The following is a 134,319-nucleotide window of genomic DNA, read 5'->3' as shown; positions in this document are numbered from 1 at the left end:
TCGTTCGTGTCAAAAACAAACCCTCTTGCCCTTCCACCCTCAATGCAAGGGCTATTCAACAACAGAATAAAAGAAACGCGCTGTGCTCAAGTGTTAACAAGACGTATTTAGTGGGCAGGGTACAACTGCATTTACGCAGATTACTTCATATAGAAATACAACTTATAGAGACAAAGGGTATTGAAACAACGGCAGTTAAATCCAATCAAATAAAATATCTTTAGCGACTTTTAACAGTATTCGACAATGTCGTTCGTTCTTATATGTAACAAAAAGGTATTTCAATCTAACACAAGGAAACCTAACAAACAACCAACAACCTATTGTGCAATTCGTTGTGTTGTTGGTTTGATTTACAGAGCTTTTATTCTTAAAAATAAATACTCCCGCCGCAGCAAACCTGCAGACTAAGCGAATTTCCATTTGCCTGATTCGATTTCACTCAAATATCTCCTTAAGACTGTCATATTTGAATAAAATTAGTTTAATAAGTGCTTAGGTTTGCTGCTACAGGAAGGTAATTAAGTGGGGTTTTAGTGAAATGTTAATAGTTTAGTATAAAAGATGTTATTCCAAAATACAAATTTTCAAACTACATTTAGAAGTTTAGAGCTGCACGAACTTCCATCATATTCCAATACCACATGGTCAATAAAGACGTCTTCCAGTTTGGAGAAGCCTAGGTATATTATATTTTGTTTCCAGACAGCTAGGGACAATAGTGCACGAAAAAGAACTGATGAATTTGATCACTGTAAAATTAAAAAATCTCAAAGTATTTCTGAACTCTGAATATTATCCATATATCGATTTAAATCTCGACTTTGAAAATGGAGATGTCTCTAAAGCTTATGAGATGTTTATGAGGTTTAGAGAGACTTACTATAATACTATCCCAGATCCTATGATTAGTAGGGCTGAGTTTATGAAGAAATATCCACTAATTGTGATAGATTGTTCTAGACAGAACGAAACAGTGAAGGAAGGAATTGTTGATATTAAATTAGAGATTGAAACTGCAGAAAATGTACCAGCAAATACATCTGCATATTGTTTGATAATACATGATAAAGTGTTTGAGTACAATCCTTTTGACAAATGAGATAAATAAAATGTAAATAAAAGATGAAAAACATTCAACAAGAATTGGTTGACTCTGCAAATCAAATACGAGAGAAATATAGAGCTTTAAAGCGTGGCAAGTTTCTAGAGGCTGAAGAGAGGTTCCAAACATTCCAACCTTTAATAGAGCCATTACAAGAATTATAAAAAAAATCACTACTATGGTCTCCAAATTGGAGAGGCCTCAAATGGAGATTCTTCCAATGACCCCATCTAGAATACCAAGATTACAACAATACACCCCACAGAAATTAAATTTTGGTCTTTTAGCATTAGACTATTTAGAAAATTACATCAGTAGAAGTAGTATGACAGACACTACATATTGTATTAGACGAGAAGCAAATAAATTTTGTATTGAAAATAAAGAAGTTGAAATTGCCAGTTATGATGTTACAGCTGCAAATAAAACCTACCAGGGAACAAAAGGTTTAAGGCAATTGTTAAGTTTAAAAGAACCTGAAGATTATATTCCGGCTGATTTGCAAAATTATAAAGAGATTTAGGAAGCTACAAACGGACATTTAAAGAGTTACAAAGATGGTGCACCAATGTCAAGTAATAGACATACTAAATATCCTAATATAATTAAACCCCTGTTTAAGTCTGTTGGTGAAGGTTTGAGACAAGTGACTGGTAATAAAATAGACTATATTTATTGGGATTACCCTAATGAGCTTGTAGATAGGTTAAGACTTCTTTGGCTAAGTCGCCAAACCGGTAACTCAGGAGTGGATAATGAAATAGATTCCATTATTGAAGAATTGAGAAAAAGTGGAATTATTTATTAAATAAAAATATATTTATAGAGAAATGTTATCGTTTATATAATCCATATAGCCAGCAGAACCTAGGGCAGCTAATGAGCCTACTTTATATTTAAAAGACAATAGTTGGAATTGTTTAAACTGTAAAATTGGTAGTGTTAAAGATGGAGAGTTTGTAGATGATGTGTCGACTTTGGGGCAGACATTAACTAGAAAAGGTGATGTCTTTGTACAAGGTAAAACTAAATATGAGTTTTTAGAATCTAAGAATAAAAATTGGAATGCTAAAAAACAGAAAATTACTAATGTGAAAAAGGGTGAAAGTTTAGATGATGTACCCACTTTACAACAGACTTTAATATGAAAAGATGGTACCTTTGTACAAGGCAATAATAATAATGAATTTTTAGAATCACAGAATGGTGTTTGGAATGCTAAAAAACAGGAAATTAGTGGTTTGATGGAAGGTAAAGATGGTAAAGATGCTGTGAATGTTTCATAAGTTCCAAAAATGGAAGCAGGCTATTGGGATTTTAATAATAAAAGGTTAGTACTATTAAACCCGTCATTGATGACACTAGTTGTGTTAAAAATAAAAAATAAACATAAATGTTGGGATGCCAAAACACATTTATAAGGAACCTGCCAGAGGGGGGACATTTGGGTGACATTTGTCTAATGTCACAAGCGGGTCGCCGGATGAATGCCCCCCGGAAAACTACCCCCCCAAGCAGGTTCCTACGTCATATTGACGTCAGAGACCGGGGGGGGGGGGCACGGCCACTCAAATTTAGTTGTCAAACAGTTCTAATCTAACCTAACCTAACCAACCAAACTTGCTGTAACATTTCGAAAATCTGTTTTATATTCACCACATGCCTTTTCTATTATCCAACGGAATTACTCGAATTAAAATTAAAATTACATAGCATGATTTGTCTAGGGGGGGTAGTATTCCAGTCGCGGACACGGCTTCCATATTGGATAGTTGGCAGATTTTGTGACGTCACGTTTCACCTGGGGGATAGTATTCCGCATCCCCTCACAAGCTATGCATTATGATGGATCGAAATTTGTATATGGAGAAAAAAAAATAATTTGATGGAATACAATCCTGATTTATTAGTTGCCGACCCCACATCTTTGAGTGGATTTAAGTATATAGATAATAGACCATATATACCAGAAAACTATGTATTAAAAAAAATAAGATAATCTATTGATTGGGGCGAATGGTGATGTATTTACAGTTAAAGGAAGTCATGATGTTATAACAAATGAATGAAATTGCACACGAACTTCATAAGCCCGCAAGAAAGAATTTCATTAGAAGGTCTTTTAAAGTATTGGGTATAAACGAAACCGTACAAATAGATTTAATTGATATGCAAAACTATGCTAGAGAGAATTCTGGCAATAAATATATTTTAACTTTAATATATACGTTTTCTAAAAAAGCTTATGCTGCTCCACTAAAGAATAAGACAGGGTTGGTGGTTACAGAAGCCATTAAGACCATTCTACCAAAAGGGGTAAAACATTCAATCTAACAGTGGAAAAGAATTTTTTAATCAATATTTTAGCAAACTAATGAAACAATTCAATATTAATCACTATCACACTTTTTCTACAACTAAGGCTGCAGCTGCAATTGTAGAGAGGTTCCAGAGAACTTTAAAGAATTGGTTATATAGAGAATTTAGTGCTTAGGGGAGTTATAAATGGTTGGATTTACTTCCAAAGTTAATTAGAAAATATAATAATAAAGTACATAGATCTATAGGAATGAAGCCTAACCATATAATAATATGAACCTCCAGGTCTGGAAGGACAATGCATCGCTGTTAATTGATAATATACCTTAAAATCTATCATTGGTTCTGTATCCTAGGTAGCCTAAACAAGTATTCACAGTATGAGTTAATAAAAAGGTACTATTACTATTATCAAGTTAAGTAATTTAGTTCAATTTCGATTCTAAATTAAATGGAAGGAGTGAATCCATTTTTAAGGCATTTTCAAAGAACCAACATTGTCTCTTTTTGGATACTGACTCCGTTGCAAGGCACGGGTGTAGCTGCTAGTAACACAATATATATTTTCCTGTTACAAAAGGGTCGACTTTCAGTGAACATTTGAGTAAGCTGTAAGTTCATAATCATCAATGTCTTTGATAAGAAATTGATTTTACTACTTTACATTATAAATTTTACTTTTGTGTTAAAGGGTTTCAATATTTTGTCGTATATGGTGAATATAACATTAAGTCGGAAGTAAATGTTTAATCTAGATATCATCACCTCTAGATATCAACATTACAACCACTATAGTTGCGCATAAAGATTAGTTACGTTGTATATACACTTCCCCAAAAATAAATTAGCTCATACAAGAATTTTAGATAAATAATGAATTTAAAACTGTTAAAACCACATCTTTCTGGACTCGGAACTGTAACATTTTTGTAAACCAAATTGTCAGTCTCGATAAATTCGTAACCGTTACACTTTTCTAATTATTTCCAACAGCAATGTGGCCAAGAGCTGCCTACTCATTGAGTTTCATAGTTAGTTAAGAGGTTTTCAGAGTTGTGATAGTTATTATTATTATGCGTCCTATTGGACGCACTAGATAACACTATCAGTGTCGAAGAAATTTGTAGTCAGGATGGAGACAATTGACTTGTTACCTGATAGAAAGCTAGTTTAGTTAATTTACACCACGCGTATGACTCTGGGCCGCTTTCCCCAAATCAAGTTTAACTCTGATCGCGGTTTAAACTCTAGTTTAACCTCAGATTCACTTTCCCCAAAATAATTTCTCCGTTTAAACTAGGTTTAAGTTAACCCTAGGGGTGAGGCTGGTTTAACTGGCGATCCGTGGGTTAACCCAGGAGAGAAGAATAATAGCTTGATTTTGATTGGCTCTTGCCTGACTTGTTACGTTCGGCAGACGGCAATGGCAAATATCATTGTTTGACATTTGTTAAACATAACCTAAAATAAATTGAACTGGAAATAAATTAAGAAATAACAAACCAGAACCTATGTAGACAATTAATTCATGACTATTTTAAATTTAAAAATATAAGCTACAGATATAATGGTTTTAAGGTTTTCAAATGCGTAAAGTAGGCCTAAATTATTATATTTTCGGTAGGTAGTATTGTAGTTGTGTACAATCGATAGGTTACCTTGTCCACAGAAACGCAACATTGGTTGGAAAGTTTAATCGCTCATAATAAGCCTTTTGGTTTGATTTTATTTTAACACGATTCTTACGTTACACAAAAGTAAATATTACATTCGGGCCTAACCACTAGCCTATTATCATGTGTGAATTAACAACTACTGTAGTAGGCCTAGGCCTGAAATTTAAATTTAGTTTAGAAACATTGATCGAACGTATCTAATGCTGAGTAGCCTATGCCTGTCATTACAAAGGTTAGGCTGTTAGGCTCTAGTTTTTAATCCACAAACATTAATTTTGCGTCTTTCCCAACATTTTATTTTCACATGATTGTAATTAATGCAGTTATTTTATGCGTGCAGTAGGCCTACTGTTTGATTAAGTTTGAGATTAATTATTAAACACAAGTAACGAAATGCTTATATAATAGCAGTCGCCTGCAAATAAAAATGTTTCTTATTAATGTAAACAATTGGAGACAATGACACGAAACTTAATTCAAATATACAAATAAACAAAACACGAGAAAATTAATGACAGATATGTCATAGTGGGGAGCTAAACAGATAATATTGCAGACAAAATTGCATAACAGTGTTGCCAACATTGTTGCTTGCAAAGAAAAGCTAGGTTAAACTAAACTTTCATGACAAAATAGTGGGGAAAGCCATCCTAAGTTTAACCCACAGATTAAAGTTAACCGAGATTAAGTTAAACTTGATTTGGGGAAAGCGGCCCTAAGTAAAACTACCCCCTCCTACGCTCGACACAACTGTTACCCTTGCAATGAGTCTGAGGGGGACAGGAAGGTGTGCTGTATTAAGCCTATTATATCAGAGATGAGACCCCACACGATCGCCCTCTTTGTCTCACACCCTCCCCCCCCCAACAATGTTCGGGTCTCAATTCCTTCCGTACCGGTGACTTGGCGATCCCATCATTGATCCTCGTCTTTCATCGATCGCGAAGGATTACCTAGTTTTCATGCGGTTTCGCCGATTTTATCTTCTTCGCGAGTTGAGAAGGGCCTAATCTCATCGGGTTGTATGAGTTCATTTGGTTGTGTCCACAAGTTTTGTGATCGACCGAGCAAATTTTATTAAATAATTTATTATAAATAATTTATTAAATCCCTAAAATATATAGTAAAGTATTTCCTAATACCATCTACAATATCTCACTGAATTATCTTAGTATCTTTCTCTAAAAACATCGCGTTACCTACATATCGTTTGCAGTTTTAACTAGCAACCGTGGAAAATTACATTAAAATAATCGTTCTACATTTGTGGGAAATGATTTGGTCTCAAGTTTCAGACATAGTTTTACATGAGCTATGTTTGCAAGGACTTTCTGGCACGATTGTTTAATATTACCGAATTTCCCATATAGGGAATAATGTATTACCGTAGGTCTCATGGTAAGACCTGGACCCGGGACTGATTTACTTTTTCATTTTGACGTCCCCAGAAGCCAAAAAAATTATCCGTTCAAATGGTATCGTTATTGGTTACGTATAAAATGCAAAAATTGTAAATTTAAAATTTTCATGTTATTCTTATGGGAAATAAGTAAACTGTTGTAGTTTGCTTGTTTATGTATATAACAAAATAGTTGTTACCAAACTTGGCACATATATTTCTTTTATACTGAGCTATAAATGTTTTACTAAAAAAACTTTATTACCCTCCCTGTAGCAGCAAACCTAGGTACTCGTTAAACCTAATGTTATTGAAATAGATTTAATTGAAAATCATAGCAGGCAAATGGAAATTCGCGTAGTCTGCAGGTTTGCTGCAGCGAGGGTGTTAATTGTTTTGGATTGTAAACATTCAATAGGTTTTGTTATAACTTTTGAGTAAAATTACCTTGATTAGGAAATTTTATAGCGACATTATTATGATCTTTTTCTAATCAATAAAATGAAATGCTTAGTAAAAATTAAACCCGACAATTGTATTGGTAAATAGGAATTTAACAACAGCATTTATGTTACCTTATTGAAAGAGAACAGGTGAACTTAAGTAATTATAAAATAAACATTGGCAGACGCTGATAAAAATAATAATAACAGAAAACCCATATATCTATATGTAGAGTTATATAAGAGTTATAGAATTAGAAAGTGTGTATTAACGTTTTACCAACACAATTGCCATGCAAAATAATTGTAATAAGACATTTCTGGATAGGTATAACGATTTCAAATCATAAACAGAACTAGCACCGCCGTACATTTTCGAATCTGATTGCATTTCAAAAGGTTGTTGTGATAGTGAAATTGATAACTAGGACCTCATTTTCGTTGCTAGTTTTATGTGTAACACCGTCCCATAACATGTCAGTATAACCGATTCTAACCACCTATTAAACATTTTTGTTAAAGGATGTCAATTTTGTGTATGTCCCACCTTCACATCCTAGGACGCTAGTTCTAGCCCGGAACTGTTCTACACATTACTTCAGCCTAGACCTAAGGGGTCGATGCATTATCACTCGGATAAACCCTCATTTGTACTCAGCATGATTTGAACCAGGCCCTCAGGCATCGAAGTCCCGCGCTCTAGCACTAGGCCAACTCACTTCCGATAGGCTACTTTTATCAAAAAAATAAATATTTATGACCGTAAAAATAATACGTACTTCTTTAATTTAGGACTAATAATACCATTGCTTTATCAGAATTAGAACAGTACCTCTCTGTAAAAGTTATTAGAACTATTTTCACTTTTGATTCAGTTTTGAAATATTTAAACATAACAATAGAAATGTCACTGGTTGGTTTACAACAGCACTCCCTTATCTAGAATCGCAATAACTAATGCACATTACATGCACTCGAGTTGAGGGGCTGCCGTAACAATCTGATTTCGAATTTCCCCACGAACTTGACGCTTTATTAGGTCGAAGAGCGAGGTTTAAATTTTTCTTTTGGAAGGGGTCGAAGGTAATATTTTAAGCGATATTGGAGGGAGAATATATCGTGCGTGTGGCGCGGCCGAGCGGCAGAATCCTGCCACAACATATTAGACCTCCATACACGTGCCCTTATGCTTCTTCGCCTCTTCATTGTGCACCTAAGCCCTCGCTATAGGTTCATTTGCGTCCCTCTAATTAAGACAGGTGCACAAGGTTAGTGAGTCAGGCATCGACAAGCTCAATCATGCACGGGCTATTGCATTTCATTTAGAATGTCGGGTGTAAATAGTAAAGTGATGCTGTGGCGGTTAGTCCTCTAAATAATTTTCAACGTTTTGGGTTCATTTTCAAACATTAGTATAAAACTATTTTTCGTAAACTCATTTATGCGGAAAATACAAATGACACTGAGATAAACTTCATTATATTACATCAATTATCAATTATTAATTCTTCATTCAACTATTGGGTCTGATGATGTTTGGAGTGTCCAATCGAAATCGATCACCACTTACAGTACCATATTTTTTTATATTTACCGTCTTGTGAGTTAGCGTAAATATATGTTTTAAAAGTGTTATAAGACGTTTCTTTTATTTACATTCCGTAAATTTAAATACGTACAATGCTGATCGAGATATTATTTAATAAATATTTTGAAATTAAAGTCCCTAAACGACTCTTGATATGGATCCACCTATTTATTTCAGTCCCGGAGTAAATGCATCACCTTTACGTGTGAAAATATTTCCACGCGAAGAACATTTTAGTTGAGGCCTGTAATCTCTACCTTTGTTCGGAAAATACCATTTCAGTTCCTTTGTCAAACAAAGCTAGGATACTGAGAAACCCGATCAAAGTGCGAAAGGATTTGTTCTGTGCACTAAGTCCTCAAAGGTTCGAGATATATATAAATCACCTGTCGTATACGCGATGAGCAGACAGTATGTTGTGTCGGTTGGCTGCGGTATATTGGTGGACCAGTCTTCTGCAGCATACTTTGATCCTCGTCCTAGGAGACCGTCATCACTCACAGATATGTGACAATCACCTGCTGGAGTTCCTCGCCCAGAGGCCACGAAGGGAGGTTACCTCAGTAGTGAAGAGAACGGGTTACACGGAGCAGGAGCTCGCCAGCGTACCGTGGCAGACCCTCTGGCTCCTCGAGTCCAACAAGCAGGACTGCGACTTCCAGGAGATAGTCTTGCGGATGAGCCCTTTTCCGGAGGACCTTCGGACGGCGGATTGGTTAATGAAGCGACCGGAGAACCCCATTGGCCACTGTCCGGTCAGGTTCCGCCCCCATGTAGATCCTCACCGATGGTTCCCTCGCAACCTGGTGGTGTCTGAATGTCTCTGCGAAGGCAGTCCCTGCGCTCGCCACGGCCTGCACGTATGTGTCACTGCCTTCGCCGCCCGATACGTCTACAGCCCTTACACCGGCAAGAAGCGCATACTGATCGCCGTTGGATGCATCTGCGCTATCCAGAAGACACGACTCGCCAAGGTTATCGCACCCAACACTCCAGACTAAGCTGCTTACCCGATAAGTTCCTCCGCTCACGTAAGTTTGGAGCTTTAACTCGAAAAAATCACTACAATCAATGAATTGTGCTAGTTATAATTTCGCAGATTTTTTTTTATTTTACCACTCCAATGTACCCCTTTTGCTATAAACTACTTTTAAAATACTAGCCATTAATTTAGCTATCAATACATTGCAAATTGCAATATTAAGTTTGGATAGTTTTAGAATACATATAAGTGCATGGAAAGTGTTGAAATGAATACCTAATCACTGGACTGAAAATATGTTGTTTTGTATTCGCTAAAGGTTTTTAACTATAAATAAATACTGTATCTTATGGATAATCTCTTGTGGTGTGGTCAGGATTCTCCACTTCACTGACCTATGAGTGGAAGCTAAGACTGTATCTAAACTGTGTTATATCTGTAAGGAATCTTAAAATTGTTTTAGGGACTGAAAATCGATAGAGACTGAAATAAAAGAACATCACTTATTGCTCCACTTTGCTTAAAGCACGAATTCGTGGAACTTAATTTCAATGGTTCCATTTAACAAACATTCCAACTGTTCCTAATAAGAATAGAAAAATTTGGTACTTTTCATTAAGGTGACTTTTTATGTTGATAAGTGATTTAAATTAATTTGTAATAATAAAATCTAGAAAAGTGGCGATTTAAAACTAAGACATTATCTAGAAACTCTAATTCCTATGACAAACTTTCTTCTCTACCAAAGTCAGTTAATTAAACACAAGTTTATTAAATTCTTTAATATGTTTCTTGCAAAATATATAATCAAGCATTCTGTAAAAGTACTAGGCATTCTATAAATTGTCTAAAATGAACCAGGCAAAGTATGAAAATAAAGCCCATTTATAAACTTTGCCTAGACGTTACATAGAATGCCCGAATGGCACTACAGGTAAAGTACCACGCAGTTTTAGGACGTTTAAGACGTTTGTTTTGTAGTTTGGCATTAACTGATCTAATCTAAAGTAAACTAGCCTAACCTTTTACTAAATATTTCATTATTCTAAAGTTTTAGAATTTATTTGTTGACTTTTGGTTCATTTTTTGCCTACATAATCGTTCCTTAAATATTTCAATATTGTAAAGTAATTAGTTTTTTTTTACAACAAAGATATTTATTATATACTTTTCCTGATAAACCTCTAGACATTCTAAGAAATACTAAGGCATTATACACAATGCCAAGTCAAAGTGTATGAAATCTTATTGTTATTACTTCATTTCAAACTTTGCCTAAAAACTTAAGGCAATGCATAGAACGCCAGGACAGAGTGCCTGCATTCTATACTTTACGATGGCATATACATCTGCAACTATTAAATTTTCTCGATTTACCGCCCAACTAGTCTCGCTCCGTAGTCAATAATGCTGAAAACGATTTAAATATATCCAATCAAATTCATTAGCTGAATGACCATTTTGCCATGTTCATGGCCGTAATTGAATTACAAAAGTTAAAATTATTTATTAAAATGAATGGTACACAATTACCTGATTCCGTCTGTGAGCCTAATTTTGTTGTAGTGATCAGCTGTAGAAATTTCATCTGTAAAACGTTTTAGGGTCACAGACGGAATCAGGTAGTTTTATACCATTTTAATACTCAAGAAATGATCCTGGACCAAAGAACATCAATATGAAATTATTTATTAACTTATACTGGGTTCTCAATCAAGTACAGTACTGTATTTAACTTAAGAGTTACTTAAGAAAATACGCCACTAATTCTTTACGATTTAAAAAAATCTATGAACAACAGTTTGCAGTTGTATTAATGTAAAATTTATATAAGAAAATACCATAGCCCTTTGTTTACTAGTTTTTCTGTGATTGTATGTTTACTCTTATATACTCTGTATGGACAACTTAACTTGTCCTTAGTGAATATAAAACCTAATTGCAGTGTAAATTAAATTGTATTTTTAAATATTTATTTAGTTGGAGAGTGATAACTTGGAAACCTCGTTTGGATTTCACTAGAATTTGAATATAATTGTTTTGATTCAAGAACTGAGTTCACTACAATTTATTTGCCTCTCATTTGCACCACTCTAGGTAAAATGATGCTATGATAAATACTGGATTTCACACAAGCACAAACATTTTAAAATTCAAACTGTCGCGTTATTCTTAACAACTCGCCTATTTGCCGTCATAAGTTATTTCCACGGGTGACAGGAATTTTTCCGGTAAATTTTATCAGCGTTAAAACCCAATGATTGAAGGTTTTTAGAACGTCTAGAAACAGTTTTACATGAATTTTCAGTGTTTTTATTTTTAGGGGGGGGGGGGGTTTGTAGGTTGGGATGGCATAAGATGAGATTGGCCTCTTTTTCACTTTTTCAAATTATTTACGACCATGAGTAACTTACCTAATGGTTACCAAGACCTTAACATGCTTGGAATCGCATTTTATTCTCCGCATGCTTATTCTCCATCAGATTAACCTGGGGGTATTTGTAATTAATGGAGGGGGTTAAATTAAGAAAATGCGATTTGAAAAATCTTTAAGGTAATTTTGATCGAATACCAACACTCCTAACATATTTCAAAGTTCTATCTCCAATATGAGTGGGTAAGTGGGCTTATCACTAAATTCCAAGGACACAACTATCAAAAGGTTTTTTTGGGATTGGAGTGAAGATAGGTGAAAGGCGCAATGGAACAAAATGTACACTATAAAAATTTGTATACAAAACATTAGTTCTATTTTAAATATTCTTAAGTTTGTTCAATTTTAAATTGAAGGGAATCTTCGAAATCGGGATTTTTTTAAATTTTAACTTCAATCATCCCCCATTTTTAGGGTTGGGTAGGGCAAATAAAAATTCCAAAATTGGTTAAGAATAAGCTTTATACATATTTAAAATAAGTATTAGGTCAAACATGTCCCAAACGTTTTTCAACCTACTCCAGGGCAGCCAAACCCCCAAAAACAGGGAAAAGTGCAAAGTTTTAAGTTCAAGCGTGAATTTGGGGGTGAAGGAGTGAATATGTAAGAAAATGTTAAAAGGCAAAGTTGTAGATCGTTAAAAATAAGGAACTGTAGGGACTATCCGTTTCTTGACCAGACCTACGGTTGAGACGCAATAGACGTTTGAACAAAAAACATGAGGAAAAATACCAAAATTTGATGTTGCGAAATATATGGGTAAAGGGGTGGAGATGGAAAAAAACATTATAATACAACATTGTAGCTCTTTTAATTCTAAATACAGTAAGTGTTCTCCGTTTTTTGATTAGACCAACGGTTTAACCACAACAAACGTTTACAATACAAGCTGTACACGTAGTAAGTTTGGGGTTTCATTTATCACATTTAGTTTTTCATAGTTTCCATCACGTATTTTACACTTCTTTCGCATGTTAGTTTAACACTTACATACGCTTAATTTTGTATATTATAATAATGTTTTAAGTCCATCGGATTTTAAAGAGCAATTGCGTACATTGTATTCAATTACTCTATTATTAACAAATTTATGAACCTCAATAGTTTACTTACAGATACAGTCAACACCATTTATATTTGGCAAATTTATTGACACCGTAGGAGGTTGTTACTTTAACTAAAATACATCACGGATAAAAAATACTTCAACTTGCAGGACACGAGTGTTTTGTTTACACGTAGCTACAGTATCATGAATGCAAAGTCACTAGTGTTGATGTGGTGGATTTGCAAACGTTTTTGTTCTCGTGTTAGAGTTTTTTTTACACTTTCAACTTGGAATCAAGAATGTCCTACAAAATAAATATGATTAAGTACAAACTATAAATCAGAAACGATTAGCCCCAAAACGTATGCTGATTTTCTAAGGTCTGTAAAAAAATTGCAGTTTCTGGTCGGAATATCACTCGTTTCTGAAAACGAACTGACGAACTGATAAAACAGTTATGAAGCCATTAGGCATCTACAAAACGATGCAGTTATGAACAATGATAAATGATAATGCTGACAATCTAATTAATACAGTTCGGTCATTCAAATGAGAGAATTAACGGAGGCTAAAGGGGTTGAAGTTGTGTTTTGACCTGAGCTTATTTAGGTCTCTATTATCTTCCTAGTTTCTATTTTATCGAACAGTAATGAAATGCACTTTTAATATATCTTCCATTGCATGTGTATAGGCTATACAGGTTAAAAAGTATGATTGTTGATTAATAATTGTTAGTTGATAGTTTGTTATTTAATATGTTAGTGTTTAGTCAGTGTTCAAATATGTACATACTGTAATAAATAATGAAGTAAAGCTATAAACAAGTTTTCACTAACCGACTTTCCCCTTAAAATTAAAAGCAGCACTTATTTGTTTAGAAACTGCTTTGGTTACTGACATAGCTTTAGAGCGAAAACAAAAAATCTATGAGTAAACAAGGTTCTAGGTCAGACGGTGGGAGCTGTTAAAAAGTAGTGCCTAGAAGATGTAAGATTCCCAATAGAATTAGTTTAGATCAATGCAGAAAATTAATTTGGTTGTGAAGGGTGTAACATAGTGCAATCACTGATCATATAACTGAAGCTAAGTTTACTATTCAGCAAGTTCTCGAGCATATCTCTTATCTTTCTACGGATTTATGTCATATAGCACATAATATTCATTATTATTATTATGTGCTATGGTTTATGCATGTTTTGTAATATACTGTACATTAATATTTTATTATAAACACTTGTCAGTATAACAATTCAATTTGATTTATAAGCAGTTTACATTGATGTCTAGCTTCTAGTATTTACTAGTTTACACTTAAGTTAAATTTAAAACCAAAAAGTCACTGGCAAATGTTGCGGGAAAGTTTCTAGGGAAAATCCACAACTTTGATGGGGATATAAGGCACACATCATATGATTAATCTGTGTAAACGAAATTGTAGGTACCTTCAAGTCACAAAACACATTTTAAAATGTACAAATGTAATATCTATAATATTACAAAAATGTCTTTTCATAACGTAAAACTGGGTGAGTTAGCCTGAAACTTCGTACAAAGAAAGATAGCTAAAATACCTAGGCTTATTGCCGTTATGATATTTTTACTGATTTATTTCACCCAGATATTTGAAGTTTTAAACTTTTGAAAGGAAACATCAATTGACCTACATGGTGACAAAAAGAAAATCACAATGGTAACATATGTTCTTTTGAATTTTGATCCATCTTTTTTTTTTGGAAGTATTTCTTCCATTCAACTGCTTGAATTGCTCATCCAAAGAAAAACATCTTTTCTTCAAGGGCATATTTTATGGTACTATTTAGTTTGTATAATTGATAGCGGGGAATTGACTATATTTTGACAGTAGTTTTTAACGAATTTACCTACGTCCGTTTTTTTAACTAGCCGTTTCAGTTCAGTTCTTAGAATTAAAAAGATTCACTTAACAAGAATTACTAGAATTACTTGTAGGTTTTACTCAACAACACGAGTAACGGATCAATGAAGTTGAACGATTGAGAGAAAAGAAGTAAAATTGTAATACTTCGAACTTAAAAACTAATCAGCTGTTATAGACCCAGCTGTTAAACTAAGACCATTTTAGTTGTTAATGAGTGGTGCAATTAGTGTTTGTTACAACGATTCGTGTGCATCGTCAGTGGCAATGAGATACACGAAAAAATAACCTCTCTTAGAAGTGAGTTATTGTTAGTAATTAAAAAAATGCCGAAGGTAAAGTAGTGTACGGAACTCACGTAAGTGATAAGTCGTTTATTCAGCAAAATTAAAAAAAAAAATACATTAGCTACGTCAAAAACATAATGAAATATTTACATTAACTAAAAATTCTCTTATCTATTTATTAATAGGCATCTAAATTGGGAATTATATTGGGCCTTAAAACGTCCTCAATTTGAGACGGCACTAGAATGTCTCACGTTGAGCAGATGGTCTCTGCTGCAGTTAGGGTTGCTGCTGTGACTGCGCGACTGCTGAGCTGATGGGTGAATGTGTGTATGTGCGTTTTTTATTCGCTTGTGTATATTATAATATATTAGATTAAGATATATCTATGATATTGTATTCCTTTATGTTAGCCAGGTTCATTCCTTCTTTACAGGATTATTATATTTGTCAATTTAGTTTTTACTCTGTTTTTCATTATGTACTTGATTTTTTTATTGTTGTATAAAGTTAGTATATGTTGTAAATAGTTGTTTTTAAACCCCACTTTTTATTGGTCACCTTTTGAGGGCTAATTAAGATTAGTGTAGCCTAATCAATGATTAACTTCGCTTGAAAACCGGGAGGAGTTAATCCACTTCCAGAAATGTTGGAAAAAAAATTATAACATTCTAGAAGCAACTTCAACATAAGTTTTAAAAACTTAAATTTAATAATAAATTTAATTTAATATAAATTTAACTATTAAATATTTGGAATCATCAATTTCGAATGAACTGGATTATTGGTTCAATAAAATGTGTATAATTCCACAGTTCTTTTGGCCTTAACAATGTTCATGAATAGATAAACCATGTATGTTTTCAGAACACAAACCCCTCCAATGACGGAAGCGAATTTCCCTTAAGAAGAAGGTATTTCCGTAGGTGGAACGGCAAGACCTAGACCCGGGACCGATATTTACTTATTATTATGATGCAGAGACCAAAAACACAATTATTTTATTTTTTGAAGCGTATTTGCGCTGGCCAGGGAGATGCCAGAGAACTAAAAATATCAACTATGTAAAATAACCAAAACATTGGCTAAAAGGAAATTCACAACCAAAAAACCAATCAAAAACAAGAAATTTTGAGACATAGTAAAAGGCAGCAAATCATACGATGGAAGGAATTATGTAAAGAAATTCTTAATAGACAGGTAAAGATGGAAGAAGGTATTGGCGATTAGAGATGCTGACCAATTGGGACAAAAAAATATTCACAGGCAAAAATTAAAGCTGCAATTAAGGAAATAAATAACAGGTATCAGCAATCTGACACATACTTTTCCTAGTAGCTTGTCAACTAAACTACCCATGTCATATGGGCAAGTGGCGGGAAAAACTATATTTTTAGGGTAAAATCACAAAAACTGCAATAACTTTTGAACCCTAATTTTTCAGCAATGGGGGTACTGTTTTGTTTAGACTAAAAGGACGATAACATACTGAATTATTATCAAAATCAATGTAGTACAACCACAGCTTAAAGAGACAGACTAAACATACTATTACCACTCAATGATGTTGCAGTGCACAGCTTGCCTATTGTATTTTCAGGGTCTATTTTCATCTAACATTACCAATTTCAGGGTGTCAGCCAAATTAGTAAATTTGGGCAACATCACCAGACTACTACTCTTCCTGTTGTAGTGAGCAAGGCATAAAGAGTGGAATTTGATCAATAATTTGTGGATTTATTCTCTTACACTATACACATTGAAACAACACACTTGCAACATTAGGTCATGTAAACAAAAAAGGCTCCATCTGCTTTTTCTACACAATATTAAATATCAAAAGACAAAAATAGGTCAAATTATAATTTATTTTGGATATGACTACAGTATTTGCAACATAAATATACGTAAATCGCTTCAAAATTACTATCAGTATGTAAAGGTTGGATAACATGATTGTAGTAATTGGTTCCTTAGTCCATGGTACTACTAACAAGGGACTTTAAAAATTGTTGAAAAAACAGTAATTGGTTACAGAAAAAAAAATTAATTCCCATTTTATTTTTATGGAGAATAAGTAAACGTATGAAGAGCTGGATATTATTATAACTTCTTTTGATAATAAATGTTCTACTGGCTGGGATGAAATACCAATGCCAATAATTAAACAGGCTCAATTATATTTATTATTACTATTACTACATGTTATGAACTTTTCTATAATTTCAACAAATTTTCCCCAAAAAATTCTAAAAAAATATAAAATTAAACCTGGTTATAAAAATGGCAACCCAGAGGAAATGTGTAATTACAGGCCTCACTCATTGTTATGCTAATTTTCCAAAACTTTTGAGCAATTTATGCATATACAACTTTAAAATTTCTTAGAGGAAAATAATTTAATAAATTAAGAACAATATGGTTTTAGAGAAGGAAGATCTGTGATTGACACAGGAGTTGATTTCTGTGAATCTATAATTAATTCAATTGATTCACAGGAAAAGGTAGTTGGATTATTCTTGGACTTAACAAAAGCCTTTGATAGCATCTCACATGATTTACTTCTTGAAAAAACTTAAATGTAACTAATCTTATCTTACAGGCAAGCAGCAGTATGTCCCAATTGATCACATGAATAGCCATAACCAATTAATTACTTACACTTCCTTATTAAGTATGGTGTCCCTCAAGGATCAATATTGGGGCCCCTATATTACTCTTAATTTACTTGACTGACTTTCCCTCATTGATAGAATCTCCTAATCTTGATTGTTTATTTGCTGATGATATCAATATAAAAATATCCTAATTCAAATTCTGATGTGGAAGTCTCTTCTTTTGTTTAGCTTTCCAAATGTATCCAATGATGAAATAAATTTACTACCGAATCCAATAAAAACTAATTATACAATTTTTCTTCAACTAGCAAAAATGCAGCTGAGTTTAGTATTTTTATGGATACAATTATACTAAATGAAGTTAAAACAATAAAATTTCTTGGATTACATAAAGATGATAAATTCAACAGGGACAGTCATGTTGAAATCGTTTTAAAAAATGTCACTTTTTAAGCCATATGCCATATTTTAAAACAGATGTCAAAAGTTAGTAGTTTAAAAACCTTAAAAATAGTATATTATTCCTTAATTGAATCACACATTCTTTTGGTTTGTGTCTTTATGGGGGCACATCTTTTAATCTAAATAGCATTCTGGAGTTTCAGAAAAAAAACAGTTCGCATTATGTTAAAAGTAAAACTGAAATCAAAAGAACACGCTTAAGAGCACTTTAAAAATTGTGACTGTTTTTAGCTTATACATTTATCAAATACTCCTTTATATTAAATTAAATCATGGAAGAATACTAAAATTGAACTCTTTTCATAAGTATTTGACCAGAAAAGGTAGTGAATTGAAAGTAGAGAGGTAGTGAAGGGGTGAATTGGCGTTCAACAAACATAATTTAAATTTATCAGTTTACGAGAAAATCCCATCTTATACCTGATAGTGGTGTTAAATATTTCAACAGCTTACCTGGAAATATAAAAAATATAACTAATTTTAATTAATTTAAAAAATGTTAAAATTATTTCTCACTAACAGATTCATGTATAAATTAGAAGATTTTTTTCCAACTTCCTGAAATTTGATTTATTGATAATAACAATATTCTCTGTAAAGGAGTCTTAGGTTTAATACAGTTGTTTTAGTTATTACAATGACACACAATGTGCAATATGAATAAAGTTACTTTGATCGATTGATAAAAAGTTGTATTTTGCTTGTTTATGGGTATATTTGGCAAATTGCTTTATTTCATCCTAAGCTATTATTATTTCACAAAAACACTTCTTTACCTTCCCTGTAGCAGCAAGCCAAAGTACTAGTTAAACTTAATGTTATTTAAATAGGGAATAATCTTACAAATTTAAGTGAAAATCCAATCAGGATGGAAATTTGCTTAGTCTGCAGGTTTGCTTGCTGTGGCGGGTGTATTTAATTTGAAGAAAAAAGCCCCCTAAAGCATGCCAAACATATGAATTTGAATTTATATGCTTAGTCTTCCTCAACACAAAATGTTGGAGTTGTTTGTATTATATATTGGCATTGAATTATTTTGAATTAAATCTTGAGATACTTTTAATAAGCAATAACAATGCAAATAGCGAAGCTGCAATTGAACGGATGTTGAAACCTTTTTAATATGGTTAAGTATTGTGTTGTAACAGTTACAATTTTGCTATTTGATGATGTATTGTAATAAGACAAGAGTTATTCTTAGCAGAATTTGTATGTCTGAGTAACACTTGTTTAATAAACACCTTTCAATTAATTTGTAACTAAAATATGTCTCAAGTCCTTAAAATGGGAAATGAACATGATGAGTTAGTAAATAAACAATCTTTGATATACAAATACTTTAATTACATAAAATATGCAATATTTATATATTTAACAATCTAGCGATAACATTATAATAAAAAAAATATTCTTAATAACAATATCAAATGTATTAAGAGAAAGGATAAGGACTAGAATGGAAATATTTTTTCTAAAAGATACCAAATAATAAATTATATGCATGGAAAACCACTAGAGGGATTACAGTTTTTGTTAAACCCCTAAAAGTAATAATTATTCATACCTTTGTGCTCAATTGGCCACAACTTTTATATAAACAACGTGGAATCATTAGCTGTCTTTCACAGTCAAATTATTTTATTTTCAAATTTACTCAATGTGTGTCACAACGTTTATGAAAACTTTTATAAAATTATACATAAAGTAAAACTGCTATCAATGAAAGTAAAAAAAAACAGGTTTTTTGTAAATGGTGCTGGTTTAAGAGCGCTTGAAAAAAGTCACCACCACTAAAGCTGGCCTCTGACTGCCTAAAACTGCACAACCTAAAAATAGTGTTCCTATTGAAAATGGCTAATATAGCTATTTTCATTGGCACTGGACCATGTATTTTAGATCCTCACAGTTATAAATTTGTATAATCTGAAACGTCTCTGTAGTATTAAGGCAAATATAAGTGGTATTGAAACTGTGGGATCAAGAAATCATGCAACTAGAAGTAGCTCAAATACCCAGTTTATAGACTTATATGTTTATTAGCCAATCAGAAAGCCTGAAAACGCTAACAGAAAAACCGTTCCAGCAGAAGATTAAATTGTGTTTGTTGGACAACCCTTGTTATTCTGTGTAGAAGTGTTTATAGCATTGTTAAACATGTTCAGTAACGTATAATTCTATTGTCTTGACTTGGCCTATTGCCTGATTGTTATCAGGCAATTTATTTATTAATTTATTATAATTATTATAATATTTATTATTATTTATTAATTTATAATTTTTATTAATTTATTTAATGGATAAATAAATTATTTGATTTTATTGTTTCTAAATGGTTTTTTAGAACTAAAAACGGAAAATCATTTTAAGGAATTATATGGATTTTTTTCAATAATAATATTATTATATTATATTATTATTATTATTATTATTGTATATTATTATTATATTTATTATAATAATATTATAATAGGACATAATGCCATGGAGTCTTGATAAAACTAAGTCAATTAATTAATACATAAAATAGTATTTTAACAAAAATAATTTACTTCCGATCGTGAAAATAACACAAATTAAGAATGTTGAATTAAGATGTACCGCATGTTACATTCAACCTTCATCTCAGTGAAGGGACAGAACCGTTGACTGAGGCACGTTTAGCCTCAAAGTAAGTAGAAACAGCGTAAAACACTAGTTTGTCTTCAGTCGCTTGAGCTAACTCGAGAAACTTACGCCCTGACAGCTGGTCTTCGTTTTCAGATTCTATGGCGTACCTGAATAACAAAACAAACATTGTTAACTTTTAATGTAATTTATATTATAATTATTAATTATTACAGTACACCCTGTCATAACTGACCTTTTCGGGGCCAGGCTTACAAAGTCCCAACTATGTGAACAAGTAAAATACAGTAATATTTGACTGCTCCCCACAAGCTACTGAGTAGGGTTATCTGCTTTCATAAGGCTCATACTTTTCACCTCTTTTCATGGTATAAAAATGAGTGATGTGCCGATACCAAAATTTATAGATTCTCTATACCGATACCTGAAAAATCTATTCTCGATACCAATACCATTTTTGTATTGTTTTACCAAATTTTCTGAATGGATTGGTTATACTACATCAACCCTTGTCTTTATGTCCTTCCATTAAGTATTTTTGAGGTTTAATGGGGTGTTTTTAAAGCAAAGAAAAAATGTATGCAGCAATGATACATTCCAACTAGCCAATTTAAGTTTAAACCTTTCTAAAAACATTAAAAACTACCATATTAAAGATAGGCTAAATGAAAATCTAACAACAGAAATAAATACCCCCGCTGCAGCAAACCTGCAGACTAAGCAAATTTCAACTTGTCTGACCTTTTTACTAAAATATTTCCATAAATAAGACATTCCCCAAATATTCCCCATATTCCCAATTTAAATAACTAGATTTAACAAGTGCTTAGGTTTACTGCAACGGGGAAGGTAAAAAGTGTTTTTGACCATACTTCAATAGTATGTGATTAAATAAATAAATTTGCCAAATTTTATCAACTTATATCCATAAACAAGTAAACTACAACAGTTTTCATTGTCTCCATAAGAATTTTTAAAAATAACATGGGAATTTTAAATTACACTTTTTTTTTCTCAGTAATAGTTAGGCATACAACAGCACTTCATTATACTAAATTATTTCTTTTTTTAAGCTCTACAAAATGGTTTAGAAATAAATTGCAAAATTCTTTTGTTTTTAGGGTCAAAAATGGAAAAAACCCATTTTTACCCCATAAACCCCCCCCCCCCCCCGTGCTCAGTGCGCACTGTAGGTTGTCACAGCAACTGTGTGTCATCATAGCGACGAGCCAATCACACATCTCGCACTGCGTTGTAGATTACGAATGAACCTGAATTATACAAGAATCTCAAGTCAGCAAATGAACACACCAATGTTGTCTTTGTGTCCCAAGTACATCGCCATGACCTTGCATGGGATAATATAATCAACAAAAAAATATACAGATTAAATTATAAATTGAAACAGCAAAATATCAATATGATTAATATAAGCGATTTCAAAAGGGGGTTTTTTACTTTGCACGGCCAACACCTGAACTAGGTAAACAAGTTTTAAGTCGCAGAATTGCAGATTATGTCTTGAACCTTGAATTTAACAAGCGAAGAACCATTGTCTCTGCACATAAAACAGTACAGATCATAGAGGTGGCAGACATGAGTGAGGTCATAGAGCAGTACCGCAATGATGCGCAGGTGGCTTTTGCACACTGCATCTCAGCCGACCTGGACAGTAGTAAGCAAATGTCCCAAGGAGTAGCAACAAGATTTAGAGATAAATTTGGGAAGCCAAAAAGCACAGATTATTGCAGTGATCATTTAACCTATCAGAAAACAACATCTGGAGCAAGTGTATATGGCCTGGTGACTAAACCTCTATACTACCTAAATGCTAACAATTTCTCAGACTATAAGGATACATACGATATGGCTTTCACTAATCTGATGAAAGATTTTAAAGCTCGTAATCTGGGAATGCTAGTCTGTCCCGCCATGGGTTGCCTTAGGGACCGAGTGCATCCAATCCAATTCGTAGAAAATATATTAAAGTTTAAATCATACACTGGAGCAGATGTTCTTGTTGTGACCTATGATGATACCTCCAAGAAAAACCTCCGTAATGGACTTTCACACACTACATTTATTAATTACATTAACAGGATTTTGGTAAATAAGCTTTATAGTGAATACTACTCAAAAAGTAGTTTCCATGAACACAAAGACCCATTGCTAAATGTTCAACTGGCAGATGCGACAAGTAGCCTAACAACAGCTACACCCCTGACTAGAGAGGACAGCATGACTCCGACATCCCTTGGTTCCAGTGACTCTGGTGTAGCCTCACAGCTCTCCATGGAAGCCAGTATAGGAGCTCCTCATCAGCCTGACTCCACAATAACAACCAACCTGATGTCTATGGAGGAATATCCACCGCTGTCGACCCGATCAACCCCTGTGTCTAGTGATGAAGTGCTGAATGTGTCTAGAGGTGATAACACGGAAGATGAAGAAAATAGTGGAAAGAGTGATAGTTGTAAGGAAAACGATAATGTCATACCTCCTGCTTCTTTAAACGGTTTTGGAGAAATGGAAAAAACTCCAACTTAGGTCAATTCCCATCAACTTCAAAAAATAAAAGTAAAAATATTTCAAATATAAGAATATTTCATCAGAATATTGAAAATTTAATTTCACGGATTGACTCGCTGGAAATAGTTTTAGATGAAATAAAACCCCATATCGTAGTATTAACTGAACATAATTTAAAAAATGATGAAATGGCCAGACTTAATATAAAAAATTTTAGTGTCAATTCTTATTATTGTAGAGAGACCACCACAAAAGGAGGTGTCGTTATTTTGTCTAGTAAATCTATTAAGTGGAAGCAGGTGGTAGAAATCAAAATTCATAATCTAGGAGTAGATAAAAAATTTGAGTTTTGTGCTGTGAAATTCATAGTTAATAAAAATATGTTTGTACTAGTAGGCATATATCGCTCCCCGAGCACAAATCCTTTTGAATTTATAGAGCTTTTAAACGAGTTAATAATGAATCTACTTCCTATTTGTAGTAATCTCATAATTGCTGGGGATCTAAATATAAATATTATTAATAACGAAAAAGATTGTAAAGCACTATGCAATATGTTGAGTAGTCATGGTATGTCTCACTTAGTTACATTTCCCACAAGAATAAGTGAAAAAAGTCAAACATGTATTGATAATTTCCTTACATCTATTTCAAAAGCACAAACTAAAGTAGAAGGTGTGATCACTTATCTCTCTGACCACGATGGTCAAATTTTAGATTTTTTATTTGATATACCTCATTGGGAAGGTGGAAATAAAACAAAATATAAGAGATGCTTTTCAAAAGATAATGTAAACCTATTTCTTGAATCACTTAAAAGTGAAAACTGGAATGAAGTTTATTTTTCATGTGTGGAGGACAAATATGATAAGTTTCTCAATATTTTTATGTATCATTTTAACTTAGCTTTTCCTAAAAAAGTTAAAAGGATAAATTATAAACAAAAATCCTGGGTCACAGAAGAAATAAAACAGCAAAGAAACAATATTATTGACTTAGAAAAAGAAGCTAGAGTAACAAAAAATAAAGAATTGAAGAAATGTGTTAAAGAGAAAAATAAGTTATATAGGAAAATGTTAAAAGATTCAAAAACCAATTTTTATAATAAGCAGATAAATGAATCAGAAAATGTCATTAAAACAACTTGGAAAATAGTAAATACTGAGGTTGGAGTTCTGCCCAAAAACAAACAAAATCTAGAATTGACTGTAGATAATAAGAATGTATCTGTTTTAGTTATAAGTAATTTGTTAAACAATTATTTTATAAACTGTATAAAAGATCTTCAAACAAAACCAGATATAGAACCTAGTGTACAGAAAAATAGTCTTTCAAGTAGTTTCTCTCCTCATAATCAGACTTTTCGCTGTGAGCCCACAGATGAAAACAAAATTATTAAAATATTAGATTCTTTAAAAAATAAGCAATCATATGGGTTTGATGAAATTCCTGTAACTATAATAAAATCTGCAAAAATACACCTATGTAAAATCTTAGTTCATCTGGTTAACTCTTCTTTAATATCTGGCATTTTTCCAAAAAAATTAAAAATATCCAAGGTTGTACCTATACATAAAAAAGATTCTACAAAAGACATGTCCAATTATCGTCCAATTTCGATTCTGCCATCCTTTTCAAAAATTTATGAAAAAGTTGTGTACAGAAGATTATCCCAATTCTTAGAAAATTCAAACATTCTAGATATGTCCCAGCACGGTTTTCGGCCCGGAAAATCGGTTTTCACTGCAGCCGTTTCTTTTATTGAATCCATCATAGAGTCCATAGATAAAGGGGAGAACGTAGTGGGCATATTTATGGATTTAACAAAAGCTTTTGAAAGCGTAAATCATCATCTATTACTTGATAAATTATTGAACTTTGGTGTCAAGGGAGTTGCATACAATTGGTTTAAGTCATACCTTTCCGACCGATATCAGTATGTTGAAATTAACCAAAAACATTTTGAAAAACATAGATTGGAATTTTTTAAAAAAAAGACGACATACATTGGCAATAAATTCTTTAAAGCACTTCCGAATGAACTAAGATCAGAAAAAAACAATAACAAACTAACATGTAAATTGAAAATATATTTGATCAACAAACCCATGTACCTGTAATAGAGGAATTTTATGAATACAACAAAATTATGAAGCAGTAGTGGTAGTTTTTTTTTTAAATTTATAATTGTATTGTTTTTTTAGTTTTATATTTGACGCCATTTCTTGTAATGACATGTACAAGGACAAATAAAGTGATTTGATTGATTGATTGAATAGCTGTGTTCAAAAGACAATGCGATAGGTGATAGTTTAATCGTATCTCCTAAAAAATTGCAAGCGATAATAATTGCGTCTTGACTGAGCCGAGCTTCGTGCTTATCAAACCTCGAATGCATGAACAACGTAGAATTGTGATAACTTTGTTTTCAATTGTACGGCACAAATTAAGTGTTATTTTAGTTTTTACTTGGTATTAAAAGCTCGGCTCAATCTTCGAGCTTTTTCATAATGCCTCCAGCCGAGCTGAATAATGAAAAGCTCGACCAAAAAGCTTGAAGATTCGAGTACTCGCACACCCCTAGTTTTTTTTTTTTTAGAAAGAGGATTGTTGTGTTTGGATGCTCATTAAGTGGCAATGCAGACTTGAGATTTCATTCTTGTTTTAGTGCAAGTACCTAAGTGCAGGCAGTATTTGGTGCTTGGAGAGCAGAACCTCAGTTATCTCTTGGCTGGCAGTGTTCAGCCTATGCAGCATGTCCAAGGCTAGTTGGTGGGCTGGAGGGTACAGGTTCTCGAGGGACAACAGCAAGCAAGCCTAAGTAAAGGACAGATTTGGTTTTGATTGAGAATTTCATAACTTTTGTATCGGAGGATTAGAGGAGTGACATTACTAATCTTGTGGGGTGACAATACTGCTCCACCTGAGTATAATCACCAGGTATAGCCAATTTTTTTATATAAAATAACTGAGATGAATGATCTACAAACAGATTGTGCTACTGTCTAAATTTCTATTTTCGCCCTCAGTTGTGTTTAATGTGATAGTTGATGTAAAATAATAAATTCTGTTTACACTAAACTGTTTTTTATTTTTATTTTTAAAGCTCCCGTACCCATATATTATCAAAATCAGTAATTTACATCAATACATTTACTCGATTCAACAACATTATATTTCATTCTAAAATTGGCCACAGCTTTGACATGGAGGTGGGTTGCTTGGTTCTAACCATGGTCAAAGGTAAAATTTTTTATAAAACTTGAAACAAATCAACTGTATATTAACAAGAACAGTATAAATGATGTCAAGTTGCAAAACATAACTCAGAACACATACTTCTCTAGGGGAGAGTATGAGAAGAGAATACTGATTATTTTATGAACTTGAACAAAAAATGAAAAATAGTTTTTATCTTGGGAATGATTGATTCTTAAAGCGAGCATATTTAATCACTGGTAGTCTTGAAATAAAATTGACAATTGTACTACTAGGTTAATAGTTGCATTATTCAGTTTTATGCATAACAATGCTACAAGTAATAAACAAGCATTACACTTGTCTCTCTATTTGTCGATTAGGTCTACAACATTGCATTGGTCGATTCATGATAGAAGTGGATGCGATGAAATAAATATGTATGTATGTAATAGGTATGCTTTCCATGCATACTCAACCCCCTTCAGATCCTGGTCTATATATGCAACGAAGCTGAAACGTCAGCAACTAGTGATTTTCCTAGTATTCCAACATGGTCATGCCCAGAAGACCTATGACTTAGTGTTAGTGATTGTGACCATAGAAGCCTTACTTCGAAAATTAACTACTTGTGTACAAATACAACAAAATGGTCTATTCAAGTTGGTCACGGCAAACAAGAAGTAAAATAGTTAAACAGTTTGTTTAGTGTCTGACAAACAACTGTAAGATCAATTTAAATAATCTAGAAAACTTAATAAATATCGTACCAGAGGCTTAGAGTCAGAAACGACAAAATATTGCAGAAGCTGGTGAAGTTGGTAATAGGCTTTATTGAGTATCAAGGAGTTGATGACCAACTCATGAAGATAGTGTTGTACTGGGATCTGATGATCCGTCAGTGATCTCACATACTCCAGAAGCACCCACATTGCCAACTTACGGTTCCCTGCACAAGTCACATAAACGTTTACAAGATTGATGATTACGATGTTATACGGGGTTAGCGTGGTATATCACTTTAAGCCAATATGCCATATTGGGACTAAGCAATTAAACAAAGTCTCATAGTAAATCCTTAACCCGGGACCAATTTACTTTTTGGTTTTGAGGTCTCTGGAGGGCAACAATACCATCCGTTCAAATTCATACACAATGATCCATAATACTAATACTTCATACCAATTGAAAAATGTACAGACACATTACCTAAAATTTATTTGCAGCACAGATGTAAACTAACTATTTTTAATTTGAATACTTCATTTGACCCAGCTGATGACCTCTTGCAAGTTCAGTTGAAGCATATACAGCCTTCATCAACCCAGGCTCAGCTTAGTCAGACCCTTTTATAACACTAAATGTTCTCACCAGGTACATTAATTAAGTGTTTCTTACTTGGTGGACTATCTTCATTTATGAAGTCTGCCATCTTAGACAGTACATTGGTGTACATATCGGACTGGTCTATGACCACTCGTGTGACTAGAGAACTTTCAGAGACTTGACTGTCCACAGCACTCACTGGACTGGCCAACTGCCACTTGACATTCTGCAGCAACTTTTGCCGATACACTGCATTCAGCTTGTCAAACACTAAGGCTAACTCTTCTAGATTCTGATTGAGGCTCTGCGTCGCTTCTCGTAGTTCCTGCAGAGTGAAATCAAAATATTAATAATCAGAGACCCTCTAACTAATACAAGGTTTTCACAACTAAAGGTTCTCGATTAAGGTTTCTATTGAGCTAAGTTATAATCTAGGACCAACATCACACATACTTTTATTCATCCACTACTATTCTAGCTGGTTCCCAACCCTATGGGCCGATTAGTGTACTCAAAATAGCCAAATACTATGTGAACAAAATCGACATTCCTACCAAGTATGAATCGTATTCTGTAAATAGATGTCTGTGGACTGAGGTGTCAACAGGGGCCCGTTTTATAAAAAATACTATTCTAGTATTTACTAGTCCAGGGACTAGTTTTCTTGCAATCCGTACATGGTGCTTGGTATGTCAACTATCTCGGTGATGGGGACTCCAAAGCCTTTTTATCAGTTAGTGAGGCTAAGGTTTATGGAGATGTAGACATTAACAAACTTGAGTGCATTGGACACGTCCAAAAGCGGATGGGAACGCGCCTCCGCAATATGAAGAAGATGAGGAAAAAACTTAGCGACGGTCAATCGCTGTCGGGCAAAAACAAACTTACACTGGCTGTGATTCAAAAATTACAAACCTATTATGGACTAGCTATTAGGCGTAATACAACCAGTGTAGATGCTATGTATAAAGCTATCTGGGCTTTGTATTATCATGTAGCATCATCAAATGATAAGCCCATGCATGACCTTTGCCCCAACGATGCTGAGACCTGGTGCAAGTTTCAGAAATGCCTCAAATCAAAGGAAGAATATGACCATAGCAAACATTTTCATGTACCAGAAAATGTAATGGCTGCAATCAGACCTATTTTTACAGACCTTTCTGATGTTAAACTCCTTGAAAAGTGCGTGAAGGGAAAGACTCAAAACCCGAACGAGTCCTTGAATAACGTGATATGGTCATTTATTCCTAAACGTACTTTTGTAACTCTACCAACTTTGAAATATGGTGTGCATTCAGCAGTGTGTGCTTTTAATGATGGATTCAGAAGCAAAGTGGAAATCATGGAAAAATTTGGACTGTGGCCAGGGAAAAACTTAGTGCAGGCTGTTGCAAAGCTGGAAAAGTCGCGCCTTCAGGAAGCAGAAAAAAGGGCTCAAGACCTTAAAAAAAAAATCAGAAATCTGAGAGATTTGAAGAGGAAGAGGCTGGAAGATATGTATGAGGAAGCTGAAGATCCTGACAATCCAACCTACAGCTCTGGACACTACTGAGGAGAGGAGAACAGAAGAGGAACCTGCAAGTTAACGAAAACTGGTATGTTTTTTATTAAATTGCTCTTTCCGAAAGTGAATATTTTATAACTTAGATGTAAGTTTTCTCAGCTCCTATATAAGATAGACTTACCAAATTTTTATGACAGTATCCTGATATGATTAGCTAGTATGCTACATGGTAATTTTAAATTTCATTAAAAACAGTATTGTAAATAATTTTTTTATTTACAAAAAATATCGAAAAAAAGTCTAAATTTAAAAATTCCAGTACAAATTGAAATTTTAACCTAGGTAAATAATTTCATGTAGCATACTAAATAAAAGGCTAATGAAAAGTACAAAAAAAAAATTATGTCTCTATCTTGTATAGTTTTTAAGATATGCTGCATAAAGTTAACATTGATTAATATAGGCGTTTACAGTCCCCTTAAGGAAAGGCTCTAGGCCAGGATTTTAAATGGTAGAAAAAGGAGGATAGCAGCTAGCTTACCTTGAAACTTGAAAGTGTGGGTAGGCCATAGAACCATGGTTTAATAGTCCATGGACTAGTAATACTAGTGTATTTTACAAGTCTACGTTTCAAAAACTTACTAATGTAAAATACTAGTTACTAGTGTAGGGACTAGTATTACTAGTGGTTTTTACTAGTGTAGGCAGCAAGTGTGTTTCATAAAGTTTTACTCTTGTAAATTCTTGCCATTTTCTACCAACCTCTCTTCACCCGTATTATTTGTAGTAGACTAGTATTTTTGAAAAGAGTGATATTTCATTACTGACATCATTGTAAAAATTAATTATTAAGTTCCTTTTTGCAAATTGGCTCCCGTTTGCAATTTTAGATTAAAAAATAGTTTTGTGAGTGCTAAATGATAATTATCAGACACAAATTAAAATGAATAAATGTGGCTAAGCACAAAATGAGTGAAATTGATGGATGTACATTACCCAATTAGAATAATTCTATAAGTTTTAAATTAGTGTGAAAGCTTACTTTTACTTTAGTTAAGTTTCATGGTTTTATTAACTATTAAGCTATAATAACACGGAGAAAAAATAGGCTTTGAGCGAAACCATATTAAACCGCATACCGTATTGTATCTTCAAAAATGTATCCAACATTGCAACATTAATCAGATTATTTTACACCCAAGGCTCTCGGTTTTATTTAAAGACATTTTAATAGGAAATTATAGTAAGAAAATTTTAAAGAGGAGTTACATAGTATTTTTTTAGATGCTTATTATTTGCTTCCCTAAATAGCTAAAACCCTGTGAGGTACTAACAATTTTGTAGGCCTGTAACAATTGATTTTGTGTATTGGACTGAACTGCTTATCATAAAAACATTACTTTTAATTCATTTAGGTGTCCTGAATTTGTTATTCAAAGTGATAAAAAAATAAATGTTGATTAGCGCTGTCATTTAAGTGGGAAAAATATAAAAGTTTAATTAATCGAACAAAAAGAATACTGAGTAGTCCGGTTTTAACCTAGGGACCCACGACATGAGAGGCGAGAATTCTACCTCTGAGCTACGCCCTGCCATGGCGTTTGGGCCATGTTTTAATATACTTGAAAACCTAATTCTCCATTGTTGTACCAGATTTGCAATTATTCGACACATCAATAAACATTTAGGCTTATTATTCATGGTTTGTAGACTCAAAAATAGAAAATCACCAAACGATTTTCAACCCAAATATTTTTATGCATTCGAATATTTGAAAACATAGGTTAGGGTACTTGAAAACACGTTCCAAACAAAATGTCCCTAGACGATTTATTTACATTCAAAATTTGAGTCTTCTTTTCTTTACTTATAATAAACTTAATTTTATGCGTCAGAGTAAAAAATAAACTATAAAAACCACAGTGAATGCGGCAGCAACAAATCAACTTCCACCCAACTGTTGAGCACCGCAACTAGGCCTACAACCGGCTACTACAATGACCGTGTTTGTTTGCGGCGATGCCGGCGGCGGGCTCATTTGATGAACATAAATAATAGCGGTTTGATAAATAATATTTGATTGTTTTACTTATATGTCTATATAGTTATTAATTAAAAGAAGACAGCTATTAGTTTCTACAGCTATTTATTTTTAGTATCAAATGGAAAAAAAATTAAAACTCTTTATGAAGCGTCAGAAAACCCGTGATTGAGGTTAGCAATTAGTGTTGAGAGTTCACTTGTAAAGTTGGTCACGTCTCACGTGATTAGTAGTTTTGGTCACATGACTAGTAAAATACACTAGTATTTACTAGCGGTATAAAAACGTTTATGAAATACAAATTAAGGACAGGTAAATACGGGACTAGTATTTTATGAAACAGGGCCCAGCTATTAAAGTTGATTACCAGTTTAACAACTTGAAAGAAGTAAAGTTTTTAGACGTAGAAAATATACATAGGGGTTGAGCTCAGATGTGGTTGCAAAAATGTTGCACAATTTTTAACAAGTGTTGGACAGTGTGTGTCAGATGATTCATCAGTTTAATTTGAGACAGTGAGTTAAGGGCATTTTGTCCTGTATCACAGTGTAAACGAGGAATTGTCCAACTTAAAGGCGGCATATCCAAGACTTCCAACGATAACAGTAAACCCTGGTAGTCTTAACAAGTCAATAAGCAAGCAAAGTATCCTTAACTTTAATCGCTGTTTTGAAATATAGAAACAAATGAAAACGCACTACCATCCTTATGCGCAAGTTGACAGACTCCTGCAAACTACCACTAATGCACATCTTTTACGTCTTGACACTCTCCTGTATCAGGGTCGTATTTAACTATCTGCCGCCTCTAGGCAGCAAAGTTAGCCCCCCCCCCCCCCCCACCCATGTCAGTGCGCTCACCGACCATACCACCCCAGCCCCAAGATTACCCCAATACATGCCCTGCCAGCTGTTTTTATGGAAAAGTAATCCATAAAATCCAGCAGGCAATTGCATGCTGCATCAACAAATCTAAAACATTTTGAACCATTTTTACAGACGTTTTTGTTTCCCGTTTACATGCAAAACGTGATTCTGTTTTCCATACATGGAATGCAACGTTGTTGTATCCAATCAGAAAAAAAATTTGCCGCCCTAGACGGGTGCCTAGCCTGCTTATTTGGAAATACTGCCCTGTTCTGTATACACATCCTTCTACTGGCAACGGACTTCAATAGGGGTTGATTCCCTTCCTGCAGAGATCTATAATCACAGAACACAACTGATACTTGGTGAAAGATTCAATTTTTCTTCACATCATTTTCGTTCACACACTTGGATGGAAACCGAGAAAAAAGTAGTGTAAATACTATATAGTATAGCAGTAATATATTGTATAGTAGTGTGTAGAGTAAATATTAGTAGTAGTAGTAGAAGTAGTAGTTCTTTTTCATATAAATAAAAAAAAAATCAACGCTAATGTAACATTTGAACTAGCTCACATGGTCGTGACAGGAGCTATTTGGAGACCTTAATTTACAGACAAACCATTGTAGATAATGCCTTGTATTCATTCAAAAGTTCAGATTGATAACATTATTAATTTTACATACCACCAATTTTAAACTAGCCTTTTCAAATCAGTTCTTAGAATTTATATATTCACTTACCGGTAACAGTATTGTTTACTTACTTAACATCATTGTTTTGCTACTTTACAGTACAAGTTTGGACCAATAAGGTTTGAGGATTGAGAGAAAAGAAGTAAATTTATAATACTTTGAGTGACAACTTATCAGCGGTTAAGGCCAATTTAATTGATTATACAATGAATGAGTGAGTGGTTGGGACAATGAGTCGTTGCATCACAATCACTGGCTGTGAGAGGTTATAAACAAAAACATAACCTCTCTTAGACATTATGAGTAGTGATTGTTAGTTATCGAAAATGTTTGTAGGTAAAGTAGTGGTAGCAGCTTTAAAGGCACTCACCAAGGCTCGTACTTCAAGTTTTCTATTTGTGTCTTAAAGACTATTGTTACGTGACCGTTACGTAAACTACTATAATTTTACTTAGAATTACAATAAACTTACCCTCAAAATGTATTCTTTGGAGTTTGCCCTTAGCATAAAGAACTCTATGAGAAAGCTCTTACTGTGGACTAGTTTGCTAATATGTTCAAGTTCTAACTCCAGGTACCTAAAATCAAATTACAAAATCACTAAACGAATTTACAGTTATTGCAATCCATACAGTCTGGTTTATTAGCTATCAATTAGCTTTTTATATAAGCTATTGTAATTTGACTCAATAAGGATTTGCTTAAAGAATCTGCCAATCTCAGATTTAGGTTGTTATGACGAATCATACACAAATTAAAATCAATGAAACTTAAGTATAAAACTGGCCTTTTAATGTGAAATTGTATTAGGTTGACAAACAATTATACAATTATCAGTAAAAACAGGGTTTTCCTAAATGAATAATGGTGCAGTTTCGAATACTTATACAAATATGACCAGGTGAGGTAGAAAAATGAGGTTGGTTTGGTATCACTGAATTCTTTACTCAAATAATTTTGTCACACTGTCTTGGAAAACAGCTGTTTCATTGTTGTCGTTGACGTTTGCAATTACTCAAAATATTAGAAGATTATTTAACTAAGCTGCTCCTCATGGAAATAACATCAGACGTTGGAGTAAACAGTTCATAGAAATGGGACCATGTACAAAAACGGAAGGGGTCTGGGAGACAACCTGTATCAGTGGTAACAATTGAATACGTAAGACAGTATTGCCTTAGAAGTCCTGATTTAACTCAATGTCCAAGATTCGTGATGTTGCTGGTTTCAAGACAAGGATTTATGAAACAGTGTCGTTGGTAACAAGATCCATGTTGCACAGCGTATGGTCCGAGATCAACCATCGATTAAATCTCTGCAGAGCACTCAATGGTGGACATATATAAATGTATCACTAAAAAACTTTTTTGAAATGAGAACTTAAATAAAATAAATATTTTTAAGATGCCTTTCACGGTTCTTTTTTTATTTACCTTTAAAACCGCATAATTTATTTAGGAAAACCCTGATTAGCACATAACTTTTTGTGTTGACCTTTATTTACTTCATTAATTTAAAATATTTGTCAAAATTTTGAGAAAAACAAAATGCATGCTTACCATAAACACCCAATTTTAGCATCAATGACTACGTTTGGAGAAAACATAATCCAATTAGAAGAATCTAGGAAACTGTTAAGGACAAATAGTTTATAAATGAAGGATTCATTTATTATAGCAATGATTAGAATAAAATATAACACAAATACTTTGCTGGTGTTATAAAGAGTCCATGTTGCGGTAGATTACACATTGATTAATAAATCAATGGAAGGATTTGGGAACTTATTTTTTAAATTTTTTTTAAGAGGTTGGCGACCTCTTTTAACCTTGCATTTGCCTGTCCACATAGACTACAGATCTGTGCGTGGGACGTATCCAGCAAAGCAAGGGGTGAGCCGGTACAGTACGAAGGTGAACTGTACTGATAAAATGTTTACGGCAGTGACCAGGATCCGAACCCACGACATCGCTGCCTTGGGCCCAAAGTCCGTGACGCTACCAACTGAGCCACTGACTCACCAATTTATTTTGTAATTATATAGAGTAAATCTTAATCATCAATCTTTCACTTATTTATTTATTCCAACGGTTTATTATTGACAATCTCTACGATTCATTACTGCATGATGTAAAAATGTCTTTTTAACACGTTCGCTGCGGGCCATCAAATGGCAGGCGTAGCCCCAGTGCGGCGCAGCCCGCAGCGTCGAACAAACCCGATTGCCGGGTGATTGGCTCTCATATTTTGGTATGACGAATAGCAAATAACGTGCAGTGATGTCCTGTAGTTCGCTAAACACTCACATATAGCAGCACTGCTTGGAACGTAGCCGGTCCCATCGTATTGCCAATTGGAGGGAGAAAGACGGGACAACAAGTTGATTTTTAAGTTTGCCAGACAGGGATTTTATGGGGAAATTTTACTACCAACCTACAACACAACAAAAAGCAAGTCACCCACTACACGCTAACGTGGAATAGGTCTGCCTTCGACCGACGCTAGAGCAAAAACGATGATATACGAAAGGCATTGCCGAGCATATCCGATCGGTTACGGCAGCATCTGAACAGCGCTCGGCCCGTATCCGATCGGATACGCCCGCAGTGAACGTGATAAGGCCACACTATCTTTATCCATATTGTTGCTAAGAAAGAAAAGCTCCCCTTAACTCCTGTTTTTTATTATTATTCAGGGCCGTACGAAGGATATATGGCCCTCAATATATGGGACTTAGATTGTACAATGAATTACCCCTGTATCTTAAAAATTTAAATGCTACTCAATTCAAAGATAAAATAAAAGATAAAATAATTGAGAAAGCCTACTATTCACTTGACGAATTTTTGGAGAACCCTATAATGTAGATAAAAATTCTCTGATATCCTACATGAGTTTATTTTAATTATTTTAACTATTAATTTTACTATATAATACATCACTATGACGAAACACCTGTTCTTATGTATGAAATGTACTTTATAAAGAACGTATTGTGTAAATAAAATGTCTTATGTCTTATGTCTTAAGGGGGGGCAACCGAAGCAATGAAATGGAAAGGTGACGTCAACAAATTTGTCTGCTCTGTTTTACACACCCCTTTTCCCAGTCCCTGTCTGCTGTCGTCGCTGCATGCATGCTATGTTACAACTGAGAACTGATTTCATTCACTGAGGACTGATGACGCCGTAATGTTTGGTAAAATGTGATTGGGTGATAAGTAACTATGGTTACTTGTACAATTTTTGGATGAAGAGAAACCTGAGAAAGAAAAAGAATAGAAGAACAAAGCAAAGAGAAAGAAAAATAGCAATATCGTTATCTTAACATTCCTTTTACGAGTGTTTTTATTTTTTATTATCTTTCATTTGGCTATGATTATATACTTTTATAACGACTTATCTAATATTTTTATTATTTTCATTGTTTAAACTTAGGCAACACCAATGCTATAGTTGATGATTATTACAGTATCGACATTCCTCTGTTGTTATTTAAAGTAGTACTGTGGCCTACCGGCCTATCACGAGCAGTTGCTTACAAAACTCTGTACTGTTTCGTTTTGTTCTTTACGTGGTTTATTGCTATACAATACAGTGTTTGGTTAGCTTTTAGGTGGGTTAGAGTAAGCTGCGATTTTAAACTTACAGTTTGTAACCTGTACCAAGGTCAATGACTAGAAATGTCATGATTGCGCAATATTAAAGACCCCTTCTCTTTAGTACCCTGGATAATCGAGGTTCTACTTTACAATGTAAACACTAAACTGTAAAGTATTGTAGCCTCGGCTACTTTAATTGTGTTTTAATGAGGTCAAATACTGACCTATATTGACTGACACTGGTTCTGAACCTCGACTTAGCAAAATTCCTAACCTCTATAATGAACCTCGTTTTAACGAAATCCTTGATATAACGAATATTCAGTTCGGTCCCTTCAGATTCGTTATACCGAGGTTGGACTGTATTGCAATATAATATCTTTGCTCCACTAAAAATATCTCTAACAGGAAACCCCATAAAAAAATCTCCTGAGGAAAAAATGTTGTCTTCTTTGGTGCAATATTAAAAAGGATACAAAGTTCTGCATTTTCACCACGTATGGGTTGAGGAGGCATCACGGGGGAGTGATAGTAAACAGACCCATCACATTCAGCTTCCAATCCGATGTCAAACATCAGTGAAGTCTACCAACATAACAAACACATTGTGTTTTAACAATATTCCTAAACGACTGACACAGATTAATCTTTAAACACAAAGCTTTCTTTGAACACAATTGCAATGACATTACGGTTCCTTTTTATTATTTTGAAATAGTAAAAAAGAGAAATTTCTCTATGTAGGCCTACTATAACCATACCAGAATTAATGCTTTAATTGATTCGCAATAGGATACAGAATAATCCTATTTGGTTCAGGGCCATGTGGCCCTAACTTAGCCTGAATAATAAAGAATTTTTATTTCATTTAAATCATCATCCTTTCTTCGGAAAGGCTAAATAATAGAAAAAAAGGCTACAACAAACTAAATATTAACAGTTTCCATCTTTTTAAAATCTATTGCATTATTTTTTATTGAAAAACAATAAACAAAATAAAATACAAAAATCATTAAGGGAATTCAATTTTTTCACAAAACACTGTAAAAAAAAACTGTGTTTGAAAAAAAAACTGTCATTAAGAGAATTAATTTTTTTTTCTTTTACTAAATCTACCTTAGCTCTTTGCAACTAATAAATGCAAATTGACTAATCCTAGGAAAGTTAGTACAAACCCACTTACTTTAGAGGCTTGGTGATGAACAAAAATAAGATTGTCAACAATACTCAAGGCAAACCTTCCACTTCTACCGAGGTTTAAAATGTGGGTTTTCTTGACAGTGGACATCCTGAAAATGGAAAATATTCTTTAAATTGAAAATACAGATTGATAATAATTATCTCATAGTGTAAACCAGGGGTCTCCAACCTATGGCCCGGGGGCCGGATTTTGAAGAGATTTTATTCTGCCCGCGAAGGCCTACTGGGAAATCATTATTTTTATATAATTAGAATAAATAGATGATCATCAAAGTTGTATTAACAGCCGTAAGTAAATGATACAGTCTTGGTGATATAGTGATTGGCATTCACAATGACGGCAAATTGGCGATACCGTGATCGTCACTCAAGGTCACGGCATGTTGGGCACATTTTACCCATAAGTAAATGTTGCGGTCTCGGTGATCGTCATTCGAGATCGAGGCAACACTCGTGAGCATATTTTGCGGTCTCCGTGATACCGCGATCTTCTCCCGTGATCGTGACTACACGGTGAACATCTATTGCGGCATCAATAAAATTTCTGTGATGATCTCCAGTGATCGTGATTTACTTATGATGTTAAAAGAGAACCAATGGAACGCCTTCAATGAATGGTGATCATTGTAGTCCTTGGTATTTACCAAATTCAAGTACAATTCTCGGTGCCCAGGTTGGCTAGATACCCAGATCTCCTGTTGGAATGTGTGTATAATACACCTCTTTCACAGTTTTTTCCAATAGGAGAAAATAAGCTGTAAGCATGTGTTTATGGTGATCGAGCTACCTTAATACAGATCTTCCAAGCTAAGCGAACCATTGAATTGAAAACAATCCTAAAGATCAGAACAACAAACTTTAACCCTGATTTGGCTGACCTTAAAGTGCAAAAACAAAATTCTCTCTAAAAATTGCTGTTAATTTGAGCTATACACCACTCCTTGTAAACTCATTGTCAATTATTCATATTGTCATTACAATTAAATGTTCAATCAAGTAAACTTAGAAGTACATAAAAAATATTTGGTGTCATGTCATCCCGTGTTTTCATCAGTTCTACTTAAAAACTTCCATTATAGAACAAATAATAATATCATGGTAAATATACTGTAAAATTAATTGATATTAAACTTTCTCATGAATTTGAATACATAGCCCTACTTAAGTTATGACAAAGTATAAATATGACAAACACAGTTTATATAGGTACCCATAAATAATTATGCGAGGTAAGTAGCCTAAATTATTTTGTTTGGTCACAGTACCATTCGCACAAAAACGTACAAAATTTTAGTTAGTCAAAAGGTTATATAGCAACAAAATATCAGTAAGAAATGTTCAAACTTCATTGCTGAGCTCTCAATTTGAAAACTACTTCTTTGTAGGGTTATTTGTGGGTGGGGGGGCAGGCTACTTTTCTACAGCAAAATGTTAATTGCCTTTCCTCCAAAAGCTGTCAATGTGGACCTTGAGTAATAAAGGTTGGAGAACCCTGGTGTAAACACTAAACAGGGGGTCCCCAAACTACCTATACCCCTTTTGTGGGATTGTTCTCATAACCATGGGTCTCCTATGCCTGGTTTTACATCTATCTGCTCGTATGTGTTTTTTTCCAAATTTATTTATAGCTTCTTAACGCTTCAACATAGAATCTTTAAATTTGGTACAGAAATATAAAATTATGTCATAATGAACTTACAACAATTTTTTTATTTATTTTCTAACTATTTCAAAATGGTGGTTATTTAAAAATGTAGATCTTTGATATCTCGAAAAGCAAGAACTTTATCGAGAAAAAAAATAGAATTGTAATAAAAATTTTTGAATTTAAAGAAGGATCTAATGACACCTTAATCAACAAAATCTGTTGGAAAATAACAAAGTAATGACACTTTTTATCACCCAATATTTTAATTATAACAAACTATAAGACATTTGAAATGTTTCATCATGTGGGCTTGTGCATGTATGTACACAGTTTCCACGATTGTGGGAGACAATGACCGTGGAAGATGTTCTTGATTTTCCTGTAAACTGGGGAAAATGTTAACAATTTCGGCATGACAATAGAAGATGTTATTGATTTTGATATAACCACGTAGGATGTTCACGATCGCAATGACTATGAAAGATGTTCACGATTTCACTGTGGCATGGGGAGATGTTCAATATTATGTTAAAGCCAATCGTGGTAGTAAAATTAATTTTTTTCTTTAAATCAATACTTTCCAAAACAACCTGATTTTGGCCTAATCTGACCCAAATCTGGCCTGAAACCCAAGGTCTAAAATTGTTTACTTGATCCAATGTAAAAAGGTTTGGCCTGCAGATCCCTAGTAAAAACAGCAAACCTACCATGATCATAAACAAATGAATTACCATCCAAAAGTAGAAATTGCCGCTATTTTATCATACTTCCAGGTTAGAATCTCTATTTTAATGTGATCCGTGAAAATTGTGGACAACAAACCAAATTGAACCCAATTAAAGTTTAGTGGATTGAAATCCTCCTAGACTGATGTGCATACTGAGGAAAGAGACATAAAAGAAGGCACTTACTTTTTAATAGTATAGATGAAAACTTGAGCGCCTTGATGGTTGGAAGTGGACTGATGACGGAGAACTAGTACTCTAGGTTGACCGTAGACAATTCCAACAACTGCATCTCTCTCCTCTACCACTAACTTCTGAGATCTCGGTACCCCAGACATCTCAACTGTGAAAATGGATATGTCCACATTGTAAAAAGCCACAGCAAACTTATCACTGTGCATTTATTTTATTTTTTCATCTCAACGGGCAAACAACCAAGCATATATATAATGACAAAACACATTAGGCCTAAATCAGTTATAAAAGAAAAAGTCAGAGTGCATTTAATTGCAGCGAACTTTAGGGCAGATATAAAAAAAAATAAATACAATAATACAACCATATAAAAATATAAAAATGTGCAAAATATAGTAAATGCAATATAAATGGGAAACAGATATAACAATAGTAGGGTAGTATGTAGACAGGCAAAAGAAATGAAGGAATTGAATATAAATTAGGATGATAATGGTGGCCAAGCATTTTGTTTAAAAATAATAATACGACATAGGAAAGCATATGAACAATTTAACAAAAAAATATAATTTACTCAGTATGGAACGCAATTCAAAAGTTTTGTTTTGAAGGGATTCATGGTGAATAGATCCAGATGTCCAGGTAGGTTGTTGGATGAGAAAATGCACCATGTAGCCTACTGGGTAGTGTACTGCCGCCTCTCAAACAGCTGAGAATGGTGAAGGTTACGTGAAGTACGGTCTAGCTTCACGAGCAGGTCAGAAGCATCGATGGTGGATGTGATCAACTTCTTCAAGAACATGATATCATTGACTTCTCGTCTAGTACAAAAGGGCAACAGGTTCAACTAGTGTTGCAGATCTTGAACACAAACAGCACGGTATTGCATCCCCAAACACAGACCAACCAGACGAACATAACGGCTTTGAGTGTTTTCCAGCCTGGTGATTTGACGAAACAGGTACAGGTTCCACACTGTGGAAGAAAACTCAAGTATGGGTCTGACTAGATAGAGATATAAAGAGTTACCAGTGCCTCCAAGAAGCTCAAATTGGTCATGAAATGATTTAACATAATCTTGTATGGATTTATTTAATGTTTTCAGGCAGATCATTAAGACGATCAAATTTAGCATTAAGATCATCCATCTTTTGAGACAAGTTAGAAGGATTCGTACTTAAATCAGGTGTAGGTGGCGAGGATTTACAATCCACACGAGTGCAATGCCACTTGCTGTCATTGTCGATAGATATTTTGTTGCAAGGTACGGCGAAACAATCGATCACGTTCACAACGCTCATCATATTTAAGTCCATCATCAGAGCTCAGAAATTATTTATAACAAGTATGCAAATCGTCTTTTCCATGATTTTACAATATAAATCTTACTCCGAAGTATTATTCAGTCTGAGGCTACTTGATCCACTCCAGATGAAATGATCAGAGAAGGGGAAAACAAGAATACTTGAGAGGGTGTATTGAATATAGTAGTATAAGGAGCAGTGAAGAGCGATCTAGAAGGCTGTGGGAAAAAGATTCTGGTATTGTAATTAAGTGAGATGGTGAGATAGAACACCACATACAGCTCACTAAATAAGTCGAACCAGACCTAGAATAATTTGACCCCAAGCAAGTGATTGAAAACACAGATACACAAAACAAACTCAAGAGCGAACAACACAGCTACCATTCAAGTCAGCCATCTAGAAGGTAAAAAAGTCATACAAGTAATGGATTTTGGTGGGTATGGATGTTAACCAGTGATGATAAATTTAGCTAAGGCAAATCGTCATAAACTGAAACAAATTTATATTTATTTATAGTGTTAGTACCTGAATTTCATTCTCGGTACCAGCAGTCTTTGAAAAAATACCAGTATCGAGAATCAAAGTTATGATGTCATTACTGGTACTTTGGTATCAACAGAGCAGGAGTCTATTAGTGGCACAGTCTGACGGTACTGCTATGGACTTGGGCATCAGGTGAATTGTGGCCATGGTGATCATAAATAGTTTCTTAGTGTGTTTTATTATTGTTTAATACCATGGGTGATGTGTCTAAACCAAACTCGAAAGCACCAAAACATTGGAAAAGGAATTTCAGCAACACCCGTGAGCAACGGTTGTGATCATGGCAACATCGGCTTCATTTTTCTTTATCATGGTTGTTTTACTTGGCAAGACAATGTAAAAAGAAGTAAATTTTACAGTGAATGCTTCACTCTGTTTTTTAGTTATGAAACCTGGGGGAAAGCAGGAGTTTACAAATGGGTCCTCTTATTTGGCATAGTAATTTAAATTTATTAAGATAACCTACAAGTAAAGAGAAAGGATCGTGTAACAAAACAGGCTTTGGATTTTTATAGTAAGATTAGAAGTGTACTTGCAGTACCTAAATTCAACGCTTAAACCGTACTATTCTATCAATTTCACCTTCAAAACGTGGCAACTTGTGGAGATTCCCTTGCTTGATGAAGATTGGTTGCACTGTGTTGCCGAGGTTACCAGAAGACAACAGGAGAATGCTAGAATGATGGCAGAAGAGAAACCAGTTGACTGTCATTGCCAGTGACTTGGTCATCTTTACTTGGCACTTGGTGGCTTCTACCTAAAAGCAAACATTAATAAACTTTAGACTGGTAACAAAAAACTGTTATATTTTGTAAAACGGGGTAACTTGAGACAGTGTGATAACTTGAGACAATTTGCAGATTTTTTTTACATTTTTTTGTTGGCATACCTGATGAGTTATTGGGAGTTTCTTTAGTGTGAACATGTCATGGAAGTTGATCCCTTAACTACTGCATATTAAGACATCTTGTTATATTCAAGGTAAGATACTTTATTTATTTATTTATTTTGAGTTACAGATGTTCTAAAATTATAGGCTGTTTAACTTACCTTGTAGCATCAAGTCTATTATTAGGAATTCAATGATTGTTATTACTTACCTAACCTCAAAAGCTGAGTTGTCAATAATAATCTTCTCACTAAGCTATTGCCAACCTAAAATTTATAAAAAATAAAATACCCTGTTCTGTCCTTGGTGGGGTAACTTGAGACAACTGTCTCAAGTTACCCCACTTTTGAATGTCATACTATAAAAAGTGTATATTACAATATAATAGCTTAGTTTGATTATTTTCAGGTCAAGTTATGGTGCGTAACCAGAAGAGGGCTGTAGGCTCACGCTAATATAAAGATTTTACACCAGATCAACTTGAGAAGGCTTTGAAGGATCTGGCTTGATTCCTTTAGATCGAGAACAAGTCCTAAAGAGACTTCCACAAAGGACTCCAGTCTCTGAAAGCCAAGCCGCCAACCAAGACAATTCCATGATTTGGGTTGCTACATTTCAAGAATATTTAGAAGGAAGCAGAAAACAAGAAACTGCTGGCCTAAGGAAAGCAAAGAAGAAACTGATTGTTCCAGCTGGTAAAGGAATCTGTGAAGAAGATGTCCCTGAATTTACAGATACTGGTGCCATCTCAAAACAGAAGGGAAAGAATATGAAACTGAATGAAAATCCTTCTGAAGCTGTAAATAGAACTTCTACTTTGAAGAGGAAGCAGCATAGAAATGTTGTTAGTGAAGAGAGTGAAGAAGAAATTTGGAGTGATGCAGATTTATGTGAGGACAGTTCAAATGATGACTTCGATGACTTTAGAAGAAAAATTCTCAACGCCAGCTGTTCTGATGTCGAGAAATAAGAAAATAATATAAATAAGAAAGAAGAGATAAAGATTGAAACACTTCAGCCCAAACTTCAGGAAATAAACAAGCAAGTTGGGTCTTTTATAATTATAAGCTACGAAGGCAAGTTTTACCCTGGGGTGATTGAACGATTTGACGAAGAAGTTGCTACAGTCAGTGCTATGAAGCGGACTCTCAAGGATAACTGGAAATGGCCGGAAAAAGGGATGAACTTGACTATCATTGGGAAGATATTTTTGGTGGTATTAACCCCCCTAAAATGCTCAATAAGAGGGGTTTTTTTTTCTGTGCCAGAATTGAACGAAATTTACTAAGTTATGTCTGAAATTGTGAAAAAAATGTTTCCTCTTTTTTAAATACATTTTTTTCAAGTTTGTAAGTCCATATGTGTATTCCTTTGTTTTCCTAGATATTTTATTATGTCTCAAGTTACCATTGCATTATCTAATTTGAGACAACTGTTGTTTAACATCTGTGTCTCAAGTTACCCCATTTATATGGGTAACTTGAGACACTAATAAAAATAAATAAATAAATAAAATTTCTATATTTACACCAATTATTAAATGTAGAAACCATAGTAACCAGGGTAACTAATGTTTTATTCTAGTTTTTGCAGATTTCCCTATACAATTATTTGGTAGGGGTTTCTTTTAAATAGAAAAATGTCTCAAGTTACCCCGTTTTACTCGTTAAGTGAAGTTCCACAATGGCCTGATCTAGGACCATTAAACTATATCTAGCAAAGTGAGGCAAAGACTAAAATATCTCAAGAATCTAAACGGGCCTAAAGTAATAATGATGAAATTGCCACCGAGGCATGATGATCCAAGACTCAACTGGACAATCCAAAAGTGTAATAAGGGACTTGAGGCTTTAATTTTATATCTATGGGTAACTTTCACAGAAGGCTTTTTACAAAACATGGGTAACACCTAAACAAACCAGGTAAATTGTTATTGAGTAAGCACATATTGTCATGTTTAATTAAACTAAATAATAAGAATAATGTAACTTCAAATGAATAAGAATAAGAACTTTATTTAGCCAGAAAATATTTCATGCAAATACATTGGAACGTCAATTTAATAAATTATATTCAACAGAAATCCTTAACAGTCCATTGTCTTGACATATACTCTTCTATAGAATAAAAGGATCCTTTACATAGAAAATAATTTAATTTAATTTTAAAATCCTTATAAATAAACAATCTTATGTCTAATGGTAACTTGTTGTACAACTTAATAGGAATCATCATTGGTCTTTTATCTGTCTTAACAAGCCTTACTTTCAGGAAATTTATGTTATTTCAAAAACGAGTATTATAACTGTGCACATATTTTCTACAGTCTAATTGGTAAATATTGGCTCTCATGTAAAGTAGACATTGTTGTATAAATAAAGAAAACAAAGTCAATATTTTAAACTCCTTGAATAGATTTTTACAGCTATGACACATATTTACACCAGCAATGACTTTAAGAACTTTTTTTCATAATAAAAACTTTATTTGCATGAGGAGTAGATCCCAAAACAACCAAACCACACCTTCAATGGCTATGAAATAGTCCATAACAAGCCTGTATTAAAGCATTCTGATTCAATTCACCACACAAACTTTTTATAGCAAATACCAGTGTTGGGGAAGCTACTTTTAAAATGTAGCTAGCTACAACTACTGCTACATTTCTAAAAAAGTAGCTTAGCTACAGCTACAGCTACAGTTCCTACAAAGTAGCTAGCTACAACTACAGCTACAATGAAATGTAGCTATAGCTACAATTTTAGCTACTTTTCCAAAGATGTTACTTTTTATTCCACGCACATTAAAATGTAAAATTAATTGCAACTACATTTTTATTGAACAAACATTGAAACAAAAAATGTCAGTATTGTATCTAACATTACTTGGAAAACAAATTATTCCTAGATTGTATTTAATTTGTTGGCATTATAAACCTAAAATTACAACAACAGAACCAAATAGTTTGGGTGTCCCATCATATTTAGTACTTATTTTTAAATATTGCATTATTTTTAAGCATCTTATATGTAAATTTCATTAAGTTCAAAGGACATACAACAAAACTAAATTTTAAAAGCTCATTTTATTTCTTTAATATAGATTCATTTATAGATGTCTTATATCAACAATTAAGACCAATAAAACTGTAAAACTATTATTTAAAAAAAAAATTTGTGTTACAGAGCCTAGCTTACTAAAATTGGAGTTTATTGCCTTTTTTAATGTTAAAAACGACCTTGCTATAACTTTTAACCATAGAGATAAGTTACTTGTTCTATGAATAACACTTTTCAATTTCAAGAAATCGTCCTTTATTGTCATTATGCATAGGGCAAATTGTGCTTCAACCTAGTTGGTACAGAAAAGAGTATTCAGCAACTTATTCTGAAATCGGCTTTTGATTTAAACATGTTGAAATTTGTAAAGTAAAAATAACATGTAGGCCTACTTGGCTATGTAACAAGTTGGCTATAGTAGGCTTGTTCTTTCAAGGACTAAACAGATATATTCCTAATAATTGAACTTGGAACTTGGTATTCGTCTTAAATCATAGCATAGCCTAGGAATAGTCCTATACAAGAGCTGTTAGCAGGAGTAAACTATGCTATTTTTTCAATCTAAGTTTCATGTTATATGGAAATTTTTTCGTTAAGTTACAATTATCATGTAGTCTAGGCATATCTTAAATCTCATCAGGTAATTTCCTCTTTGTTAATTTAGTAAGCCTTTGAAAAATCTTCGTAATCTAACCAAGGAAGGGCTTGTGGTGATGAACCACAATCAACAGCTGAAGCTAGACCAGCTTTCTCATTGTTTTAAAGTTTAGTGTTGGTTTCCATTAAAACCCAAGTTGAAACACTATCAATATAATAAAGAAACTAAATTGATTACTAATTTCCCTGTTAATCACTTGCAAGCATTCAATAGCTTCTCTTGTCACCGGTAACGTTTAAACGTCGTCTGCAACTAGCGATTTTATTTTATCTGACAGTAATCATAGAGTAGTAAATTAAGGAAATGAGAGCCAAAAATGTGGATAACACTCATTTAATACCATCCATGTTTACACAACGTTGTAATAGGGAATGAAACGGCTGCAACCAGCTGTAGTATGAAGCCAAGAAAGTAGGCCTAATTGTTTTGAAAATCTCAGTTTGAAAGAGGTTGTTTCACGTAAGGTTGAGGTTATGATAAAAATCACTATCTCAAACAATGTTAATGTAGCGAGAAAAGTAGCTAAAATTCCGCTACAACTACTTTAAAAATGTAGCTAGCTACAGCTAAAGCTACAAAATCTTAAAAGTAGCGTAGCTACAGCTAACGCTACAAAAAAAGTAGCGCGCTACTTCCCAACACTGGCAAATACACTAGAACCCTTCATAAGTCAATAAGTCTTCCCTTCACCAAATGAACATGATATTGCCAATTTAGAGTAGTATCAAAAGTTAGCCCCAAAAACTTTGGATGCAAATTTACATTTGGCATCTCAGGAATCTCTCTACGGCTAAATACTATAGTTGTTGTTTTATCTTTATTTAAAATTAAATTATTTGCTGTAAGCCAGTTCTCAACAGCATTTTTATTCAACTCACAGTTTTCTAAAAGTTGACTATAGTCTGAACTCCTGGTGATTACCGTGGTGTCGTCTGCGTATAAAACAATATCTGTAGGGACATTTACACTTAAGTCGTTAACCACTATCAAGAACAATAATGGCCCAAGTACAGAGCCTTGAGGGTCTCCACAGGTTACAGGTTTACATTGAGACAGATTATTCCCTAAAGCCACATACTGAGATATATTTTGCAGATAAGACCTAAATAAATCTAAAGCCACACATTTGATATTGTAGTAATTTAATTTTTCTAACAGTACTGTAGAGTGTAGATGAAACTCGACCAAAGGCTTTGCTTAGATCAGAGAAAGTGATTGCAGCAAAGTCTTTTTTCAAAACAATCTAGCACCTTATCAACCATAAAAATAATTGCTAGAGTTGTTGATAGTCCTTTTCGGAATCCAAACTGTTCTTTGCAAATCAAATCATGGGATTCCAAATATTCCATTAATTGTGTACCAACTACTAGTTCCACTATCTTAGATAAAACAGGTACAACTGCAACAGGTCTATAGTTACCTATATCCTCTTTTTTACCTTTTTTATAAATAGGAAGGACTTTTGTGATCTTTAAAACATCAGGAAATATTCCCAGTCTTAAAGAACTATTAAAACTATTAAGAACTAAAAAACTGGTAATAGCTTCCTTAATCAAAGCGTTAGTCACAAAACATAGTGATCTTGACTTTTTTTAGGAGCTAATTGCTTAACTACATCTATAATATTCTTTTCTGTTACAAACTTAAAACTAAATTCACTAATACAGGGTGGCGCAGAGAAACGGGAAATTTTGAAGTCGTCGTTAGTACACCTGCATGTCTTGTAGGAATGAGAAACGGACGTCATGACGCCAAGTAGTAATGGACATTTAGTTGAGATGGAGCAGTGGAGTAGTGCGGAGAGTGCAGTCACCGTGTGAACGTACTACAAAAATGGCGACAGTGCATCAGCTGCAAATGTTTGGATGTCTGTCACTTTCATTTAAAAGGACATGTCAATAAGCAGAACATGCGTTACTGGGCTCAACAAAATCCCACTGAACTTCATCAACGTTCGTTACTCAGTCCCAAAGTTAGTGTATGGTGTGGAGTTTCTTGTCTTGGTATGGTTGGACCTTACTTTTTTGAGGATGAAGATGGTTCCACTGTAACTTTTAGATCTCAACGTTCCTTTCATATGCTGGAGACATTGTTTACTCCACGGCTTCATGCTTTTCCAAGTATTGAAATCCAGCAAACCTGGTTTCAACAAGACGGATCCACCTCACACACTGCAAATCTGTCAATGGCTGCATGGGGACGTGTGTTTGGGGAGCGCATCATTTCAAGGAACGCTAACGTCGTTTGACCCACGGTCTCCATAGACCTCTCAGTGTGCGACTTCTTTCTATGGGGACATCTAAAAAGCGTTGTGTACCTGACTAGGCCAAGAAACCTTATTTAGCTCAAGACTCAGATCGAAGAACACGTCACCAACATCCCAGAGGACACATTGCGTAGCACGATGCTAAATCTTCAAAATCAATTGAACTAATAGGCCCAAAAGACAGCACTTAACTCATGTGATTTTTAAAATGTGATTTTTAACTTTATTCCTATTTCCAATATTTCTTATGTATTTTCCACACTTGACCAACACATTTTCACCATCAAAGATTGTTTTGTACAATTTTCTTGGTTTATTATGATTATTTTAAAACTTCCCGTTTCTCTGCGCCACCCTGTATTATCAGGTACAATCAGGTTACTTAAATATAAATTGAAATCACAGTTACTATTTACACAAGAACAGGCTAATTGAATCTTTGGCAACAATAATAAAAATGTCATTGAATTCATCTGGTATAAAATAATTATTATCACTACTATTTACAGTACCGTATCTTTTTTTATTTTTATTTACAATATTCCATAACGCTTTTGTTTAATTTTTTGCATTATCAATAAAGCCAACGTTGTTTTTTTTTTTGTTTTTTTTTGCCTCTTTAATCGAACGCCTATATATAATCTTGAGTTCCTTATACTCATTTTTATACCAAGCAATATTTGTAGGATTTTGAGAGGTCATACAGCAAATCTAATCAGTCTTTAATGTTTTAAGCTCTAAATTATACCATTGACATTTTGTTTGTACTTTCTTATATCTTACTTTTTTATTAGTTATTGTTGTTACAAAAAACACTAAAATAATATCTCTAGGTATCTATAAAATTTCTAAAACTAACATGAATGTCATTTGTCTGAAAAACATCCTCCCAACATTCTTTTCCTAAATAGAATTTGAATTCTCTATCTAATACATGTCTGTTTGCTACATTGATTGTACAGTTGTCATTTAAAGATGTAAATACAATATCTAAGCATCTTTTCCCTCTAGTAGTCTCAGTAACTTTCATCTGTAAACCATACATATTAAAGAGATTTACAAGGTTCACAGGAACTTTTTCAATACTAAGAAAATCCATATTAAAGTCACCACATAAAACTGATAGCGATAACTGTAATTAAAACCAACACTTCGTTTTCCTTCTTGATGTTGTTCGGGTTGAAAAAAAGCTTCAGGCGCAACAAATAGGGCGAAATGTCTTCCTCAACTGGATTAAATCCTGAAATTCTGCCAACACTGATACTTGCCATTGTCAATAATGTCTAGTCTAATACACGCACTAGCCCTAAAAACAACTTTTATCCCGTACTACCCTAACTAGGATAGAAATAGTTAAGCTGATAACCGACTGCGCCAAAATGACGTAACCTTAAAAGTTAACTTAAGAAAAGTGGACAGCGTGAAAGAACCACTTACGATAATGGGTGGACATAGAAGAAGGAGGCCGTGACAATGCGTCCAACTTCAGGTTGAGTGGCACAGTGCAGCCACCCCGCAAAACGTAATAATTCTTCTGTTTAATAACTAGTATGAAATTATAATGACTTGTACTAAATTAGCAAAAGTGAGCACAGGTTGTTTACACACATATAGTCAATACATGAAACATAGCATAAATTCATTCAGTGGAGTTGTTAATAGTTTTGATCAACATTCTCTATCCAAAACAAAGATTGTAATTGATTCTTATGCTCTCGGGTTTGGGTTTGGGTGTATCACTAGGTACATAGAAAACTAGGCCTACATGATATCAATATTTGTAAAATTTTAAAGACTACAGCCATAGAAAAAGTTGTTCTTAAAAATTGGAAAGTTTGAAATACCGTAACATTTGATCTTGTAAAAACTTGTAAGTAAAAAAATTAAGTTATGAGTTTGATGTGCCTAGGATAAGGAGAGTTATATGATGTGTTACCTGGCATAACTCTACACCTTGATCTGTTACATAAACTATATCAGAAGCAGACATCCAAACGAATCCAAGAATTTTAGCATTCTTGCTCTTACAGGGATGAGAGAATTCTACGAACTGGTTTCCTTCTTGAAAATGTATGAATTCCTGTAACAATAAATACTGTTTAATAGGACTTTGTAGCATTGAAACATATGCCTATACAATATCCCCAAAGCAGAATGGTTCCTACGTGTCTGCAACGGCCTGTGAAAACCTCAAAATGTCTCCGCAAGCGCTAAAACTAAAAAGCTAAATAATGACTTATATACCGGTATATATATATATATATATATATTCACTCTTTATGGCTACTAGTAATATAGTTAAATAAAATAAGTAAATTTCAATAACTTGTATAGCCTACTTTTAAAACAAAAAACTATTAAGGGGTAGGCATAATCAGGTTATTTAAATTTACTTTTTTTTAAATACGTATATATATACACATACCTTAACAAGTGTTAACAAGGTCTTCAGAAGTAAAACTTTAAATGTACTATAGTTTCTTTATATAAACACACTAGGGATGGACGGGATTGAAATTTTAGTTCGGTACGGGACGGGACGGAATTTTTATTTCCTTCCCAATTTTTGGGACGGGATGGGACAGGATTTTTTTCTGTGCATAAAAAAGTACTGTATTGCAGTTACCAAAAAAGACATACGAAATCAATTTTTACCATTTGTGGCACTGATCTATAAAAACCAAAAAATGGGTAACAATTTACAGGTACCTATAGAAACTTGTGACTCGCGGGTCACGGGGTGATCGTCTGTAGAACTCACGGTCACGGCGCGATCGTCGTCATGACTCGCAGTCACGGCGCGATCGTCGGTATGACTCCGCGGTCACGGGGTTATCGTCGGTATGACTCCACGGTCACGGTGCGATCGTCGTCATGACTCGCGGTCACGGCGCGATCGTCGGTATGACTCGCGGTCACGGCTCGATCGTCAGCATGACTCCGCCATCACGGCGCGATCGTCAGTATGACTCCGCGGTCACGGCGCGATCGTCAGTATGACTCCGCGGTCACGGCGCGATCGTCGGTAGGACTCTGCGGTTACTGCGCGATCGTCGGTAGGACTCTGCGGTTACTGCGCGATCGTCGGTAGGACTCCGCGGTCACGGGGTTATCGTCGGTATGACTCCACGGTCACGGCGCGATCGTCGGTATGACTCCGCGGTCACCGGGTTATCGTCGGTATGACTCCACGGTCACGGTGCGATCGTCGTCATGACTCGCGGTCACGGCGCAATCGTCGGTATGACTCGCGGTCACGGCTCGATCGTCAGCATGACTCCGCCATCACGGCATGATCGTCAGTATGACTCCGCGGTCACGGCGCGATCGTCGGTAGGACTCTGCGGTCACGGCGTGATCGTCGGTATGACTCGTGGTCACAGCGTGATCGTCGGTAGGACTTCGCGGTCACGGCGCGATCGTCGTTATGACTCCGCGGTCACGGCGTGACTGTCGGTATGACTCCGCGGTCACAGCCCGATCGTCGTTATGACTCGCGGTCACGGTACGATCGTCGGTCCAATAATCGCGGCCACGGCGCGATCGTCGTTATGACTCCGTAAATGTGTCCGCAGGCCCGCGTTTCTCGGCGTTTCGTGTCCGCGATAATGTCGCAGCGTCGCTCGTTGTTCTGCTTTGGGGTACAATATCAATACTTATCCGTAACTATTGACCTCATCTTAATGCCATGAACCAGTTAACACACTTATAACTTCAACAACATAATACAAACACACAAAACACAAAATAGTAACCACCAGAATTTAACACTGAAAACCACCAATGGGAATGTTCGAGAGAACCTGAGTACGTTTTAATCCCTGATGGATATGATTATGGCCTAACAAAAGCCAAAACTAGTGTCATTCACAAAGGACAAATCAGAGCTGAACATAATAATACTAAATATATTTTAGGCAAACAAAAAATAACTAAGACAATTGGGAATGTTCATTGGCTAGAGCAGATAATTTATCAAGAACATAAGTTACACTCACAAAAGTTATTAATATCATAGACTGTCACGGTGTGTGTGAATGCCACTGAATATCTTGGTGGACAAATTCTTTTAGACACGTGTTGTAAATGCACCTGAACAATATAAATTCAGCTTGGTGAAAAACAAAACCACATGAATCAAACATACCACACATGATGATGTCCTTTGAACAGCCAAAATATTTTGAGAAAAATTGAATTTAATTGAGATAACTGGACCTTTCTCCTTCATCTTGAAACTTCTGACGTGAGAGGGAGGGCATCTGACAATGATTTCTGTCATCTCTCCTGACTGCACTGAAAATACCTGAAAATAACAAAGCGTTAAAGAATCTACCATGACATAGTGTACATCTGAAATAGGGGTTCAGTTCCAAGTGCAAGAAAATGATGAGTGGCTTGACCCCCAAGTAATGTTTTTTCGTCAAGAAAATTGAAATCCTTTTTTTTGGGATGTCCCCTCTCGATTAGGTTTGACCAATGGGGAGGCTAACTCAACACCCACCAAACCCAGTATACATGCCAATAGTGCTAATTTATTATGTGTTTTCCTTAACGTTCAATGTCTGTGAACTAAGTTTAATGTAGGCTAGTTGAGTTGTTGGTATGGATGTCATTCAACCTGATATCTTTGACATATATGAGCACTGGCTTTTTCATGAAGAATCAAGTTTTTACTCAAAAATAGGTGACTGTACACTTGCCAAAAAAATCCATCCATTGCCGGAAAAATCGCATACACGGTGGGGTTGCTATTTACATACATAATAAACTCAAATGCCATAACCTTGATCTGAATGATTTTTGTGTTGATTTTGATTTGGAAATTGTTGGAACGGTATTCAATGATTATTCATTGGCAGTGCTGTCAGTGAACCACTGGGACAATGGTGATTTTGATAACTTTTTAGCTCTGCTTGATAATTGCTTGGACAATGTAAAATCAACTGGATCCTTATTGGTGGGGATTTTAATAAGTTACCCCATTAAATGTTGACCCCACAAGAACACAGAATCTTACTGAGATTATGAGGTCTCATGGATTGTACTGGAGAAACACAGTGCTGTTGTTGCCGACCATGATGCTGTAGTCACTGATGTCAGCTGTAAGCAGATACCTACTTACAGGAAAGTTGATGGAAATTGGATTATATTTTTTGCTGAAGAACGTGCTACAGGATTGGAATCTTGTTTTATGTGATAAAAGCAATAGTCTCTTTGACCTATTTTTTTGATAAATTGAAGTCAATATTTGACAAAATATTTCCTCTGAGATACAAGAAACAATCTACTTGTACAAGCTAAAGAATTCTAGAATTTCTGGTTCAAGAGGGAAATTGTGGTACACGGAGGAGTTGACTAGGCTAAGATCATATATTCTGCTCTTAAGCAACCTAAGTCAAGATAGACAAACTTGCCTGACCTATACCTTAACACAAAAAGATCAAGGTATACAAAGGCAGGATCAAGGTAGATGCAGCGAAGAAGGCCGCCAACATCGTATTTATACACAGGAAAACGGCAAGTGTGGAATGCCCTGCCAGCCCTGAACAGGTAAACTCCTTCTTTATTACTGCTGTTAAGGAGTTTGTTGAAGGCATTCCAGAAAGTATAGCAGTCACTAGTGTCCAACCTCAACCTAACGTAGTTTTTGACAAGTGGAGATCTAAGTTTAAATTGGATTGAAAGTGTAAAGTATCATTTTTCTAATTTGGAAATCCTAACAGTGTTTGGAATTTATATATACGAGACAATAAAATAAACTAAGCAGCACCATTTACCAAAAATACAGTTAGAACTAAGTAGGCCTACCAGTAATAGATATAATACCAGAAATGCACAATATGTTATACAAAACAGACATAATTTAGAATTTTATAAAAAAAACACAGTGTATGCCTTAGATATATAAATTTTTTACCAAAAGATATAAAAAATGTATGTAATAGTAGGAAATTTTACTTTAAACTAAAAAAATACCTAGTAGAAAAAGCAATTTACTCCTTTGAGGAATTTTATAATTTAAAATATTGTGAATAGACAATAAGTACTCACTGACTCTATTCATTGTACTTGTACATTCATGAATAAAGGAGATTTTGATTTGATTTGATTTGATCTACTAACCAGCAGGAAATAGTTAGAATTGTAAAGAACTTTCGGCACTCGCAAAGTAGTGATGCCTATGGAATGACTACAACAAAATTAATTAAGATTATTGACAGCACTGCATCTCTTGCTGCAGTGGTCAACCATAGCTTAGCTACAGGTATATTTCTCAACGCACTCAAGATCTCGTGGACGGTACCAATCTACAAAAAGGGTGACCCGGAACTTTTAAATCGCTATAGGCTGATATGTATCACTGCCATTCTGAGCAAAGTAGTCGAAACCATAATCAAGATCCAATTAACAGACTTTTTTGAACAAAATTTTATTTTATCAGTCATAAAACATGGTTTCAGATAAGGAAGATAAACTTCAACGGCAGTTAAAGATATGCTGTGCTGCGTATACGAGGCTTTTGAAGGTGGTGAGGCGATTGCACTCACCCTGTGCGATCTGATTACCGTAACTTAAAACTCAGGATTATGAAAAGAGCTGAGTATTGGCAAAACTGCAAACCTTTATTTCAAGATCTTGGCATCCTGGCAGTCTATGGGAACTATATATTGAGCTCCCTCCTCTATGTTAAAGAGAATTTAGCTGATTTCGAAATAAGAGGGCAGCTTCACAGTCACAATTCAAGAAACAACAACCTGATCTGTATTTCCAGATGCCGTTCTTCTAAAGTGAAGGACAGTTTCCCACTACTACTCTTACTGATAAGATACTGGTAAGATGTTTAATAGACTGCCTGAGAACATTAAGAACCTGTAGCCGAAACTGTTCAAAAAGAAGTTAAAATCGTGGTGTTGCCAACAGAGCTTCTATTCCTTGGAGGATTATTATGATGTCCAGTAGATATTTTAATTACTTTTGTGCCGCCTCAAGTTATTGAATATATTATGTTTAAGTATTTTTTATTATAACGATGAAATATAGAAGGCTGTGGATAAATTCCAGTCGTAGTTTTGTCTGCTTAGTTCAATCCCGTTCCATGAGAGTGTTTCTGAGTTGAGGTTGTTTCAACGTGAAGTGGCAAATAGTGTTGGAAAATTAATGGGTTACAACACGTAGTTCGTTCGGAAAAATTGACAGTTATTACTTAGGTACACAGATCTTACTTCAAAATTTTCCTGAAAATCTGGGTGAGGTTTGATAATTAAGTTCGGTAAATAAGCTATTTATGCTGTAAAGACCAATCAGACTAGAACGTTGCAAGTGCCATCTTGATTAAGGATATAAGTAATAAGTCTTATAACCTATTTTATAACTAAACATGCTGATAATTATAAAATCGATTGAAGGATTATTAATCGAATCTATAGTTTCAATCAATATTAGCGTAGCCCAGTTAAGAAATTTAAATTTAAAAGCGTAGCCCCTTTTTATTATTTTGCTACATTAAAACAATTTTCTTCCGAGACACAATGTAAGTTAGTTGGTAGGCCTATGCTCTAAGTAGGAAGGAATCATTGTTCATAGTAGGGTAATCATACAGAATTTCGAAACATCAGGTACCGGTACTATGCAACAAATTACAATGTTTTTGTTTATTGACAAAGTAGTGGAACTGGAAATAAGCAACTTACCTGATTATGACATTCGTCAAAAAATACATTGTTGAGACGAGCTCTACTCACAGCCTCAAACTTCAGAGGTTCAGACAATTTTAAATAGTAACTTTCGATAGACATTATTACGTTTCTTTGGATTCGTAACTTGTGATTTATTTATCCTGTATAACAGCGAGAGACGTTCTTTTCAAATTATAAAAATCCTGTACACTCATAACTGTAAATATATACAAAATCTAACCTAAAATAACTACTAATTTTCAACAACAACACAGTCCTAACCATCGATGTATGGTCCTAACAATATGATGAGTGGATGAATGACAGGCAGACAGACAGGCACACAGGAGGAGACAGGATTGACAGGAGACAGGACTGGTCAGTCCAGTCCAGTGGCATAGTCTAGTACAAAAAAAATAGTCTAGGCATAAATAATCATAGATTAAAGATACTGCAATAAATTAAGACTTTTATAAATAATTAATAAATGATTAAGAATGCCCTTTTGGAAGTTATAAAACCACTGAGTTCTTTCTTATTGTTCAAAACTGAAAAAATGGAGTTGTCCGTTGAAATGTAAAATAAATAAATATATATCTCCCCCTTAACGTACCGTATGATAAATGTTGAAACTTGACGAAATTATGACAAAACTATGAAAAAACTATCGATTTACGCAAATTAAAACCCAATTTGAATATCGATGGACACAAATAATAATATTCAATCCCCAACAATTTAAAAAAAATTCTTTTTAAGTCCCCCCATGTATACCCACGAAAAGGCAAACAATTATTTTTTGTAGAGCTATCACGGAACAACACAAAATCATCAAAAAGAGTGAATGTGATTAGGTTCTTTCGAATAGATCAACTACATATAAAACTTAGAATATATCATCGATTTATTTTTCAACTATACATAAATAATCATCGGCTCAACAAGTAGATACTATTTGCTTCATACCTGTATTTTAGTTCATGGAATTGAACAGCTGGCATTCTCTAGTGTCTGTCAAGGGCAGAAAGAAAATTATTTCATCAAGCAAGCGTCAAATATTGGAAGTAGAAATACTTACTTAAACTTTTTAAGTATTTAGATAGCTTTTAATTAACAGCTAAGTTAATGTGACTAGTGTTAGTGGTTCGTGCCTCCTATTTGATTATTAGAACATGTTCAGTATTACATGACATTTACTGTATTACCACTAGTCAAGTCAAACTGAATAGTTTAATATGAATTCAAAATTCCTTTTAGGTTATATACTTTTCTTTTCATGTATGTTTGTTACCGATGTTTACACCGATTGTGTCAGTTCGGAAGCATATAATTTTAGTTCCGCACAACTTCAGGTCATTGTTGATAGATTTTCAAAATGCTCAGAAAATAAGATATTGAAGAAACAGGTAATGCAATCATTAATGAATTCTTTGTCAGCCTAAACTCTTGAGAAGCAAACCTAACCTAAACTTAACCTAACTCTAACTTATATTTGAGAGCAATTGGACTAACCTTCTAAATTCAGTGTTCAATGGAGGGTTGATTTTCATAATTCTTCTCTTACTTATCTGATCAGTTTTAATATTTTACTTTGTGGGGATATTACTACTTTAAGCAGTTTAAATATTAATTTAATCCAATAGCAAAAAGATGTTTTAGAAATGTAGGCCTACACAAGATACATCTTAGGTTTGGTTTTGCATCCAAAGTTTTGGCTTGAAGTGTACAACTGTTGGAGTTTGCAATCAATGGTGTAAATAGTACACCTCATTGTTCATGGCCAAAGCCCCACACACACTATCGAACATGCCGCCAGACCTGACCTAACGATGAATCCAACATCCAACCTGACAATGTTGGGTGTTTCCCACACACTGCCGAGTATGTTACCAAACAAGTCGGGTTTATTACCATATCAGTTTTGAGATGGATTTCGAGACGACTGTAGCTGTTTGTGCTGGAGTTTTGTGTTTGAAACGCAAAGAGGAGAAAAATAGGTGGGGTTGGTCCAAGCAGTGGTCATTGGAGCGAAACAAGCTTAGCAACATGACACTCCTGGGTATACTCGCCATCAATGAGCCTCAATAAAACCTCAAGAAAAAGACTTTTCCTAGACCTAAAAACACTTTACCAAGAGGATATCGTACACCCCTCTTTATAGGCATGTTATGTTTGTTACAATACAGTTTATTTTTGATGTCCCATAAACGCCATGAGGTCTCTGTAAGTTCAATGAACTCTGACCAGAATTGTTTATTATCACTTAAATACCATTATGGAAAACAAGTGTTCCCAGAAGTCATTTGGGGCTATAACTTCACAACACAACTCACTCATACAAATACAAGTCACAACTGGAAGTGGCTAGTCGAGCGGACGGCTTCAATTAAATAGAGTGGTTATTAGCCAACTTTAAAAAAATTAAATATCCTATCACCTGCTTGCTAGTAGCTTCGACTTTTAGATTCTGAAGTAGGTAGTCTAGTTATCCTATCTGCCTATGTTGCTGAATTTTAAGTGGTTTACAATGTTCTTGGTACCTACAGTGTCTGATCGATGATTCTGGTGGCTTTCTTCTTTAGTAGGCCTACCTATTGGAATTTTTTCAATTGTATGACATATGTATGGCAGATGTATGACATGACGTGTGCCTCTCCACACTAACTTACTATACCAAATTTCAGGTGTGCTGCAAAAAATAAATATTAAGTTAGGCTATTTTAGCTAAGTTATGTGTTCGTTTATTTCTTTAATTCTGCGTGGAGCAAAAAATGGCTATGATAGGCGTTTTTGTAGGTTATCTATATTTAGGTTCCAGGTTTGACTGGGGTGCAATTTTGAATCTTGTTTTCACGCACTGTCAGTGGCCACACGGGCGGTAGCAACACGCAGCATCGCTCAAGTGGTCCTCGCATGTTTAAATCAAGATAAATGTGATTTCTTCCAGATTAGCGTAAAATATTTTGGGGTCTAGCCAATTACACTGTCCACGTTTTATCCTAAAAATACGTCGACCTTACTGGACCACTTATTAATTTGTTATTAAAAGGAAATAAATTATATTGGACTAAAGAATGTGAAGAGGCATTTTTGTGGAGCAATATTTTAGTTATATTCAAAGATCTGATGAAATGTTAGAAATTGATTTAAAAAATGTCATAAATAGATTTTTTAATATAACATTTTTGATAGGCCTACTAAATGTAAATAATTAAATTAAAGGTGAACAAAATAAAATAATTTTAGTGTTGTTTTCGTATTGAGATTAATAAGCCATTCATATTTCTTGTTCACTATCAGTAGTCAAAAACAAGGTTAATATTCCGGCCGTGAGGAAGATATACAACATAATCACGTGAATTCAGCAATCGACTGCGAGTTGCCACTGCGTTTTGCCGCTCCTAGACTTCAACCGGAACCTGTGCGAAAATAAGCTACATTTTACCACGTGAAATAAACGCACGTGAGGCCTACAACAGCGGGAATTCAATCAGCATGAAAATAAGCTAGTATTCACCCCGTGAAAAAACGCCTGTGTGGCCGTAGCCTTAGTGCCATTTTGTCACCAATACTAATCAGTTTAACACATATACAAATTTTTAACACTAACTTCTTTCTATCCTCTATATTTTCAAATCTTGTTTACATATTTTTAGACTTACAACTGTCTATTGAGTGAACAAGAAGAATCTCTCAAGAGCAATTTGGCGCAGACTCGAACCAAACCCACTCAAAGTGAAGGTACGTTAAGCTATCTACCTCATTCTGTATTTTTTTCTTGCTCATAGCTGTGTTAAAAGTAGACTCCTGTTGCAAAATACCTGTGTAGTACGTAACATATCTTAAGTTGCTTGGTTTAATTTATGCTAAAACTTCTTTGGAATCAAAGGAATAATTTACACCTTGATTTACTTCAAGCACAGGAGAATAAAACAAGCTTGATTAGTACTTTTACCCCATAATGCTCTTTGGAGAGTGCATAGTGATAAGTTATAGTCTACTCATCAGATGTGTCAAGTCTCACATTAACCCACTTAAATTTTATTTGACATTTTATGACTCATGGAGTGGTCTCTATGTATGTAAATTGGTGGGTTGGAAATGCAAACGATATCCGATTGACGTTCTATTCAAGGAATTGTCCATTCTCACTATTCGACAGCTATTCATTATCAATAAACGTCTTTAAAAATCATACTAATGTATTTAAGGAATAACTCACTCTCATAGTACCCATTACTCCTTATGAGTCTCAGGCATTTCTTCGCTTCAGATAAACTATACTTTCTCGAAAACTAAATCTTTCTATATTTCTAATATACTCTGTCGAAATATCTGTAGTACTCATTTAAGTAATGATAATCTTTTTTAATCACCTTCACTTAATGTTTTCAAACTAAGAGTCAAAGAATTTCTCTTCAGGCTTTGTATAGATGAGGCCGATGTTATCATCATAGCTGATTACCGGCGTGTTTGACCCGACCCTTGCCCCCTCCATCCTCGGCCAGCATGAATCTTTTAGATATAGTTCTCACCTGATCAAAACTTTTAATATTCTCTTTGTTTATTGTATTTTAACACGTTCACTGCGGGCGTATCCGATCGGATACGGGCCGAGCGGTGTTCAGATGCTGCCATAACCGATCGGATGCGCTCTGCAATGCCTTACATATATCTTTGTTTTTGCTCTAGCGTCAGTCGAATGCGGACCTATACCACGTTAGCGTGTAGTGGGTGAATTGCTTTTGGTTGTGGTGTAGGTTGGTAGTAAAATTTCCCCATAAAATCCCCATCTGGCAAACTTAAAAATCAACTTGTTGTCCCGTCTCTATCCCTCCAATCGCCAATACAATGGGACCGGCTACGTTCCAAGCAGTGCTGCTATCTGTGGGTGTTAAGTGAACTACGTCAACTCTTGTCGGACATCACCGAGCGTTATTTGCTATTCGTCAGACCGAAATTTAAAAGCCAATCACCCGGCAATCGGGTTTGTTCGACGCTGCGGGCTGCGCCGCACTGGCAGGGCCGGTTTAACCCATACGCGAACTACGCGGTTGCATATTTTTTGTGGTGCCAATGGGACACCATTTTCTTTCTAACTCTGCCGGTTTCTGCGGCGAGTGGTGAACGTTCATTCTCCAAGTTAAAACTCATCAAGATGTATTTAAGGTCTACGATCTCGCAGGAGCGCTTGGTTGGCTTATCTTATCACTAATGTCAATAGAAAATGATGTTCTGAACCAGATTGACACCGACTCAGCGATTAAAGAATTTGCCAAGATCAAAGCTAGGAGAGTTAATTTTAACTGGTAAGAACTTTTGAACTGTTCAAATTGAACATTCTGTATTATTTTTGTCAAGGTAATACATCAATTTGGTTTTTAATGTTTTCTACATGTTTAATGTATTTCATTAAAAATTCCTCCCTTGTCATCTATCTACACCTGTTTTTCATTGTAATAGGCTTTATAAAAACTTATATTGCATCCAAGTTATCCTGTAAAAATTGATTTCACATTTAGAAATAAATTGTTAACTTAGGGTTTTGCTAAAGTGTAGCCTATATGATGAGTAAAAGTGTAAAAATATTAAATTTCTGTGAATAATAAACAGTTAGTTGAAAAAAGTCTTTTATTGCAAGTATTCTTCTAACCTAAACACATAAAAAAGTTCTTCCCAAAATCTTGGGGAAAAATTTTAACAAATAGGGTTAAGTTATGTTCATAGGGAGTTGGGTTGGGGGGGGAGTCTAGGTGGTGCTGATTCAGATGTTCGCTTAACTCTAAAAAAATCCTAGAACCGGCCCTGCGCACTGGGGCTACGCCTGCCATTTGATGTACCGCAGCAAACGTGTTAAGAGTACCTATTCAATATAAATGTTTTTCCCTAAACTAATATTTTTTTAAGCAACAGTTTACTTCAATTTAAGTTATTTAATTTTCAAATAATTTGATTATGATTTGGTTTACTTAGCCTAATATTTTAATAGCAACCCAGCAGACGCACAGGCAGCACTTGCCAATGTCTGCTGATTTCATAAAATTAATCAAATGAAGTAAGCAATACAGAAATGTTTTTTTAGCAAATTTTTCATATAGGTAATAAGCTATTAACGTAGGTCTCATGGTGGGACCTGGACCAGGAGCCGATTTCCTTTTTTTTTCATGTCCCCAGAGGCCAAAAACACTGTCCGTTCATATTCATATAGGCCTATATATGTGTCCGTTAGCACAATGTCGATAACTGGAGCAAAAATTATACGATTTTGATGAAATTTTTTACAAACGTGTAAACCTACATTTATTCAAACGAGTTTGCAAACCAGCGTGCTCAGACCATGGGAACGGGGTTTTATGTGGGGATTCATAGGGTAAAAATTGGGTTTTCTCATATTTTACCCTCAAAATATAGTATTTTCCAATTTCTCTCCAAACCATTTTAAAGAGCTTAAAAAACAAATTATTTAGTATCTCAACCCTTCCCGGACGAGAGAAATCATGACAGGACGGGAAAATATTTTTTTTTTTTCATATTTGTGTTTTGTTACACAAGTATACATAAAAGAAACACAGTGGAACACATCATACTGTCAAAATAATTTTTTTTATCCTTTTTAACTATGCGGATATATCCGCTACCCATCCTCGGATGAGTAGAAATGCAGCGGATATATCCGCCACCCGTCTTTGAAGGTATGACCATGACAACTTTAGGCAATAAATAAAGAACAATATGTAAACAATAAATAGAGACAACGTAATGTTGAGCGCGAAACGTCGAGGGGGGGCGTAGGAGTGGTGGTAGGTGCGCAAGTTGGGGTGAGGCGCAGGAGAGGGGTTAGCGCAGTAGAGAGGGGGGAGTGCGAGGGAGAGCGCAGTCATGGAAAGAGCAGGATATTGGCGCCTTGGTTCCGCGAAACATCTGGTTACTGCTCAAGCACCTGCCGTGTGTCTGAAAAGAAGGCGGATATAACCGCTTCCCGTTCGGAGCATCAAAAACCATATGCGGATATATCCGTCACCTGTCCTTTATCACCAAAGACTTATGCGGATATATCCGTCACCCGTCCGGGAAGGGTTAAAGTGTTTTTCTACAGTTATTGGTTGAGAGAAAATTCTAAATAATTGTAAATTTAAATTTTCTCGATATTCTTATGGCGAATAAGTTTGCTTGTTTATGGATACATTTTGATCAAACTTGGCAAATTTATAAGCATTATACCAAGCTATTAATATTTTATAAAAAACACACTTTATTACCCTCCCAGTAGCAGCAAACTTAGGTACTCGTTAAACATATTGTTGTTGAAATGGACTTATTTGAAAATCAAATCAGGCATTTTAGTTGTTTATATACTTATATGTATTCAAAAGTATGTATTTGTTTCCTGTATATTATTTGAAAATAACATTATTTCATTCATTCATTTGTTATTTAAGAGATTATTGTGAACATTTTTCATGATGATGAGTAAAAAACAATGAAGTTGAATTGTGAAGGCAAATATCAAAAACAATCTATTAAATAGGTAGTATAATCTCTTCATCACAAAGAAGAAACTAAACATCTATGTATTATTAGGTTTGATAAAATATTGTTGTTGTGGTCAACATGTAACGTATCAGTCAAACATTTTATTTCATGACAAATAAAAACCATGTGAAATGTATTAAAATATAAGTTAAATATTAGTTGAATAAAACCAATAAAAATAATAATTTTAAATCCCCAATTTTAAATTATCATTTTTTTTCTCCGTAACAATTGGGTGTACGCAAAGTTTCAAAATACCTACTAATTCTTTTTCTTTTAGCTAGCTACAAAGTAGTTTAGTAAGAAATTGCATAATCTTATGTTTTGGGGGTCATGATTGAGAAATCCCTTTTTTTACCGTATAAAACCCCCTTCCCATAGTCTGATCATGCTTTTTGTGAACTCATTAAAATGAATGTAGTTTTACACATTTGCACCAAATTTTATCACAATCAGATGATTTTTACTTAAATTATCATGCTAACAGACATAATTTAGGATATTTACATATGAATTTAAATAGAAGGTTCTATGGGGACCTCAAAATAAAAAAGTCAATCAGTCCCATTTCTAGGTCTTGCCGTGAGACCTTTGGTAATAACTTATTCCCTATATCCTATGGAAAATTCCCTAAAAACAACTTAATAATTATGTCCATAAGAACGTTAATTAGAGTAAAATTGATCCGATTTTGATGACATTTGGTACAAACATGTAAACCTATGTTTATTAGAACGAGTACTCGAACCAGCATAATCAGATTATGGTAAAAATAAATAAGATTATAATAAGATTATGCATAATAAGATTATGGTAATTATGGGGTAAAAATTGGGTTTTCCATTTTTGACCCCCAAAACACAACTTTTTGAAATTTTTTTTCAAACGTTTTTGTAGAGCTTAAACAAACCAATAATTTAGTACTGTATATTGAAGTGTTGTTGTTTGCTTAAGGGCTACGGAGGAAATTCCACAAAAGTTTAAATAAATAATGCCCATGTTATTCTTATGAAGAATAAGTGAACTGGTTTTAGTTTGCTTATGGATACATTTTAATTGAATTTTTCAATTTGTTTATTTCATGCTAAGCTATATAAACCTGTCGATAAAAACACACTCCTTATTACCTTCCCTGTAGCAGCAAACCTAAGCACTCATTAAAGTTAATGTTATTTTAATAGGAAATAAATATGATACTTTTGGAGATATTTTAGTGGAAATCCAACTGAGCTTATCCTAAAAGTATAGCGTAAATTAATATTGTTTTATCTACTTTTTAAATATTGTAGCCTGTTTAAACAAAACAAAACATTTCAACATGATTAATTATTATGTGTTATGAACATGACAGTCGTATTTCCATCTCCGATATGAACTCAAAGTCCATAGATACCACAACATTAAAATACCAGTTGAGTGAGAATTAAGTCGTACTAATAATAAGTACAATGGTACTAATTAAAGTTTATTAAAAATAAATCAACCAGTGAGATAAACTCGGTAAATAACTAAACTGTTGTGAATTGTTCCTCCTATATTTATATTATCTCCATTATTATCCATCCATTAAAAAACAAACTATTGCTTTATGGAAAACCATATTGCATAAAATAATTAATAATATGTAGATGATATTAAAAATAAGTAAAATGTTGATGATCAAATCTATCACCCTTGAATAACATCTCAAGCACTTGATTTTTCTTAAATAAAATACTTTATTGCATCATACAAAATTTGGGCAAAATTTTATTGATTGGTCCCCCCACGGCAATAGGACGAAAACTAAAATGTTTTTATTATTTGTATTGATACTGTGTTATCTGTACTGTTTATCCCTTTACACAGTACATGGAGAAAATATTTTCCTCGTCAAAATTTACGAGTTTGCGTTTTGGGTGGAAATATTCTTTTTTAATCCGTTAAACCAACCAAGATGGTTTTTGAAGTGATTTCTATGTATGTGTGTGTGTGATTGTGTGTGTTAGACTACACCTGTTGTGAAACTTTGATTACATTTGGTATGTGGGTACTAATCCATAGTATCTCCGGTAATGAATTTGTATTTTTTGAAATTTAGATTTTTGTATGTAGTGATTTTTCTATACAATAACCAAAAATAATATTTTCACCCAAATGATTTTGATTCCAATGTAGTATGTTATAGTCCTCTTAACCCTGAACAAAATGATCCCACTCCTCAATCCTGTAACAGGAATGGTTACAAATTAATTGCAATTTGTGTGAATTTTACCATCAAACCCAATTGTCAACCTCTCCGGTTAACCAACATAATGATTTCAATTTTTTTTCTAATAAAGTAGTAGAATGATCAATTTTAATTTCAAGCAAATGGTAGAAAGTCTGTTGATCCTGTTTATTTATAATTTCTTAAGCTTTTTGAAAAAAGTAAAAGAAAGATAGTGAATATCATCAACTCCTATTTTCTATTGCCCATTACAGCTAACTGTAATGCCATAGTTTAAACCTAACTTATCTATTAAGAGTTTTAGACTTAATAGCATCCAGTAAGTTGACAACTCATTTTATCTGATATGTTGCCTTTCCAAGGGGTCTTCAAATTACTTCTTTCCTCTAAAAAAACCTTATTAAAACCCAATATTACATTCATATTTAAAACAAAAGGTTTTTCATGTAAGTATTGATTGTAATAAGAGTAAATTGCATACAGTTCCTTTGTTATGTGGGTTGAATAAAAATCATCGATACTGCAATAATAAATGTTAAAACATATTTTCAATACTCTTTCTTTAACATCTTAAAGAGAACCTCAAGCAAAACCTGTAGGACTTTAAACATCATGATATTTTTTAATTTCCTTCAGTTCAAATTGAGTTTGTGCAATAAATCGAGATAGATAAATTGAACTGTCATATTCAATTATCATTTACTGACACGGTTTGTTATGTTTATGCACGGTTATTGCACAAGGACTATGGAACCAGTGATGTGGCCATTGTTTGTATTGACCAGAAGGCCTACTGTTCATTCATCGATTGTACCGATTGTGTCAATTACACTTCCCCACCACTGCTGCTTCTGTTACTTGTGTAGTAATCTTGACAATCAATTGTCGTTGAGTTAATTTAGTACCACTAGTGTCTAGTGGTGTGCCTCTCAGTGTTGTTGGGAGCTTTTCCCTCATCCCTGCCACGCCAAATCTTTACTGAAACAACCTATACCGGCTCACTTTACTTGATAAGATAATTTCTACACTCCATCCAAAGTTTGTTTTATAAGGGGAAATTTATTAGAGGTTGCCATAATCTTTGTAAGGAAAACACTTGTCCAATTATATCAATCCCTTGTCAGATTTAAATCCATGAGGGTAGTGCAATATTTGTAAATTACATGTACTGAGTGTAAATTAGTTAGAATTTGACGATAATGTTGGTACATACCTATTAAAACATATTATTCTGATTAATAAGGATAAATTTAAGATAATTTAAGCTTATAAATGTAAATTTAATTTAATTGTTTCTGAATTGTGTTTTACAATTTAATATAAAGGTTTTTTTTAGTATTACAATTAAATTAATTAGTCATATTATGTTTTTTTTACCACTTTAAGTGTAAAAAACTTGATTTCTATTATTATATTTGATTAAATTGCAACCCCTACATGTATTTAGTTTACTTTGGAAAGTATGATGATCAAGGTTATGACCACAGTATTTATTGTATTTTACAAAATCCGTGAATAGTATTTGGACTGGGCACGGAGATATTTGTTTATCTGAGTCAAGCTAGACTTCATTGAAAGACACAATTAGCGCTTTGTCAACAGAATGATAGGAATGACACAGATGCCATCTAGTCGCTCACTGATTACTTGAGTCAAATTAGCCTTTGTGACCGACCTCAAATCTTGCTACACTACAATTCCTTGTTATTGATAATTTGTATGTACCCAATGAATTTATATGGGACAAAAAAATACACTCGGTTGGCAATAAAATTATATCTAGTAAGAATAATAGCAATCTAGTCTATGAATACTTGATCTTGCTAATATTTATACTGTAACTGATCTTTGAATTAGACATAATCTGTCATTCTATTTTCAAATCATAAATACACATTGTTTAGTTCAAATTAAAGGAACCTTTTAAAAAGCCAATCACATTTTGAATATCATGACATATACTCATTTTTTTGTTTTTGATTTAAACTCACATTTTATTAAAAGTATTGGATTTGTTTGTTAATATAATTTTAGTATTTAAAAAAATCCCTTAGCATATTCCTTTGTAACGGGTGAGCCAAAAAACATGACAGTTTTCAAGATGAAATTATTCCAGAACAAAATATAGTTTATAACTGCAAATACAACTAACATATTTACATGATTTTTTAATGTTATTTATAGTGGATGATTTGATTTGATTTGAATATTAGAGAGCGCTTATGCACCCCCTTTTGCTTGGTGCCCTACGCGACCGCGTACTTTGCTTACCCCTTTAACCACTTTCATGTTCTCTGTATCAGGTCACTCTGTTCTTTACTGATCTGTCAGACAAAGTCCAGATGCCTAAGAAGGAACTAATGCCTATATAGGTGTGCAATTGCAAGGTTAGAAATGCTCTTGAGTGTATTTTGATAAACTAATGGCTGATACTTTTGCAGTATGGGGTCTTGGACTGATGTTTGTAACTGCTATCAGCTTATGTTCTCTACTCGGAGTCAGTGTTCTGCCACTCATGCAGAAGGCTTTCTACAAGCAGATGTTAACAGCTCTCATAGGTCTGGCTGTAGGCTCCCTCACCTCCAGTTCGCTGTTCCACCTTATCCCACAGGTACACTAAAACTGTTTAACCTCACCCCATGTAACCAAAACCCAGATTAGCTGAAACTATGGTAAAAAATTCCAGTAAATTGGAAAATTATCTAGGCAACAGGAATCGTCCGTCGCACAGATAGTTGGCTCGACTTGCTTTGGAATGTAATGGATAAGACAACGACAACGAGCTATAAAAGCAGGAGGTTCTGTATGACTGTATACTGATGATACCAATATTATAGTTACAGTGGAATCCCAGGAAAAAATTGAGCTTAATTGAACATTTTAAAATCTTTTGTCACTTGGTAAATTTTCAAGCAGTAAAAATCTGTTAATTAATTCCAATAAATATTTTTTTTATCATTCAATACAAAACAGACTAAATTAAAATTACAACCACACATTCGTCTAGATGGTTTAAAAATTATTTATGTAAACCACACAAAATTCCTTGGATTAATATTTGACAAGAATTTGAGTTAAAATGAGCATGTAGCATGTAGCATGGTGGTCAATCAAATGTCAATTGGCCTATACACTTTGAAACAAATGTATTATGGTGTTGAAGATGGGAAAATCGTAGCTAAACAAGTTTTTACTGCAAACAAATATTATTTTTATTTTACAAAAGTATAATACTTGTAAAAAACTATGGAAGCAGTAAATATTTAATGAATTAATACATTTCCCGGTTAGTAGAAAATACTTAAGAAAAAGTAAAAGAAATTAAAAACTTTCTTTGGTAATGTGTGTTTCTTTAAAAATCCTCGTCCAGTGGTTAGTTTAGAAGTCATTTTAAACACACTTCACAAATATTTTACATTTTGCCCCTAGCACATTAGTTTTTTTAAGGTTTTACACTAAATTTGGTCTTGGTGTCTTTTGTACCAAGGCAGACGGTGCACTGCGCCTTTTTACGAGAAGGCTAGATCAATGGACTCTATGGTTGGACATTTCCATCTAATTGGTTTACAGATAGGCCTACTAAGTTTTTTGGCAAACTTTCAATACCATCAAAACTATAAATAATAAAGTTATAAAGTTATTTATACTAATTATGATGATAAAACTGAGACACTACTACACGCACAGGGGTACACTAGACCCCCCAATGAACACGCTACTGGTAACAAAAACATGCGCGTGGGGGTATGCTAGACCCAGGGTGGTGATAAGAGGTCAATGACTCGGTCTAGACTAACAACCCTGCAGCCAGATGATAGCATTTTATGCTTGTTTAGGCAGCTACTGTTATGCTCACCAGGGTTGCCACCATACTAGTAAAATTATGACAAAATTACCATACGTAGGGGTATGTATACCCCCGCACGCGCCTTTAAGGGTGAAAACATCCAATGAAAATTTGGCCAAATTGTAATACTGATAGGTGAACTCGACATGTATCCATCATTTAAGTCATTACTCATGATCTTGGTCGCCAGAAAAAAATCATATCATTGTCAGTGAACCAGGTAATTAACCTTTTTACTGGTGTAAAAAGACCCAGAGGCAAGAATCTCAGATTAATTTTCGTTTAGTAATTGATTAGTTGTGCTCTGTCCGGTAAAAGATTGTTTGATTAATTGTTGATTGTCTACTTTGTTCAATTGCAGGCTTTGAACCTGATGGATGGGGACGTGGGGCACAGTTATTTGAGGATATCTCTCATGATGTGGTCTGGAATTTGGGTCTTCTTCATGATTGAACGAATCATGAAAGTCATCAATGATGAGCGAGCTGTAAGTTGACTGTTTTGTTATCATTATGTTATCATATCTTTTACAAGGGGTTGTTTTTTAAGGTTCCTACATATAGTTATGTACTTACGACTTTGCTAAGTATAGTAACAACTTATTGGTAGCACCACCTGCTTGGGAAGTTATATCACATGAATTTTCTCCTACATCAACTAAATCTGAGGTTTTGGATGCTGATAATCTAAATAACTATTTTATTGAATGTGTTAATGAGCTAGAAAACAAAATTCCTCTCACCAACACACCTGCGCATGAGTTGTTGGGGACTCCCCCTATAGGACAATTACATTTCCAATGGAGGGAGGTATCATGGCAAGAGGTTAACAATGTTGTAGCTAACTTTTCCAATTCAAAAACTATGGATCATTACTGGTTTTCAAATTACAGCATCAAACAAATAATTCATTTCATAAGTGAACCTCTGGCTTTTTGTATTAATCAATGTCTGAAAATTGGTTATTTCTCTGACCTTCTCAAAATTTCTAAAATTACTCCAGTATATAAAAAAGGCGATAAAAATCTTCCTAGTAATTATCGTCCTATTTCAATAGTGCCAATCTTTTCCAAAATTTTTGAATGTCTCATGCATAAACAAATTAATGAATATTTTGAAAACAACAATTTATTGACAAATTCACAGTTTGGATTCCGTGAGGGTAAATCAACAACTGCAGCTGTCTTAGAAGTAGTTAATAAATCTTTAAATGCATTTGAAAATAAAGAAACTGTTTCATTAACTTTATTTGATCTTACAAAAGCATTTGACTCTGTACCTTTTAATATTTTATTCAAAAAACTTGAATTTTACGGTATTACAGGTGAAACTTTAAACATTTTAAGATCCTATTTAACCAATAGAAAACAGTATGTATCTGTTGGAGGCAGTCATTCTGACTTAAGATTGGTTGAAGTAGGTGTTCCACAGGGCTCAGTTTTGAGACCCTTCTTGTTTTTAATCTCCATAAACGACCTGCCGAAGAATGTTGATGTAGACACTGTTGTGTATGCTGATGACACAACTTTGATTGCAACACATAGGGATATCCATGAGCTTGATTTAATTACTAATGAATCAATAACGTCAGCACTAATTTGGTTTTCCTCAAATAAATTGATGTGTAATCAAGAAAAAACACAGAGGATTCTTTTGAGTCTATCCCCACTTGATAATGAATTAAAATCAGTAAAATTGTTAGGATTCCAAATTGATTCAAAATTAAATTGGCAAGAACACATAGAAATCACATGTAAAAAAATTTCCAGAGTAAATTATCTAATTTGGAAACTCAGAGATTTTGTTAGTAATGAATACCTTCAGACTACTTATTTTGGTTTTTTTCAATCGCATATTTCTTACGGGATTATACTTTGGGGACACTCCCCCCACACCCATGAAATTCTTTTATTGCAAAAAAAAGTTATACGAACAATCTGTGGGGTTGGCCCTGTGGATAGCTGTAGACTTCTTTTTATAAACCTTAAAATTTTGACTGTAGTAAATTTGTATATTTTTCACATACTCCTCTACACTAAAGCTAATCTACATCAATTCACTTGTAGAGATAGTATACACTCTTACAATACAAGAGGCAAATCCAATCTAGAAATCCCTGCCCATAGATTGGCCAAAACACATAACTGCCATAAAATAAATTGTATACGGTTTTTTAATAAATTAGGTCTGGCAGCCAAACTGGTTCCTTTTAATAGGTTTAAGTCAAAAATGTTTGAGTGGCTCATCAAAAATCCATTTTATTGTATAACAGAATATTTACTTTCTAATGTTGATATTGATTTTTAATATAGAACCCACTACTGTATTTTTTATAGTTTTTATAGTTTTAGTTTTGACTATGTCTATTCCTTGTAAAAGGTCAATGACAATAAAGTTCTTGATTCTTGATAAAGTTCTTGATTCTTGATTCTTGATTCACCTTATGCTCAGTTTCACTGTACATGTACTTACGATAAGTTATGTACGACTCAATAAAAGAATACATAGAGGAGCACACATACACAAAACATAAAACATAAACACACGAAACCTGAACATAGAAAACACTGAAAAAGGAAGAAAGTTGACGACTCCCCGATCAAACGATTGTGGCGAGGACACCGGAAGGAAGTAATAAGTAAGTAAGTTACGTAGTCCGTTTGTGCGTCGCAATGAGGCGGCTTGCTGCTTACTGGCATCATTTGTGAACAGAATCATGCCACTTGTAACTCTGTAGCTGATGTACATACGCTTTGCCGTGTGTCTATAAAATTTAAAAAATCTATTGAATCTTCTGCTGCATGCAAGATAAGGTCATTGATAAGTTTTTTTTAATACAAGAAACATATCCGATGCCGACATTTATCACCACATGATTCAACTTTATGACACTAGTGCAATGAGTAAGGGTAAGTGCGAAAATGGATGAGGTTGAAAATGGCCAAAAAAAGTCTATTTTGGAGGAAATATTTTTGGTAGTATTGACTATTGAGACTTTTCAGAGAAGACCAAAAAGAAATAGGATAGCGAGTGTTTTGAATTTATTGATGTGTTGCGTTGCGAGGAATAAATGTATGAAATTTGAGTTAAATTGTTACTGGAGACAAAATATAGTTATCTCATATCAAATCAAAATCCTTTATTTCGTATAAAAATAAAATAGACAATATTTACAAAATGTAATATATGCAATAGAAATAGGTTTTAAAATTTATAACTAAAAATAAATGAAATTAATCCCTCATGGGATAACCCGTGCGTGGGAGTGAGTCGTATGATGTTTGATTAGAAAAAATTGAGAAGGTTTGATAACAAAAAAAAAACAATCAGGTACTTCTAATAATTACAGAGCGGGCTAGACTCCAAAGCGCCAGCGAAGTCATGACATCACACCTGAATCTAAGAAAAAGTTCATGGAATAATGGCATTCAACCTCCTCCTCAATTTCCAAGCCAAAGCCTCTCCAAGGACGACCAGAGCGTTCTTCATCATAGATATTTGCCCATATAAATAGATTGATATTGTATTCTTTAATCTGACAGAATCATGATCCCTTATGTGCCAGATTGATCATAAAATAAGTACAAACTTTCAAAAATTATATTTAACAATATTTCACCTCATAAATAAAATTGAAATAAAGTAAAGTGTAACCCTCCATGAACTAAAATGTTGTATTTTTTGCTCTTTTCTCAAAATCCTCCTACAAGGTTTTCTTGTTTGTGAATTTCACATTTTTTTAGAGTGAAACTGAGCAAAAGGTGGTGCTACCAATAAGTTGTTACTATACTTAGCAGAGTTGTATGAATAATTATTTGTTGTTAAACTCCTGTTGTGTATTACCGATTTATATTTGTCGCAGAGACGCAGCAAGAAGGAGCCCGGTAGCACTGCTTTACGTAGCCCTGATCTCCCATCAGACAATCCCATCTACGAGTGCCAAGAGCAAGCCATCAAAGCTTCATTTGGTCATCAACAGGTTAGGACCAACTTAATAAATCTTGTTTCCCTAATGTTTCCCTAACCTAACCTAACCTAATGTTCAATACCTTGCCTCCACCTTGTATATAATTTAAATAACTTAAATACTATTGTTACGTTTAATTTATATTCTAAATGGGTTTTTATTACCTGTCAGGCTGTCTTGCATGTTAGGTAATCAAAACCCATTATTACAAATTCGGGGCTATCACAATGAATTATAATAATTTATAAATTTATATTCTTAGTAATGACCATACTAACCTCAGAGAATGTTTCTTTTCAATTCAACAAAACAAACAGAATTTATCTTAAACTCTACGTCATAACATTGAATTGCATTTTGAAAATAAGACTTGTCACAAGTCAACTTCGGACAGTAGAACTCTTAGCTGAATCGTTGATTATCCTCGATAACCTCAACTCGAATTATTTTCAATTTTCTGAATGTGATTCGGTCTCAATTAACTTTGATAGTTGGAGCTCTACTGAAGGCTATAAGGCATTATTACACATTCATTATACACAAAAGCTTAGCCTAAAAAAGGATGAGGATTGAAAGCTCAGCTCAATAAAATATCTCAGGCTTGCATACCTCTACTACTCAAAATTAAGTTTTCCTTCATTTTAGGAGCATTATACCATTGTACTTATTTACTTTTTTGATTTATTACATTTTTAGCATTTATTGTATTAATATTTCTTTTCGACCTTTTAGTGCCATAACAGCTAAAGACTTTTTAAGAAGATTGCAAATGTAAGAAATGTTAGAGTGAGTTTTTAAGGGTGGTTCTTTATTAATTGTTTGGTGGTGGTGGTGATATACTTGTGGTGGATAAATGGGAAGGGAGCTGGTCTAGCGGTGGAGCACAGGACTTCGGTCCCCAGGGTCTTGGGTTCAAATTCTGCCAATCACCAATGGATTTTACTTGTGTGATAATGCCGTAACCTCTCGGCCTAGCCTGAAGTAATGTGAAAAGAAAAACAATTTGGGCTAGAGCCTAGTTAAAACAAATGGTGGTGGAATAAACATTCCTGCTTTAACACGTTCGCGGCGGCATGGGAGCGATCGCTCCCATACGGAACCCTAATGCCATCCTGGTGGGTGCGATCGCTCCAAAACTGCAATGCAGTACGAAATGATTTATTTTTAAGCCAGGATTAGAGCTAGAACCTTGAAACCTCGCACAGCACTGCTTGATAGTATACTGTATTTTGTTGTGGTGTAGGTTGGTAGTAAATTTCCTTGTAAAATCCCCGTCTGGCAATCTCAAAATTCTACTTTTGTCCCGTCTTTTTCCCTCCATTTGGCAATACAATTCCAATGGGACCGGCTACGTTACAAGCATTGCTGCTATCTGTTGGTGTTTAGCAAACTACGTCGACTCTCGTTGTAAAGTAGGACATCCTCGCACGTTATTTGCTATTTGTCAGACCGAAATTGGAAAGCCAATCACGCGCGGCAATCGGATTTGTTCGATGCTGAGGGCTGACTTTTGATTATAAAACCCAAGGTTATTTTTTAATACAGTAGACTTCCTCTTATTTGGACTCCTCAGGACCGAGGCCAGTCCGGATAACGGTTTTAAACCGACGTCCCCAAAAACTCGTTAATACGGACCGTTTAAATGCTTACTGTGTACAGTATTTGACTTAAATTTAGAAGAGCGTATTTAGACACGTGATCACTGGTCTCAAATCTTTCCCACGAGAAAAGACGTTTCAGTACCGCCCACTTCCTGCCGATCTAGTCCGGTTAAACCGATGTGCTGATAAAAATTGTCCGGTTGAGAGTTGTCATTTCTACCGAGTGTAGTCTGGTTAAACCGATGTCCGGTTAAAAGGTGTCTGTATAAGAGGGAGTCTACTGTAGTTTTTTCCTCAAACATATTTTTAGCTTTAAGGTGATGTTAGTGGTGTTTAGCCACATAAGATTTTGTCATTGGTCCATCCATTGTCCTACTTTTTCTATAAACTGAAGTCAATATTTTTAAATGCCAGCGTTGTCTAGTACACTAAATTTTTACCTCTAAATAGCTAAAAGAACCTCATATAAAAACTTAGTATCTTTTCCTCCTCTCTTATTCAACAGTAGACACTCGCTAATCCGGACTTTGGCAGTGCCAGGTTACTGAATATCTTTTTAAAACAGCCTTTACTGTGGGACTAGCGAAATTGCCGCTAATTTTAGAGCTTTTGCCGATCGCTTCCTGCGTGTGCTAATCCCTTCCGACATCTACCATTCGCTTCCCACTCTACCAATCACTACCGACCTCTACCGATCACCCTCGACTCTGATAAACACAGGAATATGGCTTAAGACAGGATTTTTAAAATGTGTTAGACCTTTGAGTCCGATGCAGGATTATTAAAAGTGCCGGACCCTTGGATGCCGTTTTAGCAGGCTTTTACGGTATGTTAACAGTGTATGCTTGCTTGGAAATACCGAAAATTACCTCTCTAATTGATTGAGCGGAGCGAGCGAAGCTCTTTGAGATCGGAACTTATGCAAACTATGTAATCAATTAACTCAATAACGGCTGAACATATTGAATCCAAACTTACCAGGGGTATTTCGACAAATATTTTTGATGTTTCGAAACAAACAAATTCCAATTTGATGATACCTGTACAATTTAAGACAGACATAAAATTTGCAATGTTTAACATGAGTCTTTATCTTATCTTATCTAACAGGGGCAGGTCGAGACCTTAAAGCACTTCATCCGAAATCGAATTATTGCGCACCCCAGATACTTAATTGCTTTCTTGTTGACCTACAAGTTGAGGCGCCCAATGAATGCCTGTAGCTTCCCAATTAGTTCATCCTCAGGAAGATATCTACCTCTAGCCATATTTCCAAGAGTTATCGATCTAGCGTCAGAGAGCTCGTTACAATCAAAGAGTAAGTGATCAGCTGTCTCTTCTGACCTACCACAGTACCTACAGATCGGTTCACCATCATATAAGCCCATCCGTTGTAGATGTTTCCTGAATCTTCCATGACCAGTTATCAGTTCAACAATTAATTTAATTCTTCGTCTGTCTAGTCTCAAGAGGTCACAGGCAACCTTTTTGGAAGGCCTAAACAGAGTAAGCTTGCTGACCCTAAGAAGGGGAACATCGACCCAGCGTTTGCGATGCTTTTCCTTGGCCCATTACGCAATCGCAGAACATACACTGTTTCGTGAGATGCCACAGAAGAGTTGTGGGCCTAACAATGATGTCGCAGAGGCAGTATTTGCCAATCTGTCTGCAGCTTCATTTCCTTTAATGCCTGAGTGTCCTGGTACCCAGCAAAGCGTAAGGTCATTTCTCCTACCCAACTCAGACACAGAAGCAAGACAATCCCACACGAGCCTGGAGTTGAATTCGTAAGAGTTTAATGCTTTTAAGGTCGCTTGACTATCAGTAAAGATATTGATTGTTTTGTCTCTGATATCTTTGTTAAGATGTTCTTGAGCACAAACTAGAATGGCAGTGACCTCCGCTTGAAAGACAGTTGGGTACACCCCCATTGGAAGACAAATACCAGTGCCTCCATTCATCCAATGCACACCTGCTCCAGTGCCCCCATTTTTGATCTTAGAACCATCAGTATAGCATTCTAAGTCACCTGTGGGTATGGGTCCTTTTCCGCCAGACCAATCCTTCCTATCTGGTATTAGTACTTTGAAAGGCTTTCCAAAGGAGTATTTTTTGGACATGTGATCTGAAGGTAAGTCCAATTCATCATTATGTACCACCTGAACAATTTTGGAGTGCCCTTTATTGTTTCCTGAGGCTATCCATAAGTTTTCGCATCTAAGGCGTTGGGCTGTTTTACTTGCTACCACCTTAATATAAATGTCAATAGGTAGCATGTCAAGCAGACAGTCAAGTGCCGCTCCAGGACAGCTACTTACTGCCCCAGTTATCATAATAAGAGCAAGCCTCTGAACTCCTGCTAAAGCTTCAGCTGCTAAAGCTATAGTTGATTCCATCTTTGGCCACCACACAAGCGAACCATATGTAAGGGCGGGTCGAACAACAGATACATACAGCCAGTGCATAAGTTTAGGCTGTAACCCCCATCAAATCAAATCAAATCAAATCAAATCATCTTTATTCAAACTGTACATACATACATGAATAGAGTCACAGAAATAAGAACTAACAAGTACATTATGTTTCTTATTTTAACATTATTTTATTTACATACATGGCTAAATCTATGCAATACAATCCTTTATTATGCTGTGTATTTATGAATGTAGTTAAAACATTTTTTACTCTTTTGGTTAGTTAGTCCTACATAACAAAAGGCTAAAGACAAATTTATTAAATTCGCTCACCAGTCACTAGATCTTGCAATTTGTATTTTTTTCTTCTTTATCATTGAAATCGTTTTTGTAAATATATACCTACAACCAGCTCTAGTTTGCTGGTAGCAAATAAGCTTGATTATAGGATGGATTAATAGAGCTATAAAAAGAAATCTTCTATAGAATAACAAGTTTTATCTTGGAGATATTTTCTTACTAATTTCCTAAATCCCTTTGTGTGTATATTAGTTTTCAGATTTGATGGTAATTTATTAAGAAATTTACATCCGATTTGTGTTGCTTTCTTTGAGAAAAAAGTGAGGTTATGCCGGGGTATATCTATTTGATCTCTGTTTCTTGTGTTATATACGTGTATATCTTTGCGAAACACATACTTATGAATGTTATTTTTGGCAGAGATAATGCATTCTAAAATATACTGGTCATAGACAGTTAGTATATCTAATTGTGAAAAGTGGTTTCTTACAGATGTTTTAGGTTCCAGGTTTAACATTATTCGCAAAGCCTTTTTTTGAAGTTTAAGTATTTTATCTAGGTTTTGTGCACTAGTGCCCCCATAGATTGCTAGACCATATGACAGATGTGAGTGTATATGAGCAAAATAAATACATTTTAGTGTTTCTAGATTACATAAAAATGACATTCTTTTTAAGGCGTATAATCCTGAAGAAATCTTTTTTACTAAATAAAGAACATGAAGATCCCAATTCAAATGGTTATCCACAATTAAACCTAAGAATTTTGTGAATTTTATTGTCTCTACTTGACTTTGCTCTATTGATATGGACAATTCCGGATTGTCTTTATTTTGCACTGTTGAGAAGAACATTTTATTTGTTTTTCCATGATTTAAAAATAAACTGTTTTCTGAGAAATAGGATTGAAAACATTTTAATTGTTCATTACACACAATTTCAAGATCATTATAAGATTTAGATGATGTTATTAAATTTGAATCGTCAGCATACAGAACTAACTTGCTATTGCTACCTTTAAAGCTTTTTAATATAGAGGGCATTCCTTGCACATAGCACAAGAATAACAAAGGCCCAAGAATAGAGCCTTGTGGAACTCCATGTTTGATGTTTATCATTTTTGAGTTATGTTTTAAGATTTTACCAGTTGTTTCAGACACAATCTCAACATACTGTCTTCTATTAGAGAGATATGATTCAAACCAATTTATATAACGATTTGTTATACCCAGATTTTGCAATTTATTTAAAAGTATTTTGTGTGATATACTGTCGAAAGCTTTTGTAAGGTCCATAAAAATACCAACTACTTTGTTTCCTTTATCAACTGCGTCAATTATAGTGTCTGTAAAATCCATTAAAGCAGTAGTTATGGACTTGCCTTTTCGAAAACCATGTTGCTCATCATCAAAGAAATCGTTATTTACTAAATGATCCACAACACGGTTGTACATTACTCTTTCATATATTTTAGATATGGAAGTCAACAAGGACACAGGTCGATAATTTTTTACCTCAGATTTTTCCCCTGTCTTGAAAATTGGAATCACTTTAGCAATTTTTAAACTGTCAGGAAAAACTCCAGTTATTAAAGAGCAGTTAATTATGTGTACAATAGGTTTTAAAATAGATTTTCTGACATATTTAATTAATTTTAGTGGAACCTCGTCATGACCACAAGATAGTTTATTTTTAAAAGATAAAATTATTTTACTTATTTCATTTTCATTTACTGGGCTACAACGAAATGGCTTTGTTATTGCATTTTTGGGTAGGTTAGTTCCTGTAGCTGAGTGTGAATTTAATGCTGTTTTTTGTATCAATGTTTCAATGGCTCCAATAAAATGATTATTAAAAGTGTTTGAGATGGTTAAGGGATCATTTATAATATTATTCTCCTTTTTCAGAACAGTGATTGAACTATTAGACTTATTTGCATTTATTCCTGTTTCCTTATTTATTATTTCCCAAGTTTTCTTAGAAATATTGTCAGAGTTTTTAATTTTTCCATCATAAAAGCTTTTCTTCTGTCTTATTAACTTATTTTTATAATCTTTGTTTCTCTGCTTACAAATATGTAGAAGCTCATTATCACCTGTACATCTGGCTTGTTTTTTTAATTCCGCTATTTCATTTTTTTCATGTATCAGATTTGAATCCATCCAGTCATTTTTGTTGTTTGAAAACCTTTTTACGCACTTTTTAGGGAAAACTAAATTAAAATTATATTGAAATATGTTGTCAAACACTGTAAACTTATCTTCTACATTGGCGATATACAAAGGTAACCAGTTTTCATTATGCAACAACGTGTTAAAAACATTCATATTCCTTTCTGAGAAATCTCTCCTCTCAATATACTTAAAATTAATTTTTAACTTATGGTCTACGGGCACATTTACTTCTAAAACCTGGCCATCATGATCGGAAAGAGCAGTTATTATTCCTGTTACATTTGTTTGAGATTTATCTAAGTTAGTAATAAAATTATCTATTGCAGTTGCTGAATTGGGAGTTATTCTAGTAGGAAAATCAACCAAATAATGAAAGCCATTCGCATAAAGAATATTTTTAAAATCTTTAACCTCTGCTTTTGAACTCAAAACATCAAAATTAAAATCTCCAGCTACTATAAAGTTGGTTTCATCCTTCAAATCAAGTAAAATTTCTAATAGCCTATCTAATCTAGATAGAAATTCAACATTTTGCATTTGAGGTTTTCTATAAATTCCTACAAGTACAAATTTAAAATTGTTCACCTTATATTTTGCTATACAACATTCAAAAAGTTTATCCTCTGTCAAATCGTCTATTTTTTGTAGGTTCAATGATTTAGCTTTCAAACCCACCTCTGACAATATCACCACTCCTCCCCCAGATGTGGTTGTTCTACTGTATTCTGAAGTTACTGAAAATTTGTTTAAATTAAATCTCTCCATTTCACATTTTGTCATATTATGTTCAGTTAATACTATTATATTAGGTTTAATTTCTTCTAGAACGATCTCTAAAGATTCCTTTCGGGAATCCAAATGTTGAATATTTTGGTGAAAGATTTGTAAAAAATTTGAGAATTTAGAATTTTTGTCAGATGAATTTAAATTTTTAGACCTATTATGAATTTTTGAGCTCAGGTCAGATTGATGACATTGGTCAGTTGTGAGTTTAAATTACATGATTGGGTCTGGTGAGGTTTTTCCGACTGACTATTACTATTGCTGTTGTTATCAAAAATACCCTTATTCAAACTATTATTATGGTTTTTTTCTAAGTTAGAGCTATTTACAGACATTTCTTTCAAAGCTTCCCCCTCCTGCGCACATGACACTGGACTGACCATGATTTTATCACCACACACATTATTACACGGCAGGTTACTCTTGGCAATGTTGGAGAAGATGTCTCGCAGGTGATGTATGAAGTCTGGGTGGGACAGGCCTCCTCGCAGTTTTCTGCTGGAACGTTCATCGCATGTGACTATTTGAATGACTGCTCCTGTGATCTGCTGAAATTCTTCCAGCTTAGCTGCGAAGTGTTGTACTGGTACCTCATCACGTACACATCCCATTGGGGAGCAAAATAGGTATTTTAGTCCTTTTGTCCTGAAATCTTCACATAAGTCATTGAATGCTAAATCATAGTCTTTTAAGTTTGGTTTGCCGTTGTAAACAGACTTGGTTACCAACCCATATACTGTAGTTCCTCCACTGATTTTCTGGCATGTCAAATGGTTACTCAGGCGGTCGGAAGCTAAAGGTTTCCCAAATTGTTCTTTAAAGGCTTGCGCTACACCTGCACTCATTTGTTTGTTGCAATTTAGATCTGCTGAAATGCAATGACTAAATGCTACGAGAGAATTGTCTTTAAATTTAGAGAAAAAATCCCTCATGTCAGCTTCAATAACATGAATTCCTTCAAGTGGTAGGTTGGCAGTCAGGTGGTCTCTTTCAAAACAATTCTTTTTTTCTTTTGCATATTCATCTTGCTGTTGTGTTGGTGCCTGTGTAGAGAAATGTGTAGGGTGCAAAATGGTACTATTTTGTTCACTAGAGTTCTGGATATGATCAGAGAGCAAATTTTCCACCTTATTTATAATTTTCTCTTCTTTGTTTTCGTCCATCTTTGCTCTTCTTCGCCTCTGATTGGAATTATTTAAAATTGCTGCTGAGATTGCCTTGCAGAGTTTGACTTTCCCAGATCTATTAAAGTGCAATCCATGCCTAGTGTGATCCTTAATATTCAATTTAAAATTGTTAACAGGTATTATGTTGTCATTAGTTGTTGTGAGCTGTTGGATGTGTTTATTAACACTTTTATTGATTCCAATTATGGTCCCGTTCAGTGCTGGTCTGTCAAATCTTTTCGGTATGCCTGGAACTAAGATATTTGTTTTCTTAGAGACCTCATTGATAAAAGTTAAGTCCAAATTCACAGATTGGTTGTTCTTATCTGTAATGTCATTTGTACCACCGACAACCACCACATAATCTTTAGTACTGAAGTCTTTTGACAGTTTCTCAGCATCTGAAGTGATTTCTCTCAGTGGTGCGCTAGGCTTTACTATAGATGTAACACCATAAGCACTACCCAGCTGGTCTTGAAGCAACTCTCCGCACTTGCGTCCATGACTATCAGTCAACAGCAGTACTCTATGCTTTTTCTTATGAGGAACAAATGATTTTTTTGAGAGAGACGTGGGCAGTGCTTCTGATCTAAATGGCAGCTCCGATTTATCCTCACCCACAGTTTTCAGAACGCTGAACCTGTTGGAACACTTAAGGGTTTCATTTTGCTTTAGTTTAGTGGCTTTAGGACCTTTATCTACTAATACCCAGTTATTTTCCGGGATTTGGCAGTTGCTTGCTTGTGTACTCAGTGAAACCTTATGTTGTGTCAATAAAGATTTCACCAGCTGTTCAGAAACGCTATTTCTGTTTGCCAAAAGATAAGCAATTTGAGATCTTTTTGTAACTAGTTCCACTGCAGTAAAATGTGTAGGAAATTTGAGGTTGGTTAGATTGACTGTTGTATTGCCACCATAAAGTAGATGACCAATGACAAGGTCAGTAATCGCAAGAATGAAAACACCGCAGTCGTAGCTATTTTGTTGTTGGGGTGACTGCTTTACTACTAATAGATCAGCTTTCTCTCCTGGAGTGTGATACAGAAAATTGTAGAACTTATTTGCAAGAGTCTGTGCAGATTTCAGATTATAATTCTTCATAGAGTCATAGTGAAAAAACTTGGCATTATTTTTATCAAAAACTAAGAGGCTCCAATGTGATCCACATTTCAATGGTTCTGTTGTTTCATTGTTTGTTATGTCCATTACATCTGTACTATCATTAACAGGAATAAAAATATATTTGGCTTGCTTGATATTCAGTGGTTCCAAAACAAATTGATAATCTTCCAACATTTTTACGGCCTGGCAGATAACAGGGTTTAAGCACATTATTTCATTGCTTTTTATTATACGGTTACTTAACAGTTCATAATACTGTCTAATTACATCGTCAACTATCCAGTTAGGTCCCAATAAGCTCACAACATTTCCAGTGCCTATTTTTTCTTGAGTCTCATTGATGTCAATTTTGTGTTTCTCTGTTGTCATATCAGCCACGATTATTGGGGACTGTAGATTTGAGCAAATTATCGGACTGCTCGTTGCTGGCATTGTTGAGAGTGAAAGTGACGTGGTGTCAAATTCAATATTGCTTTTTTCTAGAGTGGTGTAAGAATTATTTTGATTTTGTGATTTATTGAAACTAGTTTCAATTTCTTTTAGAGCTTGTATGTAATCTTTATTTTTTCTCTTACCAAAGCGTGATTTATTTTCTATAAATAAACAAATGTCAATTTCTTTGACTGTAGCTGTTTCTTTGGTTCCATAAAAGTACACCTCATATTTAGGTAACTTATTGCTGGTATCTATGTTTTTTATCAGAGCAGGCCAGGGTGAATGTCCTCTGACCTTAGCAAATACTTTATCACCTTTATGGAATTTGTGCTCCATTATAATAACTATTGTCCCTGCATTGTTAAATATACCAGTACCCCAAAATATTATAAGTTATATGGTTCAATTCAGTTTTACAATAAGCAAACCAAATATCCATATATTTTAACCATATATTTAGTTCTCTAGAAATCAAATATTATAACATAAAAGAGACATAATCAATTTACAAAAACGAAGCGCACTTAAAATAGTTGTAGGGTGATAGGGTTATATTTTTATTTTACCAAAGTAAATTATTGTAAATTGTTCCTTTCCTTAAAATTCTCTTAAATAAAAAATAAGAGGTCAATAGGTTTACACAGACTCAGGAATATTGCCTGCTAATTGACAAAATATGCCCACTGATAAGAGATAAGACCTTTTAGTTCTGTTTCACTGTTGGCCTAGGCACAATGACCTTGCAGTTTATGTTGATTTCTCTGCCTATCTTTTAGTAAGTTGATAATCTCAGTTACAGTGGTTCACTTAATATTCACTGGAGACAGTTAAGTGCACTTTTTGTTTATAGCTGTTATATCATACATGTAGATTATTTACCTAAATTTCATTGTAGGTTATGTGGTGTTATTTGCATGCTTCTAAAGAAAACTTTTCACTAAAAAATGCAGTCTATCCATTCAATTTGCAATAAATTGGTAAGACTTGATTATACAACACAAATTTTAAAATAAAACCTCTTTAAAACTTAGAAAAATAACAATTTTTAGGATCACAAACAGTCAGTGCTGTATCATGTTAACCTCACTTTGTTCAAACTCATGTGCCACTTACCATCCGCCTGCATGCCATAAGGGACCATTTGCCACGCTCAATGACTTTTTGAAGATGTGGTCCCCAGTGAAGTGATCTGTCCAAAATTACACCAAGATACTTCACCTGATTCTGCAGCTCTATTACAGTACCCTGCAGTCTTAGTGGGCCGATCCCATCCAGTTTCCTCCTTCTTGTGAAGGGTACCATTACAACTTTCCTGGGATTTATAGAGAGCCCAACTTCCTGGCATGAGTCTTATGAGTTGCCATGTTGGTTACGAGATAACAACGTAGATGTAAACAAAGAATTTTAGCGTATGCGACTCAACATTCTGTACCCACGGTCACCTCAGCTTGCACATGCACATATGGCCTATTTACAAAAGACAGTACAAAAGAAAAGGTGTCCGATGAATACCATTAAGCGTTGATTAACAATACACCGATTCGCATAATTTCTGGCGGCCTTACTGAATTATTCCAAGCAGATTATTTCTTTTAACACGTTCGCGGCGTCATGGGAGCGATCGCTCCCATACGGAACCCTAATGCCATCCTGGTGGGTGCGATCGCTCCCAAGCTACAATGCAGTACGAAATGATTTATTTTTAAGCCAGGATTAGAGCTAGAAACTTGAAACCTCGCACAGCACTGCTCAATAGTATACTGTATTTTGTTGTGGTGTTGGTTGGTAGTAAATCTTCCCGTAAATCCCCGTCTGGCAATCTCAAAATTCTACTTTTGTCCCGTCTTTTCCCCTCCATTTGGCAATACAATTCCAATGGGACCGGCTACGTTACAAGCAGTGCTGCTATCTGTTGGTGTTTAGCGAACTACGTCGACTCTCGTTGTAAAGCAGGACATCCTCGCACGTTATTTGCTATTTGTCAGCCCGAAATTGGAAAGCCAATCACACGCGGCAATCGGGTTTGTTCGATGCTGAGGGCTGCGCCGGACCTGGGATACGCCCGCCATTTGACGTGCCGCCGTGAACGTGTTAATTGTTGTTATTAGTTTTGTGGTAATATATTAGTCCGGAGTGTGGTAACTGTTTATAACGATTAGATTAAGGTATCTGTTATCCTAAAATGCTATGGGAAGGGAGGGAAACAGGTCCGCGACGTAGGAAGTCGTGAAGGAAGCAGTAAAGGTAAGCGGTCCGGAGTGTGGGAACTGTTTATGACGATTAGATTAAGGTATATATACAATCCTAAAATGTAGGGATGGACGAGATTGGATTTTTAGTTTCGAGACGAGACGAGACGAGATTTTTTATTTCTCATAAAATTTCGAGACGAGATCGAGACGGGATTTCCCTTCTCATACACAACGAGAAATGCACGTTCGGAATTGTTACCTGATTTTGTAACATTGTTAGATGACTGTTTAAATACAAAAATAATGATAATAGGCAAGAATATTTACAATCTTTTATTAAAAAACATCAGCATAACATTTTTTTATTAATCACGCCTAAATTATTAAAAATGCCTACGATTAGGAAACATAGTGATATCAGTTAGGATAGAGTTCAACTTATCCTAAAATAAAATAAATCATAAAATAAAATATTAATTTTTATAAAATAGTTACTTGTTTTGACTTTTTTTATAGTAATAAAACATCCTCACACTGCTAACACTTAACAAAACTTCTCAAATGTTATTAAAATAATTAAAGTAATATTTACATTTGAAGAATTAATTAAATAAGAACGCCTTCGCAAAGGAAACGCAACTACAACACGCTCCTGTATTGCGGGTATTGCATTGACTTTCTGCAGGCGTTTTTAATTTTTTTTTTTTTTTTTTTTTTTTTTTTTTTTTATTCTCGTCTCGATAAAAATCTCGGCCAAAAATAAATCTCGTCTCGTGTAACGAGATTTAAAATTTCCCGAAAATTTCCCGAAATTTCGAGACTTGACCATCCCTACTAAAATGCTATGGGAAGGGAGGGAAACAGGTCCACGACGTAGGAATGGTGAAGGAAGTAGTAAAGGTGAGTAGTCCGGAGTGTGGGAAATGTTTATGACGATTAGATTAAGGTATCTACAATCCTAAAATGCTATGGGAAGGGAGGAAAACAGGTCCGCGGCGAAGGAAGTGGTGAAGGAAGTAGTAAAGGCAAGTAGTCCGGAGTGTGGGAACTATTAATGACGATTAGATTAAGGTATCTGTTATCCTAAAATGCTATGGGAAGGGAGGAAAACAGGTCCGCAGCGTAGGAAGTGGTGAAGGAAGTAGTAAAGGCGAGTAGTCCGGAGTGTGGGAACTATTAATGACGATTAGGTTAAGGTATCTGTTATCCTAAAATGCTATGGGAAGGGAGGGAAACAGGTCCGCGACGTAGGAAGACGTGAAGGAAGCAGTAAAGGTGAGCGGTCCGGAGTGTGGGAACTGTTTATGACGATTAGATTAAGGTATCTACAATCTTAAAATGCTATGGGAAGGGAGGGAAACATGGTCCGCGACGAAGGAAGTGGTGAAGGAAGTAGTAAAGGTGAGTAGTCCGGAGTGTGGGAACTGTTTATGACGATTTGATTAAGGTATCTACAATTCTAAAATGCTATGGGAAGGGAGGGAAACAGGTCCGCGGCGTAGGAAGTGGTGAAGGAAGTACTAAAGGCGAGTAGTCCGGAGTGTGGGAACTGTCTAACTGTGACGATTAGATTAAGGTATCTCAGGTATCTGTTATCCTAAAATGCTTTGGGAAGGGAGGGAAACTTGTCCGTGACGTAGGAAGTCGTGATGGAAGCAGTTAAGGTGAGCGGTCCGGAGTGTGGGGACTGTTTATGACGATTAGATTTAGGTATCCACAATTTTAAAATGCTATGGGAAGGAAGGGAAATAGGTCCGCGGCGTAGGAAGTTGCGAAGGAAGTAGTAAAGGCGAGTAGTCCGGATTGTGGGAACTGTTAACGACGATTAGATTAAGGTATCCACAATCTTAAAATGCTATGGGAAGGGAGGAAAACACGTCCGAAACGTAGGAAGTGGTAAAGGAAGTAGTCAAGGCGAGCAGTCCGGAGTGTGGGAACTGTTTATAAGGATTAGTTTAAGGTATCTGCAATCTTAAAATGCAATGGGAAGGGAGGGAAACAGGTCCGCGACGTAGGAAGAGGTGAAGGAAGTAGTAAAGGCGAGCATTGTGAGTCTGGGAACTGGAAAACAATTGTAACAGTTCGATTTCTGTATCTGAAATTGAAATACTTAAATGCTATGAGATGGGATGGAAAGATGTCCAAGAGATAGGAAATGGTTAAAGAATTAGTAAATGCTAGCATCGCAGAGTGTGGGAACCGTTTGTGGCAGTTAGATTAATGTATCTGTAATACTTAAATGCTATGAGAAGGGAAGGAAACAATGACGCAGGAAATGGTGAAGGAAGTAGTAAAGGCTGGCATCGCAGAGTGGGGGAATGATTTTCCCCGAGCAAAGCTCGGTCTCCAGGTACTTAGTTTATAAACAGTAAAAGAGAGTATTCAAATTGAAAACTATAGAAACTGTATTTCCGAAACTGTATTTTCAAATATTATTAACGGTAGCCTATCCTATATAAATACAGTGATTTGCTGGGCTTGCACACTAAAGTCCAGTTGCGACTACAATAAATAAATAATTACCTAGGATTTTATAGAAGTCCACTTTAACTATGTCGTGTAAATAATTGGTTAGGCTTGTACAGTTACGATTTCAATGCGTGTAGGCCTAATGCATAGACTGCTAGGCCTATACAGAAGTTCAGTTAGCTTATTTATTGTAATTAAATATTTTACTAAACTTGTTAACTTGTGTTGTCCAATTTATAGCTTATAAGTGTGGAAATAATTTTCTCTGTGCAGATATACAGACACAGTTACAATTACACATGCCAATGTTGTAAATATATGTTCAGTAATTTATGTCTGTTTGTTTAAATGTATATATTTTTTATTTGAAAGTCTGACGCCATCAATCCCTTTTGGGTAAAAGATGAAGATAATAAGGTAATAATTACAAAAAGTAGAGCCTAGACTGCTTTGCCTGTATGGGAGTCCAGTTATAAAATAAGCGTGATATAATATTCCTATTTTTTCCGTAATACTATAAGGTGAATTATTACAGCTAACAGAACAGCATGTTGGCATTTTTATGTCAGGTTGAAAATTTAGTACAACCCAATAAATAGGCTTTACATCAACACAGTGCAGGTTCTCAAATTAAATTGCCATAGCCTAATATAAAAACGTCTTTCATATTTTATTTTAATAATTTTGCTGTACAGTAGTTTACTATGCATATACAGTATTTTACTTAATCATGCTGTAATTTAGCATGAGGAATAAATATATTCTTGTTTAATTCATCAATTCTCTATCCAGTGCCGTATTTAAAATCTAATGTATTTATTGAGTACAGTAGGCCTATTTTGGCAACGGGGCGGAGCTAGCGCAAACGTCACCAATTCAATGCCACTAGCGTCGCGGCAACCACCATCTTTTTCAGGGTATCATCAGCTCGTGAAATTAGCCACGCCTTATTTCCTGTGGTGACCATTGACTATGGTATTGCTATATACCTTCTTCTCTCATTCTGATCGCTGAGCAAAGTTTACTAATTGGCTAAATGTTTTAGTTGGAGAAAAAGAGAAGGAAGCCTAGGCCTATTACATAAATGGGAGCTAAACAAACATTAGGATATTGACAAAATAATACTTATCTTTATGCTATTACAAACACACAGTTTTACTATTACTCATATATACAAGTAAAAATCTAGACCTAATAGAAACAGCTGTCTGGATTCATATTTCCTTCAACTCTTCCAACCAACCACGAGAATTCAATTGGATTGTTGCTATGGTGACGTCATCATGTATTCAATTTGAATCATGAAAACAAATTAAAGTTATTTGTTTATATCAAAGCTTGCTTACTCCGCTCAATTGGCGGACCTGAGGCCGCATGCCTAGTAGTTTAAACATGCTTATTTGGCATTTTTTTTTTCATTTTTAGGTTGTTTTAAGTATAAAATTTGTAGGGGTGTATGACATAATTAATTGTAGACTTAAATTCTTACATTCTATGAACCAGTTTAGAAATTGATTTGATTTGATCTGTGAAATTAAACAAAAATTGGATGAAACAGGTCAAATTGATAACTGAACGATTACAATGGAATATATATATTATTCAAGTATAACATTCATATTGATTAAACATCAAATCAATAAGAAAACAGTAACCATTCAATCAGAGACGTTGAAATTGAGGTTCGAGCCATATACCAAATTTACATGTTTTTTTTTTTTTGTTGGTGTTTACCTAGCAGGGAATATTTCTGGTAAAAGGACCCAGTAATTGTTTCTGAGATTTTCCATTCTTGACTTAATTTTGCATACAATCATAACATGTATTTAGCAAGTATTTTTATTGACATTTGCTAGTTATGATTTTTGATCAATCGATGAAATCATGTTGATAAATCATAAATGTTCAAAACATCCCGAAAATATGGTGTCATGGATGTTGAGCAAAGTGTGTTTACCTTTAAACCAGTAGTTTATAGCTATATTAAGTTTAATATTTTGAAAGCGTGATGATGGATTGAAGGGTAGCCAATAATTTGGATTTTTTTCATGTCTAATTCTATTAAGTATATGAGTATTGCAGCTTATATATTTTTACAATAATATTGACGATGTAAATTACAATAATGTATTGTTTAAAGACTGAATAAATGGCCCTGAATACAATTTCACCTCATTCTTTAATTTATGATCTTTTCATAATGACATTTTTACAGAAACCAAAACATTGCCACGGTACAGATCATGTGCTGGGCTTCCAAAAGAACTCAGACAATGTGATCGCTACAGTCGCGTGGATGGTTATATTTGGAGATGGAATACACAACTTCATTGATGGACTGTCAATCGGAGCTGCGTTCAATGAGAGCATACTAACCGGGATCAGTATCAGCGTAGCTGTCATGTGTGAAGAGTTTCCTCACGAGTTGGGTGAGTTAGTGGTTGTGGAATGAAGTTACTTACATGTTGTTTTAGAGCTTTGTAAGGATCTGAATTGTCACTAAAAGGTCCTAAAAAATTTTTATTTAAAAATTGGCATTGTTTTAATAATAATTAGGGATGGGCCAATTCCGATTCTCGATACCTCGATTATGTATCGAAGTGGTATCGAAGAATTGCCGATTCTCGATACTTTGCTTCATTTTACTCGATACGATTCCGAAAAGTGAGGTTAATTATGATGCTAAACTCAACTAACGTTGAAGGTTGTAAAGAGTGGCACATCATAGTTTATTTGTAATAATCTGAAGTCAGTTAAGATAAATAATTCCAAGTTCATTATCTCACATTCGTAATAGTTTTATAATCCAAAATAGCTTGCCTTTGCATTCCACAACAATGACGTGTTCAACTGACAGTTTAGTAGAACAGAACTCTAGTTGAATGATAGAGGCTTATCACTTGCCGCCATGTTGTCAGATTGAGGGCAATGTTGCCAGATGGTACAAGCATTGAATATATAAATACATATAGGCCTAAAGTTTATATAGTCAATGGTACAAGTGTAACTCGCGTTTTCTAACTCGTGATAGGCTTTATGTACATTTCATTAGCAGCTTAAGAAGTTGATAACCTATTGGCCATACTTTATAATATCATTAACTATAAACACACTTTGTGAGTATATAACAATGGTTGATCCTTTAACCCTCTAAGTATCGCCCACCCCATATTGGGCAGGTTTTCTGATGCGTACGAGTGTCGCCCGCCCAAAATCAGGCGAGTTTGTAGGCGCTAAGCTTTGTTCGTTATTTTTATATACGCATGATCAATGCCCCAGCTTACTTATACTAATTGTCCAGGTAATTCATGGCTTCATAGTGACTATTGGAGACAGCCGTTTAGCGATGTATTTTTATCGTTATGTGTTGATTCTCTCTGACTGAACTGAAACAGCTGTCGTGAGTAAAGTCGACAGCAGGACTTTCCATTGAGAAAGTAATTGAAATTGAGGAAACTTTGCTTGCTAATTGGCATTTTTAAGACTACCAAGGTTTGCCATTGTCCTTGGTAGTCTCACACTTTGTTCAGTCACATCGTGTTCTGTATTGAACAATTTCCTTATCTTTGGTCACTTTCTCAAAAGAAAGTGATGAACGAGGGCAGCCTCTCACTAAACATTATGCAAATTTTAACAACCACCCGCAAATTACCTTCTTCTTTATGCTCATTTCTACGTCCAAACACTTTTCTCCATTTATGTCCATTAACTGGCAATGGACTTCAATAGGGGTAACGCATTAGACCAAAGCAATCTTACCACAGGACATGATTTATACTTGGCTGAAGTGTCGATTTCCTCTCACATCGTTTTCAGATACTGTGATGGAACTCGTTGTCTCAGTTAAGAACTTCATTTACTGAAGTGAAATGTAAAATTTATTTGGTCACTAGTTAAATGGTAGAGGACAGGCATTTTTTTTATATTTCATTTTAAGGTGTGCTAAATGGTTTGTACAGGTGATTTTGCTGTGCTTCTCAACGCTGGCATGACTATGCGTCAGGCCTTGCTTTACAACTTCCTGTCAGCCTGCACCTGCTATCTTGGTCTCTTCGTAGGAATTCTGTTGGGAGAAGTCGAAGCCAGTGTCTATATATTCGGCTTTGCAGCAGGAATGTTCCTTTATATTGCATTAGTAGATATGGTAAGTAAACACTTTAAATCAACTAACGATGGCCAAAACAAGAATTTTTAAATCCCAAAACCTAAACGAAATAAACCCGGTTATAATAAAATGTATATTATTCATCCAAAACTAAAATAACTTGGATTCCTTACCCTGACATCATAACATGAATATGTAACTTTGACTCATACATTTTAAACCTAAAAAACATCAACTATACAGTACAACCACACTTATCCGTCATCTACGGAATTTGGGCCTTGGCTAGAACAAGGAAAATGTCGGATTACACGAGGAGCAGTATGTTCAGGATTCTGCCTCAATTGCAGGAGACAATTATGATATTTCTTTAACCGTGCCGGAATTTTTTTGTCCTAAATGTTTTATTGTTGATTTGGTTTTTGATAGTCTAGTATTGAGACAGTAAATAAAAATGTAATCTACAGAAAACCAAAACAATTGAATAAAGTATTGGGTGCAATGACAACGACAACAAATACCTAACCTCTAATCGCAATTAGTAACCAAATTGAATTCAATTAAAAAACCTTTAGTTCATGCAACATCATGCTAAATATTTCACATCCTCTTGTGCGAGGAAATCTTTAGGTACATGCAATTCTACAATGTTGTTACTGGCAGAGTCTATTCACTGTTGATAACAATACACAAATACAATAAATAATAATGGTATCCAAGCTTACAACAATGACAGAGGTTTTTTTTTTACTTTACTGTAAAAAACACATGCAATAAAGAACAATAAAATACAAATGAAAAAAGTTATTTCATTTATAAATTATAAAGATTTTACAAAGTATTTTTTTTTTCATAACACTAGTTACATTATAGGAACTATTTAAAAGGTTAATAATTGTTTCGGAAAATTTATTGAAAATCATTATTGACGAGTAGCACAACTGATTCCTTGACATATCACGTTTAAAACATGGAACTTCAAGTGTACATTTTTTTGAGGATCTTGTATATCTTTGATAGTTCTTAATGTCATATGAACTGTGGTTTTTTATTACAAAATTAATGAAAGAAAAAATTTACAATTGTGAAACAGTCAATATATCTAGTTCTTTGAACATGTAAGTTATACTTTCATACTTTGTTTTATTAGATATGTTTCGTAAGGCAAATCTTCGTGACATTGAAATTGGCAAAAGAGTTGTTTGATAAGTGCCTCCCCAGTGTGTAAGACGCATTGTAGACTCAAACCATGCTGTGTACAAAGTTTTCAGATACTCAGGACTAACATAACTCCTTACAAAATATAATAAATTGTTAATCTTTCTAAGTTTTAAATTTAAATATTCTACATGATGGTTCCATTTAAACTTTTTATCAATTATTAAGCCTAAATATTTAACTTTTTCACAAATTTCAATTTTATGACAATTGAAACTATAAATACAACAATGTGCATGACACTTAAGAACAAGATAAAATTCATTTGCTTTACATGAAAAATCAATACATTTAGTTTTTTAATATTAACAATTAGTTTGTTTACTGTACACCTATTACCTATTTTTTCTTAATCTTCCTGCTGTTTAGTACATTCTTCGTAATTTTGCAAAAACCTGTATTTTTAAATATTTTTGAGTTATTTTTGTTTGTAACGTTTTATTGATACAATTTATCAAAAACCACAAATGAAAAAAGTTGTAGAACATTTAAAAATCTTTACAAAAATACCAAATTCGATATGTTTTACTCAAAAGATTACGTCAAAAAACTAGATAAATCTCATAAAAACACCAATTTTGGTGCAAAAACGCCTATTAGTCCGGCATCTAGGGCAGTTCGCAAGTCTTATAAAGACAGTTTCGCCATTCAATGTTGATGTATGTGTCTAAATAAGTGTTTTCAACTCGGGTGTCACGTCTGCACCCACTGCAGTTTCCGGTTATGACGTCATTAAAATGGCAGAAAGGGCTATATTAAAAATAACTATATATTACATACCATGTATCGGATCGGAATGAACTTTTTTTTGTTTGAAAGATAAGTTTACATGCTATCTTTCTTACATTTACACTTTTGTTTTATGTTTAGTACATTTTTCGTAATTTTGCAAAAACCTATATTTTTAAACATTTTTGTGTTATTTTTGTCGATAACGTTTTATTGATTCAATATATCAGAAATAACTTAAAGGCAAAGTTGTAGCACGTTAAAAGAGCTTTACAAAAATACCAAATTCGATATGCTTTACTCAAAAGATCACGTCAAGAAACTAGAAAATCTTACAAAACAACCTAATTTGGCGCAAAAACGCATATAAATCCGACATCGATGGCTGTGTACGAGTCATATATAGACAGTTTTACCATTCAATGTTGATGTATGTGTCTAAAGAAGTGTTTTTAACTCGGGTGTCACGTCTGGACCCACTGCAGTTTCCGGTTATGATGTCTTTAAAATTGCTACATGTTACGATTTCCCCAGCTATTTTACTTAAAATAAGACCATTACCCTCTTTTATGCAAATAAAAGCACAACAAATCAATGTAATTAGTCCATAGGAATGTTTCCACTATATAAATACCCCCGGTGCAGCAATCCTGTCGACTAAGCGAATTTCCATTTGCCTGGAGTGATTTTTAATCAATCTATTAAATTAACATTGTTTGAGTTGTTAATTTAATATTAATTTAATAGATTAATTGAAAATTAATCCAGGCAAATGGAAATTCGCTTAGTCGACAGGATTGCTGCACCGGGGGTATTTATATAGTGGAAACATTCCTATGGACTAATTACATTGATTTGTTGTGCTTTTATTTGCATAAAAGAGGGTAATGGTCTTATTTTAAGTAAAATAGCTGGGGAAATCGTAACATGTAGCAATTTTAAAGACATCATAACCGGAAACTGCAGTGGGTCCAGACGTGACACCCGAGTTAAAAACACTTCTTTAGACACATACATCAACATTGAATGGTAAAACTGTCTATAGTACGCTTTTTTTTTGCGTCATCAAGATGGCGCCTACTAGATGTGGCTCGGCTGATTGCAAAAGAAATATTACGAAGAACAGTAAATGTATCAAGTGTTTTGGATATTGTCTGTCGTGGTTTCACATTTCGTGTGCCGGTCTATCAAACGAAGAGTTAAATATTTTTAAGGAGTTAGGAGATAAGGCTTTTTTCAAGTGTGAAACGTGCCGGTCGTCATCTGTAACGATGCCGCCGCCGTCGTCTGCTCCCTGCTCAGCAAGTTCTGTGAAAAATGACGACGAATGTGATGTACCATATTCTGATGACTCATTTCAATCCCTCTCGGATAAAGTGTGCAATTTAATTATCACGCAAAACAAGATGAGTGAGCAAATTATGTTTTTACTCAGTGAAAATGACAAGCTGAAGAACGGACTGAAACACCAGTCTGAAATCATTGGTGATATCGTTTTTGACAAGTCTACTAATAACACGTATGCTAGCAAACTAAAATCACAGAATTTAAAGAGAGGTGAAGGTAGTATTCAAAATCTAACTTCCTTAAATTGTAATCTTATCGATAAGGATATTCTTAAACCTAACCCTAGTATGCTTGACAGTAATGAAAATGCCAACAACAACAACAACAACAACAACGTTGAACAGACAGCTAGTGACAAATCTGTTGTTAGTGGTCATAGAGTAAAAGAGTCGACTATGACGAGCTCGTTGCTTCGAAACCCAGAAGGCCGACCGGCTACATCCAAGTCTGAATCTGCAGCAGCGGAGTCAAATAGGAGTGAGATGGCAGCTGAATCCGATTCGTTCCAGACAGTCTCCTATCGGAAGCGAAATATGCGTCGTGACTTTCAACAACATCAACAGAAAAGTCAGAATAATGGAGGCCGTGGCGTTGGGAATGTCAGTTACAGACAAAATCAAAACAATAACAAACCTAAATTTATTACTGGAAGTTTAAGTGCAGCTGATGGCGATAGGCTTAAAACTGCCGAAAAGAAGTCGTTCCTGTTTGTATCTAGGCTATCACCGGACACTGACTCTAAGGATTTGGAATCTTTCCTATTAGAAAAATTTAGCAATGAATCGTTTAAAGTAGAATCACTAAATTCTAAGTACCCGGAGGAATACTGTTCATTCAAAGTCACCATTCCTTCCAGGATTGATGAAGTAGTGTATAAACCTGACCGAAGGGAGTGTTTGTGTACAGGTTTGTTGTCAAGAAATCTTTAAACTTACAGGACAAACGAGTTGTACCTCCAATGTGACTGACTTTGAAAACCAGGTAAGCACAGACGTAGCCAACCCTTGTGCACATATAATTGACGTAGGCCTAGGCCTAAACAATTTTAACTTCAATACCTTGCTATGGAACTGCCGTAATCTTTGTGACAAGGTCAACTTCGTTAAAATATTTGCTAATGACGAAAACAGTGATGTTGTTTTTATTACTGAACATTGGCTTTTGGATTCTGACATAAAATCATTACATCTAGAAAACTTTACACTATGTTCAAGCTTTAGTAGGCCTCGGTTAGAAAGAGGAGGTTCAGCAATATTTATTAGGGACAACAATGCTATTAATTGGTCTCCTGCGCCTATTATTACCAGTTTAGCCTTGGTAAATGTTTTTGAAATTAGTGCTCTCTTCCTAGACAATCCGAAGATTTTATTGGTGTGCATTTATCGAATTCCAGACAAAGACAATACTGAGTTATTCTTGCTCAAATTCGAAGAACTTTTAACTGTAACAGCATCCTTGGAATGTGATGTTCTTATAGCTGGTGACTTCAACATCGATGTTAAAGATAACGTGTCTCATGTCTGTCAAGATTTTTGTAACTTAATTACAAGTTTTGGGCTCAACATTATGCTAAGAGACGAAGTAACTCGACCCAGCCTTTTAAATATGCTTGATGGTTCGTGCATTGACAATTATGTAACCAATTTGCATCCCTCGAGGTGGAAGGCTACTGTTATTCCGACTACGGCGTCTGATCACTACATCGTAAGTTCGTCTATGTGTTTGGACTTGGCTCCTGCTTCCACACAGTCACATCCTCCGAGGTCCATGGGTGCGTCACAGTCTAGGCGCAGGGTGTCAGGCGATAACGCTGGTGTTTTTTGTAATCATATCAAGGATACAAACTGGAATGAAATCTACAGCGCAGATGATGTAAATACTAAGATATTGTTATTTCTTAATCTAGTCATTATTTTTGTAAATTGTTGTTTTCCTTACGTTAGGCCAAGATCTGCTAAACCACGCAAACACATTGGTAATTGGTATACTGGTGAACTTAGGAAGTTAAAAGAAGAATGTTTAAATTATTTTTATCTAAGTAAAGATACTGGTTGTGAAGCTTTTAAGGTTAGGTACAAGTTATTAACAAAGGTCTATAATAAGAAAGTAAAGGAAGCTAAGTTATTGTTCAATAACTCATGTATTTCTAATGCCTGCAACAAGCCCAGGGTAATGTGGAATATTATTAGAAAAAATATCTCAACAAATGAGCGCCCAGTTGTTATATTACCAGATGTTGATTCACCTTTAAACTCAGAAAATTTTAACTCTTTTTTTGTAAGTAGTATTGATGATATTGTTGATAACATTCCTGTTAGTTTAACCAGTGCCGATGAGTATATGTCTAGTGTTCCTTTGTGTAATGTTAAATTTGAATTTTGTGAGGTATCAGTAGAATGTGTACATAAAGCTATTTTGTCTTTAAGCAGCAGCAGCAGTCTTGATATTTTTGGTTTAAGTTCTCAGATTCTAAAGTTTGGTAGTGATTATTTATGCGAAGTCATTGCACACATCATTAACTCCTGTATTACGGGAAAAACTTTCCCAGACAAACTTAAAATTTCTAAGATAATTCCAATATTTAAAAAAGGTAATAGATTGGATGTTAGCAATTATAGGCCTGTGGCCTTGGTGCCCACTCTGTCGAAGGTCATTGAGAGGGTGCTTTCATGGCAAATAGTTAACTTTCTGGATTCAAACGGTTTGCTTTCGTGTGCGCAATTTGGTTTCCGCAAGCACCGATCCACGACGGAGGCGGTCTTAAATTACATTCAGGACACTCTAGAGGCCATGGAAAGAAAACAAGGTGTTTGCTCAAAATTTTTTGATCTCTCAAGGGCCTTCGACACTGTGTCTCACAGTGTTTTACTAGGAAAACTAAAGTCATTTGGTTTTTGTGATAATGCCGTGTCTTTGATTGAGTCATATCTGAGCAACAGATTCCAGGCTGTTTATTTCCAGGATTCACTGTCAGAGCTTAAACACACTCCCCACGGAGTGCCACAAGGGTCCATTTTAGGCCCCCTACTCTTCATTATTTATGTTAATGACTTACCTTTTAATGTCCAAAGTAATGATGTTTCATGTTTTATGTATGCAGACGATGTGTGTTTGAATATCAAGTCTACTAAGTGTATGCAGGACAGTGTAATTTCTGAGTCTGTTAAAACAATGTCCGACTGGTGTAAGGCCAATAAGCTGTCTCTTAACGTAAACAAAACTCAAAATCTGGAAATGACCTATGGTAACTCTAAGAATTCTCAAACTCCAGTCAAATTCTTAGGTGTGATGATACAGAGCAACCTAAAATGGTTTTCCCATATTGATTTTATCGCTCCAAAACTCTCCAAAGGAATTTTTATTTTAAGAAATTTAAAATCAATTGTTTCTCCAGATGTATTGTTAACTGTGTATTTTAGTTATGTTCATTGTCATTTAGTATATAGTGCCATTCTCTGGGCTAATTGTAGCCATGCCAACATCTTGTTTGTTTTACAAAAAAGAGCCATTAGACTGTTAAGTAATGCTCCACCACGTAGTCATTGTAAGCCTATATTTAAGAAATTGTCTGTGATGCCCTTAACCTGTATTTATATTTTTCAATGTCTGTTATATGTTAAAAACAACTGTGATATTTTACTTTGTAATAAGGATGTGCACAAGTATGCCACAAGGAATTGTAATAATTTAAGAATAGATCAGTGCCTTTATGCCACCACTCAAGCTAGCTTCAAATATACCGCTACCAAATTGTACAACAAGTTACCAGTTAAAGTTAAAAAGTTACCATTAAATGTTTTTAAAGTAGCCATCAAGAGAATTCTTCTAAAAAACTGTTTTTATAAAATAGAAGATAATTTTGCCTCAACCTTAGATTAGTTTTAAGTTGTATTATATTGTTGACGCAGCCTATACACTATTGTACTTTTCACAATTTGTGTCTATGGAATAAAGATGATTTGATTTGATTTGATTTGATATATATGACTCGTACACAGCCATCGATGTCGGATTTATATGCGTTTTTGCGCCAAATTAGGTTGTTTTGTAAGATTTTCTAGTTTCTTGACGTGATCTTTTGAGTAAAGCATATCGAATTTGGTATTTTTGTAAAGCTCTTTTAACGTGCTACAACTTTGTCTTTAAGTTATTTCTGATATATTGAATCAATAAAACGTTATCGACAAAAATAACACAAAAATGTTTAAAAATATAGGTTTTTGCAAAATTACGAAAAATGTACTAAACATAAAACAAAAGTGTAAATGTAAGAAAGATAGCATGTAAACTTATCTTTCAAACAAAAAAAAGTTCATTCCGATCCGATACATGGTATGTAATATATAGTTATTTTTAATATAGCCCTTTCTGCCATTTTAATGACGTCATAACCGGAAACTGCAGTGGGTGCAGACGTGACACCCGAGTTGAAAACACTTATTTAGACACATACATCAACATTGAATGGCGAAACTGTCTTTATAAGACTTGCGAACTGCCCTAGATGCCGGACTAATAGGCGTTTTTGCACCATAATTGGTGTTTTTATGAGATTTATCTAGTTTTTTGACGTAATCTTTTGAGTAAAACATATCGAATTTGGTATTTTTGTAAAGATTTTTAAATGTTCTACAACTTTTTTCATTGGTGGTTTTTGATAAATTGTATCAATAAAACGTTACAAACAAAAATAACTCAAAAATATTTAAAAATACAGGTTTTTGCAAAATTACGAAGAATGTACTAAACATACAACAAATGTGTAAATGTAAAACAGGTAGCATTTAAAATTATCTTTCAAACAAAAAAAAGTTCATTCCGATCCGACAAATAGTTAGCGAAATATACGATTTAAAAAAATCAATGGCCGCCATTTTGATGACGTCATAGCTGGAAAACGTACTAGGTGCGAACTTGACACCCGAGTGGAAAACACTTCCTAAGACACCTATATTGAAATGCAAAAGCAAAATTCTCTATACACGACATGCACACAGAACCCTAGTCAGGTCCTGGACTATAATATTCCATTAATTTTATCAATTAACCAAAGCAATAACAATATGGCGCACAAATAGAGCAAATTTGCCGAGAGAGGAAGAAGAAAGTGCAGTCAACCATCTAAAATCAACAGCTCAATAGTTGGTGAGTAGTTTTGGTTGGATAAGTCAACTGTCAATCGTTTGAAAAATACTAAACGATTGGAAAGTGAGTGACTCAACACTCAACTCAACAGTCAACCATTTCAAAAAAAAGGGCCCATGGGGTCTAAGCCCACAAATGACTAACTGGCTATACACTAGGGTTGCAAGACCGATGATGGTGTATGGCTCGGTGGTCTGGTGGACCAAGGTAATGCAAACTACCGCTGTAAAGAAACTACAAAATATCCAGTGAGTGGCATGCCTTAGCATCACAGGAGCCATGAGAGGCACACCAACTGCAGCCCTGGAAGTAGTGCTAAACCTGCCACCTCTCGACATCATTGTGAAAGGGGAGGCAAGGATGGCTGCCTACAGAATAGTTTGCAGTGGTAACTGAAAGTATAATTCTTCCATTGAGCATACAAGAATTGTGGACAATGTGCAGATGGACACCTTGGAAATGGTTACCAGACAGGATGGTGAAGATCACAGATCTAGAAAAGCCATACAATTTCAACATTGTTGTCTGGGCTGCCTGGGATAAAGGTGAGCCTGAAGACATGAAAAGGGGGATCACTTGGTAGGCTATACGGATGGCTCGAAAAAGCCAACGGGCACTGGGGCAAGAATATATGTACCCAAGGCGCAGTTTTGCGTAAGCCTGGGGAAACTGGCCATTGTATTCCAGGCAGAAGTTGTTGCCCTGTCTGAGTGTGCAAGAGTGTGTTTGAAGCGAGGTCTGACAGGCCACACCATATACATGAACTCGGACAGAAAAGCAGTGCTAATGGTACTTGACAGTTTTTACTTTACCTCTAAGGCAGTATGGGACTGTCATCAGGCCATGAAAGCCCAGGGAGAGAACAACAAGGTTATCCTTATTTGGGTTCCAGAACACAAAGGTATTGCTGGCAATGAGAGAGTTGACAAAGGAGTTGAAAGCCCGCTCATGGGTCCAGAGCCGACTTTTGGTATTGTATACAACACAGCACACGTAGCTGTTCGCCAGTGGATCGTCATAGAACATCGAAGGAGCTGGGAAAGAACAGAAGGCAACATACAGTCAAAGAGAATGCGCAGACACCTACCGGTGTGATAGCGGCAGATGCCCTTGGGCTGAATAGGAAGACCCTGCAGAAGGTGGTTTGCTTCATCAGTGGCAATTGGGTATTCCGCGGACATCTACACAAGATGGGTATTTAAGTTGAAAGCCTCTTATGTAGGAAATGTGGCGAGGAGGAGGAGATAGCGTTCGATGTGATATTTATGGGCCCAGCCTTACAAGGTCTGCATATGAGATCTCTAGGCATATTGACTGGAGATCAAAGGGAAGAACAGGTTACCATAGTCAAAAGGATCTCATGTTTTGCCAAGGACCTGGGATTTGACAGAGAATGAGGACCTGTGAATGAGGGTGCACAATAAGCTGTGCCAGCTGTGATGCAATCCTATGGTCATTTGTAAGCCTGGCCCTCCGTAAAAAAAAAATCACCATTTTGCGGCACAGTAAGTGACATCCATCGCCCACGATCCATCTTTGGTTTTGTAAGTAAGATTTCTGCAGCACTCAATAAGCCTTAACAGATACGCTGGGACACAGGAGCTGTTCCTCAACCTGATCAACATACCGACATATCTCACCGAGCTAAAGGCATTCAAGATGGCCTTTAAAAAAAAAATCAAGATGGCGGGTGGAAGACAGTTGGTTAAATGTGGAAGCTGTAGTAAAAACGTAACTAAAAGTACCGGTGGAATTCAATGTCAAGGAAATTGTAATTCTTGGTTCCATTTTGAATGTGCGGGTAAATCCAATAAAGATATTGGTAATATTGGTGTCGAGTCTTCATGGTTATGTAGCCTTTGCTCTCGTTCTAACCTAAAGGCCAAGGAAAGCAACACTGGTAATCAAATCGTTAATATTGAATTAAAGGATAGTGAAAGTGAAAATTGTTGCCGCTGTTTTGATCATATCAAAATTTTAACTGATCAAATGTTTGAACTCAAAAAGAATCAAGTTGAAATGAGAAAACAACTTAGTGAACTCCAGTCTGACAATGTCAGACTAACCTCTGCTTTGACTAGCCAAGAAGAAGCTATTGGTGATTTATTACTTAACGATGGCATATCATATGCTGGAATGTTAAAACGTCCTAGAGTTAGTGAAACTGTGGGTGGTCCTAGTGCTCACAGCCTATCAAGATCAGGCCTAGATCTCTCTTCTACCAATAAAATAACTACCAGTAGGCCTACATCCAACATCGGTCATCGGCCTAGGTCGGCTCTAGCAACAAACAAAGGTCTCCATTTGTCTACTGCAAATGACAAGCCTAACACTAAACAAACAGTGACGGGTGATCGTAATTGTAATGGGTCCAATGTATCTCGTAGCCTAGGGCCCGATACTAGTATTTCCAATTCAATTAGTAACGTAAACCAGTCTGAGGGTGTCACAAATCTGACCACTGGGACAGTTTGGGAGAGTACTAACTCTAACTCATCTCAAGATGGAAATGTAGGCCTACATACAACTATTGATGGCAGCCAAGAGCCTACACCAAGCAATGACGGTGAGAGTTTTCAGAAGGTTAGACCGCGGAAAAGAGGTAGAAATGTGTCGAGTCTGAATCAGAGTGCATCAAACGAAAATGTCAAGGGCCACAGGCCTATTAAGAATAGAAGTGGACAATTTATAACAGGTAGCTCGACTGTGTCACATAACCTCACAACTGCAGGCAGAAAGGTTTTTCTGTTTGTCTCTCGTTTTGGACCTAACACTAAGGAAACTGATGTGAAGGATTATCTTATCAGCAGAAAAGAAGCCGAATATGTTGTGGAGCAGTTAACGTCCAGACATCCCGAAGATTACTCTTCTTTTAAAGTTGGAATTCCGGCAAGCCTGTTAAACGAAGCTTACACCTCAGATTTCTGGCCCAGGGATATTTATGTATCAAAGTTCATTACCAGAGCAATCAAATCTTCCAGGGCAAGTACCGGTAATTTAAACTCGAACATACAGACCCAGTTATCCACAGGGTAAGTGTTTTGGAGTCTGCCTTAAGGGGTCAATCCAATAAAGTGCTGAATATTCTCTCTGTTAATGCTCAGTCCTTAGCCAATAAAATTAACGAAGTAGAGGTATTAATGAACCTTAATGACGTAGGCATCCTCTGTGTGTGTGAGCATTGGTTTACTGAGTCCAACAGAGACTTAGCGGTTATCGAGGGCTACAATTGTGCATCGATGTTTTGCCGAACTGATAAGACCAGAGGTGGTGTTGCTATATACACAAAGTGCGGCCTAATTTACCAAGAAATTTATGTGAGCAGTTACTGTATTGAGAGTGACTTTGAAGTTGTATGTGTGAAGGTTAGTATGCAGCAGCCTACTGTGGAATTAATCCTAGCATCATTGTATAGGGTCCCCAATAGTAACCACAATGTTTTCCTGGATGGATTTGATAGACTAATGATATATTTATCACAAGCTGGCCTACCAATTATAGCTTGTGGCGATTTTAATATTGACGTTCACTCTAAGGATAGCCTTACTGTAAACTTTCTTGATGTCCTGCGTTCTTCTAACTGTCGTTGTTTAAACTTTAAGCCTACCCGTGGAGGTGCTTGCATTGATAATGTGGTTACAGACTTACCTGAAGAAGATGCAAACACTTCAGTTCTCTCACCACCCTTGTCTGACCACAATGCTCTGTTAACATCGATCTGTCTGGCTGAAAATATCGACCATGTAAAACCTACTCCTAAGCTGATCAGGGACTTCAGTAGACCTAAAATAGAATCTTTCAAGTTGGTTCTGTTAAACGTAAACTGGGATGAAGTGTTATCTAATCATAAGGACGACATCTTTTGCAAGTTTCTCTCTACTTTTCTGGATGCTATGAAGGAATGCTTCCCCTTTAAGACTGTTAAGCCTATGAACAGTAAGAATAAAACTAAAATGAAATGGTACAGTCATGAACTAACCCAACAGCGAAGAGAAGTTGAAAAGCTTTACGATTTTTGGCAGTGGGCAGAAAGGTATAATGTTTTAGTTGTCACTGCTAAACAGAGATATGTCGAAGCAAAAGCAAGTTATCGGAGAGCTCTTAACCAGGCAAAACTCAAGTCTAATGCTGACAATATATCCTATGCGCCCAACCAATGCAAACGTGCATGGGAGTTAATTAATAATTCATCGACGGGGAAAACTACTCCATCGGCTGACTCACTGACTTCGCAGATCTTCAGTGACTTCTTCGTCTCTTCGGTTGATGATGTCCGTAACCAAGTGCCGCCTTCCATTGCTGCTGCTAAAAATATGATGAAGGTGCCCATCAACGTACCAGATTTCACTCTGAAGCCAGTGTCTAGTGAGGAAGTAGCAAATATTGTGATTGGCTTAAGAAATAGTAAAAGCTGTGATATCTTTGATATCAGCAGTGTTCTCATCAAGGAAGTGCTATCTGTGATATTATCCCCACTTACCCTTTGTATCAATATTTGTTTAATGTCTGGTAATTTTCCAGAATCCCTTAAATTATCTAAAGTTGTGCCTATTTTAAAAAAAGGTGATTTTTTTCCTGAGAGCTATCGACCGATCTCCGTTGTACCGATCTTCTCAAAAATTTTGGAAAAGGCTGTGATACACCAGGTAACTAAATTTTTTGAATCCAACAATTTGTTTTCTAAATCCCAATTCGGCTTTCGAGGGGGACTGTCAACTGTGGACGCAGTTGGTAGCCTTGTTGTTGCTGCTTTAAATGGTTTTGAAAAGCATGAAAGCACACTCACTACCATGTGTGACCTTTCAAAGGCTTTCGACTGTGTTCCGCACGACATCCTTCTCACAAAACTTGAACAATACGGCATAAGAGGTGTTGAGCTAAACTTTTTTCGGACCTATTTGGCCAACCGCACACAGAAAGTCTTGTATAACAATAAGCTCTCTGAGGTGTCGGTAGTGAAGAGTGGCGTGCCCCAGGGATCGGTCCTTGGCCCATTTCTATTCTTAGTTGTATTAGTTCTAAGTTGCATTAATTATGCATTAATGACTTGCCTGTTAATGTAAATTGTAATTCTATAATTTTTGCTGATGATTCAACTGTTTTCTGCAGTAGACCTAATCACAGTTTAGATAATCTTAATGTTTATATGTCCAACTGTCTCATTGAATGTAACGATTGGTTCAAAAGTAGCGGTTTTCTATTGAATAATAGTAAGACTCAATCTATTTTATTTAGTTTAAGTAACCATGATTTAAACTTTCCTCAACTCTGTGATAATGTTAAATTATTGGGTATATACCTGGATTCTAAATTAGGCTGGAGTGTGCACATTGACCATGTTTGTAGTAGGCTCTCAAGAGTTATTTACTTACTCCGCAAGCTTAAAAAATTAATCCCTAGACACTACCTACGGATGGCCTACTTTGCCTTCTTTAATAGTATTTTAAGCTACGGTATTTTGCTGTGGGGCTGTGGCCATGATGTTAGCAGAATCTTGCTCCTACAAAAGAAGGCTTTAAGAATCATTACTTTTTCTAAGTACAGAGCCCATTGCAAACCCTTGTTTATTCAGGAAAAAATACTCACTGTTTTTAATTTATTTATTTATGTGTGTCTTGTTTATGTAAAAGTTAATATTAATGCTGTAGCCTTGAGATCACATTCACATAGTTATTTTACTAGACATAGGAATAATTTAGAGTTACCTTTAGTCAGGCTAACAAAGTCACAAGAATCTTTTTCTTATATAGGGTTAAAGATGTTTAATCGTTTGCCAGCTGAGGCACACTGCTGTGTTGATCTTAAGTTATTTAAAAGTAAACTTTTTTGCTGGTTATTAAATCACCCTTTTTATAGTTTAAGTGAATTTTTCATGTCTGACATTGATATTAGTTTTTAGTTTCTGACTGATGTAGGCCTTAAATCTGTGTAACTTACTTTGTTGTTTAAATTATTTAAAGTAGCCTAGTTATTGAATGTTATAGGCCCTAATGCTAACCACCGGACATTTTATCCTTGCAGATTACTGAGACTTCTTAGCCTAAGTTACTCTCATATTGACCTCAACTATACAAAATGTTCTTTTTGTAATTTGTTGTAATAAATTCTTGATTCTTGCATTCTTGACATCTAACCTTACAAGAAGCACATTCAACTGCTCTTTGTACTTCAGATATTGTGTCGATTGTCAACCTCCCCTTTCTGAAACTGTACTGACAGAGAGACAAGTCACCGGGCAGACGTCAGCCAGGAGCAGATCAACTTTCCAAACCAAACATATGATCAACTGAATGTATCTACAAATAAACTAATACATTTGTAGATTAATTCCTACTATTTGTTGCAGGTTCCTGAGATGAATGAGGTGGCTGAGGAGGCCAGTAAGAAGAGTGTAGGTAGTGCCCTTTGGACCCTGCTATTGCAGAACCTAGGGATGGGGACTGGCGTGCTAGTACTTTACCTACTTGCCCGCTACCAAGACTATATAGACTTTACATAGTCCCCATAGTAACTAGCATAGTTTACTTTTGTCATAGACTGTGTACGATTTATGTTTTATAATTCAATGAGGTAATAATTACTTATCCTAAGGTATTAGTAAAAAATCTCAGTTTTATAACATTTGTTTGTAACATTGTGTAAGGGGTTTTAAATAGAATCAAAAATGGACAAACAGTTGACTTTAAGTCACTGTAGTTTAAATTTGTATAGTACGGTTTGTATTTAACTGTAAACTTGGACTAATTTAGCTACTCTCATAAAAAAAATTAAAAAAGAAAATATTGATAGAAGTTACAGTGTTAAACACTAAGATAAAACGTTTAAAATAATTAAATAGTTTTGCATGAAAAAATTTTATTTAGTTAATTGTTATGTTAGCCTCTTTGTTGTAGTAGTATTCTTTATAGTTGTTTTCCCATAGTATTTGTTCTTTTAATTATGTTATTTTTATAGTTTTTGGTTGAAATATGTTTATATTGGATTTTATTACTTTGATTTGTTTATCAATGTTTGATTACTAATGCTTGTTATGTAATTTAGACAAAATATGCTTTTATATAAATTAGGAACTCCCACTATTAGTTGTTCTTCTATTAGTTCTTCTTCTAAAAGTTGTACACCTCTCGTATTCAAACTAGCTTTTTATCATTTTTAAAAACTACATGGTTAAACGGTTTTTTTTTATTTTTGAGGAGTGGAATTTTATTTCAAATCATAAAATAAAAGTTTGGTTCACATACAGTCAAGATTTTCAGATACTCAAAACCTGATAATTTTATAGATCAGTAAAAAATAAAAATCGCCAAATTAGACAAATGTTGATTATTAATTTGTTTGTTAGGTAGTCCTAACTAATGCCAAATGGCATTTCTAAACGGTAAAAAAAAATTATAGGGCCTAAGCACATTTCTGCAGAACAGTATATTTAATCTATAGTTGTCATCAATTAAACATTTGAAAGTTCATTGCAGAAAACTTTGTTTATCAAAACATACTGGTAGAAGTGGTAGTGTTGTTCTAAATATGCACTAAATCAACAAAGCTCTTTTTCCCGATAAGTAAATTATTACATTCCCATGATTGCTTACAAGCACTACGGTATATATTTTATAAGGTTAGAGAATGATAATCCCAGCTAAAGAAGTGCCATATAAAACTGAGATCCCTGTACTTACTTACTGTGTCTAGTACTTAAGACTGAGCATTTTACATAAGACATATTTAACTTGCATTTAGAAAACTTCAGTTCCCCTTCAATTTAATCAACAGTAAATATTGTAGTATACATACATATAATTTGTAATCGTTCAAATTATAAACAAGTTTTTAAGTGTTTAAAGGTTTATCAGGAATATGTTTTTTGGACTCTAGTTTATTTAACTGTACAAATTGTATCTGCTAAATATCAGTATTGACACTAAAAGTAATTTTGCCCATACTAGGTATATAAACATAACACCAATTAGCAATTACTCGTCAAAGGATCAGTAATGTGAATAGAACAATGATTGTTCTTATAGTACTAATTAACACCCCACCGATCAGCCAGTTATTTGAAACTTTAAAGTTTACCTAACATTTGACAACTAAAGAAACTTGTATTATAATAATCATAATCATAATTTATTGTCATTCGGCATTTACAATCACGCAATAAACATAGTCAGGTACTGTAATTTTTTCAGACATAATTCTTAGGCTTGCTATAAATTATTTAAACTTTACAGTACTAAGCAAGCAGTAGGCCTTAAGAGATAATAAACACGCATGCAAAGACTAAGAAAAGATAATTAAGTACAGAACAGTAAATTTAATAATTTAATTTACAGAATTATAAATAATAATAATTAGGCTACATAATAAATATTCAACCTTATCAAAATAATATTAAGTACCGGTATAGAATTAAAGAAAAAATGTGTCTAATCGCAGAGAAGTAAGAAACAGAATGGTACACTTAACTGATGTTTAGCACCAGTGGCTGGTGTCTAGAGCAAATGGTATCCGTTGTCCTCTCCTGCTCTCCTTTCCCCCTCGCCATTACGTACTACAGTACTCACACTGTAGGAAGATCCTGTGTGCTACAACTGCTGTACAACAATGCTATGTGGCCATCACCATTCGGGCTCTTACTTGCTCGGTATAAGTACATTTCTGCCCCAACATACCAGAGCTAAAAGTACGGTTGTCCCATAAGCTTGTATCCTCTGTATCTTACTTCTCTGTGGTCTAATTTTTCAACAGTATTCAGCAGGAATTTAGTGTTTCTAATAACAACAAACTTAAAATGTTTATTTACATTATAAATTGTAAATTTTAGGAAAATAACTGGATTTGAAATATAAATAGGGCCAAGAGATCATTGCCAAAATCAAAATACACAATTTAATTTAAGTTTATGGGGTTTATCACCTCAACTTTAGTCTAAGAATGATGATTTGTTGTGAAAAAGATAACAAATAATTGAATACCATTTAATACAATTCCTACATGATACATTAATTTGTATGCATGCCTAACTACTTTAATTCTCTACTTAATTATTCCATTACAATTGTTTGTGCCATTTGTGTGTAATTTGTACACAACAGGTTTTACTTTACTTGCTGACGAACAAGGAAACATTTATGAATGGCACTTAATTACTAAAATAACAAAAATCAACTCTTTCATTTAAACATCAATGTTAGTTGTGCCACTCATGAATACCAATACAGTAGATTCCCTCTAATCCGGACACCTTTTAACCAGACATCGGTTTAACCGGACAATTGTTATCAGCACATTGGTTTAACCGGACTAGATCGGCAGGGAGTGGCGTGGTACTGAAACTACTGTTCTCGTGGAAAATATTTGAGACCAGTGATCACGTGTCCAAATACAATGCTCTCCTAAATTTAAGTTGAGAATATCACAGTATATAATATAACTGTATATAATATAACAGAATATAACTGTCCATTTTAACGAGTTTTTTGGGACGTCGGTTTTACCGGAAAACCCGTTATCCGGACTGGCCTCGGTCCCGAGGATTCCGGATAAGAGGAAGTCTACTGTATTTACTAAATAGACAAGAAACACAATCTGTACTTTTAATAAGTTGTACAGGTCTTGCTTTAAAAAAAAAACAAGTAGTTTAAATTAGTAACAGTATACTCTGTTTGTAGTTAACTACTAGTTTTATATAGCATCTACTCAAAATAATTTTTGCCTTAAGCAACCTCGTTTCTAATCCTGTGTGTTTTTTTCAGTATTTTTATTTTGTTTTAGTTTCAACATTAGTTACTTAAATAGGTATTAGGAGTATGCCAAAGGTATTCTTCCGATGTAACTACTGTGAATCTTTTCCTATAGCTGTATCAAATACTGTTAAATTAATTTTATACATTATTGTGATAGCCATATGATATTTTTAACTGAATTATATTTCTTGTAAAATTACAAATCTACTTAATTATAAATGTAATAGATTTTATTTATGTAAAAAAAAACATTTCTTTGTTAAACTATGCATTATGTCAATAATAATAATGTACTTATTTCAAAGAAAATATTTTAAAATGTATCAGTTACTTTTATTCAATCAATATGTGTACCTCTGGAATAGTTTACATATTTTTACAGTTCTAAGATTATTAGAGAGGCCGTATATATGTTCACTAAGAAATTTTTGAAGTAATAGTTTTTCTAAAAAACATTTAATTGTTTTTTTTTTAACTAAAACAGGCCATATGATTTCAATATCAGAATAAATTTTTTCTTAAAGTATCTTTTATGCTTCTCTAAATGGATTTCTTGATGCAAGAAGGATCATACAACAATGTCAATGCAATGTTGGTTGGACTGATGCTTCTAGGTGTCGAGACTGTTTTGGCAAGAACCTTAACATACCACTACAACATAGAGGCCTGGACTTTGGGCTTCAGGGGCCCCGGGCAAATTTGCCAATGAGGCCCCCAGTATTAATACACAATAATAAGTCATAGCACAACACATTAACTGTTTGATGTCAACAAACGTTCATCATCAGTTAGTTGCACTAATGTAAACTCGACCTACCAGAGCAACAAAAATACGAAGGAAAGTAATGGTAACCAATCTGGTTGGATTGCTGTTACCTACTAGGAAAAGTGGTTTAGCTGCTTCTAAACAACAACAGTCAACATTTCATCCTAGCATTTAATCGTCTTGGTTATAACACATTACATATTTCTATTTCTTCTGTGCATTTGAAATACTTTTGTAGTGACTCAACAATTTTTACTGCATGTATTATAATTGTATGATCCTGCTGAGTCCAGTTACAAAAACTTTTTTTCTCGTGTGACGTACACCAATAAGCTCCAATGGGAGCCACAGCTGGAGAGTCATTCACTGGTATAAAAATGTGTGTACAGTGGAGTACCGATAATCCGAAACCAAAACATATTTTTCTCATTTTTTTAAATTTTTTATTCAACTTTTAACACAGTTAGCTGTAGGCCTACCTCTTCAAAGTATTCTGTAGCGGCCGGGCGAGATAGACTTGTTTTATAGAGTATTTTAGTAAATATTTTGCCATTTTTTTTATTAACATTTTTCATTTTCGTCCTGGGTTCCAATCCCGCCCAATCACAAATGGATTTTATTCAAGTGATAATGCTGCAGCCCCCAGGTCTAGTCTAAAGTAATGTGAAAGACAATCCCGGGCTCGTGCCTAGCGTTCTAAAAAAAAAAATTTAATCCAAAATATTTGGTAATCTGAAATGGGTCCGGTCCCAACCATTTCGGACTAACGGGACTCTACTGTACTTGTTTCCATACTTAAGGTTTCCAGGGTAAAATCAAAGCCTCGCAGGCATTTGATTGCTTGAGCAATCACTGGATTAATAATGTTTGATTAGTTACGTTAGATCAAAATATTTTTGTATTACATCATCAGTTAACAACTCATTTTTTTAAAAGAGAAAGACTAAGTTTATTAGTGGTTCCTTCTTCTATTAAATTGGTTGTAGGTTGGGGTGGTGTAAATGTTTATTAAAAAATTGTATTTACCATTTGTCTACAGCTCATTGCTCAATGAGTTGTAACTTCCGTTACGGCCGCTAATTCAATACCATGTTTCTTCAACTTTTTTGTAAGTGTATACTGAATTGAGTGTGAGTATTCTATACACGCATACTTCTTTTGTTGTTGAACATCTCCAGATTTGTTATCATTATTATTCTTTTTCTCACTTAATAATCTGTCAATCATATTTTTGTCATAACCATTTGATGATGCTATGTGCTTGATGATATTTAGTTCTTTATTATAATTTTTGTCTGACATTGTTAATGCCGAAACGGCCGTAACGAAAGTTACAACTCATTGAGCTATAGACGAAAGGTAAATACAATTTTTTAGTTACATCACAGCTCAGGGGCTAAAAATATGGATTTTAAGTAGATTTTAGCGAATTTCCCATATAGGGAATAAGCTATTACCGTAGTACTCATGGTAAGACCTGGACGCGGGACCGATTTTTTTTTTTCGTTTTGAGGTCCCTAGAGGCCAAAAACACCATCCGTTCAAATTCATATATATATATGTGTCCGTTAGCACGATAACTCGAGCAAAAATGATCCGATTTAGATGAAATTTGGTATAAACGTGTAAACCTACATTTATTCGAACGAGTTCGCGAACCAGCATGATCGGACTATGGGAACGGGGGTTTAAGGGGGGTTTTATGGGGTAAAAATAGGTTGTCAACAATAGCCGGCCAAGTTAGCAATTACTTTATCTCCAATTCCATACTTGTATTTGTTTTGACTAGTGTCCATAATGTAAAACTTGATAATAAATAATGGACAAAACCAGAGTGTTTAATTTAATTATTCAGTCATATTTTTTTAATATCATTAAAGTTGCATTTGATCCTTTATTTTTTAAGCCCATATTGGATGAACCTTGAATAGATTCAGGTATATTATTAAACAGAATGGTAAGTATCTAACTTATCTTCTCACAGCGCTTAGCAAAGGTAAACTACTGTATATTAAAATAAAGAGATCCAAACAGGAAATTACCATGGAATTCTAAATTCAAGTAGTGTCTTTGTTGCTTCCTATCTATCTTGATATGTTTAGGATCCTTACTTTGTTAACGTTTATTTTACCCATGTTAAAATCGTGGTTGAGTAGTGAAAAATGATTGACAACTAATAAAAGTGAAATGATTGTGCTTCTATAGTGTCTTCTTCAAGGATGTTTAGTTAATGATTTATAAGTCCTTTAGTTGTAAAATTTTAAATGTCTATTAAAAGTTTATAGTTTTACTTGCGTAAAGATACTTTACCTATAATTTAAAACTGTAGTTCGGTCACTCCTTTTTAAAATAGGTGAGCTCTAAAACATTGGATAATTGGCTCCATAAAAATTCACAACCATATTGTTTTGAATCTGCAGGACAGTGAATAATCAAACAAACTAGTGTTAAAGATTGTACACTTTTTAGAACCTGGCAATTTACAAACTACTAGTGGGCTGAGAGCTTAAATAAAATGTTAATATGTTTATTTTTTTTTTATAAAATGCTAATATGTTTAATTTTGTTTAAGTGATCAGCAAATAATACAGCAACTCAAATAGTTTTGTTGTTTTTTGTGTTGTTGGAGAGGTTTAACGTTAGGCTAACCTTGCTGGCAAAAATTTATGAAAGTACACAAATATACACATAGAATATTTGGAACTACTAACTCCTTTCTCAGTAGTAGAGTCTGTCTTTGTTCTTCTTTCTTTGGAAGGAATCCTCTTCTGTGACTGTAGCTGGTAATGTATAAGGCCCAATTTAAAGGAGTGACAAACCTAGCGACTAGATTGTCCCTGGATTGTAGGTGCGACGTAGCGGACCGCAGTATTGGAGCTGGATGCTCACACAAGTGCGCAGTAGCTAAAATGTTGTCCGATCGGACTAGCGATAATCTCTTGGTTAGGCAAAGTTTAAATTGAGGGTTCACAAAACATATATTATTTGCAGGGACAGATGCCAGCTGCAACAAAGTTACTAGATCTCGGCAAAATAGTTGCTCGTATGAAGAGGTTCAAATACGGAAGTAATACAAATAATCGTCATGGTAGAAAGAAATGATAAAAAATATTCTTGGGTAATGAGTTTCAATTAAATGTTATAATTCATTTCCATTAAACGTTATTAATTTTAAAGTTTTGTTGTTCGTTAAAAGCAATTTTATAGTATACATAGAATTCTTTGGAAAATCTTTTTATAAGACCAATTAACTGTACCAAAAACAAAAAAAAACTGTTGATAAAAAACTGATAGGTGTCTAAAATGACTTGAAATTTCACTATAACGTTCTTCACAATAAGTTATTTTTTCAAAGGGCACATCTGTTATTTTATTCCTCAAGTTAACTTATTTTTGTCAGGGAATAATCTATTATATTATTGAAGTGAAAACTTTGTCACAATAGTTTCAAACTTTTAGGGCCGTATTCCCCTAATGGCGGTTGCCGGGGGCCTCACTTGGGGCCTGATTTTTTTTATTGATTGCGACTGCGGGAGACGAGACAATGATGACGATGTCTACACGACCGCGGCAGATATTCATGATTTTGCCGCTATCGCGCAAGATGACAATTACGTTTTTGTGACCGCGGTAGACAATGATGACGTCTATTTCTCCGTGGCCACATGAATCGTTCATGATTCCCCCGCGGAGGAGACTGTGCCGATTTTTAAATCAAAAGATTCAAAATCCGCGACAGGCAATGGACAAGTCAGTCCAACCATGACGTAACGCGGAAGGATACGAAGATCGTTAGGAACCGCGTCGTCTGCAAAGCGTCTCGTCGTCCTCACTCGTGGTTCAGTACTCGCGTAGTCAACATGTAAAGTCGCGTTTTGTCGCTGGTGTAGGACGAATTCATTAATATCTTCATTCGTAGCTCGGAAATTCGCGTTCGGGCGGAAATTGTACGTGCATCAAATGATCGCAATTGTCAAAATTTCGCCGAATTGCATTTGGGGGTGTGTTTTATTAGTATTATGTCGAGACAGTTGAGATGCCGGATTGATTGTTCGCGTTCGTGATGAAATTTCGTACATGCATCATATCGATAGCAAATGTCAGTTTCTAGCGAATCGCGGGTCGTCGTGACGGTATTTTCAATTGAATCATTAAACGCCAGCTCGAGAAACAAGAATTAATAAGTCCTACACCAGAAAAAACCGTGTCGTGATATTCCGCTCGGTCAGACAAAAAGTCACAAAAAACCACGAGTCAATTTTTAAATGTTCGGTACGCGTGAAACTTCGTCGGAATGAATGTGAATGTGTCGACATGTGTACGTAAGTAAATGTATTGTGTTATTTGTGTTTTAGTATTATTGTAGTCCTGCCAATCTGCCAATTTTTCACATGTCCATTTAATTTTTACAGTCAGAATACATGTCTCATTTGGTCTGAACAATTCATGTTTTATTTGGCATGTCGAAGCACATGGTCAAAAATTCAGGAAACATGTTTATTAAATTTTGTCATGTCCTAAAAAGAATGTGAGTTATAATAGTGATCCTAGTCGAATTAAAATTATTTATTAAATTGATTTGAAATGGTATATTAATTTTTAAGAGCAATGTTTATCTGTGATATTATTAATTTTGTGTGTTATGTAAATTCAAATTCTATCATTATCTGTCTGTCACGTAAAACTGTTACAATTTGTTCTTTTTGTAAAGAAAAATAAAAAAAATAATATTTCCTATATTCTTTTGTAAGGAAAAACAACTACCTACTTTATTTCCTTACTTAATTGATCATTCCATCAAAGTAAAATCACCTCACACCTTTATGTAATACAATTTAGGTATTCCATACAGGTGTGAGTATAACAAAAAGTTGCCCCCTGGTGGGGTTTTAATGAATTTAATTTAATTTTTATTTGAACCACTGAGGACATACAATCACAGAGCAGTGCACAGTGGAATTAAAGATGTTAAGTGGGCCCTGTAATTAAATATCCCAGAAGTCCGATTTATGGACCGTGAGAGGTCTGATATGTCCTCCAGAAAATACCTTCAATGATCTTAAATTTAACACTTCTTAAAATGTAATAAAATGTGTACCAATACTCTGAATGCAAAATGTACTCTTTGTTGAAATTCTATTAAAATATGGCAATGATTCTGTATTACTGAAATATTAATACCAAACACTGATTAAATCAATATGTAATAATTTGTATAACAATATTCAATTTACTGATATTGTATTTTATTGCAATTGTTCGGTTAAGCCGATTACCTTGACAAGATCAACACAGGAGAATTAATAAAATTGTTGAAAGAATAAGCTTTGTATATTGTAACTGAAATATCTACATATGTTACAAATCTCAATGATAATCTAAGGTTTTTGCTCTATTGACACTTAAATTGAACAAGGGGAGAGTATTGATTGTGATTTATTTGACCTTCTTTTGTTTTCTGAGATACTAATAGCAGAGCCTCGGGAACCTAGGTTTGATTTATTTATTCTATTTTTAGGCTATCAGGCTTCCCAAATTAGTGTATTTATTAACAACTGGCCAGTCGACTTTAATATGCAAAAGGGGCTATTCGTAGTTCTGTGTATAACACACTTTATTGCTCAGTGGCAAAATGGGCCAAATCGACTACTGAGTCGATTGTTTAATTTAAGTTAATAAAATGACTTTTATGGCGTTAATGGAAGCCTATCCTTATAGCCTGTATTGAAACCTACCCTTCAACCGGGACAATGCTCTGGTTCAAAACTGAATTGACACACAATCAAACACTCTCAGAGATCTCTATGTATATTTCAGAAGTGATTTTAAATCCAAATATTTAAGTAAGAACAAATTGTAACAGTTTTACGTGACAGACAGATGATGATAGAATTTGAATTTACTTACTCAAAATTAATAATATCACAGATAAACATTGCTCTTAAAAATTAATATACCATTTCAAATCAATTTAATAAATAATTTTAATTCGACTAGGATCACTATTATAACTCACATTCTTTTTAGGACATGACAAAATTTAATAAACATGTTTCCTGAATTTTTGACCATGTGCTTCGACATGCCAAATAAAACATGAATTGTTCAGACCAAATGAGACATATATTCTGACTGTAAAAATTAAATGGACATGTGAAAAATTGGCAGATTGGCAGGACTACAATAATACTAAAACACAAATAACACAATACATTTACTTACGTACACATGTCGACACATTCACATTCATTACGACAAAGTTTCACGCGTACCGAACATTTAAAAATTGACTCGTGGTTTTTTGTGACTTTTTGTCTGACCGAGCGGAATATCACGACACGGTTTTTTCTGGTGTAGGACTTATTAATTCTTGTTTCTCGAGCTGGCGTTTAATGATTCAATTGAAAATACCGTCACGACGACCCGCGATTCGCTAGAAACTGACATTTGCTATCGATATGATGCATGTACGAATTTTCATCACGAACGCGAACAATCAATCCGGCATCTCAACTGTCTCGACATAATACTAATAAAACACACCCCCAAATGCAATTCGGCGAAATTTTGACAATTGCGATCATTTGATGCACGTACAATTTCCGCCCGAACGTGAATTTCCGAGCTATGAATGAAGATATTAATGAATTTGTCCTACACCAGCGACAAAACGCGACTTTACATGTTGACTACGCGAGTACTGAACCACGAGTGAGGACGACGAGACGCTTTGCAGACGACGCGGTTCCCAACGATCTTCGTATCCTTCCGCGTTACGTCATGGTTGGACTGACTTGTCCATTGCCTGTCGCGGATTTTGAATCTTTTGATTTAAAAATTGGCACAAGACGAAGATGACGTCTCTCGCCTGCCCAAGATGGTAACTAGTTGTCGGCAGCCATAGGAGATGTTCATGATTCCGCCACGATCGGATGAGACGAAGATGTCGTCTCTCGCCCGCGCAACATGGTAACTATTTCTCCGCGGCAGTCACGTTAAGCCGATATTAATAATCAAACATTTGGTATTTGAAAATATTTTTTTAACTACATACTTTATGTTATATTTAGTACTGATTCTAAAGAAGCAAGTTGAGCACACTTGTTACAGGCGGAACACTGAGGAAGTATAAATATTCTCCAATTATTTTAAACAAAGATTTATTCAATACCAATTGTTTACATAACCATTCTAAAACTATGAACATATAACTTATACAAATTAGTTTGTACAATCAAAATACAAGTTTTCAAACAAAAACTATAACGATACTAAACACAGTTTTGTTCAAAAGCTGGTTTTATTTCACATGGATTTTGGTTTAATGTAGTGATGTTACTCGTATATCTGAATAATATCTATAAAATTTGATCTCTGTGTTAGCTAGCCTCGGCGGATTCATTTTATTAAGAAACTGAAACTGTATGCACATTTAGTGTTATTTTATTCTTCTTTCCATTGTTTACTTTTTGTTCTATTATATAGGAGTGAAAATTTACTGAATTGTGCGGAGTATTTTATGAATAATAATCATTTATAATGTATTAGAGAATTTTTTTATGCTTAATTCAATTTTTCAAAATAAATTGGCATTTTCACTGACTCAAATACTTTGGGTCCACATTAGGCCAGGTTAGAGAGATTCTACTATTGTTTGTAATGGATAGTAACCCGTCTGATGCATTTTTTTGAATTAAAATTGAACAAATAAATTCAAGCTCACTGTCACTTAAATAATAAATATGAATAAATAAGTTCAATTGTACATGACCAAGTTTTCAAGGAGTTCAATCATATCAATCATTCAAACACAAACAACGCAAGACAACTTGACCTGGTATATACTGTATGTACTTTGTGCTAACAAGATTCAATAATTGTTTGCTACGTGCATTTACAATTTATGGTAAAAGTTTAAACATAATTTAGGTATTAAAATAGTGTTGAATTTACAGGTATGTACATCACTTACTACTTGAACCACCAAGGTGGATAAAATGGAATTATCACAATGAGGAAAGATACGCTTAAACGCTTAGTTGAGCGTACCACGACACTGCGGTGCGCCACATAAACAAGGGATCTTCTCATCTTCAATAGGAAACTTGTAGTCATAAGTGATCTCCTCGTTAACGCCGATAGGTTGCTTGGAATACATGACGATCTTCTTTTGACCATCAATGGTAATGACCTTGGCACAACAATTCGGCTGGAATAAGAACACTTTGATGAAGAAAGAACGGAAACTTAAAATAAAAAAAATTATATTATGAATACACAAAAAGCTAATTGAGCTCTTTAGACGTATCTGACATTTTACAGGCATTGAATGGATCAAACATCATGCATATATAACAGGCTAAACATGCTAGTGTGTCTAAATACGCCTATACGTTACAAGCTGTAGAAATAATTTGTTTCCAATGATTGTGTACTTTTTGTGCTCTTAACATATCAGAGCTTGCCAAATGTTATGCATAACATAGCCAAGTTTTGGAGTGATAATTTAATTTAACATTTTAGGAATGATAGAAAAAGGAGGATTACTTACCCGGTACATCGTTTTAATTATTCACAAGATAAACTATAGACAATTGCATAGCAGTTAAAACTTAGTTACATAAACATAAGATTTGAATTCAAACAAGTGGATTCATCTCTAAAAGGATAGAAAGTTTACAAGTCTCAAAATTGAAACAAGAGATAGCGTGTTCGGAGAGTTTGGAGAGAGAACTACTACTAACTAAATCGAAGTCTGATGTGAGAAGGGGATAAATTAGTTTTAAACTATTATTAAGAAGCTAAAATCACATGTAAATAAAAAATACTAATTTACGGATTTTCAAAATAATTTTGTAAATACTCGAAGAAACAACGAAGTTTCAGTTGATCCAAGGCATAGCTTGGACGAGGTTCTTTCTTGTAGGACCATGTTTACATATACATGGTAACCAGCCGGCGGTTGGAACCCTATACATTGTAGGATTTATTTCCAATTTACATCAAATTAATTGTAATAAGTACTTAGGCTTGCTGCTGCAGGAGAAATAATAAAGTGTGTTTGTTTTTTGTGTACGTCTCAAGGAATATTTAATGGACCTGTCCTTGTACTCTTTAGACGAATTGAAAATGGCTTTATCATAGTTTTAAGCATTTAGTTTTAACTTATTTGACACTATTTATGTACAACTATGTATACTATGAATAAAGATTCTTGACTGTGACTATGACTAATACCAAACTATTTGTTTTTAAGCTCTACAAATGGGGGTAAAAATGGGAAAATCAAGTCCCACCCAATTCTGTTCTTACAGTCTGATCATGCTATATGGTTCACAAATTCATTCAGTAAAACCTAAATAAATGTAGGTTTATACATTTTACAGTTTCATCAAAATCAGATGATTTAACTCGAGTTATCGTTCTAACAAACACATTATAAATAGCATATATTGTATACATGTAAATTTGAAGAGAGGTGCTTTTGGCCTCTGGGACACCAAAATGAAAAAGTGGATCAGTCCCGGTCTATGTCTTACCATTCCTTATATAGGAAGTTGGCTTAAACTAATGTTTAACAGGAAAGCAGACTTTAACAAGTCGTTGACCAGTTCGGTTGGTCAGCCACTTACATTACAACTGTGGTTGATGAATCTTGCGAGATTTCCACATTTCGTAGAATCTATGATGATCTCCGAATCCATTCGGAATAGATAAGAAGAGCCGATGCCAGTAGCTTCATACTGCTTCTCCCGTAGATCCGCCACAAGTGGCCGAACCATCTGACCCACGTACTCAATAACCATCTCATCTGCAGCAATAGGTTCCATTGCAAACAGGCCCCAATCGTGGATCTTGGATTTGGCAAACTTGAGTTGCTTCTTTCGAAACTAGAAATTAACATAAAGTATCGGTAAATAAATTGAACACAAAATAATAAAATAATATAGATGGTGGTTGAATAATTGAGGTGGATCATAGCAAAACTGGCTAGGTGACATTTTTTTCAAAATTGAGATTTTGACGTTTTATTATTCTATTGGGAGTCAATACACACCAGACCGCATGCTTACTCAAAACTGGCTATTTCCTATTTAAAAATCGTTTTTAAGATTAGTCAACTTTTGAAGAGTTTAGTCTTGATTTTTAAAATAATTGTTTCAAGTCATGCTAATCTAGGCAGTTACCCCCGAGCGGTACCAGGTTAGAATAGCACCGCAGCCTTCTCGGGCTTGTGGTAAGGGGCGACTAAAAGGGTGACCGACGTTCTCACTGGGAGTCCCTGGGAGTGCCCCTGTTGTGTTGCAGGGGTTGATGTATGCTCTGCACTGCCGACGGGTATTCTCAGTGGGTCGTGAGAAGCCAGCCACTTCGGTCCTTGGTCAGGGAGTGCGGCATGGATGTAGAGGTCGGGCTCTGCATTGCGACGGGCGACCCCCGGTACGTCAGGTATCCGGTGCTGGGCAAACAGAGGTCGGGCCCCGGGGAACTGGGGTAGGGGCTTTTGTCCCCGAGGGTTTTCCCCGTTCCTCACTGATTCCGGGCCGCTCCTTGCCGCACGATGCGCTGGAATAAACACGATGGCTTTTAATATCCCCAATAACACATTTTTAATTAAGAGCTCAAATGAGTAAGAAAAGAAGTTGGAAGTGGAGCGGAACCCTTTTGTTCGTAACTCCAAGGTTCAGAGATCGACACCACCAAAAAACGTGAGGACATCTCCGCCACCTGCACCTTTCAAATGTACTAAGGAGTTCCCCCATTTAGGATCTCCTACGGCAAGTGGAGCTGGGAAAGATGTGGAAAACGTTGGAGATGCAAGCGTTGAGCTGGCGTTGCCAGCCCTCCCCTGCCGATCAGTTCTGCTGGATGCCAGCAGCCTTTCACAGCAACGTTGAGGTCGGAAGACTCTGAGATGGTGCTTCTGCGTCAGGAATATCTTGACGCACAGAGTGACATTAAACCTGGCTCCAAGACACAGAAGTTACGATCAGGGCTATGCTGGACACCTTTCGGACCCAGAACCCAAGGCCCAAACTGGGCCCGGCTCGGTCTCTGCTCCGAAAAAGTCCCGGCCAAAAAAGCCCAGGACTGAGATAATCCTGGTCAAGCCCTCAGGGGGGAGATCTTTCGCCGAGGTCTTGGGTGCAATTAAGGCCAAGGCTAAGCCAGAGCCGACCGATACGGTTGTACGGTCGATTAGACGAACCCGGGACGGGACGTTTTCCTTGAACTGGGTAAGTCGAAAGACAAAGCAGCCTTTACTGCCGAACTGAAGGCAGCTATTGAAGGCCAGGGCACCGTCCGTGCTCTTGAGCTAAAGACATCAGTCGACTTTTGAGACATTGATTGTGTGTCGACGGAGGTTGATGTTGTTGAAGCCCTGAAGAAAGCGATCCTCGAGCTTGGTGGGCAAACGGCTTTTCTTAAGGTGTGGCTCACAAAACCGGCTGGGTCAACTGCAGGTTCAGACAGGGGTGTTTTAAACGACTCTATTTCGGCCATTCCTCCCGAAACTGCAAGGGACCCGACCCAAGCAAAAACTGCCTTCGGTGCGGGGAGGTCGGTCACATCCGTAAGGACTGCCAAGTTGAGTCCTGTTTTCTTTGCAAAGAAAATGGGCTCGCTGACAAACACTTATAGCACTAACAGCATAGCTGGGTCTAGACAGTGTAGTGTATTTAAATTTGCACTACAACAAGCGAAAGCCCTCCCACGAAGATAAGAATCCTTCAGTGCAATTTTGAGCGATCCAGGACGCTGACTTCTATGTCAGCTTGCCCTAGAACACGATGTCGACGCGGTCTTAGTCAACGAACAGTACCAGTACCGTGATAGGGACCCATATTTTTGGTTCCCTGATAGTCTTGGTACAGGCGCGTAATGCAGTTAAAGTACAAGTACAAGGGCCTTTATAACTTTTTATAAGGGCCGAGGTTTTGTTTGGGTTTGGTGCCGGGATGTCACTTACTTTAGTGTCTACCTCACTCCCAACGAGGCCATCCGTGACATTCGTGAGAGGATAGACCGCCTGGAAGAGAGCGTGCGCAATGCCACAGGACACGTCGTCTTGGGTGGGGATTTTAATGCTAGGGCTGTCGAGTGGGGAATGACCCTCACAAATTCCCGGGGCAAGTACATTCTGGACTTTTTTGCCAGAGCCAGACTCGTTGTCGTCAACGAGGGCAACATGCCAACTTTCCGGCGCCCTGGAATGCGGGGAACGATCCCAGACATTACCCATGCATCTGTGTCTATTTTGCCAAGGATCAGAGCCTGGAGAGTCCTGGAGGATTACACGGCCAGTGACGACCAGTACATAATTTTTGATGTCCTGCATGGTCATCAGAGACAAGTAACCGGGTTTCGTCAAGTGCCCATTCGATGGAATTTTAAAAAAATTGGACGTGACAAGATTCAATGAAGCCATCTTACGAGGAACGCCGGTGGTTCCTCCCAAACCTTATGTATTTGTGATGTGTAGAATTTGATTTTTATATTATAACTATGAGTGGGTCTAAATTCACCAAAAAGGGTATTATTTAAATGAATAACATTTATTGTTTTATAGATGTACATAGAAGCTAGTGACATTATTTTTAATTCCTTAAAAGAATTATGCCAGCTTGGTCTAAGTTCTGTCCTTAGCATGACTCTAATAATACTTTTTGGGGCTTTAAAAACTTTACTAATATCCTTTGAGTTTCTTCATGGAACAATTCCATATCGAGAAAAGCAGAGAGTGTATACTGTATAAGCATAGAAAATAATTTTTAATGTTGCCAATCAGATAATTTTGAAGATATTTCATTTCAAATCTGTAAGAAGTAAATTTTCTAATTATCGAGCATGTTATTTCCAATTAAAACTACTAACCTAGCCTATGATAATTTAAAAAAAACACACATATTTTTCAGGGACATTACTATCTCTTCTATTGAGATCGTAGTTATTATTATTTCTGATGTGGTATAGCATAGTTAGATTTGCATTCTATAGAAAAAAAACTCCATTTGATTCAAAACAACTCTTCAGATCTTTTAATGTTAATTTTAAAGTATTTTCTACTGTAGAAAGGCTTCATCCTGAACTAATAATCCACACACCACAAATATTAAACTTGTATTAGGTACTAAAATTAAGGGTTGTTACCTTAAGACCGTTGAACTTGAGAAGGTCACTGTTACAGTCTGTTACAGTTCCGAAGGCAGTTAGCAGACGACGCTGGTTACTACGAGCCTCACGAGAGATAGACAACATCTTGCCCATGTGAGGCTTGGGGCAGATCGGATCTGGTTTCTCAGATTCAGCCTCCTTCGGGGCCAAGTTTTGTCCAAAATGATGCTGAAAAGATCAAATTTCTGTAGACAATCTAATTTTAAAAACATCATTATAGGGACCAGGTGATTCTATTTTTAAATTGAACTTTTAATCTCTCTGAATTATCTTATTATCAGATCATAGTTTTTTATTTGGTTTGATTAGAATTTTGAAAATTGCAGATCAAATCTCAAACTATAACTTTTCCAAATATTTTGGTTGATGTTGAGATTTGAGATTAAATTTTGACAAACCAATAATATGTTTCTTAGATGTAAATAACGATTAGCCTGACCCTGAACCTTTTTTGGTAAGATCTTAAGGTATGGATTAATTAGACTCCTACCTACACATAAAATAAGATGAGATTCATACAAAACTAATTACCTATGTATATAAATACCTTATGTTTGGCCTTCTGCACCCTATCTATCTTGTAGTACCCTTCACTCCTTGCACAACCAGTTTTGTGTATATGCCAGTCGTCCTCGTTCATAATCTTGGGCACATCGGAAGATATGTCTGTAAGTGCACTGTGTTCAGGAAAATACTTCAAACTTTCAATAATCATCAAGTTAAATAGCGCTGAGTGAGTTGGTGAGTTTATCTGGTTTATGGTGAGTCGGTAGCAGGACAAACTACGAAGTCGTGGCTTCACTTCCTGATGATTGATAAGTTTGATTAGAACAGTTCACTCTTGTAATACACCGGCTCAAACCTTGTTTTCTGAATTAGTTCCTCACATACACATGCCTATATGAACGGTCAAATACCAGGTTAAAAAGGCTACCAACCTTTTCCATGAAAGTGATACTGGGCACAAAAATAATGTAGGTATGTGCGTTTAAAAGCTTAGTTTTGTAAAAGCTGTAGGAAATGAATTAATCTGGGTTACTTCAAATTAATTTACCTCATAAAGAGTTGTTTAATCCCAAACGACCTCTATAACAACTCATAGTAATAAAGGATATTTGGATGGTCGACCCAATGAGTGTCGTTGAGCCAGTAACTGACACTATCATCTGACGACAGTAGTGCCTCATAGCTCTGCCTCATATACTTGACGTCTTCCTCATCAATACCCTTGGTGAAGATCTCATGAAGAATAAGCATCTCCTCCATGATGGGCCGCTTAGAGTATGATTTACTGCAAAACAAGGTTCATATTGTAAGAAGAACAAGAAGTAGGTTATCAGATTGAGATTATTTAAAAAGTTAATTTACTGGTGTTAACAAGAACTGACAGTTTTGATTTATGTTTTTCAATGAACTTTCGCAATGTTAGATTTGACTTTAAATTAAAGATCAAATGTAAAATTATTATCCATGGGCAAAACCAAGGTTGGAATAATTTTAGTTAATTTCCCATACATTAACGGTATATATTGTACGGTGTATATTGTGAAACATTTTTCATCAGATTTTTCATGTTTTTTTTTATTTCATGCTTTGTGCTTTATTTATTTTCACAATTTATTGTGATTTACTGTTTCGTTGTAATGACATAGTACAAACAATAGTTTACAAATAGATTGTGTTACATTTAGCAAAAAATATATTTTTGAGTTGGTGAAATAAAAAGGAACAAAAATACCAAACACCCTATTCATTACCTGGGCAGAAACATCCCTTAAAATAAGGGGTGTGCAATTTTTGAATGTTCAAATGGTTCAGAAATATGTTATTCGAGCCCAGCTTGATGTTTATAAATAGTTTATAAAGGTAGAAAAAATTCCCAATGGCAACAGAATAAATAAAAAAAATGTGATTTCTATCACTCCTTGTAGGCCTACCTACTTGTTTTAACAAAACTTCATGACTGATATTATCATCAATAATCATAAGAAATGCTACTTCGGAGTATAACACAACAACAATCTAAACTGTGCATATTACACAAAAAATATATGCTATAAAATATAATATTTCATACAGATTACATAGGTTGTTACAGTGAATTGGTGTGTTGATTAAGATTGAAGAACTGTTAATGGACATAACAATAACGTAAATCTTTGTTGAAATAATATTTTAACCCTAGAAATGCCTGTTAGATTCTCTAAAGTGCTAGTGCATTTTGCCCCAGTTTGCACGGTTAAGCTTTCATTTATAACAGACATTTTTGCTATCCAAAAGATACCCCTCCCCCCATTTCATTTAAGAGAGGTTCTACTGATAGACGTTAAACTTACTGAGGCTTGGTTGCAGTAGTGGTTATTTGTTCAGTCTTGTCTTTCTTGAGGTCAGGTTCATCAGAGGTTCGTCTCTTACTATTGAAACTGTAGTCGTGGTCATGGCTGATGTATGCAGGTACGTTTATAGCAGGCAAAAACAAACTGAAACCAAATACAATCATCAATCTATTTAAAAAAATTATTAACCTGACATCTTTAATTATTGTTGATAAATAAATAAATAATAAATAAAAATTCCTTTTATTAATTAGCAAGCGCTCCTCAGTCAACCACCAATTTACAATAATCATAAGTTATTGTTGAGTATAAAAATGCCTGTTTAGATGCTCTAAAGTGCCAGGGCATTTTGCCGCGGTTTGAATAGTCAAACCTTAATTTTTAACAGAAATTTTGGCTATCCAAAAGACCCTTCCCCCTTACTTCACTTAGGAAGTTCTACTGATAGACGTTAAACTTACCTCGGCTTGGGTGCAGGAGTGGTTATTTGTCCAGTCTCGTCTTGCAGGATGTCAGGATCATCAGAGGTTTCTCCCTTACTCTTGTAACTGTAGCCGTGGTCATGATTGATGTATGCAAGTACGTCTATAGCAGGCAAACTGTAAGCGTGGTCTACGTGAGGAGGTGGTGTTCTGTGCTTTGATTTGTGCATTTTCTGCTCCAAGATGTCTCGCATTGCATCTGGCATCACACCGTTAGCTTTTGAACGCGGATTTTCTTTCTGGACGGCTAAAAAAATTAAGTTGACTTTAGTACAAAATTGGCATATTTTGGATTTAAGTGAGGTTAAAACTTAACCATAATTTTGAAGTATTGTTGGGTATTTTGCTGTCTTGTTAAATAATATCATTTATGAAAAATGCTGCAAGCCGTATATTATACAGGGTGTATAATATTTCATTTTATAGTGTCTCACGGGTTTAATATATTCTGAACGATAACAGGTAAATCAGTAAGAATTAGTACATCGACCCGACACCTAAAATTTGACTTTTTGAAGGAACTATCAGTTTTCTGTCTGTTCTGGGGACGTCCTGGAAGGAGTCAGAAGAAAATATTAAATGTAAGCATAGGTTGATATGCAAATAAAATTAAAGGTCTCTGTTAGTCAAATGCAATGCCGCAAATCTAAACTCAAACGCATACCCGAGTCAAAAATGACAGCTGTTCAAAGATTCCTTGAATTTCAAATACTATACGCTACCTCTTCAGGAAGGCACCAGCTAGAAGTCGGAAGTAAAACATAAACGTAAGCTTAGGTCGATTCGATAAAAAACATCAAATTAAAGGTCTTTATTAGTATAATACAATGCCGCAAATTAAGGCTAAAAAGAACAACTGAGTAAAAAATGCCAGCCGCTCAAAGATTCAAAATGGCAGATTAAAAAATCTTTGAATGGCTGTCGGCTGCCATTTTTGACTCAGTTATTCTTTGAAGCTCAAATTTACGGTTTTGTATTTTACCAATAAAGACCTTTAATTGATTGTGCATATCGATGCTTACATTTAAGATTATATCCCGCAAGGATCCAAAAGGAAGGTCCAAAGGTTTTGTCCCTATGCTATGACAGAAAACAGTACCTTCAAAAAGTATATTTTTAGGCGTCGTATTGATTTACTAATCTTACTGATTTATTTGTTATCGTTCAGAACATATTAAACCCGTTAGGGACTTGATGTACACTGTGTAGTATTCTACTAGATTGTTCTAGATGAAGGAAGGAGTTGTACCACCCTAGAATTGTACCCCCTGCGATCGTTGACGTAATTTGACGTCACACCTAGGGGGGATACAATTCCACCCGTACACTTAGATTTTAACGGAATCTAATCTATTTAATGTGGGCAAGTAATCAGTGAACCGGATAATTATATTAGAAGTAAAAAAGAGCAGGAGATGTACGGCACAGGAATTGTACCCCCCATCAGATAGCCAAACGCGTATAGGGTGGAATTGTATCCCCATTTTGGACAGGTAGCTTGGCTTGTGTACGGGCTGGAATTGTACCCCCCCCCCCTCCCTCACCTGGTAAGTAACATCTTCAAACGTCTTTCAGTAAACTTAATTGGTATTATTAAAATAAAATGAAATAGTAGCGAATGCCTTCAAAAATGACATTTGTTAGAAAATAATGATTGTACTAAGGAAATATAATTGCGAAGAGATTGTCCAAACATTTGGCTTCACCACTTTACTTCGCCTCGGACCATTTTTTTATTAATTTTCTTTAAACCATGTACAATCTGATTATTACATTGTTGCTTAGTTTGTTTTTATAATACTGTTATCTAATATCTTAAACCCTGTTCATGAGATTTTTACTTTTTAGCTTTTACTAACCCTCAAACTTTGAAAATAACTACATAAGAATCACATTTATTGTTTAAATAAAGGTAATTTTTTTAATCCTCACAAAATGTACAATAACTAAATTACCTTATTACCTACTCCTTGGCTTGATACCAGCATAAGCTGCGTCAATATTTACAATTTACAAAAATATAAACTAATATTTACAGTATATACAGACTTCCATTTAGTCGGACTTTCGTATGCATAAACATTGGGGTGTTGAATAAGATTATACTTAAGCTTCATTGTAAAAGTTGAAATGTTTAACGCCAAGAATTTAATAAATATTCAAACACTTATTTCTAGGTTGAATAGCCTAGCCGAATCATTCGTAAAAACACAGTAAAAGAATACTTTGATTAAATTGTATATAAAAATGGTTTTAGTTTTTTTGTATTTAGTTAATAGTGTTTTTTTTTATTTTATATCAGTACTCAATAATTGTTAGTCCACACTAAACATTTGAATATATTTCTTTCAACTGATTTTAAAATTAATCCTCCCCCTATACATAGTTTGTGGAGAAAGTATTATTTTCTTAAAAAAGTGGTTTTCAAAGTGATGTCTAGCTACAGACAACAGAGTGGTCTAACATATGGAATTTGGCATGTGGGTACTAATACATTGTACCTACAGGCATTTTCTAGTGTTTTGAAATTCTTTATTTTTAATGGTGATTTTTCCATAAACTAACAGGAAAATCGGATTTTCAAAAATGGCTCGGGCAATGTTTTGATCAAACATTTAGTATGTTAAGTCCTTTAACTCTCAGCAAAATGGTAAAACCCCCAAAAAAGTAACATAATGCAATCTTATCTAGTTTTTCCCATGAAATATCATAGTTACTCCCACCGCTTAGAAGGGTTGCTAACAAGCTAATGGGAAAATCCGTTTTTAGTTGATGATACCGTTTATTTACTATCTTATAAATCATCAATGTTAAAATTTATTCTGTACTCTCAATCTCAATAGTTTAAAACGATTCATAACTAAAATTCTTGGGTTAAATTATGTAAGACCAATCGAAAGTTAGGCGCAGGTATTCTTCTCAGGAATAGATTATTCTCAGGAATTACACTGTAGAACAACGATAAGGAGATTGAATCAGCAATAACAAAGCCTGGTGATAAATCAGATGCAAAAAGTATGACTAACCAACAAACAATTCAGGCATGCTAACTGCAAACTACACAAACGTTGTATAAAATGGTTTAAACGTTCTCTTTGAAGATAGGCCCTCGAATTGAATTAGTTTTAAACATACCTTTGATTTTTCATTTATAGCAAATAAGTCGGTACCGGCATTTTAAATTATTCACATATCACAGTAACGAAACCTTAGATTTAAAAATGCTACACCCTACAGTTTCTGATTATTTGTGGAAAGATTTAGTATTATTTAGAAATATTTTGAGATTAATGATATTTATTCGTAAGTTGTATGATTACGTTAAGATTTTTCATATTAAGTGGCCTGTATACATAGGTCTATAAGGTCAATGCGGTTAAAATATAACAAAAACGAGATATGAGTTGCATTACAAGAATCACTGTATATAACTGGATTTGTATTTTATTATTTTAAGTGGCAGCACCGAGAACTGACCCCAAGACATCACTGCCTTGGCTGGTCATATTGGTCACTCCGTCAACGGACCGAGCCACAATTCACCCGTATCATACAGTATTTATGTAATATACAAAAATATATTAGTGATGAATTCAAAGTTATACATAAATATTACTGTACTCGATATAGGCTATAGTTTTAATGTATTACTATTGAATTATATAACTTACTGCTCTTTTATGGTCTTTGTACCGCTCAAAATTTGATAGAAGTTTGATCCTGGTGGACACTGATTATGGTTCCTACTAAACTGAAAATGCAAACTGAACTAGTTAATTATAGGCTGTTCACTTTTAAAACTCCTAAAAAAAAATGGTCAACAATTAATTAGAGTTTTATAGCGACACAATTTATGCACAGACAGCTCTTGTCAATGTCTGTTGATTAGCAATTTATAATATGTCAATATTATACCTTTTAACTTTGTACGATATTTGTTGAAACCTGTTACTATTGTGTGGAATGAAAGTTATCATTCGTTCATTTAATCGATATAGCTATCTTCAAATAGTCTATACATGCTTGTGAAATTGCTCACAGCAGGGTAGTATTTCAATTTCAACAAATTGTATATAAAACAATCGTGTCACTTCTTCAACAGTATTCGTGCGTTTAGCTGTTAAATACACATGTTACAAATATAATTATGAAAAAAGAGTTAATTCAAAAAAGAATTTAAGTTTAAAATTCCCATGTTATTGTTATGGAGAATAAGTAAACTGTTGTAGTTTGCTTGTTTATGAACAAATTTTGAAAAGGCATTTATTTCATACTAAACTATGGAGTACTATTAGGTACAACGAACTAACAAACTCAAAACTCTTAAACTAATACAACTGTAATAGATTGAATCGTCATCCTATTGGGGAATTCCATGTCTTGCCATGACCTTTTGCCTATTTCCATGACTTTCTATGACCACAATTTTTTCCCATGACTATCCCTGACTTTCCAGAACGTGGACACCTTGAAATGATGTGTGCTTTACTATTTGGTTATATAACTAGGAGACCACATATCGTTTATGATTATTATAATCGTTTTATTTGGTTAAATGAGGTTTTAAATTAGGTACTGAAATAACAAGAAACAAATTGTAAACAAAACACAACCTCTACAGTTGGACGTACAGAAATAACAATAAAATTTGCTTCAGCTGTTCCACAAGGGTGACAAATCTACTAAGGGATTATGTTTTATTATCATGTGTGGGTATCTTGGTATCTTCCCTCTCTCTCGCACTCTGCCTCACCACGCCATCGCTGTTTGTATTAACTATACTAATATATAAAAATGAGATGGTGTGTGTTTGTGTGTCTGTCTGTTACATAATGACGCAAGAACCACTGAACCGATTGAAATAAAGTTTTGTATGAAGGTATCATACCTGGTTCACATATAGCCCTATTCCTGTTATTATATTTCCCTTGGGCTACGCCCCATGGGCTTCCAAAGTTTCAATGTTTACATTTTGGAAGAATGTAAATAGTAAAAAATATTAATTGAAGTCAGCTGTAAATACTATAATTTGACAGTTCAAACAGCAGAGGTTAAGAGGTACAGGTTTTGCTCCCAATTTTTATGATTATGAGAATAGTTTGATTAAAATATTTATAAAAATATACTTATTTAAATGGAAACAGAAAGAACATTACAATGTATACATTTTTTGGAATAGTTTTGATATGGTAGCTTTTTGTTTACAAATTTGAACCGATAAACAAATGTTTGGATCAGGATTAATAGGTTTTAAAAACTAAAAGAGATATGTACTGACACAGTTTAAAAAATTTAACTGGCTCAAAGTATACTCTTTTATTTGTGTTTTAATTAAATTTACAAACTAAATTTCAACTATAGCCTACCTACTTTTATTCTGTCCAGAGGTACTTCACATTCGCTTTTTTACATTTAAAGAAATGTCCTAAGTAGTTTTGTTTTTACAACACTGCTTTAATTTGACTGTGGAGAATATCACAAAACTTAGCTGCACGCAATTCACTTTTGTTTCTAAAATCAATTAAATATCTGTAACGTAACTATGTTTTTTTAATCAATGTTTTAAATAATGATGTAAATTAATGCAAATACATACACGTTTTGAACTATGGAACGATTTAAAATAAGAACTGTTATGTATTATGTTGTTAAATTAATGAAATTTGTGCCCTGATTAACAATAATATTGGTTGGCTTTCTAACACGAGGTAATACAAGTTTTCTATTAGTTTATTTTTGCTTATTATTGTTATAGGCTATATACACACTGATCTGCAGGTAAAGATTAAACTTTGAAAAAAGCTCAGTATCTACGGTAAAACATATAAATTATAAGTGAAAACAAACTTTTTTTCTTTACTACAGTGAGCTTTATGTTGTGCGATTATTTTTCCTTATTTACTTTATATGTACGTTTTTCAACGAAATAAACGTTTAAGTAAGCTTATCATTTGAAAATTGAATCGTATGGGTACATTATTTCCATAAATGCATCAGCGCCTCATATAATTTGTACTAGGTAGTCTTATAAGTTAGCCTAGCCTTAAACAAAGATATTTTTCAAACTAAGAGTTTCAGTTGAGATCTGTTCCTGAAACCAAAGGGGATGTCTAACTATTTTATGTAACGGAATTCAAGATCAAATTGTTTCGCTTCAGTGTCCTCTCCGTTGAGAAGCACGGGTACAACAGCTAGTCTATGATATTATCATGTGTAGGTATCTTCCCTCTCTCTCTCGCACTCTTCCTCA

At 34.8% G+C, this 134,319-nt stretch overlaps 2 protein-coding genes across 2 annotated transcripts; one reads left to right on the top strand and one right to left on the bottom strand.

The window, feature by feature from the left end:
* Nucleotides 1-20,640: 20,640 nt before the first annotated feature.
* LOC129005654 (regulator of MON1-CCZ1 complex-like) lies at nucleotides 20,641-57,088 on the bottom strand. The gene is made up of 13 exons (XM_054434614.1): nucleotides 56,828-57,088; nucleotides 53,281-53,439; nucleotides 51,070-51,213; nucleotides 42,844-43,018; nucleotides 40,403-40,559; nucleotides 37,827-37,932; nucleotides 37,120-37,228; nucleotides 34,602-34,665; nucleotides 33,515-33,620; nucleotides 28,006-28,258; nucleotides 27,378-27,556; nucleotides 26,087-26,226; nucleotides 20,641-21,029 (listed from the first exon to the last, which is right to left on the bottom strand). The coding sequence occupies exons 1-13, from the start codon at nucleotides 56,930-56,932 to the stop codon at nucleotides 20,873-20,875; spliced, it is 1,854 nt and encodes a 617-aa protein (XP_054290589.1). The 5' UTR covers nucleotides 56,933-57,088; the 3' UTR covers nucleotides 20,641-20,872.
* Nucleotides 57,089-57,848: 760 nt separating this feature from the next.
* On the top strand, nucleotides 57,849-111,575 carry LOC129005620 (metal cation symporter ZIP14-like). Its single transcript, XM_054434572.1, has 8 exons — nucleotides 57,849-58,218; nucleotides 60,469-60,553; nucleotides 68,996-69,165; nucleotides 70,763-70,888; nucleotides 74,263-74,379; nucleotides 91,238-91,451; nucleotides 92,982-93,166; nucleotides 107,913-111,575. Exons 1-8 carry the CDS (start codon nucleotides 58,048-58,050, stop codon nucleotides 108,063-108,065), a joined length of 1,221 nt encoding a protein of 406 aa, XP_054290547.1. The 5' UTR covers nucleotides 57,849-58,047; the 3' UTR covers nucleotides 108,066-111,575.
* The last annotated feature ends 22,744 nt before the right edge of the window (nucleotides 111,576-134,319 follow it).

This window comes from Macrosteles quadrilineatus, unplaced genomic scaffold (assembly GCF_028750875.1).
Source record: "Macrosteles quadrilineatus isolate MER2022 unplaced genomic scaffold, UCM_ALF_1.0 Scaffold_28__1_contigs__length_1566739, whole genome shotgun sequence".
Classification (NCBI taxonomy): Eukaryota; Metazoa; Arthropoda; class Insecta; order Hemiptera; family Cicadellidae; genus Macrosteles; species Macrosteles quadrilineatus.
The sequence above is the reverse complement of the archived record's forward strand: the minus strand, read 5'-3'. Positions and strand labels throughout refer to the sequence as shown.

Coding starts and splice junctions, on each gene's coding strand:
- LOC129005654 (XM_054434614.1), bottom strand. CDS start 56,932: ATGTCTATCGAAAGTTACTATTTAAAATTGTCTGAACCTCTGAAGTTT. Junction 27,557..28,005: donor AAATGAAGATAGTCCACCAA/GTAAGAAACACT, acceptor TGACTTGTGCAG/GGAACCGTAAGTTGGCAATG. Junction 21,030..26,086: donor CAAATACTGCCTGCACTTAG/GTACTTGCACTA, acceptor TTTGTTATTCAG/GTACGCCATAGAATCTGAAA.
- LOC129005620 (XM_054434572.1), top strand. CDS start 58,048: ATGAATTCAAAATTCCTTTTAGGTTATATACTTTTCTTTTCATGTATG. Junction 60,554..68,995: donor CAAACCCACTCAAAGTGAAG/GTACGTTAAGCT, acceptor ATACTTTTGCAG/TATGGGGTCTTGGACTGATG. Junction 91,452..92,981: donor AGAGTTTCCTCACGAGTTGG/GTGAGTTAGTGG, acceptor TGGTTTGTACAG/GTGATTTTGCTGTGCTTCTC.